A 144,179-nucleotide genomic window follows, 5' to 3' on the forward strand; every position below is an offset into this window, starting at 1 on the left:
ATTCCATATGAAACTAATAAAACATTTATGTGGACCAAATTTAACTCTGAAGTCTCTGGCTTGAGATCTGGTTTAGGAAATAGGAAAGAAAATGCCAATCAAAAGCCTCCTCTTGGGCAAAGAAATATTCAGATTGAATGGAGGGAAAGTGGAAGTCACTCAGGACTGTCCAATTCTTTGTGACCACATGGACTATATCCCACCAGTTTCCTCTGCCCATGGACTTCTCCAGGCAAGAATACTGAAGTGAGTTGCTATTCCCTTCTCTAGGGGATCTCCCCAACCCAGGGATTGAACCTGGGTCTCCTGCATTGCAGTCAGATTCTTTACCATCTGAGCCACCAGGGAAGCCCAAATGGAGGGAAGGAAAAGAGGAGAACAAGGGTAAAACAAAAGTTAGATAGATGTCTCAATTGTCAAGCCCCAGAGGCTTTCTGAGTGAATAGTTCATGTGCCATTCAGTTACATCAAGATGCTAAGATTGGTTTCAAAGTGAGGAGCAGGAAGGCAGAGTTTTATTTGCGTTTCACAGATAAAGTAAGACAAAATGATATCTTGAGGAAGGGAGGATGGATGGAAATAGAGGGCTTTTTTCCTTATAAAGTCCATCATTGTCACAGTTAGAGTAAGGAGCACCATGTGGTGAGGGTCAGAAATCCATTAGAGACAATTTATGGAAAGCCTTGATGTGTATAAAGCAAAGAAGGTAAAAACTGTGCTGACTTGGGTGTATGCACACACAGACGAGTAGCTTGCATGGGAAAACTAGCCAAATAATGAAATGGCTAAAGAAGAGACTTTGCTTTTTTAAACCAAGGACTGTTTTGATTAATTAGTGATGTCTTGGCCATTTAGATACAAACTATAACTACTCAATAAATGTCAAATATGATTTTACTTTGAGCATTATCAGGCAGAACAAACTAATCATCATCTGAGGCTGTCAGTTCCCATGGGGGATTAGGTGCATTTCTTAGAACAAGAAGTTTTCATAAATATAAATAAACATCATAGCATTCAGATAATGAATGGAGGAAGTTCAACTGTGCTACTGGGAGTGGGTCCTGGGACTGCTTTCTAGTTAACAGATGACTCCAAGTGCTTTCAAGTGATGGTGAAAAGTGCCTGCTATAGCCAAGCCTTACAGTTGAACAATAACCAAGGAGATTTGATTTTAGCCATAGCCCAACAATATAAATGAATGACTCAGTGGTAAAGAATCTACCTGCCAGTGAAGGAGATGCAAGAGTCTCAGATTTGATCCCTGAGTCAGCAAGATCCCCTGGAGGAGGACATGGCTACCTGCTCCAATATTCTTGCTTGGAAAATTCCATGAATGGGGGAGCCTAATGGGCTACAGTCCATAGGGTCTCGAAGAAATGGGCATGATTAAGCAACTGAGCATGCACACACACACACAAACAATAATATAAATACTGACAGTAAAGTTAGAATATTGGGAATTTATGTAAATAGAGAGAGGATGATGGTGATGAGGAATCAGTGTATAAGAATCAGAAAAATCTTTTTCAGTTGGAAAGAGTACAATTCTGAATTGTGAGATTAATGCTGATTCGGTCCCATTTGTGAAGTGGGAACAGCACAGACAGCCTCTTCTGGATGACAGAGTTATTAAACTTTCAAGCGGAACACTAGTTATCAGCAATGCAACTGAAGGAGATGGGGGAATCTATCACTGCATAGTTGAAAGTGGGGGGCCACCATAGTAAAGTGATGAAGCTGAATTAAAAATTCTTCCAGATCTTGAGATTACATCAAACTTGGTATTTCTGAGACAACTTTCTTGCTTAGAGTCATTGGTTAGAGAGCAGTTTTGCCATGTGCTTCTTCAGGACTTCCCACTGCAAGCAGTAGATGGATGAAAAATGAGGAGGCACTCACCACAGAGAACTCTGAAATACTGGCATTTCTGGCAGGTGGCAGTCTGGAGATCAGTGATGTCACTGAGGATAATGCTGGGACTTATTTTGGTATAGCTGATAGTGAAAATGAGACAACTGAAACTCAAGCAGAGCTTACAGTACAAGGTTCTCTGATTGAGACATCAAAGAAAATGACCATAGCATGTACAAAGCATAATCTCCCCATCTCCCTTACTTTTCCTCTATATGGAAATGTATCCTCAGAGGAACATTGTTCTCTCTCCTGTCTGCAAATCTATCTTGGTTTCAAACAGAAATCTTTAAGACCTTCAAAGAAAAAGAATCAGAATAAAAACGGCATGGGGAGAAAATCAGAAAGGAAAGAATGACTTGGGGATAGAGGGTTGGGCATGAGAGGGAATAAAGGACACCACATTTAAAAACAACCAACAAAACAACATGGAAAGGAAACTGTGGAAAGGAAGACAGAAGGCAAGAGAAGCAGAACAGGAAAGGTTACAGCAGTAGCAGGAAAAAGTCTGCTCCCAGATGTGGGAAGCCTCATAAATTTTGCAATGAGATATATGAAACAGAAGGTCCCTGTGCAGAATGTATAGTTAGAACAGAGTTGTTTTTCTCATGTTCTTATGTTGACTTCTGAGTTCTGCTGTAGATAATAAACAGTTACCAGTAGACTGAGTGCCCTAAGTTCCAATTTGCTAAGTGGAACTTGGGCAAGTGAGAAGTTTTTTCCCAAGGAGGGCCCCGATTTGTGTGACAAAGAACTTTCTCAGGCTGCCCTTAACATAATACTCCCATGGGGGAACACTAGCGTCTTACAGGACTTTAGGGCCCTGTGATCACTGGAGCACAACCAAAACCTATCAATTATCATCACAAGTGTTTATTTCTTAAAATCTTCCTCATTTTGTCCTTCTGTACTAATAGTGTTTTCAAATACATGACTTGACACACTCCAGATGGTGTTTTTATTGTAGTTATTCTCCATAGGCAGAGAGTTGGTCACAGAAACATAAATATATACTAATTTGTCAGTGAATAGGGAAGGCTTAAATGCAATGCAAGAAATCACAAAATAAAGATACCAAACAAAAGACTTTTGTAAATAAAAAGCAAGTTTAAAAAGAAGACAACAAGCTGAGGGAAATAAATTTTTTTAAATTAATTTATATCTTTTTTCCCAATTATTTTTATTAGTTGGAGGCTAATTACTTTACAATATTGTAGTGGTTTTTGCCATACATTGACATGAATCAGCCATGGATTTACATGTGTTCCCCATCCGGAACCCCCCTCCCGCCTCCCTCTCCATCCCATCCCTCTGGGTCTTCCCAGTGCACCAGGCCTGAGCACTTGTCTCATGCATCCAACCTGGGCTGGTGATCTGTTTCACACTTGATAATATACATGTTTCAATGCTGTTCTCTCAGATCATCCCACCCTCACCTTCTCCCATAGAGTCAAAAAGTCTGTTCTATACATCTGTGTCTCTTTTTCTGTCTTGCATATACAGTTATAGTTACCATCTTTCTAAATCCCATATATATGCGTTAGTATACTGTATTGGTCTTTATCTTTCTGGCTTACTTCACTCTGTATAATGGACTCCAGTTTCATCCATCTCATTAGAACTGATTCAAATGAATTCAAATGAATTCTTTTTAACGGCTGAGTAATATTCCATGGTATATATGTACCACAGCTTCCTTATCCATTCATCTGCTGATGGGCATCTAGATTGCTTCCATGTCCTGGCTATTATAAACAGTGTTGCGATGAACATTGGGGTACATGTGTCTCTTTCAGATCTGGTTTCCTCAGTGTGTATGCCCAGAAGTGGGATTGTTGGGTCATATGGCAGTTCTATTTCCAGTTTTTTAAGAAATCTCCACACTGTTCTCCATAGCGGCTGTACTAGTTTGCATTCCCACCAACAGTGTAAGAGGGTTCCCTTTTCCCCACACCCTTTCCAGCATTTATTGCTTGTAGACTTTTGGATAGCAGCCATCCTGACTGACGTGTAATGGTACCTCATTGAGGTTTTGATTTGCATTTCTCTGATAATGAGTGATGTTGAGCATCTTTTCATGTGTTTGTTAGCCATCTGTATGTCTTCTTTGGAGAAATGTCTGTTTAGATCTTTGACCCACTTTTTGATTGGGTTGTTTATTTTTCTGGAATTGAGCTGCAAGAATTACTTGTATATTTTTGAGATTAATCCTTTGTCTGTTGCTTCATTTGCTATTATTTTCTCCCAATCTGAGGGTTGTCTTTTCACTTTGCTTATAGTTTCCTTGTTGTGCAAAAGCTTTTAAGTTTCATTAGGTCCCATTTGTTTGTTTTTGCTTTTATTTCCAATATTCTGGGAGGTGGGTCAGGAAATAAAATTTTAAATTTACTATATGTTTCTGAATTGCCAAAGTAGTAAATACTTATTGTAAAAAAAAAAATTACAAGCAATATAGAAGATACATATGGAAAAGTGGAAGTTACTTCCTTTCCCTCACCACTACTTACTTTTTGCTCTGTTAACATTTCTTGAGAATTCTGTACACACATTAAGGCTTTTTCTATGCACAAACATACCCCAAGTGTCTCTATGAGCCTCACAAACTGCTCTCTCATCACTCAAGTGTGACCTCTCACCAGCACATGCAGGGGAACAGATTTTCCTTAATGAAGGCTTTCCTGGGGAAACATTTAGTCAGCAAGAACCTTGATGTCTTTGCTTCTGCTTGGACCACATTCATGTTGTTAAAGACCAGCCTCAACAGGATGCTATTTGCTCTCTGAACGTTAACCACAGAAGGACTATTTGGAGTGGGCTGCGTTTCCCTTTACTATCTCAGCTTCTCATCCTCCACGACACCACCACAAGGGTTGGAAATTTTACTGAAGTGATGAACTTAGGGAGAAAGCATAATGCTGTATGCTAAATATGACTTTCTCCAAGGCTGAGGGAAAACAGAAAGCAAGAGAGATGCCATCCATGGGCAAAACTCAGTAATTCTTAGTTCCACATTTTAGCTCTCTTGAAAAATATCTTCTTCTAACCTTCACCAGGGACTTTTTTCCTTAAGGAAAATGGAAACTGTAACCATAATTTTTTTTTTAATTGAGCTATTCCCAGGATGCCTTAGTAGACAATCAGTGATAGCTGTTGACACACAGAGCCCCATGCAATAAGCCAGATGGAATGAGAACTAGGCGGGTACTCCAAATTTAGCCCTTTCAAGATTTTCCTGGCCTATGTGACTCAGACATCTGTCTATTCTCATTAATATATAGTAAGTATTCTGCTAAACTCACATATGCACACACTTACTCAAAGTAAAATGCTAACTCTCAGAGACTACTGCGTGAACCATTCAGGAGAACTAGAAATATAGTCTTAACTGACTTGAAATTTGTTATGTGTATATTTCACTTTGGAATTCATATTGCACATTATTTCGCAGGAGGGAGTTAATTGCTTTCTTTCAGTCTGAAACCCCCTCATTCTCAACCTCTTTCTAACTGGGCTCCTTCTGCCTAGATGGGAGGGGAGTTTGGGGAGAATGGTTGCGTGTGTGTGTACAGTCGAGTCCCTTCACTGTTCACCCAAAACTATCACAATATTGTGAATTGGCCGTACCCCGATACTACGGTCCATGGGGTCGCAAAGAGTCTGACACGTCTGAGCGACTAAGCACAGCACAGCACAATACAAAACAAAAAGTTTAAATTAAAAAAAACGGGCTCCTTGTACCTGAGTGGGAGAAGAAAAGAACTCATGGGAGAGCAGTGTCCCTGCTAATGTCTGTGCTACAGTGCCGAGCCATCTCAGCCACATTCGACTCTTTACCACCCCAGGACGACAGCCCGCTAGCTTCTCTGTCCATGGAATTTCCCAGTCAAGAATGCTAATCAGTTTAAAATTAATCTGGTTTATAAAAACTCAGTTAAATTCTTAATTAAGAATTTTCCATTTGAGAGAAGTAAAAAGACTGATTTTATTCTTCCAGTAACAACTGTATCCACTGAGATATGGTGTTCGATTTTATGAAAGGGAGTAATACTGTACATATGATAGAGATTGTCAAGAAATACATTTGTATAAAAAATATAAAAGGGTTAATATCTTTGATAAAAAGAGCTATCATAAAATCCATTTTTAAAAAGTTTGTAATACCTAGATGGGCAAAATAACAATACCACTTATAAAGAAAACTAAAATAATAATGATTATGTATATTCTAAAAATACAAAAATCAAAATAAAGTAACAATAAGACATAATTGCTGTTGATAACATTTACCAAAAAAAAAAATTTTAATGACAGTCCTGGTAACAGTATGAGATAAGCCCTCTTATCTAATCTTGGTAGAATTATAATTTAGTAAAGCTGCTCTGAAAAACAATTTGGTAATATGTATTAAGACATTTCCCTTAACTTCTAGTTTATTATATATCTTCTATATAAATGATAAGAACTATTGATTAAATTTATGCGTAACATTTTATTTTGATATTAATTAGAATATATAAAAGTTATAACCAATTTAAGTATCAAACTTTAGGGGGAAATACAGGTATATTATGATGCACACATACCATAGAATATTATGACTCAAAAGCTAGAATGTTTTGAACACAGGGGCTATGATGTGAAATCATATAAACTCTTAAACTATGTAAGTTTCATCTGTAGACCCATGGAAAAGCTTTGGAATGATACTGTGCAAATCCAATTAGCCACACTGAAAAAAAGAATATCCATAGATACTACTTTATAGTTTACATAGGAAAGAAAATTAATACCACAAAGGCTATAGTGAATCAGACATTTATATTTAGAACCTAGTGCTTACTTTAGTAATGTTAATAATTAACACTGTGGAGTATACTAACAGGCACAGAGGTAAAAAGTAGTTCGCAGCCACAGAAAGTTTTAAAATAATAAATTAAATTAAATTCAAAACTATGCAAAGTAAGTAAAATATATCCCTGCTATAGGGAGTTTTCACACTGGGTAGACTGAATAAGTCTTATTTAGTAAGATCTAGAAGTTTTGTAATACATAAGTAATTCTCAGTGGGTAGGCTTCAGGATGAGTTCAGCATTTCTAAAAACAAGAAGTTCAGCATGAACTGAGGAAGCAAAGAATCCCTATGTCCTTTCATCTGAAGGGCAAAGAGCCAAATAAGAAGTTCATGGAAGTTTTACTTGAAATTAGCATTCTCTACAGAAAGCAAAAAAGAATTCACAGTTATTCCTTAGGGTACATGAGTTGGTTCTTCAAGATATTTCCTAATACTGTTGAGCAACTAAGAATATAAATGCAACAAAACCCTGTATGGCAACAGTGGAGATATTTGAAAGCTCTTTTATATTGTATTTTTTTCATTTACTTATTTTTTAATCGAAGGATAATTGCTTTATAGAATATTGCTGTTTTCTCTCAAACCTCACCATGAATCAGCCGTAGGTATACATATATCCCCTCACTCTTGAACCTCCCTCCCATCTCCCCCCCATCCCACCCCTCTAGGTTGATACAGAGCCCCTGTTTGAGTTTCCTGAGCCGTACAGCAAATTCCCATTGGCTGTCTATCTCACATATGGTAATGTAGTTTTCCATGTTATTCTCTCCATATATCTCACCCTCTCTTCCCCTCTCCCCATGTCCATAAGTCTGTTCTCTATGTCTGTTTCTCCACTGCTGCCCTGCAAATAAATTCATTAGTACCATCTTTCTAGATTCCATATATATGCATCAGTATATATTTATATTTCTCTTTCTGACTAGAGGTAGTTGCAAAGAGTTGTACTCACAGGAAGAGACATAGTCAGGAAACACCGCTGAAAACTGAGCATGCATGAAAAGGTTTCACCTGTGTCAGGGACGCCCTCTCCTGCCTTTAGGGCCCTAGCATTTCTTTAGGCGACATTCCAAACTCAGCTTCATAGTGTCTGAGCTTCTCCAGTTGCCTCCTCACATTCCACGGGTCCAGGTGTGCTGTGCTTAGTCACTCAGTCGTGTCTGAGTCTTTGTGACCCCATGGGCTGTAACCCACCAGGCTCTGTCCATGGGATTCTCCAGGTAAGAATACTGGAGTGGGTTGCCATGCCCTCCTCCAGGGGATCTTACCAACTCAGGGATTGAACCCAGGTCTCCCGCCTTGCAGGAGAATTCTGTACCGTCTGAGCTACCAGGGAAGCCCATGGGTCCAAATAAATTAGGAGAAATAATCACTAGCAAGTAAAGATAAAGTGATGTCCTTCCTATATTACCAAAAAATATTCTCGTCTGTTTCCATTCTCAGTGCCAGGTACAAGTTGAGTAAATGACAGGGAAACATTTAAAGATACTGAATTTGGAGAGGGTGACAGGTGGATGCAAGAGTGGCCAAGATCCAGGGCACAGAAAAAGGGATGAAAATACTTGACCCTTAGCTAATGTTTAACAATTTCTTGATAAATAAAGTTAATGACTATTCATATCTCTGAATCTCAATGGACATGAATTTTTTTCTTTCATTTTTCTTAATTTATTTTTTTATTGAAGGATAATTATAGATTTTTTTTGTTTTCTGTGAAACCTCAACATAAATCAGCCATAGGTATACATATATCCCCTTCTTTTTGAACCTCCCTTCCATCTCCTGCCCATCCCACCCCTCTAGATTGACACAGAGCCCCTGTTTGAGTTTCCTGGGCCATACAGCAAGTTCCCGTTGGCTATCTATTTTACATATGGTAAAGTAAGTTTCCATATTATTCTTTCCATATATCTCACCCTCTCCTCCCCTCTACCCATGTCCATAAGTCTGTTCTCTATGTCTGTTTCTCCATTGCTGCCCTGCAAATAAATTCTGCAGTACCATTTTTGTAGATTCCGTATATATATATACGGAATGCACATTAGAATACGCATTAGATTCTAATATGCATTAGAATATGATATTTATCTTTCTCTTTCTGACTCACTTCACTCTGTATAATAGGTTCTAGGTTCATCCACTTCATCAAAACTGACTCAAATGCGTTCCTTTCTAAAGCTGAGTAATATTCCATTGTGTATATATACCACAACTTCTTTATCTGTTCATCTGTCGATAGACATCTAGGTTGCCTCCATGTTCTAACTATTGTAAGTAGTGCTGCAGTGAACAATGGGATACTTGTGTCTTTTTCAATTTTGGTTTCCTCAGGGTATATGCCTAGGAGCGGGATTGCTGGGTCATATGGTGGTTTTATTCCTAGTTTTTTAAGGACTCTTCATGCCATCTTCCATAGTAGCTGTATCAATTTACATTCCTATCAACAGTGCAAGAGAGTTCCCTCTTCTCCACACTGTCTCCAGCATTTATTGTTTATAGGCTTTTTGATGATGGCCATTCTGACTGGTGTGAGGTGATATCTCATTGTAGTTTTGATGTGCATTTCTCTAATAATGAGCAATGTTGACAATTTTTTCACGTGCTTGTTAGCCATCTGTGTGTCTTCTTTGGAGAACTGTCTGTTTAGGTCTCTTTCCCACTTTTTGATTGGGTTGTTTGTTTTTCTGATATTTATATTCTATTTCCTCATCATAATTGGTGAGCAGATAATTAGACCAAAAATGGGTGAATTATATATAATATAGTCATACATTCAACAAATCTTTATTGAGCATTTATTTTAGGGCCCCGAGATACAGCAATAAGACAATACTCCTATTTGCATGGAGCTGATATTCTAGTGAGAGAGCACAAAAGTAAACAATAAATGTATCATTTCCAGGAAGCACTAAGTGCAATGAAGAATAAGCAGGACAAAGGGTTAGAGGAACTATATACTGTTGTGTGAAGACCTACTTCAGATAGAGAGCATTGAAAAGGCCGCTCACAGGAGGCCCAATTTAGAATGTTTGGAATGAAGTGAGAAAACAAACTATGACATGACCCAAAGGAAGAGTGTTCCAAGCTGAACAAAGAGGACATACAAAGAGCCAAGGTGGAAACGAGCTTGACACAGCTTAAGGAGATAAAAATGGCTGAAGTAGAGTGGTCAGGGGAGGAAGAGCTGAGGAAGCCACTGAGTCAGATTACTTGAAACCTTAACAGCATAACTACGACTTTATTCCAAATGCACTGGAAGGCTTTAAGAGAGAGTGTGATGTGAGCCAATTTACTCCGAATTTTGACTGCTGATAGGGAAATAGATTTTTAAAGGAAACAAATGTTGAAGTAAGGAGAACTATCAAAGAAGCTATTTCTACAGTAGTTCAGGTGTGAGATGACAGTGGCCTGGATAGAGTGATAGAGATGAAGGTGATCAGATGGAGGCTCTAGCGAACAAAGCCAACAGAGTATGCTAATGGACCAGCTTTATCATATGCGATACACAGAAAGACCAATGATGATTTCCAGGGTTGATAATGGAATATCATTAAATTGTGAACTGCTAAGGGAGAAACAGGTTTGGGGATGTCAGGAAAGAGGAAAATTGGGAGGTAGTCAGGAAATGAATCTATTTTGGATATGCCCAATTTGAGGTGGTTGTTAAATAGCCAAGTGAACACAGCAACTAGGTAGTACAGCTGTTTGCTAGAGTCTGGAGCTCAGGAAAGTGATTTAGACAATAGATATAATAGTTACACATTTGAGAGTCATTAGACCATAGATGGGATTTAAAGCCAGAGGACTAATTGAGATGGCTAGGAAGTAAGGGTATCAAGCAGAGTATGATAACTAATATGATAGGTATAATAGTTATAAGTTTGAGAATACAATGCTGCTAAGTCACTTCAGTCGTGTCCCACTCTTTGCAACCCTATAGCCTGCCAGGTTCCTCTGTCCATAAGATTCTCCAGGCAAGAATACTGAAGTAGGTTGCCATGCCCTCCTCCAGGGAATCTTCCCAACTCAGAGGATTTAAAGACAGAGAACTAATTGAGATTGCTAGGAAGTAAGGGTATCATGAGAAGCTTCTCTCCAGATGCACTGCACGAGGACAGAAGCAGGAAGAAGCATCAGGATGGCAAGAAGCTGCTGAGACCGGCCGAGTCCAAGTACCGAATGAACTTCATCCGGTAGCAGAGGCTGCAGTTTGAGCAGTGGGATGTCGTGCTGGACAAGCTGGGTAAAGTCACCATCAGGGGCGCCTCCCAGAACTGGACACCCGACCTCACCAACCTCATGACGCAGCAGCTGCTGGACCCCCCTGCCATCTTCTGGTGCAAGAAAGACTCCTAGGCCACCGATTGGAAAAAGGCCAAGGCCCAGGAGTTCAGGGAGCACTTGTCTGACTTGGCCAAAATCCACAAGGTCATATACTTTCTCATCACCTTCAGCTAGGGCCCCGAGTACGCCAGCCTCAAGGCCTCTGTGGTCTTTAACTAGCTGCTCTCTGCTACCCGCTCCTCTTGGCTACCTGCCTGGCCCCTGCCCTTACCCCATCCCCCAGGTGTTTGGGGACATTCTTTTGGCTGCTGGTCTGCACTTGGCTTGGCTGGAACCCAAGCCTTCATCTTTCGTCCTCTCCTTTCCCTGGTGCTGGCACTCCTGCTCACCTGAGGAAATGCAAAGGCTCTGAAGTCCATAAGCAGGCCTGGGGGCCACTGTTTCTGCCTTCGACCTTGGAGGCCTGGTCTGGGCCAGTGTGGGAAGATGAGAGACCATGGGAGATTGCTTTCTCTCTGCTGTATTGTTGGGAGACTGAGAGAGAGACAGACAGAGAAACAAACCTAAAGAACCAGCCATCGGGTTTCATCCCGAGACGGGAGGTGAAGATGACAGAGCAACCTCCTTGGAGAGTCTGACCAACAGGCACTTACTGCCCTCTTGGCCACAGTGCCTTTTCCCAGAGTCCATGTCCAGAGGTGAGCCTGAGAACCCAGAAAGGTACTCTGCATGCACCTTGTGTGGTCCCACCATGCCTCTCAGGTCTAAGACACTGGGCAGGGTTGCCGTGGGGCTGGTTTGGGCAGTAGTGAGGGGCTGGCACTCCGGAGGCTGTGCAGGCCAACTCTTGCTTCTGGGAATGACTTCAGGAGGGGAGAAGTGAAGGGGGAGAAAGAAAAAGTCATGTAGAGATGTATCTATCTTTATGTATACATGTATACTGAGAGAAGAAAAGAAAAGAGAAGCTTAGGACTGAGTAGTATTAGACCCCTTCAATAATTAGAAATTGAATAGATAATGAGGAACCATCAAAGACATGGGTGCTTCCCTGGTAGCACAGACAGTAAAGAATCTGCCTGCAATACAGAAGACCTGGGTTAGATCCCTGGGTCAGGAAGATCCCCTGGAGAAGGAAATGGCAACCCACTCCAGTATCCTTGCCTGGAGAATCCCATGGACAGAGGAGCCCCATGGGCTACAGTCCACGGGGTCACAAAGAGTTGGACATGACTGAGCAATTAACATTAACATCAAAGATATGGAGACAGAGTGTCTAGTGAGGGAGGAGGAAAACTAGTAAAGCATAGGACCTGGAATCTTAGGAGAGAGTATTTCTAGGAGAAGGGGAGTGCCAAAAAGTCAAGCCGAACAAGAACTGAGCTTTGTATTTGGCAGCTTGCAGGTCACTCACTGATGACTATGAGGAGAGCAGCATGTGGGAGGCTGGGTACAGAGGCCTCACTGGAGTGAGTTAAAAGACAGTAGAAGGTGAGAAAGTGGAGATAGCCAAAACAGACTACTCTTTTAGGGAATTTTGCTGTTAAGAGAACAGAGAAATGGAGCCATTGTTGTATGGGGAAGTGTCGGGAAGGAGAATTTTAAATATATGTGTATATATATGCTGTTTTAATATTGAAAGATACTAAAGCATGTGTGCATGCTGATAATGGGAATGATTTCTCAGTGAAGAGTAAAGATTCTGTGTAAGAGAAACAATGTAAGAAACAATGCAAAAGTTTAACATTTTCAGGACTTACCTAGTGGTACAGTAGATAAGCATCCAGCTGCCAGTGCAGGGCACATGGGCTCAGTCCCTGGCCCAAGAAGATTACACATGCTGCAGGGCAACTAAGCCTATGCACCACTACTACTGAAGCCTGTGTGCCTAGAGCCTGTGCTCCCCAACAAAAGAAGCAAATTTTTTTTTCAAATAATGAAAAAATCAGTTAAAAATTTAATATTTGAACAGAAGAGGTTTTTTCCCATGTTTTATGGGCTTCCCTGTTGGTTCAGACAGTAAAGAATCTGCCTGTAATTTGGGAGACCTGAGTTCTATCCCTGGGTTGGTAAGATAACCTGGAGGAGGGCATGGCAACCCACTCCAGTATTCTTGCCTGGAGGATCCCCATGGACAGAGGAGCGTGGCAAGTTGCAGACTATGGGGTCTCAAAGAGTCTGACACAATTGAGTGACTAAGAACAGCACATGGGGAAGAAGTCTGAAAATTTGAGAAAGGATAGAAGTCAATTGAATGGCATCTTTAAAATGTTACTGGGGGAGGGGGGGCGGCATCAATTAAGGATTTTACATTCAAGAAGTTATTCTAAATAACAAAAATGAAAGCAACAGATTTAAAATAATTTGTGTCAAAAATCCAACAGATCTTTTTTTACAGAAATGGGAAAACTGATTGTCCAATTCATATAGAATTGCAAGTGGTCCTGAATAGCTAAACTAATCTTGAAAAAAAGAATAAAATCTGATGCTTCACACTTTTCTAATTTCCAAACTTACTACAAAGCCACAGTAATTGAAAGAGAATGATACTGGCATAAGGATAGACTTATTAAAAAATGGAATAGAATCGAGAGCCCATAAATACACCAATACACCTCTGGTCAATTGGTTTTTGATAAAGATGCCAGGTCTATTCAATAGAGAAACAATAATTTCTTCAACAAATGGTGTTGGGACAACCGAATTACCATATGTAAAAAAATGAAGTTGAAACCCTGCCTCACACACATACAAAAATTAAATCAAAATGGATCAATGACTAAATATAAGAAGTAGAACTGTAAAACTCTTAGGAGAAAATATAAAAGCGAATCTTCATGAACTTGGATTTGACAATATATTCTTAGCTATAACAACAACAAAAATAGATAAATTGCACTTAATCAAAATTTAAAAAAAAACTTCTGTGTATCAGACAGCATGATTAACAAAGTGAAAAACCAACCTACAAAATGGGAGAAAATATTTTCACATTATGTGTATGATAGGTTTAATATCCAGAATAGGTAAAAGCTCCTACAATACAATGACAAAAAAAAAATCCAATTTTTAAATGAACAAAGAACCCAGAAAGATATATAAGTGGCCAATAAACACACAAAAAGATTTTCAACACCATTCGTCATTAGGGAAATACAGATGAAAACCACCGTGAGGTCGCACAGGACAACTACTAGGACGGTGATCATTTCTTTTAAAGGAAAATAGCACATGATGAGAATGTGGAGAAAATTGAACACTTGTATATCTCTAGTGAGAATGCAATATATTGCAGTGCTATGAAAAAATAGCTTAATCTTTCTTCAGAAAGCTAAACATAAGCTATGATCCAGCTATTCCATTCTTACCTCAAAGAGGGACTCAAATAAACATTTATACACCAATACTTCTGGTGGTTCAGATGGTAAAGAATCTGCCTGCAATGCAGCAGACCCTAGTTTGATCCTTGGGTCAGGAAGATCCCCTGGAGAAGGAAATGGCAACCCACTTTGGTATTCTTGCCTGGGAAAACCCATAGACAGAAGAACCTAGCAGTCTACAGTCCATGGAGTCGGGCACTTGGAGCACACAATTTTCAGACACAACTGAGCAACTAATACTAACACATCAGTATGATTTGTAGCGTTACTTATAATAGCCAAAAGTTAGAAACTTCTCAAGTGTCTACCAACAGATGAATGGATAAAGAAAAGTGATCATATACATACAGTGGGATATTGTTCACCTATAAAAAGGAATGAAATTCTGATCCATGTTTATTCAACATGGATGAACCTTGAAAACATATTAAGTGAAATAATCCAGACAAAAAAGACAGATGTGCATGGTTCTATTTGTATGAAATATCTATAATAGACAAATTTATAGGGACAGAAAGTAGATTAGAAGGTACCTGTGGCTAGAAGTTATTGCATAATTCTTGGCTACAGTGTTTTTTGGGATAATGAAAATGTTTGGAAATAAATGGTGGTGATAGTTTCAATTATGAATTAATTGATTCAATTAATTAATACCTTTAATTAATACCTTTGAACTATACTCTTAAGGTAGTTAAAATGGCAACCTTTTTATATATTTTATCACAATAAAAATTTTAAATAATATAAAAAAGAAAGCAATTTTAGATAATCAAAAGCAGATTAAAAATGTTTTCAGCACCTCGGCTTTACAAGAAATTTCAAAGGAAGCCTTTCATCCTGAAAGGAAATGATAAAAAATGGAAATCTTAATTGAAAGGAAGGAAGGGAGAGAACCAGAAATTGTAAATATCTGGGTAAATATAAAAGTCTATCTTTCTCTTCTTAATTTCTTAATAATAATAATGGTGTATTTCAGGTTTAGAACATATTTGGGGCTTTAAACATACATTGTAAAATGTATGACAATAATAGCACAAGTGATAGGAAGAAATAAAATTGAAATTGTGCTGTTATAAGGGTCTTACATATATATCAAATAGTATAGTATTAATTATAGATAGATGAGAAAGCTCTAAATATAATAATATAAAGAGATAGTTAAAAACATAAATGGAAGAGATAGAATGAAATTCTAAACAATTCTCAACTGAAGGAAAGATAGAAGAAAAAAGACCCCACAAACCAAGGGAACAAATAAAAAACAGAGAGTGAGATGATATTAATTTAAACCCAATCATGTGAATAATTGCATCAACTATAATTGAACTAATATAGTTAAAAACTGGAGATTGAAGACTCGTGAGGAAACAAGACCTAGTTAGAACAATATACAGTTTAGAAGGGATATATTCTAAATATAAAAACAATTTGAAAATAAAAGGGTAGAGAAATGAAAATTCAGTGTCAAATATACACCCTAGGTTTGACACTTCATTTTTAAAGGTTACAGCTACCTCAGAGGGACTGAACTAGATGTACTTTTATCCTTTCTCTGAAGCACAACAGTACAGCATGTACAATGCCACCCAATCTGAAGACCAATGGTAAAGGAAATTCTTCAAGAAAAAATGAAAATCCATCAATATGAACATATAAATAAAAAAATACATAGAAGTGTATCATCAGAATAAAAAATTCTTATGCCAGTTTGTATTGCCAATTCCCAAAACAATGCAGCAAACATAAACCCAGTCCAGATGTCAATTATAAATACTAATATAGCTTGAGGTTTTATTTAAAGGCAGCATTTTTTTTGAAATAGTGCAGCAGTTGATACACAATAATAATAGTACTTCAACTCTTCCTCTATCCTTCTAAATTAATTTTCCAGAGTTGGAGTGTAATCTTTTCCCCCTTAGACTATGCGTTAATTGAGACTTTCTTTTCAACACGCTTTGTAATGTCTAGTATACAGTATTTCTACTTCCCATACCTTTGCTCTGCCCTTCCTCCCACCATCTAAGAAGAAAAGATGATCAGACTAAGTAACAGGTAAAGTCTACAAGATGTCTGTATGTTTCGTGTGGCTTCAGAGTTAGATTGAAATTGCCAGGCACAGATTTAGTCTTGTAATTTTGCTTACACATTGGGGAAGAAGAATTCAATTTGTTAAACGTTTCACGCGACTGTACCCGGGTTTTACAAAGCTGGGAACTTGGACCTTCTCTGCGTGTGTTAGTTGCTCAGTTGTGTCTGACTCTTTGAGATCCCACGGACTGTACTGCCCACCAGGATCCTCTGTCCATGAGGAGATTCTCCAGGCAAGAATATTGGAATGGGTAGCCATTCCCTTCTCGAGGGGATCTTCCAGACCCAGGAATCAAACCTGGGTCTCTTTCACTGCAAGTAGATATTTACCATTTGAGCCACTAGAGCTGGAAACTTGGACCTTTTATGTGTAGTGACTTTTTAATTCTAGTTTTTATAACCTGGAGGTCAGACTGTTGCTTTTGCATGATGTATGTAGTGTCTCATACATCATGTGACTTCAGTTTGCTTTGTTTTATAGTATCTGTACTCGTATTTTTCAAGAGCTATTTTGTAAATAGATGATGTTATTTCTCCATTGAAAACACAATTTAAAAAAAAAAGCAAAATCACCACTCCCCAAAAAAGGGTAGAACAACATGCAATAAAAAATTAAGTGTGATATAGTCACATCAGTCTGCTATTAACATCAAAGAGTCTTCAAGACAGGGAATCAGGGATGAAGTTATTTGATGAGAAAAGCTTCAGTTCATAAGAATGGTCCTAAATGCTTATATCCCTAATAACAAAATTTCAAAATATATGAAACAAAAATTGATAAAACTAAAGGGAGAAACAGATAGATTTGTTTCTACATGTTGCTGGATTTGATTTTTTAAACATTTTTATGTATATGAACATGTGGATTGGAAGACTCAATATTATTAGGATGTCAGTCTTTCTCAGATTGATGCATAGATCTAAGGCTATTCAATTTAAATTCTCAGCAGCTTTTTAGTTGTTGGTTTTTTGAAGAGACTGATATGCAAAATCTAAAATTTATGTGTGAATCTAAAGTACCTCGAATATAATCTTTAAAAAGATGAATAAAATTGCATCTCTTACACAAACTGACTGAACCTATCAACTTATTAAAAAGCTTATTATCAACTTATTTAAAAGCTGTAGTAATAAAAGTAGTGAGGTATTGACAAAAGTAGAGAAAAATAGATCAATAGAACTACATAGAGAGAATAAAAATACACATACATTTTTAAAAGTTAAATGATTTTGACAAAGCCCCAAGGTAATTCAATGGAAAAAGAAAAGTCAGCAAATAATGCTGTAATATAGGCTATTTGTGTGGAAAAAATGAATCTCAACTGTCACATGATGTGATACACAAATATTAATTTGAAATACATGATGGGACTAAACTAGGAATGTAACACTATAAAACTTCTAGGGAAAAAAAATAAGAAGTCATCATGATTTTCTGATACACAGGGATTTCTTAGAACTCCAGAAGACTTAACCATAATATAAGATTTATATTTGTAATTTATAAATGTTAAGAACTTCTTTTTTCAGTGAAACACCAATAATAAAACAAAAATATAAACCACAGACTGGGAGAAAATATCTGAAATACATATATAATGAGAAAAGACTTGTTTCTAAGTCATGTAAAGAACACTGACAGAACATCACTATCATCATCATTATCATTACCACCATCACTGTCATTCAAACAACCTGATTTTTTAAATGGGCAGAAGATTGGGGGGTGGGAACCAGTTTATAAAAGAGTATATATTAATGATAACTAGACATTTCAAAGTCTCTTCTCTGACCTGAGAATAAAAACCACCATGATATGACACTCCCATTACCTACTATAATGTTTAAAAATAAAAAGACCAAGAGTGCTAAGTGTTGACAAGGATGGGCGCAAGAGGAGCTCTCCTATTTTGGTGGTGGCTGGGTGAAATGGTACCCCCACTTTGGAAACAGCTTGCCAGTTTCTTATAAAGTTAAATGTATACCTGTTCTATGACCCAGCAATTCAATCTTAGTTTTTTAAATCAAGAGAAATGAAAGCACAATAGATGGTATTGGTTTTGAGATCTTTAAATGAGATTATCATAAACAAACTTTCTAAAAGGTTAAAGCAGGGGTCCCCAACTTCTGGGACCTAATGCCTGATGATTTGAGATGGAGCTGATGTAATAACAATGGAAATAAAGTGCACAATAAATATAATGTACTTGAATCATCCTGAAACACCTGTCCATGGAGAAATTGTCTTCCACAAAACTGGCCGTTGGTGCCAGAAAGGTTGGGGACCACTGGAAAACACACTTGGCATCTCCACTTCCTTGTTGCTGTTGTTCAGCTGCTAAGTCTTGTCTTATTCTTTGCAACCCCATGGACTGTAGCACACCAGGCTCCTCTGTCCTCCACTATCTCCTAGAGTCTGCTAGGATTCATGTCTGTTGAGTCAGTGATGCTATCTAATCATTTCATCCTTTGCCACTCCCTTCTCCTTTTGCCTTCAGTCTTTCCCACATAAGGGTCTTTTCCAATGAGTTGGCTCTTTGCATGTGGTTCGTCAAAGTATTGGAGCTTTAGGAACAGTCCTTCCAATGAATGTTCATGGTTGATTTCCTTTAGGATTGACTGGTTTGATCTCTTTACCTCTCATTTATTCCTCCAATCACTGTTATCAAGCATCATTCTCTTGACTCTCCTGAAATCCACTTTGTCATCTCAAATACTTGAGACTTCATAGTCTTTAAAGAGGCTCCTTTGGTTTGAGATCAGCTTGAGTGAAGTGTTTAATGGGGTTGGTTATTCTCAACCTGCTCTGTTATATTCTGGATTAGGGTAGCTACATTATGGTATATCTTTTTGTTGATCATGTTGACTCTATATATAGCCACATCTGTAATGTAGTTAGGCAATGGGACCTTAGATTCCTTTTCTAGTCTGTCTTATATTCCCCACTCCCAACCCACCACCCCCTAGTTAAGGCCCTCGTTACTTCCTTTATATTTTTGCAAGAAGTCTTACTTCATGACTCTGCCTCTTCTTCATCTGGTTTTCACAATGCTCAGTGAGTAAGTTTACCAAGACACATCCTAGTTCAAATAACTTTGTGTTTCCTTTTACCTACAGAATAACATTCACACTCTTAGGGTTGATGTTGAAGATCCACCATAACCTGGTCCTGATTTAGCATGTTCTGGCCATTTTAAATATTTGATTCCAGTTCATCAGATCAAGGCAAAGTTGCAATTAAAAATACTTCACATTTACTGAGTGTTTACTCTGTGCCATTCACAAATCATCCTTAGTATGGTATGTCATAAGATTTAACTTCAACTAAAGAGCCTCTTGATGAAAGTGAAAGAGGAGAGTGAAAAAGTTGGCTTAAAACTCAACATTCAGAAAACTAAGATCATGGCATCCAGTCCCATCACTTCATGGAAAATAGATGGGGAAACAATGAAAACAGTGAGAGACTTTATTTTTTTGAGGATCCAAAATCACTGCAGATAGTGACTGCAGCCATAAAATTAAAAGATGCTTGCTCCTTGGAAGAAAAGCTATGAACAACCTAGACAGCATATTAAAAAGCAGAGACATTACTTTGCCAAAAAAGGTCCACATACTGTGGTTTTTTCAGTAGTCATGTATGGATGTGAGAATTGGATTATAAAGAAAGCTGAGCACAAAATAATTGATGCTTTTGAACTGTGGTGTTGGAGAAGACTCTTGAGAACCCCTTTGGACGGCAAGGAGATCCAACCGGTCCATCCTAAAGGAAATCAGTCCTGCATATTCATTGGAAGGACTGATGTTGAAGCTGAAACTCCAGTACTTTGGCCACCTGATGCGAAGAACTGACTCATTTCAAAAGACCCTGATGTTGGGCAAGATTGAAGGCAGGAGGAGAAGGGGATGATAGAGGATGAGATGGTTGGATGACATCACTGACTCTATGAACATGAGTTTGAGTAAGTTCTGGGAGTTGGTGATAGACAGGGAAGCCTGGTGTGCTGCAGTCCATGGAGTCACAAAAAGTCAGACACGACTGAGTGACTGAAATGAACTGAACTGAATCCTTGCCAGGTAGTGCAGTGGTAAAGAATCTCCCTGCTGATTCAGGAGGCATGGGTTCAATCCCTGGGTCAGGAAGTGCCCCTGGAGAAGGAACTGGCAACCCACTTCGGTATTCTTGCCTGGAAAATTCCGTGGACAGAGAAACTTGGTGGGCTATGGTCTATGGGATTGCAAAGTCAAACAGGACTGAGCATGCACCACAAAACAAAAAATAGTCCTTGTCTTCACCTGACTCTTGCTTTGTTGTTTTGTCATTACCTTAACCACCAGCTCTATTACTTTACTTCTCTTGTACATTTCAGTCCCTCTGATTATGGCTTCCTGATTTTTTGGCTTTTTTGGTTGCCTTTGCCATCATTTTCTTTGAGTTCTGTCTTCTCATCACCATGACGTTTGTCCAGCTTTCCTGTTTGTTAACTAACCCTTTGGCTTGTCCTCTGGATGCCCTCCTTAGAATTACCACTACAGGAAGACTTTTTGGCACTGACCCCAGCAATCTGAGCTCTGTTCTGTTGTTTAGCTTTGATATCAGATCCTGGGCATTCCAAACCTAGCCTTCCTGGTTTATTATAAAGTCATGCTGTAGATTTCCTAGAATCTCAAGTTTAAAAGGAATCCTGAAATCTGTAACAGTACAACCTCTGAGTTAAAAACACTTTATTCTTTTTACTATTTTGCAATTCCTTTTAATAGTACTTCAAATATTTGATGGCACATTTCATATCTCCAAGTCCCCTCTTCATAATCTAAATATCCTAATTTCTTTAGTCATCATCTCCAACTTGAGTGATTTCCCCGAAATTGGCATCATTTTTATTACTTCCCCTTTTACAATGATTTATATGATCTGAAGAGTGAAAAAGTTGGTTTAAAAACTCAACATTCAAAAAACTAAGATCATGACATCTGGTCCCATCACTTCATGATAGATAGACAGGAAAATAGTGGAAACAGAGACAGACTTTATTTTCTGGGCTCCAAAATCTCTGCAGATAGTGACTGCAGCCATGAAATTAAAAGATGTTTATTCCTTGGAAGAAAAGCTATGACCAACCTAGACAGCATATTAAAAAGCAGAGACATTACTTTGCCAACAAGGGTCTACATAGTCAAAACTATGGTTTTTTCAGTAGTCATGTATGGATGTGAGAATTGGACTATAAAGAAAGCTGAGCACGAAATAACTGATGCTTTTGAACTGTGGTGTTGGAGAACACTTGAGAGTCCCTTGGACTGCAAGGAGATCAAAGCTGTCAATCCTAAACGAAATCAACCCTGAATATTCATTGGAAGGACTGATGTTGAAGCTGAAGGTCCAATACTTTGGCCACCTCATGTGAAGAGCCAACTCATTGAAAAAGACCCTGAGGCTGGGAAAGATTGAAGGCAGGAGAAGAAGGGAACGACAGAGGACAAGATGATTGGATGGCATCACCGACTCAATGGACATGAATTTGAACAAGTTCAAGGAGATGGTGAAGGACAGGGAAGACTGGCATGCTGCAGTCCACGGGGTCACAAAGAGTCAGATGTAACTGAGCAAGTGAACAACAGCAAATTTTACAATGAAAGGTGGAAAGAATTTATTTTTTAAATGTCTCAATTATGTTCTGACCAGTATGGGCTAGACTTACTATTAACTTTTACCTAACTTTTTCCATGATGATGATCAGGATCTTTTTAAATCCTTATTCTGGAAATCAACATATTTGTTACTTCCTGCTTCAGTTTCAGCCTCATCTCAGGTCTGAATCATGAAGCTGGAGTCAGTGTCATGCTACTTCGCATAAAGGTAGACGCCTTCACTAATTTCTCTGCAGCCATGTGCAGATATACAACATGCTGCCGAGGATATGTCCAGATATGTTATGAATGTTGAAGGATTCTGTATAATTCTCTTCTGCTTATTGTAACTCCCTCTCATCTCCTATTCACAGAAACCATCTGAATTCCAATGAGGGAGATATTATCAGATGGAAAATCTTGAATCCATGTTGATTTACTCTTTCACGTTAGTAACAAATTTCTTTTTACACACAACTGATTGAAACACATCCATGTGTCTATCACAGATGAGATTCTTCCATGTGTGAGAATTCCTCTAGGTACTGCTCCTTTCACCCTGAGCACATTCTATAGTCATTTAAGCAGTTATCCTAAGTGTTCCACATCCTCCCCGAATAATTAAAGAAATTTTCTCAAACCCTTATGAAAATTCTGATTTCATCACATTTATTGTACTCCTTTTATTTACAGGCTTCAAAAAAATGAAAGCTAGTTTGGTGTAATTTTCTTTCCCCTTTTAAATTCTGATTATTACTGCTCCATTTTTATTTTAAAAGCTTTAGAATCTTAACAATGTCCATGTCAAGCTCCCCTTTTCATGCTGTTTGGCAATCTACCTCCATTCATCAAGAATAATCCAGAATTAGTGGGGGTTTTTTCTTTGCAATTGGGATGTGGTTTCTATGTCCTTATTATTAAAATAGGCTTCCCTGATGGCTCAAGTGATAAAGAATCAGCCTGCCAATGCAGAAGGTTCAAGTGTAATCCCTGGGTCGGGAAGATTCCCTGGAGAAGGAAATGGCAACCCAATCCAGTTTTCTTGCCTGGGAAATCCCAAGGACAGAGGTTCCTGGCAGAACCCAATTTCATTGGGTTGCAAACAGTAGGACATGACTGAGCACACTTACACATTATTAAAATAAAGAAAAGTCATTGATATTTGAATATTTATCTTGTATCCAGCTATTTTGCCACTACTGCTTGTTATTTTTGTGGTTTTACTCAAATTCATTTGAGTTTCAAATAGGGTTTCAAATATCATCAGCAAAAGCAGATAACTTGATCTCATCTTTTTGAAACCAGTTATTTTACATTCTTGTTGCTTTGCATTATCTAGAACTTCTAAGACAATGTTTAACATTAACAATAGAATGAACAAAAATTTGGAATTTCTTAGAAATTAAGACTGTTGCTACTAGATAATTATTGGATCAAACAGAAATCAAAAGTGAAAAGATAACCAATCTATCTAGAGAGGAATGAAAAAGATATTCTACCAAAATCTATAGAAATAGCAAACACTGAGTCAGGGGAAAGCATTAGCATACATATATATATATGTATATGTACATATACATATATATATATACATACATACATTCATATATATATATTCTTAGATGACTTCATTATTAAAGAAAGAAAATAATAAAAAATCAAAAGGGAGAAAAGAACTTAATATCTATTTTAAGAAATTAGGGAAGAAAAAGAAACTAAGATGAAATTAATTTTAAAAAGAACTTAGTATCCACTTTAAGAATTTAGGAGAGAAAGAAACTAAGATGAAATTAATTTAAAATTTTTAAGTAATGACTCTATTAGAACATGAACTCTTTTTTTGGGAGGGGGGGTCATTACTTGGCTTACCACTCGAAAATTGGGGCTAAGATTCTCTTTTCCTAAGTGATCAGTTTCCGCTAAATGCTTATTAATTAGATTTTTACCATCTGTATCTTACTGCCTTTTTTGCTTGTTTGGTGCAATGGCACCAATTTGGTGTCAGGCCAGGTCTCTTCGGGCAGCTTTAATTCTTATTCTCACTAGCACAGAACACTATAAAGCACTCATTTTGCCTTTCAAAATTGTTCGGTTTTCTTTTACATTTGCTTTCTTGCTGACTTTTAATCTCTTTCTTTCAAAGTTTCCAAATTCAAAAAGTACGAATATACATAACAGTCAAACATGCACTCAAGGAATTCACTCATGATGACAGATGGCCATTTCAACACAGTAACTCATAAGTTTCTTTTAATGTCAACAGAAGGAAGTTAAGTGTCCATTGAATAATCTTGGATATTTAGCATTAGTAAGCTGGGATTCTTTTCTCTTCAGAAAGCACACAACAAAAACTTATGTGAACAGTATTATCAGCCCTTCGTCCTTCCCATAACACCCTGAGCACCTAAGACAAATTTCTTTTTTAAGGTTACTTTCGATCTGTCTTTCAAAGATGTCTAAGCCTGTAGTTGTTTATTTCACATGCATGAATTAACAGTAACACAGTATAGAGAGTAACAGTGCCAATTCTAGAATCAGACCAACCATAGTCAACCATAGCTCTATCAATTACTGAATTTAGGGAAACTACTTAAGTATTCCAGTTCAGTTTTTCTATTGGCCAGATAACAGTACTTAGCTGGATTAATGTGAATATTAAATAAAATAATTCATGGGAAGCACTCGGTCCAGGATAGTAGTAGTAGTGCTGGTTGCTCAGTCGTGTCCAACTCTTTGCGACCCAGTGGACTATAGCCCGCCAGGCTCCTCTGTCTATGGGATTCTCCAGGCAAGAACACTGGAGTGGATCACATTCCCTTCTCCAGAGGATCTTCCCGAGCCAGGGATTGAACCTGGGTCTCCTGCATTGCAAGCAGATCCTTTACCCTCCAAACTATAGGGAAGATCCTTAACCCTGGATAGACGTGCCATAAATTCTCAACAAATATTACTTATCAGTTGTTTTTACAAAGGTACCATTAAAAATGTGCCAGACACATCAAACAGGGATTTGTTCCCCAGCTTTGATCAGCCTGAAAAATAGGCACCCTAATTCTGGAAGCAATGGGATCACTGCCAAAAGAAAACTTAAGTTCTTATCCTCCTAGACATGTCATTAATGTTGACGTCATTTATTGACTAAAAAGAAATATGCTGGTTTATGCTATCATTATCCTTAGATCCTGAAGGTAGTAGTATTAGTAGTGTTATTGCTCTGTTGTGTCTGATTCTTTGCGACCCCATGGACTGTAGTTCACCAAGCTCCTTTGTCCATGGGATTCTTCAGCAAGAATCCTAGAGTGGATTGCCATTCCCTTCTCCGAAGGATCTTCCTGACCCAGGGATCGAACCTGGGTCTCCTGCATTGCAAGCAGATTCTTTACTGTCTGAGCTACAGGGAAGATCACGAAAATATATTTCTTCAAAAGGAAACAGGAACAAAGAAAGATATAGTCCTCTAGATTTTCTGTTACCATTAATCATGTTTCTCCATTCTCTTCCTGATAAAGCTATAAAAACTCTTTTAAGACTCCAAAAGTTCCTTTACTTGTTTGGAGAGCTTGAAAAATTAGGACTACTGTTATTCAGATAAATCCTAGTAGCACCCATGTCTCCTTTACATAGCTGGAAGAAGGGCCGAAAAGCAGAGTTTGCTTAGCAAGGGTGAAACTGGAAGAGATGTAAAGCAGAATAATTTTCTTATATCAAAGATGTGGACACAATTGTAGAGCTAGTTGGTTGAAAATTTCTGAGGAAATCAAATGAATTAGTAAATTCATTTGCTCAAACACAGTAATTTAATAAAATGGCAGATTTCTTCTTTCCCAGGATTTCCTTAAATCCTTCTTTATCTGCTTAAGTATTATCAGATTCCATAGTAGCAAATTATGCCAGACTAGAACAGAGTGAACAAATGATTCTTGAGGCATAAAGTCAAAATTTGCATAAGGCACCTACCTATGGTTTGCTGGATAGCTGTTGAAATCATCATGGTACTCTGATGTTTAAACCTCAATATTTCACTTCAGTGTGCCAAGCAATTCTGATTGAATCCTTCCCCAATCCCTGTGAGAGTGTGGAGTGATGGTGTGCAGGCTTTTCATGTCACCTTCCCTCCCTCCAAGCTTTATTTAGAAATTCTAGAGGAAGTTAGTGGTGAAAGGTTGTTCAAGTACTTTCCTCTCCTTTTTATTCTCTTCAGAGCAATTACTCAAACACTCAGAAAGCCAAACCAGCTGTCTCACTCCATGTCTGGATCACAGAGCCCTAAATATTTATAGGTCTTTGAGAATTCCAAGTCTCAAGTTCAGGTAGGATGCTATTTTTACTTGCTGTTTGAAGACTTACTCACCATGGTTAACACACTAGAAAATAACTTTTTTGACTATAAGTGTAATACATTCTAATTTGGAAAATGGATATGGTATAAATAAAATAAAATTATCCATAATATAACTGTCAGTGTTACACTGAGATCTCTTTTCATCACTCTATGTGTATATTATGCATATAAAGTCACATCCAACTCTTTGAAACCCCATGGACTGTATCTAGCCAAGCTCCTCTGTCCATGGGATTTCCAAGGCGAGAAAACTGGATTGGGTTGCCACTTCCTTCTCCAGGGGATCTTCTCAACCTAGGGATCAAACCTATGTTTCCTGCATTGGCAGGAAGATTCTTGACCACTGAACCATCAGGGAAGCCTGTATATACATATAGACACAATATTCAGCTTTTTATGATGTTTTCAAATTTTACACACAATTCTTATTCTGTTTTTGTTAATCTGGCAGAAACATGGGACAATGTAAAAAAATTACAGTAAAAACTGAAGTTGGAAACGTGAGTTGTAACAAATTGTGGGAGGCCTTAAATGCTGTCCTAGAAGTTTGGACTTTGTTCAGTGCTTTAGAATGTTGACACCTCATGTTCGCTTGGTATTTTCTGTTTATGCCTTTGTGTGTGTGTGTGTCTGTGTGCACAGTCATGTTGCAAAAAGTTAGACACGACTGAGCACACATACACACACACATACAAAAGAAAAGAGAAAATATCAAGCGAACATGAGGTGTCAATCTCCTAAACCACTGGACTGATCCTGTTGGTCCCTTTCAAAGCTGTTTTTCATGAACAAGGCCATTCCCCTTCACTTTGAATGTCCCTGCCCTTCCTTACAGTGACTTGTCTACATCTTATCCATTGAGTCATGATGCACTTCAAATAGTACCTTCTTCATGGAGTCATGCTTGAGTCCTTCTGTCTCTCCTGGCCAGAGTCAGTGGTTTTCGCCCCTCAGTTCTATCTTTACACATGCTTCAGTTTTCTGGAGTTATGGCTATTTGGGTACACATCTTATTATTCCTTTTTTATTATGCATCAAAGATTTTGGACATTTTCATCATATCAGTATCCTTTTTGGTCATTACAATTTTTCTTGGCACATGCTAAAGAATTAACAACATCCACAGTTATATCACTCACTTAACATATGGTGTCCTTATTTGAGTAAAATTGCCCTGACTTGTCTTTTTTATATTCATCGGAGAAATGTTTTTTTGGTGGTAGCTTGTCTCCAAAGACAGTCTGCAATATTTCCTCTTCACTCTGTAGATACAGGTTCCAACACATATCAGGACCTGGTGCTACCTCCAACCCTCAACCATGGGCTGGCCTTGTGGATTGACTTTGACCAAGAGAATGCAATGGAAATAATAAGTCTAGGACTTCCAAACCCAGTATCAGAAACCCATACTATAAAGCAAAGGGCCAAAGTTGTCTTTGACCTCCACAGCTAGTTCCCAGCTGACAGCCAACAGTCGCTGTCAAGCATGTGGGTGAATCACATTGAAAGTTCCAATCTAATCAACAACCGACCCAAACCCATGAAGAAGCAGCAGAACCCAAACCCATGCAGCCAACCCTAGTCAGCCCAAGAATCACTAAACATAATGAAAGGGCCGTTGTTTTAAACCACAGAGTTTGGGTGTAATGTGTCACATACAACAGATAAACCTAACACTGATTTACAGGTTAAACCACATGAATTGCTGAATTTGACAGGTTTTGACTGACAATTTCATACAGTTCAACCTAACGTGAATAATGTCTTGATATTGCTGTATTGCTCTCAGCTCTTATTCTAAGCAAGTTACAACACTCTTGTCTCAGAATCCATTCAACAAAGAGTAGTTAAAATTTATCACCATAACGGTAAATAATAACAGTAAATAAAAATAAATATTTGTATTGATCAAAATTAAGCAGTTCTACAAAGAAGTGTGTGCTGTAAATACTAGTGTTATATATAAAACATTAACTTGGGAGAAGAACTCCCAAGTTCAGTTTTTTCAAAGTTCAGTTCTTTACATACCACCTTCATGATTTATGGTATGTCTTCATACTCACCATAAAATTATCTACATTGTGTTTACTCAGAAAAATCATTTTAATAAAACATTATATCCCTCTCATAACAGATCTATTTAAATCCTTATCAAAGAGACTCAAAGTGATATAATGTTACTGGTCCTCTTTGAAACTTATATATTTTGATGGACACAGTTATATAACCACAGGCTCTGGTTAGATCATCACACACACACAAGTATCACAACATGTATCATCAAACACAGACGATCAGAGTTCTTTCTTTACAACAACTGTGGGAAAAAAACAAGCCTTTCCTTCAGCTCTAATTTCTCTTTTTCAGTATATTTATCACTCTCCAAACCACAACCTGAGGCATCCGCTTTCCTTCTAATACCCCAAATATCACTGGTCTACACAATGACATTTGACCTAGAACCCTCCTGAGTAGACAGCACTTAAGCTCTGGAGATTTCTTGTCTCTTTTCCCAACCTCATTTATCCTGTTCACCAACTCATTGAGTCTTATTCTCCAATGGAGAAAAGTTAATATAAAGAATTCATCTAGACCACTTTGTTCTTGCTTATGCTTCCAAGGTACCACATATAAGCCTATTATTTTAGTTTTTGGCTTACTTCTTTGTATTCTGGTCTTTCCATAAAATACTTGAGGCAACTTATGGGAAAGTGTTTAATAGAATAATGAAACACAAATGTAAGTAAAAGGCACAAAAGCCCAAAGAAAATGCAAACTAGTATAGATGTAACCAAGGGGGAAATAGCACTCAAACAAAATAGTCCATAAAATACAAAACAGATGCTACAGTTAAGGTATGAATTTGACTAAGTATCTCTCAATGAAGAAAGAAAAGTGGGTCTTTTATATTAATCTCCTTAGTCATGATTTAGAAGAAAAATAATTTTTTCAGGTAAATGTTTCCTGCATTATATTTTAAAATTAGTTTTTCATATGTATCCTTATAATCTGGAGCAGAGAAATATAAAATATAAAAACATTCCTATGACAAATAGAGAGATCATTTTTAGAAGGTGTTTCTAGCAGTTGTTGTTTGGTAGCCAAGTTGTATCTGATTCTTTTGCTACCCCATGGCCTGTAGCCCCCCAAGTTCCTCTGCCCATGGGATTGCCCAGGCAGGAAGACTGGAGTGGGTTGCCGTTTTCTTTTTAGGAGGATATTTCCAACCCAAGAATTGAAGCTGCATCTCCTGCACTGGCCGGTGGCTTCTTTACAACTGAGCCGCCAGGGACACTCGTTTCTAGCAGTACTCTTTGATTAAAAGTGAGTTCAAACTTCTACTTTTGGCCAGGATAAGAGGTTAGATTTACTATTGCAGTTGAAAAAAATGACAAACCCAGAGAAAATACATGAAACAATGATTTTTAGTCACTGGATAAGAGGTTGCAAAAGACAGTGATATCTGTGAGAGCGGTAACAAATGAAGTCTTCTGATTGCCTGGACTTACTGCCTGAAGAGAGTTTCCTGGCTATAAGTGCAGGAGAGAGGAAACCCAGGCAGAGCCTAGGGACCTCCTGAAACTAAGGAGAATGACTTGGAAGTTGAGAGAGGCTAGGGTTGGGAGAGTGTGCAGGACAGAGTGCCAAAAAGGGGAGAGCTCTGGAAGTCTTCCTCAAGCTGAGCTATGGAGGAAGCTATAGGAGGGTTTATAGGTGGGTTTCCTTATATAGGAAACCACCCAAATCTGGGGAAAGAATCACCCAGTAAGAACAAGGGGAATGATTGTTGGAATTCCACAGGACAAAGAATAGTTTGTGCTACCTCCAGCAAGAGTGGGAAAACTTGTAATTCATAGGGTACCAGGTAGAATAATCAGAAGAGTTTTGATTTAGTGATAAAGTTAGCCCTCGACTAAAGGTTGCTCCAGTCCCTCATAACAATACTTAAAAACAAAATCCTAAAAAGTGTCAACATTTCTCCAAATAACTTAGCAATCACCTAGAGAAAAAAGCTCACAAATAGTTAACAATAGTGTGAATATATTCAGCACCAAGCAAGGTAAAATTTGTAATGCCTTGCATCTAATAAAAATTAAAGGTCACAAAAAGGCAGATGACAAATATGACTCATATTGAGGAGATGAGTCAATCAACAGAAACAGACCCAGAAATGACACATATGATAGAATTAGCAACAAGAACATTAAAAGTTGTAAGATATCCTTACATTCAAGAAGGTGAAGGAAATTTAAGCACAATAGGTAAAGGGAGGAGTAGAGCTACTAGCCATGAAAATGACAATGTCTATGACTTAAACACACACACACACACACACACACACACACAAAATGTGGTTAATAGCAGATTAAACAATGTAAAAGAAAAGGTTAGTAAAATTAAAAACATAGCAATTGAAACTATTCAAAATGAAAAACAAATTTTAAAAAAGAATAGAACAAATAGGCAAAACATCAGCGAGATATCATACAATGCCAATGTACCAGTGTTGGGGTTTATGAAAGGGAAGGGATGAATGGTACAGAATAAAATTCTGAAGAAACAATGATTGAATTTTTTCCAAATTTAATGAAAACTAGAATCATAGATCCAAGAATCTGAACAAACCTCAAACACAAAAGAAACCATAAAGAAAGGGATATAAAGGTGTATCATAATCAGATTTCTAAAAGCCAGTGTTAAAAATGCCTTAGAAACGACCAGAGATGAAAAAGATGAAAAGAACAAAGATAAGCAGATTTAGAAGACAGTGAGATATTTCTAAAGAACTAAAAACAAAATAAAACTCCCTATCAAGCTAGAATTCTATACCAATAAAACTATCTTTCAAAATGAAAAAAAAAAGAGAGAGAGACTTTCTCAGCAAAGAATTCATTACCAGCAAACATGTATATCCTATGAGGAATGTTAAAGGAAGTTTTTAAACAGAAGGAAAATGATGGCAGAGGAAATTCTGAATCTATGGAAAAGAGTAATGAGTGCTAGAAATGGTAAATATCTGGTTAAACGCAAAATTTTTTAATTTTCAAATATCTTTATGAAATAATTGACTGTTTACAGTACAAAAAACAACATCATATTATGGTGCTTATTATACCTACAGAATAAAAATGTCTTATTAGCACAAAGGGCTTCCCTGGTGGCTCAGAGGTTAAAGTGTCGGCTTGCAATGTGGGAGACCTAGGTTCCATCTCTGGGTTGGGAAGATACCCTGGAGAAGGAAATGGCAACCCACTCCAGTACTGTTGCCTGGAGAATCCCATGGATGGAGGAACCTGGTGGGCTACAGTCCACGGGGTCACAAAGAGTCTGATATGACTTAGCAACTACTAAAAACAAAAACAAGTAAGCCAACAAGAAGGATAAAATGTAATTGCTAAAAATATAATAACCCAAAAGAAAGCAGAAAAAGAACATAAAGAACAGATGGGATTATCTTACACCATATAAAAGAATTAACTCAAAATAGACAAAGACATAACCTTAAGACCTAAAATTGTAAAACTCCTAGAAGAATACATAGAGGAAACCAACAAAGGACTAGCATCCAGAATAAATGTATACACACATATACATATGAATATTATATATATTGAATTTTACATGCATGCCTGCTAAGTTGCTTTAGTCAAATCAGACTTTTTGTGACCCCATGGGCTGTTGCCCACCAAGCCCCTCTGTCCATGGGATTCTCCAGCAAGAATACTAGAGTGGATTCCCATTTCTTCCTCCAGGGTATATTTCCAACCTAGGGATCGAATTCCTGTCTCTTCCATCTCCTGCTTTGGCAGTGAGCTCTTTACTACTAGTGCCACTTGGGAAGCCCATATAAATATATATACATATATCTATATATATGTATATAGATATAGATATGTATATATATATTGACCAGGGATCGAACCTGCGTCTCCTGAATTGGCAGGCAAATTCTTTATCACTGGGCCACCAAGGAAGCCCATTGCTTTAGGGTAATATATATACATATTCTAAAATATATAAACATATTTTAAAATCGCCTCAAAATCAATAAAAGACTACCAAACACCAGGAAAACAGCAAAAGAAATGTACAGATATTTCACAAAAGGGCCAGCTCCAATGAGTCCTTAAATATGTGATAAGATGTTCAACCTCACTAGTAATCAGGAAAATGCAAGTTCAAACCATATGGAAAATCATTTTAGGGCATAAGAAAGGTAAATTTCAAAGTCAGACAATGTCACTGGTAAGCTATTTAGTAATGTGAACTCTTTTTCGCTGCTGTTGGGAGTATAAATTATTTCAACTACTTCAGAAAATAGTTTAGCTTTCCTTATAAGCCTGAAAGTGTACATTTCCTGCAATCCAGCAATTTCATTAGAATGTATACACTACAGAGGAATTCTTGCACCCTAACTTAATTTGTACACGTAATTCAGGAATATGTAAAACAGTGTTTACAGAAACTTTGATCATATTGTAAAAACTGTAAACAGGTCAAATATCCATCAATGATGGGATGGATAAATAAGTTGTGGCAAAATCTTATAATAAATAGACATAGCTGAATATAACAATATGGATTAATTAAGCCAAAACATAATTTTGCGTGAAAAACAGTCACTGTCAAATATACCATTTGATTATATTTAGGGGCTTCCCAGGTGGTGCTAGCAGTAAAGAAATCACCTGTCAATGCAGGAGACACAAGAGACAGGAGTTTGATTCCTGGGTTGGAAAGATCCCCTGGAGGAGGAAATGGCAAGCTACTCCAGTATTCTTGTCTGAAGAATTCCATACACAGAGGAGCCTGGCAGGCTACAGTCCATGGGGTGACAGAGTCTGACTCGACTAAAGCAACTTACCAGGCATACATGTAAAATTCAAAAGCTGGCAAACAAAACAATGTTCTACTTAGGGTTACCTATATAGGTATAAGGACTTCCCAATGGCTTAGCAGATAAAGGATCTTCCTACGAATGAGGAAACACAGGAGATGCAGGTTCGATCCCTGGGTCAGGACGATCCCCTGGAGGAGGAATGGTAACCCCCTCCTGCATTCTTGCCTGGAGATCCCATGGACAGAGGAGCCTGGTAGGTGGGTTACAGTCCGTGGGGTCACAGAGTTGGACATGACTGAGTGAGTAAGCATGCATATAGGTATAAAATTTGGGGATTTTACACCCCCAAGAAAGGGAAAGGTTAATGTACAATCCAAGATACTGTTGAATGTTCAGTAACAGAGCTACAATCAGTGAGTGGCATCTAAAAAGATTTGAAGAAAAATAATGTTCTATCTCTTCACTTTAATGATACATATGGGTGTTCACTTGCTGCCCTTTAATGTGTCCATGTTCATCTGCATTCACTCTTTCTGTGCATATTATATTTTAAAATTTATTTTAAAATTGCAGATTCCAAGGCTACAAAACAGATATTTCAATTCAATAAGTCAGGATGGCCCCAAGATAAGTAAGTATTTGTAAAGTTCCCATGGTGATTCTGATAAAAGTAATCTGAGGACCACACTTCAAGTATCTGCTTATTATCACCATGGGTTTGAACACTTCGGTCTCGGGACTGATATTACAAAAAGAGTTACAACATGATCAAAGGAGGCAACTTGTAATAAATAAACACACAACTCTTTCAATTCCAGAAATCATTGCTTTACTATACAAATAAAAAGCCCTAAATATTTACAAATGAAAATCAAAAGAAGTTGCATTTTTAGACCACTTGGGAAAGTTACACAAGAGTCTGACAAACAAACAACATCAAAAAACATCTCCGTACCATGTCAGTACCACCCAGAGAAATCCAGTTAACCATTATACCATAGGTTGAAGTGTTTAGTACCTGAAAGTCAACCCAGTGCCCCCTTGGTCTGTCATTTGCCTATAACAATATAAAACCCTGGCATCTTTCCACAACATGAAATTGTTGCCTATGAACTTTATAGGAGCAAAATTTTGTTACAAGAAATAAAATATTAAAAAGATGACATAGGTCAGCTGCCAGTTGATATGAAGATGCATTAAGTTATAACAATCAGTTCAAGCAACATTTTAATAATTTTAGATATATTGACTCTGGTGTGCTGATATTCCAAGCAACCTTGCTACAGCATAGTTTTACATATATACAAATCATGTTATTGTATATACACATCAAGAAATTACTCCAGTCACCTCAATGGTAGTGCCTAGTTTTTAAGCAGAAATTTTCCTTTGGCTTCTTGCTCACAGTGAGGGCCATAGGCAGCCTTTTCTTTCAAAGCATTCACGGCGTTCAAGGAAGCCTGAACTCCCAGCTTCTGTTTTCTTCATGGAATGATGAGCAGTACTGAGCATCTGAACTGATAGTGTCTTTGGTGGAGCATTTCACGCAGTAGCTACACTTTACAAGCATTAGCACACTTTCTATGCTTCTACAAGACTGTATGACCCTGTCATGTTGGCTCTTCTAGCAAAGTAAATAATCATTCCAATGGCAGGTATTATTAAGGAGGATGCACCATAGAGTACCAGAAGTCCAGGAGAAAAATAGTCCTTGTAACTTTCTCTTCCTGGAAAATAACAAAATGGATGCAATTAATGTCTGGTACAAAAAGAAACTGTTTGATAATAAAAGTCACATGTTTTATTTTAATAGTACCATTAGTTCTCCAAAGAAAAGTAAATCAAAGTGGTGATATGAATCAACAGGACTCAAAATGCACATTTCTTTGAATTAATCAAATAATCAGTTAGCAGTTGCTATGGTCATGACGAGTCTAAAGATGTTGTTGGCTTCCGCAAACTTGGATTCAAATAGATGCTGGTTCAGTAACAGGATGGAAGGAGGGGTGCAAATTTTTAGGGTTCATTTAGAAGAGTAAGAACTGGAGAAGAGTGTTTGCCTTGGGAAATATAAGTATATACTAAAGAACTAGAACTCTGATCATTATGAACTAAAATAACTAACCAATTCTCCAAGAAAAGTATTGTAACACCTACTATGACACCATTATAGTCAAATGTCACCTGTAAGATAGTAAGGGAAAGAATTCTTGCTGATGGTTTTGTTAGAAATATGTAGAAAATTTCATATTTAGTATCTCTGAAGTAGGGCACCTTAACATACATTATTCCTCTTCAGCAATTATATCATTTCATGATAAAATGAAGTTCTTTGGATAGTATTGTATTTTACCTTGAGAACCCCATGAACAGTATGAAAAGGCAAAAAGATAGGGCACTGAAAGATGAACTTCCCAGGTTGGTAGGTGCCCAGTATGCTACAGGAGATCAGTGGAGAAATAACTCCAGAGAGAATGAAGAGATGGAGCCAAAGCAAAAACAACACCCAGTTGTGGGTGTGACTGGTGATGGAAGTAAAGTCCAATGCTGTAAAGAACAATATTTCATAGGAACATAGAATATTAGGTCCATGAATCAAGGTAAATTATAAGTGGTCAGACGAGATGGCAAGAGTGAGCATCAACATTTTAGGAATCATGAACTAAAATGGACTGGAATGGATGAACTTAACTCCGATGACCATTATATCTACTACTCTAGGCAAGAATCGCTTAGAAGAAATGGAGTAGCCCTCATAGTCAACAAAAGAGTCTGAAATGCAGTACTTGGATGCAATCTCAAAAACGACAGATTGATCTCTGTTCATTTCCAAGGGAAACCATTCAGTATCACAGTAGTCCAAGTCGATGCCCCAAGCAGTAAAGCTGAAGAAGCTGAAGTTGAATAGTTCTATGAAGACCTACAAGACCTTCTAGAACTAACACCCAAAAAAGATGTCCTTTTCATTATAAGGAACTGGAATGCAAAAAGTAGGAGGTCAAGAGATACATGGAGTAACAGGCAAATTTGGCCTTGGAGTACAAAATGAAGCAGGGCAAAGGCTAATAGTGTTTTACCAAGAGAACGCACTGGTCATAGCAAACACCCTCTTCCAACAACACAAGAGAAGACTCTACACATGGACATCACCAGATGGTCAACACCAAAATCAGTTTGATTATATTCTTTGCAGCCAAAGATGGAGAAGCTCTATACAGTCAGCAAAAACAAGACCGGGAGCTGACTGTGGCTCAGATCATGAACTTCTTATTGCCAAATTCAGACTTAAATTGCAGAAAGTAGGGAAAACCACTAGACCATCCAGGTATGACCTAAATCAAATCCCTTATGATTATACAGTGGAAGTGAGAAATAGATTCAAGGGATTAGATCTGATAGATCAAGTGCCTGAAGAATTAGGGACAGAGGTTCGTGACTTTGTACAGGAGGCAGGGATCAAGACCATTCCCAAGAAAAAGAAATGCAAAGAGGCAAAATAGTTGTCTGAGGAGGCCTTACAAATAGCTGAGAAAAGAAGAGGCGTGAAAGGCAAAGGAGAAGGGCAGACATATCCATTTGAATGCAGAGTTCCAAAGAATAGCAAGGAGAGATTAAAAAAAGCCTTCCTCAGTGATCATTGCAAAGAAATAGAGGAAAACAACCGAATGGGAAAGACTAGAGATCTCTTCAAGAAAATTAGAAATACCAGGGATTATTTCATGCAAAGATGGGCTCGATAAAGGACAGAAATGGTATGGACTTTGAACAGAAGCAGAAGATATTAAGAGGTGGCAAGAATACAAATAAGAACTGCACAAAAAGATCTTCATGATCCAGATAATCATGACAGTATGATCACTCACCTAGAGCTAGACATCAAGTAGGCCTTAGGAAGCATCACTATGAACAAAGCTAGTGGAGGTGATGGAATTCCAGTTGAGCTATTTCAAATCCTAAAAGATGATGCTGTGAAAGTGCTGCATTCAATATGCCAGCAAACTTAGAAAATTCAGCAGTGGCCACAGGACTGGAAAAGGTCAGTTTTCATTCCAATTCCAAAGAAAGGCAATGTCAAAGAATGCTCAAACTACTGCACACTTGGACTCATCACACGCTAACAAAGCAATGCTCAAAATCTTCCAAGCCAGGCTTCAACATACATGAACCGTGAACTTCCAGATGTTCAAGCTGGGTTTAGAAAAGGCATAGGAAACAGAGATCAAATTGCCAACATCTGCTGGATTATCGAAAAAGCAAGAGAGTTCCAGAAAAACATCTACTTCTGCTTTACTGACTATGCCAAAGTCTTTGACTGTGTAGATCACAACAAGCTATGGAAAATTCTTAAAGAGATGGGAATACCAGACCACCTGACCTGCCTCTTGAGAAATTTGTATGTAAGTCAAGAAGCAACAGTTAGAACTGGACCTGGAACAACAGACTGGTTCCAAATCAGGAAAGGAGTATGTCAATGCTGTATATTGTCACCCTGCTCATTTAACTTATATGTGAAATGAGTACATCATGAGAAATGCTGGGCTGGAAGAAGCACAAGCTACTGCAATCATGATTGGTGGGAGAAATATCAATAACCTCAGATATGCATATGACACCACCCTTATGGCAGAAAGCAAAGAAGAACTAAAGAACTTCTTGATGAAAGTGAAAGAGGAGAGTGAAAAAGTTGGCATAAAATTCAACATTCAGGAAACTAAGATCATGGCATCTGGTCCCATCGCTTCATGGAAAATAGTTGGGGAAACAGTGGAAACAGAGGCAGACTTTATTTTTTTAGGCTCCAAAATCACTGCAGATGGTGATTGAAGCCATGAAATTAAAAGACACTTGCTCCTTGGAAGAAAAGCTATGACCAACCTAGACAGCATATTAAAAAGCAGAGACATTACTTTGCCAACAAATGTCCACGTAGTCAAAGCTATGGTTTTCCCAGTGGTCAGGTATGGATGTGAGAGTTGGACTATAAAGAAAGCTGAGCATGAAATAATTGATGCTTTTGAACTGTGGTGTTGGAGAAGACTATTGAGAGTCCCTTGAACTGCAAGGAGATCCAACCAGTCCATCCTAAATGAGATCAGTCCCGGGTGTTCATTGGAAGAACTGATGTTGAAGTTGAAACTCCAATACTTTGACCACCTGATGCGGAGAGCTGACTCATTGGAAAAGACTCTGATGCAAGGAAAGATTTAAGGCAGGAGGAGAAGGAGATGACAGAAAATAAGATCATTGGATGGCACCACTGCCTCAAAGGACATGAGTTTGAGTAAGCTCGGGGAGTTGGTGATAGACAGGGAAGCCAGGTGTGCTACAGTCCATAGGGTTACAAAGAGTAGGATACAACTGAGCAACCAAACTGAACTGAACTGATATTTTAACTTAAGTGTTACTTAAACAGAGAGGCATCCTCTGACCTGCATTTCCTCCAGCCTAAATTAGGAACCTTAATATAATTTTTTTCCCTAATATACTTTTATAACCACTACATTTTCCCTCCATAGTTCTCATTACAGCTTATAGTTAAATGTTTCTTTGATTATCTATTAATTTTGATTTCTTCCTTCAGACTGTGAATTACGTGAGGAAAGAATCTAGTTTCTTTTTGATCCATCACTGTATAGCCAGTAACTGGCTCACTGCTTGGAGTAGCTTGCACCCAGTAAATTTTTTTTTCCAATAAATACCTTTTGAATAGTAATAAATATTTTTCTTTCTACATCCTATCATTCTGTCATTTAGCTATAAATTGAGTACATAAAGTAATAGTATCCCAAAACTTGAGATTTAGTACTCTTTCTACTCTACTAAAAATCATCTGACAGTTACAGTATTATTTAACACTTTAACCTTATAAGAACATCTGAAGAAGACATCATGGTGTTTACCGGAGAATCATCTCTATTTACATTTATATTTGCATAGCACAGTATGACCTCACAAATACTACATTTTTTCAAGTGGTATATATATTGTTTCAGTCCTGGAAGAAATGAGTGATTTGGCCTTGGAAGTCATTACTTTACTTCTAGGGGTTTCTAATCACTGGAGGTCAACCAAGAAGAAATCATTAGATGAAGGGAAGACCATTTTTGAATTATTGAAGTAAAAAATGTATCACCACAAATATAATGATAACTGTCTTATTTTTCTACTTTCCCTTGCTAGAGTAGAACTAGTCAGAGTATAAGTCCTAATTTAATGGGATATTCATTATCAAAATCATAATTAGGCATCGATATTGATGACATGGTAAGTAATGATATTTTTGATCCTATTGTTTTCTTTTCAATTTAATAAATAGTGTGTTATCTTTTCCCTTTGGTTTCCCCCTCAAGCATCTATGGTAAAATTTTGCCAACGAGTTGGTTACCAGGGCAACCTTCAAATACAATTTTCTATTAGCTGTAACACTGAAATTCCTAAAGACTTTCACCATTTCTATCATTGGACTACATTTGAGCAAATGTATTTTTAAAACAAAACAAACAAAAAATAGTTTAAAATATCAGCTAAATGCAAAGGTTGACTAGATAAAAATTTCCAGGAAAATGGCAAATTTTTGTTTCCGTTCATTTATAGTTCTTTGAAACCATAATTAGTTTGGGGGTTCTAGCTGAGTGCCTATAATATACTTCAATTGTTCATTTAAGTAATGAGTGAAAAAATAGCAAATAAATAAATTTACTAACTTAATAAAGCAATTAGAAAAGACAGCAATGTATGAGAAAGAGTTAAAAAGTGGAGAAGAAGCTTTGCTATGTCTTTAAAAGAGAAACATTAAGCACAGAAAAAATTATAAAAATGTTAGGAGTACAAGTTCCTGGAACCAGGCTTAATTAAAGGTGATCTGGAGCCAAGAGAGATTAAATAGGAATAGGTGAATTTCAGTGTACTCATAATGGAGATCTCAATCTGTCCAGAAATGTCCCCAACCTCACTGGAAGCACTGATTACATACACCCCTGTATCATTTTGAGTGACATGATACAAGGTAAATGTCCCAGTCTTTGAACACATAGTAACTTCATTGGCCAGATCAACTCTTTTCAGAATGATCACTGCATGTGGATGACTAAAAGTTTTACGTGTAATAGTGATATTTTCCCCTTCTTTAACATTTCTAGATGGATGTATTGATATTGTTTGAGGAGGTACTGTGAAGACAGAAAACCTGTGGTAAGGCATGAAGTCTTGAGAGATTTGGCCAGATGAGTAAAATTTTAAGTCATTTTCTGACCCAGGTGTAAATTTTATTTACATTGATGAGTAGTTGCTGTATCTGGGAGCTCAGTGCCAGAGGCTCTTAAGAGTTGGTACTTGTTTACAATCATGTTTATTTCAAGTTTGGCTTCCAGTACACAAAGGGGGCTCATTAGCACTCAGGGAGTGGAAGATTGAGTAGTCAGAGCTGACAGATTCTATTTCCACTGATAAGATCAACAGATCATACAGTGTGTTCACAGTAGAATTAGCAGGGTTAGAAGATTAAGAGGTCCCTGAAATTCCTCTGCTAAGGCCATTGCCCCCTCCCTTCCTTTCTCCATTAGAATACAGCAGGATGAATAAGGATCTTGGATATCTAAGAAAGCAGTTCTGCAGTCTAGAGACTCATTATGCTGTTCAACATTAAGATCACTATTCTCAATTATTATCCTGTAAAGAGTCAATCCCAGAAAATATGCAGTCACTTGGTGTTCAAAGAGTGGCCCTCTCTTCAGGTAGGAAGGAAAAGGGCCTGGTTAGAAACTTGCTTTTTCCATGAACCAATTCTACTTCTTTGTTTCCTAATAACTCCCAAGGAAAGGTTTTGAAAATACATTTAAACACATAAGAAATGCAAGACCTCAGAGACAAATGATGAATTGTCAATGTCTCAAAAAGCAAATGGGAATTCTACACTGACTCATGATAAAAAGTCAACATCCTGGCTAAACTCCTTAGGACAGAGCACCTGTACATGATTATTTTAGGAAACACTAAGAAATAACCATAATCGACATGGAATTCAGTTCAATTTTGCCAATTCATTCATCTAACCCTTGAAATTTTTTACAATCCACGAAGCTTGTTATAAAAATAACAAGAAACAAAAATAATAAAGAAATAAACTAACCTTTAACATCAAGTGTTAGGCTTCTTAGCTGTGAGCCAACTTCATTTTTGGATTCACATTGGTATACTCCCGCATCCTCTAACTGAGCCCTGTGAATGGTATATGCACCATCTGTAGACTGTAGCACTGTGTAGCCAGTCTCTGCTTTTTTCTTCAGAATTATCAAAGTTGGGGGAACATTTCCACATGTACAGGAGATAATGACAGTGTCTCCTTCCTTGACACTCTCAGAAGGAAAAGCTGTAAGTTGTATATCTTTTGGAGCAACTGTGGAAAGAATTTAAAGATACCTCTGATTGAATGACATTCAATCGTCATTGAACGGACAGAGGAGACTGGTGGGCTACAGTTCACAGGATCGCAAGAGTCGGCCATGACTTAGCAACTAAACCACCACTGATTGAATGAAATATAAACAAATTCCATATTAATTTAATGACAGTAGTAATAGCTGTCAAGATAGTACTTGTGCTTACTGTTTGCATTAACTATTTATAGAGGCAATTAGACAGGTCAAGCATTTATTGGATTCTTGTAAAATGATCATGTTTTAATGAAAGAAGACATCTTATGTTTCTCTCATGTTCCTTAACACAAGGGTCCCCAACCACCAGGCCATGGGTCTGCGGCCTGCTGAGAACCCAGTCACATAGCAGGAGGTGAACAAATAGTTATCAAGCTTCTTCTGTATTTACAGATCCTACCCATTGCTCAAGAAGTGAGGTGACAAGAATACACAGAAGAATTATAAAAAAGCCCAGATAACCACAATGATGTGATCACTCACCTAGAGAAAGACATTTTAGAATTCAAAGTCAAGTGGGCCTTAGGAAGCATCACTGTGAACAAAGCTAGTGGAGATGATGGAATTCCAGTTGGGCTATTTCAAATCCTAAAAGATGATGCTATGAAACTGCTGCACTCAATATGCCAGCAAGTTTGGAAAACTCAGCAGTGGTCACAGGACTGGAAAATGTCCGTTTTCACTCCAGTCCCAAAGAAAGGCAATGCCAAAGAATGTTCAAACGATTGCCCAATTGTACTCATTTCACAGGCTAGCAAAGTAATGCTCAAAATTCTCCAAGACAGACTTCAACGTACGTGAACCGTGAACTTCCAGATGTTCAAGCTGGATTTAGAAAAGGCAGAGGAACCAGAGATCCAACTGCCAACATCCGTTGGATCATAGAAAAAGAAAGAGAATTCCAGAAAAACATCTACTTCTGCTTTTTGACAATGCTAAAATCTTTGACTGTGTGGATCACAACAAGCTATGGAAAATTCTTAAAGAGATGGGAATACCAGACCATCTTACCTGCCTCTTGAGAAACCTGAAGCAGCAGTTAGAACTGGATATGGAACAACAGACTGGTTCCAAATCAGGAAAAGAGGACTTCAAGGCTGTATATTGTCACCCTGCTTATTTAACTTATATGCAGAATACATCATGCAAAATGCCAGACTAAATGAAGCACAAGCTGGAATAAGATTGCCAGGAGAAATATCAATAATCTCATATGCAAATGATACCACTCTTATGGTAGAAAGTGAAGCAGAACTAAAGAGCCTCTTGATGAAGGTTAAAGAGTAGAGTGAAAAGCTGGCTTAAAACTCAGTATTCAAAAATGAAGACTGTGGCACCCGGTCCCATCACTTCATGGCAAATAGATGGGGAAACAATGGAAACAGTGACAGACTTTATTTTTGGGGTTCCAAAATCACTGCAGATGGTGACTGCAGCCATGAAGTTAAAAGACACTCTTTGGAAGGAAAGCTATGACCAAACTAGACAGCATATTAAAAGCAGAGATGTTACTTTGCCAACAAAGGTCCATGTATATAGTCAAAGCTATGGTTTTCCAGTAGTCATGTATGGATATGAGAGTTGGACTATAAAGAAAGCTGAACGCTGAAGAATTGATGCTTTTGAAATGTGGTGTTGGAGAAGACTCTTGAAAGTCCCTTGGACTGCAAAGAGATCCAACCAGTCCATCCTAAAGGAGATCAGTCCTGAATATTCATTGGAAGGACTGATGCTGAAGCTGAAGCTCCAATACTTTGGTCTCGTGATGCAAAGAGCCGACTCATTAGAAAAGCCCCTGATGCTGGGAAAGATTGCAGGCAGGAGGAGAAGGGGACGACAGAGGATGAGATGGTTGGATGGCATCACTGACTCAATGGACATGAGTTTGAGCAAGCTCAAGGACAGGGAAGCCTGGCGTGCTGCAGTCCATTGGGTCACAAAGAGTCGAACATGACTGTGAGGCTGAACGACAACAACCCATTGCTTGAATTACCGCCTGAACTCCACCTCCTGTCAGATCAGGGGTGACATTAGATTCTCACAGAAGAATGAACCCTACTGCACTTGAATCTCCCCAAAACCAGCCCCCTCTCCCATCCATGGAAACATTGTGTTCCACGAAATCAGTCCCTGGTGCCAAAAAGGTTGGGAACTGCTGCCTTAATGTAATTCTTACCCAGCTTAGCCAACAAATAGCTGCTTTAAAACAGTCATCAATTTCAAATCTGAAAAATAATTTTTTTTTTTGTCACACAGTTGTGCAGATATTTCTTTAAGTGTAAAAGCCTTTGCAGGATTCTGAGTTTTGAGCTAGATCATTCCAGATAAAAAGATTAAGCTCTGCAGTGATGGCTCTCACAATCCTTAACACCAGTTGTTATCCTGAGCTAAGTACCTGACATACAACACTTCTGTTAATATGCAGCCTGTGGAGGGAGGTAACACATCACTGTTTTGTGAGGTTCCCATTATCTGTTTTGCAACTTGATACTCTGTCTTCAACCAAAACTACAGTCTAAGGGCCTTCTTTAAGGTAGTGAATTGCTCCTCCAAGTTTCTTCCTTTCCTTTAAAATACAAATTATTATTATAATGGTAACAAGACAGTCACTAACACCTTAGTGGAAATAATACCAAGGGATAAGAAAGGAACTGACAGCCTTAGTGAAGAAGAGGACCTCAAACCCCAAAAGGGAAGGTATGAGGGAAATCCAAATTGACCACTTCGTGACTTTGCCCAAAACTGCCTAGAGCTTCAACCTGTCAACTAAAAATTATTTTGTCCTCAGTTTTACCTCTCCATACTGGAAAGAATGGGTCTGGATCACCTAACTTAATCCATCCTGGTGATTCTATGCCATTTTATTGACGAACCAGAGGGCAAGGTAAGTGCTACTCAATCTCTGAATTTATAAAAGATTTAAGTGCCTTCTTAGGCTTCTAAGCAAATCCTAGCAGTCGTTTTATGAGATTACCATGAGGAATTTAATCCAGTTAGATAAGGTGATTTTGTATGCTAGGGGCTAAGTTGCTTCAGTCATGTCCAACTCTTTGCCACCCTGTGGAGCATAACTTGCTTTGCTCTCCTGCCCATGGATTCTCCAGACAAGAACACTGGAGTGGGTTGCCGTTCCCTCCTCCAGGGGATCTTCCAGATCCAGGCATCCAACCCACGTCTGTTACATTTAACCCACATTGTCAGGCAGGTTCTTTACCACTAGAGCCACCTGGGCTCTAAGTAATTCCAAAATATGTATATACGTCTTCCTATCCTTTTTTCAACACCATAATCAATGCCTCAAAAGTTTAACTGGAACTTTTGGCACAGTTCCTGGAGATAGCCTTCCACTTGAGGTTGAAAGAATTTTAGGATAAGTGACTTGGAATGGTTCATGGGGATAACTCTTCCAGGAGCTTTCTATGCAGAGGAAATATCATGAGCTCTTCAAAAGGCTCACTACTTTTTATTTTAGAAAATCTTATTTCCAGAAGGACTTTGTTCAAAACCAGTAACACAACCAAAATAATACTAGCACTAATAACTCATTTAACCACTTTATCTCACCTTGAATAATTAATTCGACTTCTTTTCTGCTTATTCCAGCCTGGTTAATGCCTTCACAGACATAAATACCAGAATCTTCCATTTTTGTAGACATGAAGGTGAGAGTTGCATTCTCAGAAATAGGCTGTAGATCCCCATTACTTAGCTGCCTGCTCCACAGGATTTTGGGAGCTGGAAGGCCATCGCTAGCGCATGTCATATTCACAGAACTACCTTCCTCCAGGATGGAGGAGGGACTGACCAAGATGGTTGTATCCCTGGGAGCAACTGAAAAGGTAAAACACACTTGTTAGCTTGACTGATTGCACCCTGTCAAAGAGTTTTACTAATGTTATAAAACTTGGCTATGAGTTTAGTAGATTAGAACAATTTGTATCTTGATAACTTTACCAAAGGAGTTTTCTGCCCCCATTTACTATAGCAGATACAGAATAATTGTTGTTGCTATTGTTTAATCCCTAAGTCATGTCTGCTTCTTTGTGAACCCATGGACTGTAGCCTGCCAGGCTCCTATGTCCCTGGGATTTCCCAGGCAAGAACACTGGAGTGGGTTGCCATTTCCTCCTCAGGGGATCTTCCCCACCCTAGGATCCAACTTGCGTCTCCTGCATCGGCTCTTTACCACTGAGCCACCAGGGAAGCCCAATACAGAATGATAGAGGAGAACATGGATGCATCATGGATATTTACTCTCTTGCTATCAAAGATTGGATGGTCAATGATATTGTGTATTGACATTTAAGGTACATTAAACATGACCATGAACCATGTAAACCACCTATGAAAAGGTGGACTCTATTTTTCTGCCTCTTGAATCTAGGCTCCCCTTGTGATTAACTTTGACCAATATACCCTGGAAGAAGTAACACCGCAGGACTTCCAAGCCTAAACTGCAAGAGGCCACCTTCATTATCACTCTCTTGAAACACTACACTCTGGTGACTAAATCTACGCTACCTTCCCTGAGAGACACCACATGGAGAAAGGAAGGTCCAGACACCCCCAGAGAAGGCCCAGATGTGTGAGTGAAGCTACCTGGGACCACCCCCACTGACCTTCTAACTGACTGAATGAATATGTAAGCTCATCTAATACCATATTGAACATACTACCCCTTTGACCTCTTCTCAAAGTGCCAGCTTAGAATCATAAGCAAATAAATGGTTGCTTTAAGTTCAGAGGTGTTTTTTTTTTTTTTTTTAATCAGTATTTTGTAGTTTCTTTTCATTTATTTTTTCACAATTGTTTCAACTATGAACCTCATGCTGACTATTACCTGGCAAACATGATAAAAAAAAAATCATAATCTATTGTGAATACATCACACATGTACTTACCATTAACATAAAGTGTTTGTGTACTCTGCCTTTGTTTGGGTTCAAATTCCATTTCATCAGTTGATAACCGAGCCAGACAAACAAGAACATTTCCAGTGTCTTCAGTGGTGGGGATGAAGGTCTTTTCCAAACTCTTGGTCTCTAGGGCTTTCTTACTTACATCTTTTGAGAAGATTTTATTCATCATAATACTCTCTCCTTTAAACAATTCAATCTCCAGCCGGTCAAAAGGATACACATTAGGAACCTTGCAGCTTACAGTGACTGGGTTTCCACTCACTAACAGACCACTCATTTCAATTTCTGGATCACTAGAGAAGGCTGCAAATATCAAGCAAAATATGAGGTTTATACGTTACACTAGAAGAAAAACAGAGCTAATCTTTATTAAATGCAAAGGTCTCAAAATGAAGGCTTTAATTCACCTGAAATAAAATGATCACTAATAGCTGCATCACAACATTAAATATAAGCATTTATGATATCAAATATAAATAATGCTGGAAACAAAAAATACCTAGCACATCAAATCATCAAGAAATAAATATACTTCTCACTCTTCTCTCCTTAATGATACATCTTGCTGACAGCTACGGACTAGTCTTTTCAAAGGACATATCAGCTTCTACCAACTTACTTAGTAAATATATATTCTAAGCATTGTATTATTTTTTGTGATATATTAGATGTTTACTGTGTGCTAGTCCCTTAATATTCATTATCTCGGCTTCAAAGCAGCCTAATCTAATGGGTGTTAACTTATTTTAAAGCCAGAAAAATGTACAGAGAATGTATTTGATAGCTAGGGAGACTTATAAAACTTATAAAGGTTAAGAGTCTGCCATTTGACATCATATCTAGTAAGTCACCCAGCTGAAATCAGAATTCTTATTTCTTTGATTTAGAGCCCAGGCTTGGTTTTACAGAGCCATGCAGTTTAGACATTTTTATTTCCAACAGCCAAATTTAGGCAGATAGCTTTAAGTGTTCCTTGGATAATACTTGCAGTTCAGAAAAAAATATAAGAAATTTAGATTCTAAATAGTTGATAATATATCTGATACAAATCAATAAAAATGAGATTAGAATGGTTATGAAGAGCAAGAGCAATGCTGAATTATTTCTTTCTCCTTAAGCAAAATGTCATCAAAGTGATAGGTTCTCTAATGTTCCCACATGACTGTAGGCTTCACTGCTGGTTCTCATTGCTGTTGGGAATATGCCTGCATCAGCAGCTGCTGGACTCTTGGTAACATAGTAAAGCAATCATATTGCTTCTTTGGAGAGATTCAGATATCTTTCTGGACATGCTCATTTTGAACAAAATCCTGAGGGGTAACACAAGTTTGGGCAGGATTTCTGGAGGAACGTGTCCACAATTGTTCTCTTGAATTCTGCTGAATAAAAACAAGGCAGAATGTACGGGCTGTGTGCTGTGCTTAATCATTCAGTTGTGTCTGACTCTATGCAACCCCATGGACTATGTGGACCCCCAGGCTCCTCTGTTCATGAAGTTCTCCAGACAAAAATACTGGAGTGGGTTGCCATTTCCTCCTCCAGAGGATCTTGCTGACCCAGGGATCGAACTCGCATCTCCTGCATTGCAGGCAGATTCTTTACCATCTGAATCACCAGGGAACTTTCTGATCACTTTGCATATCTTGTCCCTCATTCATTACAAGCAGAGTAACTCCAGCAATGGCAATTCATAGAGATTGAAGCTATTCAGGATTTTTGTTAAGGTGACAAGACTAGCAAGAAGAATGTAGTATATGTATGTGGTATAAATCAATACTCAAATCTAGTGCAGTCTCCTGGTGCTTCTTTTCACCTGCGCTGCTGCACTGACCATCCCTGGCAATCATTCTAACTCCCAGGTTTTCTCCTGCTCCCCATTGCCTCATTTCTTCATCCTGCCAATCAGCTTTCAAATGTGCCTTCAAAACTGGAGGTTCGAGCCTCACCCCCAATTTGAATAACTGGGCCACAGTCATCCCACCCGATGATCTGAATGGGCACTGACACTACTCTTTACACACAACCATCTCCGAATACACCATATACATCATATTTCCACCAGAGTAGGGTAGAAAGCAGGGAGTATGAAGTTTGTTCAAGTCCATGATGAGAGAGTATCCACACGACACAAACTAAGGATTGGGGATGCTCGGTTCATACATGATATATACTTAAGATTTAGGACAATTTAGTTGCATCAAAAACTCTGGTTTGGAGATTTAGGAACCATTCCCAATTCCTAAACACAAAGATCTTGTTGGGTATCACAGATTTCCATTCTGCTTCTTTCAATGGAACTGGGAACAACAACAACAACAAAACAGTAAACAATTCTGAAAACCACTTACAGTAGGGCTTCACCTGGATTCCCTTTTCCAGTTTCCTTTGCCCACACATCACAGTGCACAGGTAGAAATGTTCGTTCTCAAGACTCACAGGGCTCAGGGTCAACGTGGACTTGGAGCCTTCGCTCCTCGCATTCCCATTCAGAGGGCTGTCTATCTGGGTTCTCCAAGAGAAAGATGGGGAATCACAATCCCTGACATCACAGGTCAACACGACTGAGTCTCCAATCTGAGCAGCAATCTGGGGTCCAGGCAAGATCTCAACAGTAAAGTTTTTCTCTGGGGTGAGGGGAGAAAAGAACAAAAAAATAAAATAAAATAAAATTTTCTTCTTTCACCAAAGTTTAATACACTGTGTTTTTTCTGAACTCTTTTCAGTTAACATCTGTGCCAAGAATATATTACTCCTTTCCACTTTGAGACTATCAGGAAGGGAACCACATCTTTCAAGAACAAACCCACAAGACGCTGTGATTCATTCATTAAACAGGCTGAACAAGGATAAAAACTTGTAGATGGAGATTGGCATATTTTCCCAACAAAAGTTCATTCACCACTCAAATGTATTTATCAAATTCCTATAAATGTGGAAGAACAGCTCAAAAATATGAGGTTCCAGTGTATCAGGCACTTTTTAAACCACTTTACATATATGAATATTATCTCATTTAATCCACACAGCTTCATGATCTGGTATCATTACTTCTTCTCCTTGACCCTCATTTTCTGTTTCTACTTTTCCTTATTTTCCGTCCTTTCCTCCTCTCCCTCCTCCTCCCCTTTCTTCTTGAGGAAAAATGATAATTTCACCCAGCTTGCAAGTAGCAAAATTAGGACTTGGAGCCAGGTGATTTAAGATCCCAGCTTTTAACTTGAACAACTAAATCAAAATATCCTCATGTGGAAATAAAATCAAAGAAAAGTACTGAAAAAAAGCTATATGAATATGCTTTCTGATTAGAAACAGTACCCGTAATGGACCAGTACTTAGAGCTTCCATATCAACAGAATAAAGTTGTACCATTGAAAGTCACACAGAATCACACTGAAAACAAAGTCAAAATCTAAGCTTTAAAGTGGTATGCAAGCCACCTCTTAAACTTGTTTAACACAATGTAAAAATACAATAAATTCAGGGACTGAAAACTGGAATGCCGGGTCAAACTCCTAAGTCTCAAATATCTAGGAAATCTCCTTGGCTGCTGATGCTATCCCCATGGGGCACCCTGGCTGCTTTGGGATGACTACTGTCCCAGGAGAAAAGGAATTTCAAATCTTGACTCTATTCCCCCGGCGAAAGTGGGAATCCTTGAGCACCTCTGTAAGTGACAGATGAGACTCCACAGAAAACTTGCCCTTATAAATAGCCGGCTGGAGGAGGAAGAAAGAAAGCTCAGCATATACATGATCCAAAGGCACTACATTTTGAAGGGTTCTCATCCGTGCCAGAAGATTTTTTTCAGTCTGATTGGTCTAACAGGGACATTATGGTATCTTCCAAAGAATGCTTTCCTCAAATTACCATAACAAGCTGATGTGCTATCAGATTTTTGAAGAGAAATTTCATTCAGAATATAAGCAGTTTCTGAATTCCTTATATACTAGTGTGAGAATGGAGAATTTAAGGAGATAATTCCTGCCTGTGAACAGTCTCAGGTTGTTCTTCACAGTTGCTGCAAGTGTTACCGCGTAAACTCACGGCTCCTGGAAAAGCAACTCTGAGATAGAAAAAAGTGAGTGTTAGTCCTGTCTGACTCTTTCAAACTCCATGGACTATAGCCACCAGGCTCGTCTGTCCATGGAATTCTCCAGGCAAGAATACTGGAGTGGATAGCCATTCTCTTTTTCAGGGAATTTTCCCAATCCAGGGATCAAACTCAGGTCTCTTGCATTGCAGGCAGATTCTTTACCATCTTAGTCACCAGGGAAGCCCTCAAGGGGCAGAAAGAAGAGGGATGAGACCATGGAAGAACGATGAGCAATGAAAAAGAACCAAAACAGCAGAGCCATGGAAGCTCTGGCAGGAAAGATTTCCAAAAAGCAAGAGTAGGATGAGTATATAATTGTGCTAAAGTATGTAACAGTCATATGGATCATTAATAAAACTTAATGAAGTAATTTTGACATTGAAGCTTTATCACTATTGCTTAAATCTCAATGACAGCACCTTTTTCACATTTTGCTTACCTTGAACAATTAATTCCACCTCTTTTCTGTCTTTCCCAACAGGGTTATCTCCTTCACACACATAAATCCCAGAATCTTCTGCCCTCATAGAAATCAAAGTGAGAGTTGCATTCTCAGAAAGGAGCTGTAGATTCCCATTGTCTAATTTCTTGCTCCAGAGAATCCGTGGAGCTGGTAGACCTGCACTGGTACACGTCATCGTCACAGAGTCGCCTTCCTGCAGCCTTGTGGAGGGATTCACGGATATAGCTGTGTCTTTGGGTGAGACTGAGAAGGCAGAGCACAGTATTAGTCATTGCTAAGCATCATAATGGTCCCACAGGGCTACTGTGTTTCTCTCATAGACTGTATTTACAGCTTTCACACCTGGACTTACTCTGCCAAACTAGCACAAAGAATTGCTGAGTCATAAAAATTAGTCAATCCAGTTTCTGACTGATTTGATGGAGTTACTTTTTTTGATGTTTGGTGTTTTCAGATGGCCTTAGATACTCAGAAATTAAGAAAAACCCTTAGAATTATGTGGTTCAATCTCCCAGGTAAGGTACAAATTCCAGCTCAGCTTCCTTGCCAAATGTTCATGCAAGTTAGCTTCAACACTTCTGGTGTACAAGGCAATCCACTGTCTTATAGTAAATATTGTCCATTTGATTTGTAACTAACTTCTATACACCAGTCATAGTTCAGTCCTCTATTGCTAAAGAATAATCCAAATTTCACTTCTACATGACAGCCATTCAGATAATTATAGCTCTCATTTCCAAGTTTTATGTTCCTAGGAAAAATATCTCCTATTTCTGACTATTCTTCTCAAAACATTAATAAAATCCTTTCCATCTCATTCTGTTTCAGCTAAACACGTTGTAGAAGGCAATGCTCCTTTTAACTATGGTGTCTAGAGAAGACCAGGGCATTTTAGTCTAGAACAGAGCACAGTGAGTCACTCCTACACAACTTTGGGGTTACAAGACTGCCTCAACTCCCCCAGCCATCTCTAAGAGAATGGAGACAATTAAATCTCATCTCCTCTCTCCCACCCCATGCACACGTGTCCAGGTATGCACACACACGTATGCTCACACACTGACTAAGTGCTGCTTGTAAAACTTCTATACCTCGATATTTCAAGGCATGATATGAGTTTACAAAACATAATTTAAAACATTTTATCACTTGAGCCTATTATTTCCCACTACCTAACCAGTACTCTTGCCTGGAAAATCCCATGGAAGGAGGAGCCAGGTAGGCTGGAGTCCATTGGGTCTTGAAGAATCGGACATGACTGAGCGACTTCACTTTCACTTTTCACTTTTATGCGTTGGAGAAGGAAATGGCAACCCACTCCAGTGTTCTTGCCTGGAGAATCCTAGGGATGGGGTCGCACAGAATCGGACACGACTGAAGTGACTTAGCAGTAGCAGTAGCAATCAGGCGGTGGTGATTTAAGTCACCAAGTCTTTTCACTCTTGTGACCCTCTGGGCTATAGCTGCGGGGCTCCTCAGTCAATGGAATTTAATAGGCAAGAGTACTGGAGTGGATTGCCATTCCCTTCACCATGGGATCTTCCCAGTCCAGGGATAGAACCCTGGTCTCCAACATTACAGGCAGATTCTTTACTGATTGAGCCACAAGGGAAGCTCCCCAATCAGGTGGTATTATCATTATTCCCCTTTGATAGACTGAGAAGTTAAGTGACTCTAATTCACAGTTAATGGAGACAGAACTTAAGCTCAACTTTTCTCAACCCTAATTGGGTGTGTTTTTTTTTTTTTTTTAAATTATGCTGTTGACAAGAATTATGCTCTTGGTGAATCAAAATTATATAAAAACTACAAATTGTTTCTTCTTGACTGTAGTTGCTTGGTTTATTGCTGTATACATCCAAGAGTATATTCCTACAGACAGACACAAGTACTTACTGTAGACTTCCAGTTCTTTTGTAGTTTTCCTTACTTTGGGTGGAGAATCATCATCATAAATGTATAATGTAGCTTGACAAACAAGAGCTTTCCCAATATCCTCATCAGTAGGTGTGAAGATCACTTCCAAGCTCTTTGTTTCCTGGGCCTTTTTTTCTGAAGGCTCCAGAAAGTCCTGTATTTTCATGGAACCATTGCCTTTCTTCAACTCTATCTCCAGCCTTTCAAATGGGTAAACATCAGGCACCGAACACATGACTGTGACTGGCTTCCCGACCTCTGGGGGGCTACTCAAATGTATCTCTGGATCCTTAGAGAAAGCTGCAAAGGTCAAATGAGTACATACATGTGGATTTTTTGTTCATATTGTATAAAGTCCATTACTGATTTAAATCTGAGTCTAATATTTTTGTGAATACAATCTTAATACAGCAGACTGAATTGTTTAAATAGACTTTCATGGTTTGGAGTGCATTCAAAATCAGAACAACCTGTTAAAGAGTTCTTCAGTTCTGATCCTGCATGTACAAAGGGTTGCGTGTTGTCAGAGTAAAAGGAGGGAGAAGAAACTTATGTTTATTGAATACTGATATGTGCCCATCCCTGTGCTATTCATTTAACATTGATGACTTTATTTTATACTCACAAGAACCCTAAGAAGTAGATACCACATTTCATAGACTATGAAAGCATAGATTTGGCATATTTGCATAACTTTGCTAAAGTCACACAACTAGTAATGGTAAAGTTGGGATTTAAACTCAAGATTTTTCTCATTCTGTATTGCTACTGGGACTTTCATTGTGTTATATCACAGTCTTTTATTTTAGTGAGGGCATATATACTTAATTTTATAGATAAGGAACCTGAGGCTTAGAATGTCATGGCAAAGAATAATTATTGGGCTAGATAGGCTAAGAAATGAAAAGAACAACTCTAAATAGTTAGCCTCTGAAAATGGTGTCTCTGAAAGACATTCATCCATCAGAAAGGTATACCTGTGTGATCTTTAAGTTATGGAAGGCAGATTTACCTCCTAAAATGTCTAACTCAACGTCTACTATTCCACTTGAAATTTTCAGTGCCAAGGAACACACAAGAAAGCCATTGCTTTCTTTGCAAGGCTGCTTTCCATTGCAAACCACCATAATGGTAACACATTGGCTTGATTCAAGACTGTGAAATAAGAAGAATACAAAGGTCCCCACCAAGAATTTTACAATCAAACGTGGAATGGAGACAGGACTGTTAAACATAATGAAAGACAGACACTTTTGGGGGAAAAAAGAAAAACTTCAGGCAAGATAATTAAAGCCAGAAGAAACTTCTGTTCTCTATTTAAATCTTCAACTATATGGTTCCTGCAAGGAAAGGCAAAGGAACTGGTAGATATTTGCTATATGAAGAAACAATACTTTTCATTTATCCACCCATAATTCTGTCCCTCGTATTCTGAAAGATATGCACCTATAATCCATATAGTTTGCTGTCAGGTGATACAAGAACTGGCTACTTTCCCCTGTATTTACATAAGGGGGCCTTTCAAGGAGCTCAGAAGGCTGTACAGACATAAACTCTGCATGTACAACCAGCTTAATTGAAAACAGTCAGCCAAGCACAGTTTCTTGAGAAGTATTAGCAACATATGGGATTATTGAAGAATCAGTTAAGGTTATTGGATCAAGTTGATCTCCACTATAACAAAAGAAAAGCAACATAATTAGAAAAGATAATCAAATGATATCTTCCTGAAGAGATGACTATCAAGAATTCCAGTTTTCTGGAAGGAGCAGTAACCAGAATGCAAATGATATATTTCAGGTTATTTTTTTACTCATTTTGCTACCTTTCTTTACTAGTTTGAGAATGGATTGGAATACATTTTGGTAGGCTAGTAAACAAAGGTTATTCATTCACATTCACTAGGCAAATCAAGTGCATTTTCCAAATATCCTTGAGTTTGAGCTGTTGAGCATTAAGACTTAACGGCAACAAACAAAAACAGAAATAAAACCTCCTAAATTTATCTCTGCTGAAGTCAAATGAGTGAAAAGTTTGCAGATATTTTTCTTCCATCTAAGGGGGAAGGTTTTGTACCGAAGCCCATTATTATTATGGATTTCCAACTTAATCTTTAAACTAATTTTAAGTACCAAATTGCTTTAGAATAAATAAATAGAAAATCCCTGAAGTATGGAATTCATAGATTATTTGGACACACGGACAAGTAAACATGTAAGAATCCAACTGAAAAGAATTAAAAGAAAAGAACCTTAGAGAACTTCACATTATGGCTAAGAAAACTGAGGCCTAGAGAAGCTGAATCTTGCCCCTTACCCATGGTCACCATATTCATGGCAGAGTTAGAAGCAGAAGCCAAGATCTGGGTCTCTAGTCTGGTGGGAGATTCAGCTGTCTTCTAGATTTCTTGCTGCAGTATGTCGCCCAGCCAAGAATCTGGACACGAATATCCTTTTTAATTTTTTTCTCTTAAAACTATCCCTTTAATTATTAAAAAAAAAAAAAAAAAAAAAAAACTGTCATTTTATCACTGACTCGGTGAACATGAGTTTGAGCAAGCTCCGGGAGCTGGTGACAGACAGGGACGCCTGGCGTGCTGCAGTCCATGCGTTCGCAGAGTCGGACATGACTGAGTGACTGAACTGAACTAATTCTTTTAAAAAACTTATTTTAAAGCAAAATGGAGAGAAAATCAAACATTATCTGAAGTACTCACAGTAGATCTTCACTTGGATTGCTTTCTCCAGTTTCATAGCCCCGCAAATCGCTGTGCACAGGTATTGGTGTTCATTCCCGAAACTAACAGGATCCATGGTCAGCGTGGATGTGGTCCCTTCATTTCTCACCTTCCCATTCAGTGGACTGTCCATCTGAGTTCTCCAAGAAAATGATGGGGACTCACAGCTTGCTGTGTTGCAAGTCAGTGAGACAGAGTCACCAATCTGAGCAAATATTTCAGGTTCACTTGGGAATATGTCGATTTGGGAAGCTTGAGCTATGAAAGCAAAAAGAGAAAAACAAGCTTACCACTCGTTTGTTTAATATTCTACTCCTTTGTTCTAGTATAACACCCAAATCTGGCTGATCTCTTCCCTAAACTGCTTCTAAGTAATGCAAGGCAGCACTGGAGTCCCTGCCAAAGGAAGGTATTGAAATTATGTTCCCTCAGGAGAACTTTCACTTCTGACCTTGATGCCCATTTATCAGTTGTTTTGTCACTAGCCAAGTTTGATCTCATTATCAAGTACAGGAAGCTAAAGAGACAGACCTTCCTAGAGACAGAATCCAATTACTCAGGCAACATTGCAAAAATCCAAAAAATATCAACTTTGCTGCTCTGACTATAACAATATAATGATATAAATTAATAGCAATAGTCAGTAGTATATTAAAAATTAGGTTAAATTAAGTTTTCCCACTCTTTAAAAATCCTTCTGCCTATCTTTACTATCATAACAAAACTGACTGAAGCCAAAGTCAGGGCTAAAATGGAATGCTAGCATTTGGAACAAATCAAGAAGAACTTACAAACTGCAAACACCATCCAAAGTATATCTGAGGCTCCAAAGATCACAAACATCTTCCTAAACATTTTAAGTTGTTGCTCTTATGAGAAAATGATTCCAAAACAAGCTTCTTTCTGTCCCTCCTGAAGGTTCCTGGGAAGGGTCTTGAGCTCCTAAAACCAGTGAGGTTTGGTAAGGAATGAAATAGAAAGTCAGCTCTTTATAAAGTGTCTTGTTGCAGAGGCGGAGGGAAATCCCTTCAAGGGGAAACCTGGAGCAGAGCCAGAAAAAAAGTTTAACTGACTCCCAGCCAAGTCCAGCATTAACCCCTTCTGTTGCACTCAGTACTGAAACTGCTCTCTCCATCATAGGAAAAGAAAACACTTCCAAGTCTATAAAATTAAAACTTTTTCTTGTTTTCAATTTCAAAAGAATATCTTGCTTGATACATAAATGCTAATGCTTGTTTCAGAGTGAGGCTTTCTGAATCCAACAGGGGAGAGGAGAGTCAGAGAAATAGGAAATTATACTCTAGTTCTTGAAGTGGCTGAACAAGCACTATGTCATGTGAACTGATTTTTCTCCATTATGAAGATATATTTGCAATTCTAAAACAGAGACTACATTTTCTCATGCAAGGAAAAGGAAAAGATCCTTTCTTTTGATGTATTATTTTTAAGAAGGGAGACAGCATAGCTTCTGAGTTTTATACATTTCATTCACAAAATAGGTTTTTGGACAACAAACATCAAGTTCTGAAACGATTTTCTTGAGTAGAGAATGAAGGAATCCTACACGAAGAAGAGAAATAATTTTCTTCTTTTGTTTTAGAAAAGTTACCAATTCTCGGTTCAGTCGCTGGATAATTGAGAGCCTTAAATGCAAATATATGGAATTCCTCTGAAATGGTAAATCTCTTAGACTATGAGACTTAAAAAGTAAAAACATGAAAAATAATTTGTTTTTCTTACATAAGAGATGAGGACAATAATTTTATGCTCTTTTTCCCCTCCAATAAAATGACTTAAAGGATATTTTTTAATAGCTGTTTTTGCCTTGCACACACATACATACGTTTTTGCAAAAGCTTCCCCATCAGAAAGAAACTGGAACAACCACTTCCTTGTATCATACATGTGCAGGTCTTTCTCCTTCATCGGATCATCAATTCTTATCATGGTCCCTGACCAGTTCTTGTTCATCAATGTATCTACTTCTGCCTTCCCAATGTCTAATGCATGGTTTACACTTAGTGATTACCAAAAAAAGTGCAACTATAAATAGTTTAAATTAAAATTTGGAAAAGAAGCTCCCAAAAGGTTAGAAATAATATGTAACTACTGCATGAGAAAAAATGTTGGATTCTACCAAAAAAAAAAAAAAAAAAAAAATCCCAAGTTCACTAACTCCCAGGGATGTGTACAATAAACAGCCCTGTGCCTTTTGACAGAGGAAGACCATAACTGAGATTTGGAACTAATAACTGTTCCTCATGGCTGGAGAGGTTCTGGACCTCCTCTTGGGTGCAGATGAGGCTCCCATTCAAGGATAAGGAGGGAAAAGAAGTAGAAGCAGCTAGTGACTGTAATAACATGTAAGTGTGACTTCGTCTGCCAAAGAGCTAAGGATCAGAAAAGTAGCTTCAGGCAAAATTAGCTGATGAGCAGGTACTCTACAGGTCCTTTACAAGCTCATGTCATGGAAGAAGATGATCAGAACCATGTACGTTGACTGCTTAACTCAGAAGAGATAGAAAGAGAATTACGGAATTTCAAGGTTTTTCTCTGGAATGTAAAGATGAAAGGAAATAATAGGATCCCAAAATGGGATCACCAAGAACAAGTTATTGCAAAAAACTTCTGTTTCACACTTAAATAGGGTTCTAAACTTGGAACACTGGGGAAATATCTAATCTATTGAATTAGTTCATAGTTGTTTCAGCAAAAGTCCCTCATGGTATCTTTGAGTTGGATGCCATTTCAGGTCCTACCTGCTCCTCTCAGGTTGAGCTGACTGTATTCTCTTCTGTGACCTTTCCACTAGAGCACACTGGTTGTGAAGCACTTTACCTTTTAACATGTTGATTGTTCCTAACTGACAAAACTCAGGTAATTTCATTTTCCATCATCGCATCTAGCTTCGAATAAGGTATTCATTAAAATTTACAAAATGAATGAGCTAACAGAAATTCAACTATAAGCTTAAAATATCGAGACTGGATAGACTGTTACTGTGTTCTGTGTATGAAATTGTTCAGTTCAAGATTTTCATCATTAACTTAGGAGATGTTTTTATCATTAACCATTTAGCCTCATCTGCACTGTTTTTATCATTGACATACGATTATCTAGCATTCATAATGCAAGAGAAAGATAGCTAACCTTAGAAATGACAGAATCAAGATAAGGATGATCCTAAAAGATGTAACAATTTGTCCAGATGATGGAGTGAAATTTAATGGGAATGCATTAAAGTCCTGCATAAATGTGAACATCAAAGTCTTGAGTAAAATATGGAAGAGATTTGCCTTGATAGTTATCATAGGAAGATTGTCTGATGGTTTTAGTGAATCACATGCCAACAGTGCCATGAGAAACCAAAATAGATATTGATAACCTCAAGGTGTATTCATAGCATTCAACCTTCATGTCGTCTGAGGTCATGGTCTCTAAGACCATATTGGGAGCAGAGGTGTCAGTTCAAGGTTCTAGTCCTTATGTGAGAGGCTGACAAAATAGAGGGTGTCCAGAAAAAAGTGATAAGGCTGACAAATGACTCCAAAATCCCTGGCCTGGTAGGAGTTGTTGAAAGAATTGGATATTTAGTTTGGATAAGAGACACACAAAATCATGTGATAATTGAATGGCTGATGTGCAGAGGAAGGAATATACTTGCTGCTCTGTGTTATATCAAAGGCTAAGTGTAGAGCTTTTGGGTAGGTAATTGCTAGATTATTAGCTGCAGGAAGACCAGGAGTGTGTGTGTCCTGTTCACCAGAAGATCCTCAGCACTTAATATAGTGACCAGTAAATAGTAGTGACTAAGTAAATCAATACTGAATAAACAAACAATAGTTTGAAAGAGAGCTTGAGTCGGATCTCATTAGTCCTGAATTCAAATCCACTGCTCCATCTAGGAATTGTGCAACCTTGCACAAACATAGCTAACCTTTCTGCAATTTTGTTTGCATGAGTGCATGCTAAATCGATTCTGTCGTGTCCGACTCTGTGCAATCCTTTGGACTATAGCCTGCCAGGCTCCTCTGTCCATGGAATTCTCCAGGCAAGAATACTAGAGTGGATTGCCACGCCCTTCTTCAGGGGATCTTCCTGACCCAGAGATTGAACCCACATCTCTTGCAGCTCCTTCATTGCAGGTGAATTGTTTACCACTGAGGCATCAGGGAAGCCTGCGTTTTTGTTTGTTGTTGTTGTTCAGTCACGTCCAACTCTTTGTGACCCCATGGACTGCAACATGCCAGGCTTCCCTGTCTTTGACCATCTCCCAGAGCTTACTCAAACTCATGTTCATTGAATCGGTGATGCCATCCAACTCCTCTTCTCCTCTCACCTTCAATCTTTCCCAGCATCATTGTCTCTTCTAATGAGTCACGTCTTTGCATCAGGTGACCAAAGTATTGGAGCTTCAGCTTTAGAATCAGTCCTTCCAATGAATACTTAGGACTCATTTCCTTTAGGATGTACTGGTTGGATCTCCTTGCAGTCTAAGAGACTCTCAAGAGTCTTCTCCAACACTGCAGTTCAAAAACATCAGTTCTTCAGTGTCAGCCTTCTTTATGGTTCAGCTCTCACATACATACATCACTACTGGTTAAAACCATAGCTTTGACTACACGGACCTTTGTAGGCAAAGTAATGTCTGGTTTTTTTAATATGCTGTTTAGGTTAATCATAGCTTTTCTTCCAAGGAACACCTTTATTTACACATGCTCAAATAAGGATAACAGTATTTCAAGTGGTTCACATGATTTTTATGATTATCAAATAAAAAGTGATGGTGTGAAATCTTTTTAAATGTAAATAGCAAAGTGCTGGGTAAAAAGCATGTAACAATATTAAAATATGGGCTTCACAGGTAGCACTAGTTGTAAAGAACCTGCCAGTTCAGGAGACATAAGAACTGTGGGTTCGACCCCTGGATGGGGAAGATCCCCTGGAGGAGGGCATGGCAATCCACTCCAGTATTCTTGCCTGGAGAATCCCATGGACAGAGGCGCCTGCTGGGCTACAGTCTATAAGTTTGCACAGAGTTAGACACAACTGACGTGACTTAACATGCGCAATATTAAGAAACAACCCTATTAAGTTCACTGTGAAGAAGGACATTCTAATTGCCAAATCTATTCAGCAGTGGAATGGGTCTCCTTAGGAATTAACCAACTCCTAGTCACTGTAAGTTGTCAAGCAAGGTTGGGTGACACCTCCTAAAAATGTGATAGAGGTCAAGTTTTGCTTCTATGAGATATCCAACTGGGTGACCATTAAGGTGCCCTCCAATGTTAAGATTTTGTTTCTGCGTTATCCATCCTTTCTAGTCTAACTTCGGCGATCCCCTCATTGTCCATTTCAAAATTCTAAGCATTCTGATGCTGCTCTGGTTGGATCCTGAGAAGATTCAGGCATACTTTTCTCAGCTGGTTTCGTAACCACCACGTTCGTAGCAAGTCTCTTTTAGGACTTCCAAGTGATCAATTTGTTATGGGTCTCCCTGGAGCTAAAGTCGCTCACTTTTTCTAACACATCTGAGGCAAATGACACTCTTAGTAGTAAGAAGGGCTCTTTAACTTATTCAGTACCAATAAGTACCAATGAAAGAAATATCATATCCTGATGAGCTAAAATGCTCCTATTAGTCTTACCATCTTATCCAATTTAAAACTTCCATGTTCAAAAGTTATTTGAATTATGGAAAGATTTTATAAAGATACCTCATATTTGTAAAGTGCTTTCTAATTTTTGTTAATTCTTTAATATGTTTTGTCTCATGTGAGCCTTCTAACAATGCTCAGGGTGAGTATTTTTATCTTCATTAGATGGAGGAAGAAACTGAGGATCTGAGAGGTAAACTGACCTCCTCAAAAACACACAGCTAGGTAATAGGAAAGCTAGGACTAGAAGTGAAGTTTCTGATTCCCTGTTTAAGTGCCCTCTCTGCTAGCACAGTTCAGCTCAACCGTGGACTTTTTTTGGTCTTCCTGGACCTTTTTTGGCTGTCCAGGAAAGCCTTGGAGATAACGAAGGCACTACCTTTTCCTGGGATGTGGTATCGTCAGAAGCAAACTATTTTTATCCTTTTTGCTTCTGATTTCACAGAACAAACTTTCCATTTCCAAATCACACTTAAAAGTTCACTGCCCTGATTAGGAACTATATTTGTAAGAAGTAATGTTGTGAAGTAAATCAACTGAATTCAAAATTCCCCCTGTATATTTTTGTTGGCTTGGAACATAAGCTGTGGAAATTCCAAAGCTTTCATATAAAAAATTAAAAAAGCCTGCCTGTGATTTGCCACATTATAGCTAAAATAGAACTTAAGGAGAATATCCTGTTTTTGAAGACTTTGTGCCAGAAGAAATATAATAAATACTAAGTGGTTAAAATGTTTAAAAAGAAAGTTATAACAAAAATTTCAATGTCCTTATGGAAGTTAAATATATTTTCTATAAATTTCCTAAGTACGTTTTTTAAAAACCCAAAGGGAAATAAACAAGTAGGGAGAAATGCTGAATGTGAAAATGAAAGTAGATAGCTTCAACCTGAAAAATTTTCCACTTAAAGGATTTGGCCTCCTAGGAATCTGTGGGTTCCGTCTTTTCCTCCAAACCGGGACCAAGGCCATCTTTGCTTCAGATGAAAATCTTCTTAAGCCAGATGACACTGGCAGCCTGACATTTTCCATGCCTCTCAGGATCCTGCAAGAGCAGTGATGAAATTGGCAATTTTCTTCTCAGGGATGTTCTTAAATTTTTTCAAAGAATTGCTACAACAACTTTTCCTTTTAGATTAGCAAACTGAACAGAATTTAGAAGTAATGGTGCCGTGTAACTTGTCTTCCAAGCAATCAATCCAGAAAGACCACTGTGAAAGTCTACTGGACAAAAGTTTCAAGGCCATTAAAGGAGATGTTTGTGTTGGAAGAGATCTGAAAATCATCTCATCCTGTGGTTCTCAACCAGAGTGGCGATCAGGTAAAGTGCTGCTCTTTGGAGATGATTTTTTAAAAAATAGATTAGATTGCAGATAAGGCCTATGATGATCATCAGGCTTACTCACTTGCTTTCTGAAATGCTTTCCTGATTGAGAGTAAAAAGGTGGAGTTACAGCGAGTTTCCTGTGAATTGCTTATAACCCACAGTCTATCTTATCTGCTACTGGTGAGTAAGACAACAAACATTCTGTTCATTATTATAGTTGTTGTAATTAGGGAGAAAAAAGGCGGGGAATCATTTTTCCTGCATCCTTGAAAAATATTTATGGATTTCTCTCAAGTCTGGGTTTGTGGAAATGAAAATCATCCATCCTATATTGTGGTGGAGATAAACTGGAGTCCCTCTGATGAAGTTCAACACCATCCAATGTTAAATGCAGGAAACAGTGACCACCAGAACCACAGATAGCAGCAGCAGGACTGGAGTGGAACTCGAATTCTAAGTGAACTAAGGTCTCTGGTGACCTCAGAACATCTGCCTTTAGGATTGGTTGCACATTAGAAATAAAGTAATTTTGAGTAGTTCCATTTAATATCAGCAAGAAAAAGGAATGCATGACCATTTTGAGAAGTATATAAAAATAATTCTTTAAGGATCAGACATACAAAGAAAGCAAAAGAGATGATAAGTTTATAGAACGTAGCCATTTGATTTGTTGTAGAAAATAGAGTAACTTCTAAAATATTACAAAGTGTAGTATCCTGTAGGCATAATGTATCCTTTCTCTGTGGCCCCTGACCAGTATACTGTCTCATTAATTCCCACATTATCTTTGGGCAGCAGGACCCATTTTATAGAATGTAAATGGTGGAGTGTTTCATTTTTCCAGAATTATATATTTGGAAGCAAGATGCTACTGCAAATCTTGATTCCACCACTTCTTTTTTGAGTAGCCTGTGGGAAGTCACTTTGTCTCTCTAGGTAAAGCTTTTCCCATCTATGAATTAGGATAAAAAACCACTCATCTAATAGGATTGTCTCAAGGGTTACATAAGATCCTGCAAGTAGAATTCATAACACCTTTCACAGTAAACAGAAAATGCTCAGTAAATACAGAGAGAGAGGGAGAACATATCTGAACTCTGATTTGTGACATTTCTGTTGAATTCTTCTATAAACTGATGAGACACCATCCAAAATACACCAAACATTTAAAATAATTTTTGGCCAAATTGCAAATCAGACTGTCTACAGTTTAGAACCATGAAGAGAGGAAGAGTGGAGAAATTGAGTGACTGTACTTGAATTTGCCCTATTCTCCATTTTCTGTGTTGATGGTGTGTGTGTGGTGATTTTTACTGGAAAATAGTCTTCTGGAATCTGAACTAGAAGGTCACGATATCATCGCAAAGACTGCCCATCACCCATTGTAACCTGGGGACAAGGTTGACATGGAGGGATCAGATCACTGCCTCAACACTGGGTAAATGATATTCTAGAACACTGTAGTCCCAGACCAGCAGCAACACATCACCTGAAACTTTGTTAGAAATAAAGTTTTCATATCCTGCCCCAGATCTCCTGAATCAGCAATTCTGGGGGCGGAACTTAGCAATCTGTGTGATTGTGATGCTGCTAAAGTATGAAAACCACTGTTCCCCAAAAGAGTCCAAAAGGGCCCAGGACCATATCCCCATGGCCTGATCTGCTTCTTAGCACAGTGCCTCCATAGGTATCAATAGTTCTGTTCTGGGGAATATTAAATTATAAAAAGAAATGTCAAGATGACAAAAAACATTATTTTATGTACTTGATCCAAAAAATTAAAAGGTGAGGGCAAGCAGAGGCATGATACTCTAAGTTCCTATTGTAATTTGATTTTTCCTCTAGGCTTAATACTTTAACAGCTTATGAACTGGACAAGATCTTGGCATTTGTCTAGTCTAACTAAAGCCCGCCATCATGTGCCCAAATACATAAGACTGCTTAGAGTAAAAAGCATAATTACTACCCAGGCCTCTAGCCTAAAATTAGTTCAGTTTTTCCAGTGGACTTTTTGAAAAATAAAAATATCATGGCAATTGAGAGAACTTAAGAGAAATTTTTTTTCTGAAATTCTAACCTGTCCTATCCCTACTCCTAGTTTCCTAGTGTTTGTTTTACAAGTTCTGTACAAGACATCTGCTCAAGTGACTGGTGACGCTGCTATTGTCCAAAGAGTAAGAGGAAATTTTCCTAAATTACATGGATGAATAAAAACCATTGAGTTCGGGATAAGAATCTCTTGGGAAAAGGATTACAGTGTTTAAAACCTTCAACTCCCCAAATACACACACCTGAATCCCTGGGGACTCTAAAAGAAGCCTTCTCCTCCCTCTCCCTGCATTGAGATTGAATCATTGCTCTTGAAGTCTCACTGGTGAATTATAAGATGCGTTCTTCCTGGCGAGAGGAGTCTTTGATTTAGCATGAAATTCAAAGTCCCTTTTAAAGATAGAAATGTCCACTAGGAATGTCTGGAATGACTGTATCAGGTTTCCTTAGGGGCTGAGACCTCGCCTTGATAAGAGAGGTGTTGCAGTGGGCTCAGTGGGGCTGCCACGCGCAGTATCAGAAGAATGTGGCAGGTCTGTGCGGAATAACATTAAAACAATACATACAAAATGACTGAGTCAGCTACAAAATCTAATCGCTCTAACACTCAGATTATTATCACTAAGTATTTATGAAATACTTCTGAGACCTCTATCATAAGATGGCTTTATTCTCTTTTCTTTTCCCAGTAGATTTAAACCTAGTCTCCCCCTCACAACCTGTGGTGTCAGGCTTTCCATGTGTCTCATATACAAGGGGTACTAATTTAATAGGTTATCACTCTTTTTTGACAGATCTTCAGAAGTCAGTCATCTTAATTATCTTAAAAACTCACCTTAAGACCTTTGCCAACAAGTTGCCTGAGTTTGACTGCCCCTGATTATAATACAGAGGCATTACTTCTAGTACACCAGGAAAGAGTTAAATGAGATCAGTTAGAGTTGCCTTCATCCAAAAGGGATCACTATATCTCCCTTCTCTAACCTTGCTAATTACAGTATAATCACAAATGAGGGAACGTTAGACAGTCCACAGGAAACGTACTAAACAAATCTAACCCACTTCCCCGTTTCAGGATAAGACAAGCTTGCAGAGGCAATGGGACATGATGCAAAGAGTAGAGAACACTGTAGTCAGAAGAGAAAGTGTCACTCTTTACTCACTGAGTGATTCTACCCAGCTCAAAATCTGATCTTTCCATTTATTCAGCTGTTAAATGGTGATGATAATGACAACACCAACTTTACATGTAAGAAAAAGTGGCTACCAACCCCCAGACAAGAGTGTGTTAAATATATTCTAGCCTTGTCACCAACAATTCTACTCCTGGAGTAAAGTTAGAGAGTCCAAAGAGATTCTTACACAGGTTCTTAAGGATCACATACATGAACAATGACTTCGGCACCCTTTGGAGTGAGGTAACTAGAGGTAATCTGGGTGCATGTCACTGAAAGACTGCGTAGAGGAAATTATTCATCGTTAAGTAAATGTATCATAAGGAAAATGTACACACTGTATGGTCGTTGGAAGCAAGGAACTAAATAAACACCTGGTACATGTTGTTGTTGCTCTAGTCCCTAAGTCATGTCTGACTCTCGTGGGTCCCCATGGACTGTAGCCCACCAGGCTCCTCTGTTCGTGGAATTTCCCAGGCAGGAATACTGGAGTGGGTAGTCATTCCTTTCTGCAGGGGATCTTCCTGACCCAGAATTGAACCCACATGTCCTGCACTGCAGGAGGATTCTTTTCCACTGAGCCAACAGGGAAGCCACCACACAGAGTACATGTGAAAGTCATTCAGTTCAGTTCAGTTCAGTTCAGTCGCTCAGTTGTGTCCGACTCTTTGAGACTCCATGAATCGCAGCCAGGCCTCTCTGTCCATCACAAACTCCCAGAGTCTACTCAAACTCATGCCCATCGAGTCAGTGATGCCATCCAGCCATCTCATCCTCTGTCGTCCCCTTCTCCTCCTGCCCCCAATCCCTCCCAGCATCAGGGTCTTTTCCAATGAGTCAGCTCTCCGCATCAGGTGGCCAAAGTACTGGAGTTTCAGCTTCAACATCAGTCCTTCCAATGAACACCCAGGACTGATCTCCTTTCAGTTGTGTCCAATTCTTTGTGACCCCCGTGAACTATAAAATCAATGGAATTCTCCAGGCCAGAATACTGGAGTGGGTAGCCATTCTATTCTCCAGGGGATCTTCCCAACCCAGGGATCGAAGCCAGGTCTCCCACATTGCAGTCAGATTCTTTACCAGCTGAGCTACATGGGAAGCCCACAGAGTACATGGATGAAGAATCTTCAATATATGGTCCTGAGTAAAAGAAAATTTTAAAGTAAATATAAACATAAAGCATGATATTATTTATATAAATTAAATGCAAGCAAAAACACATGCATTTTACAAGAACATGTACAAACCAAAAGGTACATGTTGAATACAATAAAAAATGTCTGCCTGTGGGAAGAAGGAACAGGAATGAGAAACAGAAAAAAAAAAAAAAGAAAAAATAAAAAAAGACTCTTACTTTGAGCAGTGATGATAATACATCAACTGAGGGAATAATTAACTTATCTCCTGATGTCCAGAAAGGGAAAAATTATGTAAATGGAATTTCTTAAGAAAATAATTGTTGCCTCCTCTCCAAACACTTCATCTCTTTCTTTCATCTCTTCATTGAAGAATTTTCCTTCTTTTGATCCTTATTCTTTAACTACCAGTTCAGTTCAGTTCAGTTCAATTGCTCAGTCGTGTCCAACTCTTTGTGACCCCATGGACTGCAGCACACCAGGCCTTCCTGTCCATTGCCAGATCCCAGAGTTTACTCAAACTCATGCCCATCGAGTCAGTGATGCCATCCAGCCATCTCATCCTCTGTCATCCCCAACTCCTCTCACCATCAATAATTCCCCGCACCAGGGTCTTTTCAACTGAGTCAGTTCTTCTCATCAGGTGATCAAAGTATTGGCGTTTCAGCTTCAGCATCAGTCCTTCCAATGAATATCCAAAACTGATTTCCTTTAGGATGGACTGGTTTGATCTCCTTGCAGTCCAAGGGACTCTCAAGAGTCTTTTCCAACACCACAGTTCAAAAGCATCAATTCTTCAGGGCTCAGCTTTCTTTATAGTCCAACACTCATAGGCATATATGACTACGGGAAAAACCATAGCTTTGACTAGACAGACCTTTGCTGGCAAAGTAATGTCTCTGCTTTTTAATATGCTGTCTAGGTTGGTCATAACTTTTCTTCCAAGGAGCAAGTGTCTTTTAATTTCATGGCTGCAATCACCATCTGCAGTGATTTTGTAGCCTAAAAAAATTAAGTCTGTCACTGTTTCCACTGTTTCCCCATCTATTTCCCATGAAGTGATGGGACCAGATGCCATGATCTTACTCTTCTGAATGTTGAGTTTTAAGCCAACTTTTTCACTCTCCTCTTTCACTTTCATCAAGAGGCCCTTTAATTCTTCTTCACTTTCTGCCGTAAGGGTGGTGTCATCTGCATATCTGAGGTTATTGATATTTCTCCTGGCAATCTTGATTCTAGCTTGTGCTTCATCCAGCCCACCATTTTTCATGATGTACTCTGCATATAAGTTAAATAAGCAGGGTGACCATATACTGCCTTGACATACTCCTTTCCATATTTGGAACCAGTCTGTTGTTCCATGTCCAGTTCTAACTGTTGCTTGCTGACCTGCGTACAGATTTCTCAAAAGACAGGTCAGGTGGTCTAGTATTCCCATCTCTTTAAGAATTTTCCACAGTTTCTTGTGCTCCACACAGTCAAAGGCTTTGGCATAGTCAATAAAGCAGAAGTAGACGTTTTTCTGGAACTCTCGCTTTTTTGATCATCCAACAGATGTTGGCAATTTGATCTCTGGTTCCTCTGCCTTTTCTAAAACCAGCTTGAACATCTGGAAATTCATGGTCCACGTACTATTGAAGCCTGGCTTGGAGAATTTTGAGCATTACTAGTGTATGAGATGGTTCATGTGTAGAGTCTTCTCTTTTGTTGTGGGAAGAGGGTGTTTGCTCTGACCAGTGCGTTCTCTTGGCAAAACTCTATTAGCCTTTGCCCTGCTTCATTCTGTACTCCAAGGCCAAATTTGCCTGTTACTCCAGGTGTTTCTTGACTTCCTACTTTGCATTCCAGTCTCCTATAATGAAAAGGACATCATTTTGGGGGCGTTAGTTATAGAAGGTCTTGTAGGTCTTCATAGGGCCATTCAACTTCAGCTTCTTCAGTCTTACTTGTTGGGGCATAGACTTGGATTACTATGATATTGAATGGTTTGCCTTGGAAACAAATTAACTATAGCAATTCTTCATTAGAGGAATTGATATGAATAACTTACTTATACATTGTTTTTGTATCCCATTGTGGTATTTGCTGTAATACTATTTTTACTACTAGGTAGAAACAAAACTTAAAAGGCTTTCGGCTTTAAGGTGGAATTTAACACCGAGGCAAATGGGTGGACTCTTTGAGATCATAGTGGATCCTCCACTGGTGCCAGGTCACAGACATCCAAGGTCATGAGAGATCTGTGGTTGTAGATTACAAATTTGAGTAAGGTCTCATATAATCAAAGATACCACAAGAATCTGATTATCTTTTGTCTTTGAAAGTTGGCTTAAATTAGAAGCTTTCAGGTCAAAGTGGATCCCATACCATTCTTCCCTAACAAACAGAAGGTTTATTCAGTGAATATGCCTACTTTAATCTATTAACCCCTTTGTGATTTTGTAAGTGGAGTGATACAGGAGAAATGAGGTCCAGTCGAAAGACTTGAATATCTAGGATCTGGAAGAAACAAACAAAAGACTGATTAATGTAAAATGCAGTTTACTGGATGCATTGTCCAGTTTGCTGCCCAATAAAATCTCTCCCACCAGGCACCCTCACACTGCCTAGTCATCTGATTTACCCCCATGAGGAAGTGACGGGGTTACAGTGAGAGGCTCTCTTTTATGTATTAACAAAAGGGCAGGTGTTTGTAGGTGTACTGTGGAGGAGGCTTCTGACGTTTCTTATTCTGTGGATTATGTTTAACTTGTCACTTTGACATCTTTCTTTTGTGTTTCTTATGTTCCCCCTTTAACATCTTCACCTTGTTTTACTGACTCCTTTGTTCCATGAGATGTTAAGGGTCATCAAGCTTTCATAGCCGTTGTCAAGGCATTGACATTTTTCAGGAAAATCAGTCAATGCACTTGTCCCCTTCTACCTGGGTAAACTTCTTTGTGAAGTTTAAAGTTTTGAAGACACTTCTTCTTTGCTCAATTTTGATTACTTAGTCTCTCAGATCTTCTAAGACAATGAAAGAGCATAATATCTGACCTGTCCTTAATTTGGAAGACATCTTCCAAAATGTCTTCCCAAAATAGTTTACAGCAAGAGCACTGACATCTCTTGCTTTCTCTCTCTATCTTTTTTACTTAATTTAGGAACATTTTTATAATAATTATTTCACCAGCATGCTCTGTGACTTCCAAGAAAGATCCAAATATTGAGTAAAATAAGCAATTTTAATACATTATTATTTATGGTATAAATACTATATTTATTGGTGTTTTGACTGACTTCCCTACAGGCTTTAATTTTAGTCATTTGTGGGAGTTTAAATTCAGTTATTATGTCCAAATAAGAATAAAATTTCAACTATATTTTATTTTTTTAAAAGGTGAATATCTATTTAGTAATAACATCATGTGAGAGATATATGAGTGCTAATATGGAAAGGTTTAATACACCTACACACAAAAACATATAACAAAGAAAGCAGCAAGATATTATGTCAACTAAACAAGCATCAACTATATTTTATTTGCCTGGATTTCCTGTGGTCTAGAGTTATAGAGCCACATAGAAGTACAGTGTGAAAATTCAACATTGAAGTACGTTGACCAGGATGGATACTATTAAGCTGCACTAACCAGTCACAAGCCAGGGTTAGAAATTAAAGGCATTGGAGAGTCGTGAATTTTTTCCCTCTAGGTTTCTAATTTATGGACCCAAAGGAAAGAATGATATTCTTAGGTGAATGATATCTTGTACTAATAAGAGCAGGTGTTGGTCAAGGTACAGCTTTATCTTCTTATCTTTAGAAGCAGTTCGGACAACCAGCTTTTCTTAAATGCACATCTACTCCGATGCCTAGGCTGAAATGTGCAATAAAGAACTCTTTAAAAATCCTATGGTCAAGGTTTCATCTTGAAATGTGTTTGCCTGTTTGTTATTAAGGAGATTCATTTAATCAGATAAGACTCGTCATGATCCCAGCTACTCAAGCTCATGGTCAGTGGACCTGGTTTCAAAGACTAAAGCAAGAATTCTGCAAGCCTATCTGTTGGATCCGTATCGGATTAATAATTATGCTCCTCAAAATTGCTGTGGTAGCCTTCTTCGGTAATCATTTACCTTTCTCCCTCTCAGTGACAATAATTGCTTCTGGCATCATTTTAATCCTCATTTCTGGAGGGATCCTCTTGTATGGATTATGCCAAAACTCAGACTACACCTCTCTTGGACCAGAAGAATTAGTGAGGCATCAAACTGCCCACAGTCATCCTGAGGGTTTTGAAACAGAGGCAGCAACTATCTGCACCTCTCTATGATATATATTAAACCCAGATATCACTGGGTCTTTTACCCTTCTGAAAGTTCCTTGAGTATAATTAAAGTAGAAATAAACTCTGACCTCTAAAAAAAAAAAAATCCTATGGTCAGAGCATCATCTTAATTGTCTCTTTCTCCTCAGAATGATTTGTCAGAAAAGAAGAGAGCTGTTGAAACATATCACCAGAAAAGCAAAACAACATAACCAATAACGTCAATCATTTTCCATATGCTGAGGTTGTGGTGGCTTTGGAATGTATCAACTTGGCTAGTACGAACTACATTGCCAAGAATTCATTTCTCTGTATTTCCAGTTAGACTTTTGTGCAATATTGGATAGTAGATGTGAAGTAACACTCAGATCATTTTGTTTTCTTGTTTGGTAGTTTTTGTCTTGTTTGTTTATTTTCTCAAACAAAAACAAGATGACCAGGAACTGTTGAAACTCATAAGCATTGTCAGTTTGCTGGCTTACTTCATGGACATCAAATGATCCAGATTCTCCGGCACCTCCTTCACCTTTTCTGATTCAAGAGCCAGATGTGTTTGGGTCCACAATGAAGGGTTCCAGTGTCTTACTGCCTTGAGATTGAAAGCAGTGGGAACTGACATGGGTTCCCATCCATCATTGCAGGTTCCAGCTGATGTTTATAAGTTCTAATTTTTCCTTGCTGTCTCTGACTTTACATCCACATCTCCCTTCTGACTGACTTCCTTACAGGCTTCAAACTCTAGCATCAGAAATGAAGACAACAGTCTTGCAGAGACAGTTTAACCAGCTCTTTTCCACTGTGTAGGCTTGAATCACTATCACAAATCCCTTAATATAGAGAAATAGATATATTTCCTTCAAATGATTCCTCCTGGGCTGATACAGAGATCTAGCATGTTACAAGGAAAGGAAAAGGAAAAGCAGTCCCCTAGGTGAAAGCATGACAAAATTAGCCAGAGAACAGTGTCAACTGTGGGGAAGAGGAATGATAAAGAGACAGTGGAGAGTCCTGACACCCCTACTGGGATGTAGAGTGGCTTCCCCACTCTACCCTTATCCTTAAATTTACCACAAGAGAAACAGTTAACCTGGAATTTAACTTTCTCATGAAGGCTAGTGAACACTCATAAAGACTGTGAGCTCACAGGCACACTAACAAAAGACATTTGATACCAGGATTAAAAAAAGCAAACTGAGAAACTTATACCTGAAAAATAAGACTTAATTAGCTAGAGATTTAAAGTGAGCATTATAATCATCTTCAGAAAGATGAGGAAGATATTATTAACATAAAGAAAGAGCTGGCAGTTATATGGTATAACCAAATAGAAATACTATAGCATAAATAAAAATTTGAGATAAAGAACTCAATGCATGATATGATAGGAGAGTAAAGACAGTTGAAGAACAAGCTAGTGAGCTGAAAGGTAAGAATAAAGAAATAAGGGCTTCCCTGGTGGCTCAGATGGTAAAGAATCTGCCTGCAATGTAGGAGACCCAGGTTCAATTCCTGGGTCAGGAAGATCCTCTGGAGAAGGGAATGGTTACCCACTCCAGTATTATTGGCTGGGAAATTTCATGGACAGAGGAGCCTGGTGGGCTACAGTTCCTGGGGTCACAGAGAGCCAGATATGACTTAGCTACTAAACAACAAAGACCTTAAAGTAACTACTAAAAAAAAAAAAAAAAAAAAAAAAAAAAAAAAAAAACAAGTGAGCCTACAAGAAAGAGAAAATGTAATTGCTAAAAATATAGTAATTCAAAAGAAAGCCAAAAAAGAGGAAATATAAAGAACAGTGGGATTATACCATATACAAAAATTAATTCAAAAGAGGCAAAGACATAAACATAAGACCTGAAACTGTAAAACTCCCAGAAGGATACAAGGGGAAACCAACAAAGGACTAGCATCCAGAATAAATATAAATGTGTGTGTATATATATATATGTGTGTGTGTGTGTGTGTGTGTGTTTGTATCATGATCTAGGAATAGAATCTGTGCCTCCTGCATTGGCAGACAGATTCTTTACCACTAAGCCACCAGTGAAGCCCATTGTTTTAGGGTAATATATACACATATTCTAAAATATATAAACATATTTTAAAATCTCCCGCAAATCAATAAAAGACCACCAGGGAAACAGCAAAAGAAATGTACAGATATTTCACAAAAGGGCCAGCTCCAATGATCCTAAACACAGAGTCCTTAAATATATGATAAGATGTTCAACCTCACTAGTAATCAGTAAAATACAAGTTAAAAACAATATGGAAAACAATTTTAAGCCATAAGAAAGGCAAATTTCTAAGTGAGACAATGTCACCAGTAAGCTGTTTAGTAATGTGGACACTTATTCACTGCTGGTGGGAGTATAAATTACTTCAACTGCTTCAGAAAATAGTTTAGCTTTCCTTATAAACCTGAAAGTGTACATTTCCTGCAATCCAGCCATTTCATTAGGATATATACACTTAATTCTTGCACTCTAAGTTAATGCATACACGTAATTCAGGAATATGTAAGACAGTGTTTATAGAAATTTTGATCATATTGTAAAAACTGTAAACAGCCCAAATATCCACCAACAGTATATATATATATCCTATATAAATAAGTTGTGGCAAAATCTGATAATGAATATACATAGCTAAATATAACAATATGGATTAATTAAGCAAAAACATACTTTTGAGTGAAAAATAAAATCACCATCAAATATACCATTTGATTATATTTAGGGGCTTCCGAGGTGGTGCTAATGGTAAAGAACTTACCTGCCAAAGCAAGAGACACAAGAGACAGTGTTTCCATCTCTGGGTTGGAAAGATCCCCTGGAGGGAGAAATGACAACCCACTCCAGTATTCTTGCCTGGAGAATCCCATAGACAGAGGAGCCTGGAGGGCTATAGCCCATGGGGTAACAAAGAGTTGGACTTGACTAAAGTGACTTAGCAGGCATGCATGTAAGATTCAAAAGCTGGCAAACAAAACAATATTCTACTTAGGGTTACCTATATAGGTATAAGGGCTTCCTCAAAGGCTCAGTGGGTAAAGGATCTTCCTGCAAAGCAGGAGACACAGGAGACCTGGGTTCCATCCCTGGGTCGGGAAGATCCCTTGCAGAAGGAAATGGCAACCCACTCCAGTATTCTTGCCTGGAAATCCCATGGACAGAAGAACCTGGCAGGCTCCAGTCCATGGGGTTGCAAAGAGTTGGACACGACTAAGAACATATATAGGTATAAAATCCCCAAAGAAAGGAGGGAAAAGGTTAATGTACAATTCAAGATCTTGTTGAAGCCTCAGTAACAGAGCTGCAATCAATGAATGGCATCTAAGAGGCTCTGAAGAACAGTAATGCTCTATCTCTTTGCTTTAGTGGTACAGGTGTTCACTTGCTACGCTTTAACATGTCCATGTTCATCTGCATTCACTCTTTCTGTGCATATTATATTTAAAACAATTTTTTTAATTGCAGGTTCCAAGGCAACTAAACCAGGTATTTCAATTCAACAGGTTAGGATGGCCCCAAGATAAAAGTTCCCATCTTAATTCTGATAAAAGTAATCTGTGAGGAGCTCACTTCAAGTAGATATTATTTCTATGGGTTTGAACTCTCAGGTATTTGGAACTTGACATTACCAAAAGAGTTACAACATGATTAAAAGACGCAACTTATAATAAATAAACACACAACTCTTTCAATTCCAGAAATTATCACTTTACTGTACAAAAAAATCCCCGAAAACCCTAAACATTTACAAAAGAAAATCAAAAGAAGTTGCATTTTTAGATCACTTGGGAAAATTACACAAGTCTGATGAACAAACATCAAAAAATGTCTCCGTACCGTGTCAGTACCACCCAGAGAAATCCAGTTAACCATTATACCATAGGTTGAAGTGTTTAGTACCTGAAAGTCAACCCAGTGCCCTCTTGGTTTATCATTTGCCTATGACAATATAAAACCCTGGCATCTCCCCACAACATGAAATTGTTGCCTATGAACTTTATAGGAATAGAATTTTGTTACAGGAAATAAAATAATTAAAAGATGACATAGGTCAGCTGCCAGTTGATATGAAGATGCATTAAGTTATAACAATCAGTTCAAGCAACATTTTAATAATTTTAGATATATTGACTCTAGTGTGCTGATATTCCAAGCAACCTTGCTACGGCATAGTTTTACATATATACAAATCATGTTATTGTATATACACATCAAGAAATTACTCCAGTCACCTCAATGGTAGTGCCTAGTTTTTAAGCAGAAATTTTCCTTTGGCTTCTTGTTCACAGTAAGGGCCATAGGCAGCCATTTCTTTCCAAGTGTTCACTGCATTCAAGGAAGCCTGAACTCCCAGTTTCTGTTTTCCTCATGGAATGATGAGCAGTATCAAGGATCTGAACTGGCAATGTCTTTAGTAGAACGTTTCAAGCGTTAGCTACACTTTTGTTCTCTGTGCTTCTACAAGACTGTACGACCCTGTCATGTTAGCTCTTCTAGCAAAGTAAGCAATCATTCCAATGGCAGTTAATATTAAGGCGGATGCACAATACAGCATGAGAAATTCAGGAGAAAAATAGTCCTTGTTACTTTCTCTTCCTGGAAAATAACAAGATGGATGCAATTAATGTCTGGTATGAAAAGAAATTGTTTAATAATAACAGTCACAAGTTTTATTTTAATAGTACCACTAGTTTTCTGAAGAAAAGTGAATTAAACCAGTGATAAGAACCAACAGGACTCAAATGCACATTTCTCTGAATTAATCAAATAATAGTTAGCAGTTGTTATGGTCATATTGAATCTAAAGATGCCAGTTGCTGACTTCCACAAACTTAGATTCACATAGATGCAGGTCCAATAACAGGATGGAAGGAAGGGTGCAACTTTTTAAGGCTCATTTAGAAGAGTGAGAATGGGACAAGAGTGTTTACTTTGGGAAATAAAAGTATGTACTAAAGAACTAGGACTCAGATTATTAATGAGTTAAAATAACTCACCAATACTCCAAGAAAGGTCCTGAAATACCTACAGTGCAACCATTATAGTCAAACATCATGTATGAGATAGTAAGAGAAAGAATTCTTGCCAATGGCTTTTTTAGAAATATATAGAAAATTTTATATTTTGTATCTCTGAAGTAGGGCATCTTAATATACATTATTCCTCTTCAGCATTTATATCATTTCTTGACAATATGAAGTTCTCTGGATAGCTTTATATTTTTACTTAAGTGTTACTTCCTCAAAGAGGCATTCTCTGACCTGCATTTCCACCAGCCTAAATTAGGAACTTAACATACAGGAGGAGAAGGGGGCAATAGAGGATGAGATGGTTGGATGGCATCACTGACTCAATGGACCTGAGTCTGAGCAGGCTCCAGGAGATGGTGAAGACATGGAAGCCTGGCATGCTGCAGACCATGCGGTTGCAAAGAGTCAGACACAAGTAAGTGACTGAACAACAGCAATGCACTTTTTTCCCTGTATACTTTTATAACCCACTACATTTTCCCTTCACAGCCCTCATCACCACTTATAGTTAAACATCTGTGTGTTTGATTATCTATTAGTTTTGGTTCCCTCCTTCAGACTGAATTACATAAGGTCATGTATCTAGTTTCTTTTGATCCACCACTCAATAGCTAGCAACTGGCTCACTGCTTGGAGTAGCTTGCACCCAAAAAATATCTTTTCTTTCCCCAATAATATCTTTCAAATAACAATATATATTGTTTTCTTTCTACATCCTGTCATTGTCATTTAGTCATAAATTGAATTCATAAAGTAATAGTGTCACAAAACTTTTAAATTAGTACTCTTTCTGCTACTGCTGCTGCTAAGTCACTTCAGTCGTGTCCAGCTCTGTGCGACCCCAGAGATGGCAGCCCACAAGGCTCCCCCGTCCCTGGGATTCTCCAGGCAAAGTACTCTTAGTACTCTTTCTACTACACTAAAAATCGTCTGACAGTTACAATAGTATTTAACATTTTAACCTCATAAGAATATCTGAAGAAGGCAGCATGATATTTACTGGCGATTCATTTCTATTTATATTTATTCTTGCACAGCACAGTATGACCTCATAAATAGTAAGTTTCTTCAAGAGGCTTCTATATTGTTTTTGTTCTAGAAGAAATGAATGATTTGAGATTGATAATCATTGCTTTACTTCTAGAGGTTTCTAATCACCAGAAGTCAACCAAGAAGAAAAGAATCACTAGGGTCAGATGAAGGGAAGCTGATTTTTGAATTATTGAAGTTAAAAAAACTTCATCATAAACATAATGATAATTACCCTATTTTTCTACTTTTCCTTACTAGGGTAGAACTAAGAGTATGAGAGTAATATTTTAATGACGTATTCATTATCATAATTATGCTTAGGCATCAGTATTGATGACATGGTAGGCAATGGTATTTCTGATCTTATTGTTTTCAACTTAATAAGTATTATACTGTCTTTTGCCTTTGGTTTTTCCCCTCAGGCATCTGCAGTAAAGTACAAATTTGCTGCTGAGTTGGTTACCAGGGCAACCTTCAAATATAGTTTTCTATTAACCGCATCAATACTGAAAATTCTAAAGACTCCCAAACATTTTTATCATTGAAATATATTTGAGCAAACATATTTCTAAAGCAAAACAAACCAAAATTAGTTTACAATCTCAGCTAAATGCAAAGGATAACTAGTTCAAAATTCCCAGGAAAACATCAAATTTTGTTTCCATTCATTTGTAGTTAGTTGAAACCATATTTAGTTTGGGGGTTCTAGCTGAGTGCCCACAATGTGCTTTAATTGTTCATTTAAGTAATGAGTGAAAAATAGCAAATATGTAAAGTTATCAACTTAATAAAGCAATTAGAAAAGACAACAATATATGAGAAACTTAAAAAGAGGAGAAGAAGCTTTGATATGTCTTTAAAAGAGAATCATTGACTACAAAAAGAATAATGAAAATGTTAGGAATCCCTGATGGCTTAGATGGTAAATAGTCTGCCTGCAGTGCAGGAGACCAGGGTTTGATCCCTGAGTCAGGAAGATCCCCTGGAGAAGGAAATGGCAACCCACTCCAGTATTCTTGCCTGGAAATCCCATGGATGGAGTAGCCTGGTGGGCTACAGTCCATGGGGTTGCAAAGAGTCGGACACGACTGAGCGACTTCACTTTAGGAATCCAAGTCCCTGGAAATAGGCTTAATTAAAGGTGGTCTGGAGACATCAAGGATTAAATAGGAATAGATGAATTTCAACCTACTCATAACTAAGATCTCAATCATCCAGAAATCTGGAAGCATTGATTATATACACTCCTGTGTCATTTTGAGTGACATGATACAAGGGATATTGTTGTGTTTCGAGGAGGTATTGTGAAGACAGAAAACATGGCAAAGCTTGTAATCTTGAGAGATTTGATGAGATGAGTAAAATTTGAACCCATTTTCTGACCCAAATTTAAATTCTCTTTACATTGATAGTTGTTGTCTCTGGGAGCCCAGTGCCAAAGGCTCTTTAAGAGTTGCATTTGTTCACAGTCATGTTTATTTCAAGTTTGGCTTCCAGTACACAGTGGGAGCTCCTTACCACTCAAGGAGTGGAAGACTGAGCAATAAATGCTGACACTTACTACGTTCACTGATAAGATCAACAGATCCTACTGTGAGTTCACAGATGGACTGAAATTAAGCTGGCCCCTGAAATTCCTCTGCTGGGGGCCATGGCCCCCTCCCTCCCTTTCTCCATCAGAAAACAGCAGGATGGACTAGGAGCTTAGATATTCTAAGGAAGTAATTCTGTAGTCTAGAGACTCCTTTACATTGTTCCGCATTAAGATCATCATTCTCAAATCCAGAAGAGTTAATCTGAAAAATATGCAGTCACTTATTCAGAGAGTGACACTCTCTTCGGGTAGGAAGGAAAAGGGTCTACATAAACCTTTCTTTTTCCATGTGCCAATTCTACTTCTTTAGTTTCCCTATAACTCCCAAAGAAAGGTTTTGAAAATACATTTAAACACACAAGAAATGAAAGACCTCAGAGACCAACGATGAATTGTCAACGTTTCAAATAGCAAATGGGAATCCGACACTGATTTATGATAAATGTCAACAACCTGGCTAAAAGGACAGAGCACCTGTACATGATTATTTTAGGAAACACCAAGAAATAACCATAATTGACATGGAATTCAGTTACATTTTGCCAATTCATTCATCTAACCCTTGAAATTCTTTACAACCCACCAAGCTTCAGACCTGTTATTAAAAATAACAAGAAACAAAAAACAAACAAAAAAAACAAACTAACCTTTAACATCAAGTGTTAGGCTTCTTAGCTGTGAGCCAACTTCATTTTTGGATTCACATTGGTATACTCCCGCATCCTCTAACTGAGCCCTGTGAATGGTATATGCACCATCTGTAGACTGTAGCACTGTGTAGCCAGTCTTTGCTTTTTTCTTCAGAATTATCAAAGTTGGGGGAACATTCCCACATATACAGGAGATAATGACAGTGTCTCCTTCCTTGACACTCTCAGAAGGAAAAGCTGTAAGTTGTATATCTTTTGGAGCAACTGTGGAAAGAATTTAAAGATACCTCTGATTGAATGAAATATAAACACATTCCACATTAATTTAATGACAGCAACAGTAGTTGTCAAGATGGTATTTGTGCTTACTGTTTGCATTAAATATTTAGAGGGGCAATTAAAGAAGTCAAACATTTACTGGATTCTTATAAATGGTCCTATTTTTAATAAAAGAAGACATCTCATGCTTCCTTCATGTCCCTTATACAAGGGTGCCAAACCCTCAGGCCATGGACTGGTACCAATCTCTGTCCTATTAGGGACCCAGTCACAGAGCAGGAGGTGAGCACCTGACAAGTGGCACTTCATCTATATTTACACTCCCGCCCCACGGCTACCACCTGAGCTCCACCTCCTGTCAGATCAGTGGCAACATTAGAGTCTCATAGAAGAATGAACCCTACTGCACTTGAATCACTCTGAAGTGAGCCCCCTCCCCAACCCATGGAAAACTGTCTTCCACAAAACCTGACCCTGGTGTCAAAAAGTTTGGGGCCTCAGCCTTAATGTAATTCTTACCCAACCTTAGCCAATGAATGGGTGTTTAAAAACAGTTGGCGATTTCAAATGTGGAAAATAACATTTTTTGGGGGGTCACTAAGTCATGCAACTATTTCTTGAAGTATAAAAGGCTTCTGAGTTTTGAACTAGATCTTTCCAGATCAAGAAATTAAGCTGTGCAGAGATGGCTCTTACAATCAACACACCAGTTGTTATCCTGGGTTTAGTATCTGACATACAACATCTCTGTTAACGTGCAACCTGTGGAGGGAGGTTCCCATTAAGATTATTTACTTTGTGACTTGATACTCTTTCCTCAACCAAAGCTACATCCTAAGAGCTTTCTTTAGGGTAGTGCATTTCTCTTCCAAGTTTCTTCCTTTCCTTTAAAATACAAATAATTATTGTAACAAGGTAACAAGACAGTCACTAACACCTTAGTGGAAATAATACCAAGGGATAAGAGAAGAACTGACAGCCCTAGTGAAGAAGAGGACCTCAAACCCCAAAAGGGAAGGTATGAGGGAAATCCAAATTGACTACTTCATGACTTTTCCCAAAACTGCCTAGAGCTTCAACCTGTCAACTAGAAATTATTTTGTTCTCAGTTTTGCTTCTCCATCCTGAAAAGAATGGATCTGGATCTCCTAACTTAATCCATCCTAGTGATTCTATGCCATTAAATTGATGAATCAGAGTGAAAGGTCACTGCTACTCAATCTCAGAATTTATAAAAGGTTTAAGAGCCTTCTTAGCCTTCTAAGCAAGCTCTAGCAGTCATTTTATGAGATTACCATGAGGAATTTAATCCAGTTAGATAAGGTGATTTTGTATGCAAGGTGCTAAGTTGCTTCAGTCATGTCCAACTCTTTGCGACCCTGTGGAGCATAGCCCGCCTGGCTCTCCTGTCCATGGGACTCTCCAGACAAGAACACTGGAGTGGGTTGCGATGCTCTCCTCCAGGGGATCTTCCAGATCCAGGGGTCCAACCCACGTCTCTTACATTTAACCCACATTGTCAGGCAGGTTCTTCACCACTAGTGCCACCTGGGCCCTAAGTAATTCCAAAATATGTATATACGTCTTCCTATCCTTTTTTCAACACCATAATCAATGCCCCATAAGTGTAACTGGAACTCTTGGCACAGTTCCTAGAGCTAGCTTTCCACTTGAGGTTGAAAGACTTCTAGGATAAGTGACTTGGAATGGTTCATGAAGAAGTACTATTCCAGACTTCCACGCAGAGCTCTTCAAAATGTTCAGTGCATTTTGTTTTAGAAAATTTGTTTTAAAAGGACTTTATTCAAAACCAGTAACATAACCAAAATAAGAATAGCGCTAATAACTCATTTAATCACTTTAGCTCACCTTGAATAATTAATTCAACTTCTTTTCTGCTTATTCCAGCCTGGTTAATGCCTTCACAGACATAAATACCAGAATCTTCCATTTTTGTAGACATGAAGGTGAGAGTTGCATTCTCAGAAATAGGCTGTAGATCCCCATTACTTAGCTGCCTGCTCCACAGGATTTTGGGAGCTGGAAGGCCATCGCTAGCGCATGTCATATTCACAGAACTACCTTCCTCCAGGATGGAGGAGGGACTGACCAAGATGGTTGTATCCCTGGGAGCAACTGAAAAGGTAGGGACACTTGTTAGCTTGGCTGTTTACACCCCGAGTTCCAAAGAGTTTTTATCAGTGTTGCAAAACTTGGCTATGTATTTGTGGGTTAGAACAGTTTATAAACCTTGATAACTTTACCAAAGGAGTTTTCTGCCCTCATTTACTTTAGCAGATACAAAATGATTGTTTTTGTTGTTTAGTCCCTAAGTCACGTCTGATTCTTTGTGATCTCATGGACTGTAGCTTGCCAGGCTTCCCTGTCCACGGGATGTCCCAGGCAAGAACACTGACGTGGGTTGCCATCTCCTCTCCTGGGGATCTTCCCAACGCAAGGATTGAGCCCAGTCTCCCGCATTAGCAGACAGATTCTTTACCACTGACCCACCATGGAAGCCCTATACAGAATGATCCAGAGTAGAATATGAACATATCATGGATATTTTTTAATGGAAATAAAATCTATAGAGACATTCTTGCTGTCAAAAAAAATGGATGGTCAATGATAGTGTGTATTGACATTTATAGTACATTAAACATGAACATGAACTATGTAAATCACCTATGAAAAGGTAGACTATTTTTCTACCTCTTGAATCTAGGCTGTCCTTGTGACTAACTTTGAACAATATACCCTAGAAGAAGTAACTCTGTAGGACTTTCAAGCTTAGGCCCCAAGAAGCCACCTTCATTTTCACTCTCTTGAAGCCCTGCACTCTGGTGACTAAATCTATGCTACCTCTCTTCAATATGAAGAAAGGAAGGCCCAGGCACCCCCAGAGAAGGCCCAGGCTTGGAAGTGAGGCTACCTGAGACCATCCCCCATGAACTTCCAACAGACTGAAAATGAACATGTGTGTTCATTTGATAGCATATTGAAAAAACTGCTCATCTGACCTCTTCCCAAACTACCAGCTTAGAATCATAAGCAAATAAACAGTTGCTTTAAGTTTGAGGGGTTTTTTTTAATATGAAATCATTATTTTGTAGTTTCTTTTCAATTATTCCATTTCACAATGGTTTTAACTATGAACTTCATGTTAACTATTACCTGGAAAACATGATAAAAAAAAATTCACATTAAATTGTGGATACATCATACATGTACTTACCATTAACATAAAGCATCTGTGTACTCTGCCTTTGTTTGGGTTCAAATTCCATTTCATCAATAGGTAACTGAGCCAGACAAACAAGAACATTTCCAGTATCTTCAATGGTGGGGATGAAGGTCATCTCTAAACTCTTGGTCTCTAGGGCTTTCTTACTTAAATCTTCCAAAAAGATTTTATTCATCATAATACTCTCCCCTTTAAACAATTCAATCTCCAGCCGGTCCAAAGGATATACATTAGGAACCTTGCAACTTACAGTGACTGGGTTTCCACTCACTAACGGACCACTCATTTCAATTTCTGGATCACTAGGGAAGGCTGCAAATATCAAGCAAAATATGAGGTTTATATGTGACACTAGAAGAAAAACAGAGCTAACCTCTATTAAATGCAAAGTTCTCAAAGTGAAGGTTTTAATTCACCTGGGATAAAATGATTACTAATAGATACATCACAACATTAAATATAAATATTTATGATATCAAATAAAAGTAATGCTGGAAACAAAAAATACTTAGCACATCAAATCATCAAGAAATAAATATACTTCATACTCTTCGCTCCTTAGTGATACAGTTTTGCTGACAGCTAAGGACTAGTCTTTTCAAAGGACATATCAGCTTCTACCATCTTACTTAGTATACATACATTTTAAACATTTTAAATATTTTCCATGATGTATTGGATGTTTATTATGTGCTAGTCCCTTAATATTCATTATCTCAGTCTTCAAAACAGCGTAATCTAATGGGTATTAACTTATTTTAAAGCTAGAAAAATGCACAGAGAATGTATTTGATAGCTAGGGAGACTTATTAAACTTATAAAGGCTAAGAGTCTGCCATTTGACATCATATCTAGTAAGTCACCCAGCTGAGATCAGAATTCCTATTTCCTTGAGCTCAGAGCCCAGGCTTGCTTTCACAGAGTCAAGCAATTTAGACATTTTTATTTCAAATGGCCAGGTTTAGGCAGAAAATTTTAAACGTTTCTTGAATAATACTTGTAGTTCAGAAAAAAAACAAGAGATTCAGATTCTAAGTAATATTCATAACACATCTTGATACAAATCAACAAAACTAAGATGAGAACAGTTATCAAGAGCAATGCTAAAATTTTTTTCTCCTGAAGCAATATGTTGTCAAGTGACAGATTCTCTAACGTTTCCACAGGACCATAAGGCTTCACTGCTGGTTCTCATTGCTGTTGGGAGTGTGCTGCATCGGCAGCTCCTGGACTCTTGGTAACATGATAAAGCAATAAATTAACCTGTCTTTTGAGAGATTCAAATCCCTTTACAGACATACTCTAACTCACTTTGAGCAAAATCTTGAGGGGTAACACAAGTTTGGGCAGGATTTCTGGAGGAACATGTCCACAATTGTTCTCTTGGATTCTGCTCAATAAAAACAAGGCAGAATGTGTGTGCTGTGTGCTGTGCTTAGCCACTCAGTCATGTCTGACTCTATGCAACCCCATGGACTATGTAGACCCCCAGGCTCCTCTGTTCGTGGAATTCTCCAGACAGGACTACTGGATTGAGTTGCCATTTCCTCTTCCAAATAATCTTCCTGACCCAGGGATTGAATTCGCAGTTCCTGCATTGCAGGCGGATTCTTTACCATCTGAGCCACCAGGGAACTTTCTGATCACTTTGTATATCTTGTCCTCATTCATTATAAACTGAGGAATTCCAGCCATGTCAATTCATAGAGATTTGAAGCTCTACGATTTTGTTAAGGTGACAGGAATAGCAAGAAGAAGTGTAGTATATGTATGTGGTATAAATCAATACTCAAATCTAGTGCAATCTTCTGGTGCTTCTTTTCACCTGAGCTGTTGCACTGACCATCCCTGGTGATCATTCTAACTCCCAGGTTTTCTCCTGCTCACTATTGCCTCATGTCTCCATCCCGCCAATCAGCTTTCAAATGTATCTTTAAAACAGTAGGTTTGGGCCTCACCCTCCAATTCGAATAATTTGTCATCCCACCCTATTATCTGAATGGGCACTGTTTCTACTCTTTGCATACAACCATCTCTGTACACACCATATACAACCAGAGTAGGGTGGGTAGCAGGGGACATGCATCATGTTCAAGTCCATGATGACAGAGTACAGACAAGACACAAACTAAGGATCAGGGATGCTGGATTCATGTGTAATATTTACTATGAAATATATACATCAAAGCTGCATCAAAATCTTTGGTTTGGAGATTTGAGAACCATTCACAATGCTAAATTTCCTTCCTAAACACAAAGACCTTGTTGGGTATCACAGATTTGCATTTTGCTTCTTTCAATGGAACCGGGAACAACAACAACAACAAAAACAGTAAATGATTTTGAAATCTACTTACAGTAGAGCTCCACCTGGATTCCCCTTTCCAGTTTCCTTTGACCACACATCACAGTGCACAGGTAGAAATGTTCGTTCTCAAAATTCACAGGGCTCAGGGTCAACGTGGACTTGGAGCCCTCGGTCCTCACCTTCCCGTTCAGAGGGCTGTCTATCTGCGTTCTCCAAGAGAAAGATGGGGCATCGCAGTTCCTGACATCACAGGTCAACACGACTGAGTCACCAATCTGAGCAGCAATCTGGGGTCCAGGAGAGATCTCAACAGTAAACATTTTCTCTGGTGGGGAGAAAAGAACAAGACAAAAATAAAATTCTTTTACCAAAGTTCAACATACAGTTTTTTTTTTTTTTTTTTTTTTTCTGACTTCTTTTTAGCTAACATCTGTGCCAAGAATATACTACTCCTTTCCACATTGGGACTATCAGGAAGGGAACCACAGCTTTTAAGAACAAACATACAAGACGCTGTGATTCATTCATTCAACAGAATGAACAGGAATAAAAATGTGTCAAGACAGAGACTGGCACCTTTTCATAACAAAAATTCATTCTCCACTTAAAGGTGTTTATTGTATTCTTATAACCGAGGGACAAAAGCTCAAAAATATAAGATTCCAGTGTGTCAATCGCTGCTTAAACCACATTACGTATATGAATATTATCTCATGTAATCCACACAACTTCAGGATCTGGTATCATTGCTTCTTCTCCTTGACTCTCAGTGTCTCATTCTACTTTTCCTTATTTTCCATCCTTCTCCTCTTTCCTCTCCTCTCCCATTTCTTCTTGAGGAAAAATAACTTCATCCAAACTGCAAGTGGCAAAATTAGGACTTGAAGCCAGGTGAGTCTGATTTAAGATCCCAGCTTTTCACTTGAACAACTAAATCCAAATATCCTCAGGTGGAAAGAAAACCAAATCTAAGGAAAGTACTGAAAAAAGCTATATAAATATGGCTTCTGATTAGAAACAATACCTGTAGCAGACCAGTATTTAGAGCTTCTGTATCAACAGAATAAAGTGTAACATGAAAGTCACATAGAATCCCACTGAAAACACATACTGAAATCACACTGAAAAGTATGATTTCAGAATCACACGGCAAAGTCAAAATCTAAGCATTAAAGGGGTATGCAAATCACCTCTTAAATTTTCTTAATACAACATAAAGATACTTTACAATATTTCAATGGCTGAAATGCAGGGCAAAAAATCTGAAATATCTAGCAAAGTTCTTTGACTGCCAATGCAATCCCTGCGGGGCACCCAGCTGCTTTGGGATGACTACTGTCTAGGGAGAAGAAGAATTTTAAATCTTGACTCTATTCCCCTAGCAAAAGTGGGAGTGTTGAGCACCTCTAAAAGTGACAGATGAGACTTCACAGAAAACTCACTAAAACTTGCCCTTGTAAATAGCTGGCTAGAGATAGAAAAAAGAAATCACAGCATATACATAATCTAAAGGCCACTACATTTTGAAGGGTTCTCATCCGTGCCAGAAGATTTTTTCAGTTTGGTTTGTCTAACACAGCCATTATGGTATCTTCCAAAGAATGCTTCCCTCAAATTACCATAACAAACTGACATGCTATCAGATTTTTGAAGGAGAAAGTTCATTTAGAAACAATAACCAGCGTTTCTGAATTCCTTATATGCTAGTGTGAGAATGGAGAATATAAAGATCTGCTTCCTGCCTGTGAACAGTCTCAGATGGTGTTTTACAGTGGCTGCATAGGTTGCCGTGTAAACTCATGACTCCTGAAAGAGTAACTGTGAGATAGAAAAAAAGTGTTAGTCGCTCATTCGTGTCCAACTCCTTGTGACCCCAAGGACTATAGCCTTCCAGGCTCCTCTGTCCACAGAATTCTCCAGGCAAGAATACTGGAGTGGGTAGCCATTTCCTTCTCCACTTCTCCAGAAGATCTTCCAGGTCTAAGATAACTGAAGTTCAATTCTCTCTTCAGCACTTAAGGTTGCTAATGTCCTCTGATGCAAAATGAAAAGCAGTACTGCCTAATCCAGAACACGTTTCCTTTTCACACTGAAATGGGATACAGCTAATCATGAAAGATTAGCTTTACATGCTTTTATCAGTGTAATGTTTTTCCCTGGTTTCTTGAAAAATGCTGACCTAAAAGCAAACGGGTTCATCTTTTGAGAGAGTTTGAATTGTATCTTTTTAGCCATGCAAGTTCAAATTCCATGTTTTCTTGTTTTAAAAGTATGTTTTTTAATTTATGTTCACAAGTTATTCATTCAGTATCTACTGAGCACCTACCACATGGCAGGCACTCGTAAAACACACACACAAACACACACACACACCAGTCCCTAACTTGAGGAGTTGCCAGTCAGTTTAGTGGAAAGACACACTTACATAAGTATTGGCTCTTACTAAAAATATCTAAATTATCTATTTATACATCTGCAATCTCTAGATTATAAGTTCCTCTAGGGTAATCACTGTGACTTTTTATGTCTGTACCCAGTACCAAGCACAATTCTTTGATTCTTGGACAAGGCACCTTAATTAACATATGTTAAACTGAACAAAAGCACATACAAGTTCATAAGAAGTGTTGAATGTACATGAAGGGATCAAAAACTAGCTATGCCTAACACAAACTGGAATTGGGAGGCTGACATGAGCTTGATCTTGAAGGATGGCTAAAAGTTTGCCAGATAAGGAAGGAAAGGACACTCGAAGCAGAAGTTATAGCATAAACAGACACAGAGTCAACCACAAAGATGCAAAGGTCATTTCTGACTAGGATTCTGAAGAGTTTTATGCAACTATTTTGGGAAATGTGAGTTTTAATTTATATGCAATTAGGGTCAAGTTGAAGTCATATGAAATATGCAGTCTTCTTGTTTCAAGTAGATAACTCTGGTAGCTAGTACATAGGATTATGTTGGGGGACAGAATGATAGTAGGGTGACCATTTAAAAACAATTAGCCATAGTTAAAAAATCATGGAGTTTGGAGGTTAAATTGGGTCTATGTTAAAAATCACAGTAAATGCCATTAATGAGTTATGTGACATGGCAAGTTGTGAACTATTCTGAGTCTGAGCTTTTATTCACTTCAAAAGGTTGTGGCAAAAACTAAAGTGGTAGCATTTATAAAGTAGCAAGGAAACTCCTGGCAAGTATTAGCTGTACCAATAAATAAGAGTCATTATTAATCTCTATGAGACACTATTCTCTCATCACTAAAATGAATACAAAGTACTTACTCCTTAGCCATTTCTTAAAGATCATAGGAAACATATGTAAAGTGCCTGGAAAATAGCTGATGGTCAGTGAATGTTATTTAAGAATATCTTTCAGGAGCCCAAAGGAGAGATGATGAAGTAAAGCTATGGCAAGAGGTTTGAAGAATAGAGGTCAGATTCTTAGAGGGATCATTTTGAAGTAGAACCAACAGGTTTTGATGATATGGAATAGGAACACAAATTTCAGAGTAAACAGCATATATCAATAATACATAGCCTCAAATCTTGGAAGTGACAAGGGAGGAGGACTAGACATGGAAACAGAATACTAATACACAAGGGGCAGAAGGAAGAGAGAAAGCCAAGGGTTGGAGCAATGAAAGAATGATGAGAAATGAAAAGGAACCAAAACAGCAGAACTAATGGAAGCTCTGGCAGGAAAGATTTCTCCCAAAAAGCATGAGTAAGGTGAGTATATAATTGTGCTACAGTACAGAACAGTCAAATGGATCATCGTAAAACATAATGAGGGTTCCCCCGGTAACTCAAATGGTAAAGAGTCTGCCTGCAGTGTGGAGACCCGGTTCAATTCCTGGGTTGGGAGAATCCCCCCAGAGAAGGAAATGCCAACCCCATTCCAGTACCCTTTCCAGGAAAATTCCATGGACGAAGGAGACTGGCAGGCTACAGTCCATGGGCTCACAAAGAGTTGGACATGACTGAGAGACTTCACTCACTCACTCAAAACACAATGAAGTATTTCTGGCATTGAAGCTATTTCACTATTGCTTAAATCTGATGATGGCACCTTTTTCAATTTCTGCTTACCTTGAACAATTAATTTCACCTCTTTTCTGTCATTCCAACCAGATTAATTCCTTCACATACATAAATCCCAGAATCTTCTGCCCCTCATAGAAATCAAAGTGAGAGTTGCATTCTCAGAAAGGAGCTGTAGATTCCCATTGTCTAATTTCTTGCTCCAGAGAATCTGTGGAGCTGGTAGACCTGCACTGGTACACGTCATCGTCACAGAGTCGCCTTCCTGCAGCCTTGTGGAGGGATTCACAGATATAGCTGTGTCTTTGGGTGAGACTGAGAAGGCAGAGCACAGTATTAGTCATTGCTAAGCATCATAATGGTCCCACAGGGCTACTGTGTTTCTCTCATAGACTGTATTTACAGCTTTCTCAACTGGACATACTCTGCCAAACTAGCATAAAGAATTGCTGAGTCAAAAAATTAGTCAATCCAGTTTCTGACTGATTTGATGGAGTAACTTTTTTTGATGTTTGGTGTTTTCAGGTGGCCATAGATACTCAGAAATTAAGAAAAACCGTTAGACTTATGTGGTTCAATCTCCCAGGTAAGGTACAAATTCCAGTTCAGCTTCCTTGCCAAATGTTCATGCAAGTCAGCTTCAACACTTCCAGTGCACACAACAATCCATTGCCTTATAGTAAATATTTTCCATTTGATTTTTTGACAACTCTGATTATTAGAACATTTTCCCTCTATTGAGCTGAAATCTTTCTCTTTGTAACTAACTTCTATACACCGGTCATAGTTCAGTCCTCTATTGCTAAAGAATAATCCAAATCCCACTTCTACATGACAGTCATTCAAATACTTAATTATAGCCCTCATTTCCAAGTTTTATATTCTCTAGGAAAAATACCTCCTATTTTTGACTATTCTTCTCAAAACATTGATAAAATCCTTTCCATCTCATTCTGTCTCAGCTAGACATACTGTAGAAGGCAATGCTCCTTTTAACTATGGTGTCCAGAGAAGACAGGAGCATTTTAATCTAGAACAGAGCACAGTGAGTCACTCCTACACAACTTTGGGGTTACAAGACTGCCTCAACTCCCCCAGCCATCTCTGAGAGAATGGATACAACCAAATCTCAACTCCTCTCTCCCACCCCATGCACACGTGTCCAGGTGTGCACACACACATATGCTCACACACATACGATCACACACAGACTAAGTGCTGCTTGTAAAACTTCTATACCTTGATATTTCAAGGCATGATATAAGAGTTTACAAAACATAATTTAAAACATTTTATCACTTGAGCCTATTATTTCTCACTACCCAATCAGGTGGCAGTGATTTAATCATCAAGTCAGGTCCGACTCTTCTGACCCCATGGACTATAGCCCACTAGTCTCCTCAGTCCATGGGATTTTCCAGGTAAGAGTACTGGAGTGGGTTGCAATTCCCTTCTCCAAGGGATCTTCCCAATCCAGGGATAGAACCCTGGTCTCTGGCATTGCAGGCAGATTCATTACTGATTGAGCCACCAGGGAAGCTCCCCAATCAAGAGGTATTATCATGATTCCCCTTTGCTAGACTGAGAAATTAAGTGACTCTAATTCACAGTTAATGCAGACAGAATTCAAGCTCAACTTTTCTCAACCCTAATTGGGTGTGCTTTTTTTGAATTATGCAGTTGACAAGAATTATGCTCTCAGTGAATCAAAATGGTATAAAAACTACAAGCTTGTTTCTTCTTGACTGTAGCTGCTCAACTTATTGCTGTGTGCATCCAAGAGTATATTCCCATAGACAGACACAAGTACTTACTGTAGACTTCCAGTTCTTTTGTAGTTTTCCTTACTTTGGGTGGAGAATCATCATCATAAATGTATAATGTAGCTTGACAAACAAGAGCTTTCCCAATATCCTCATCAGTAGGTGAGAAGGTCACTTTCAAACTCTTTGTTTCCTGGGCCTTTTTTTCTGAAGGCTCCAGAAATTCCTGTATTTTCATGGAACGGTTGCCTTTGAACAACTCTATCTCCAGCCTTTCAAATGGGTAAACATCAGGCACCGAACACGTGACTGTGACTTGCTTCCCGACCTCTGGGGGGCTACTCAAATGAATCTCTGGATCCTTAGAGAAAGCTGCAAAGGTCAAACGAGTACAAGCATGTGGATTTTTTGTTCTTATTGTGTAAAGTCCCTTACTGATTTAAATCAATGTAATCTGAGTCTAATATTTTTGTGAATACAATCTTAATACAGCAGAATGAATTGTTTAAATACCCTTTCATGGTTTGGGGTGCATTCAAAATCAGAACAACCTGTTAAAGAGTTCTTCAGTTCTGATCCTGCATGTACAAAGGGTTGCATGTTGCCAGAGTAAAAGGAGGAAGAAGAAACTTATGTTTATTGAATATTGATATGTGCCCATCCCTGTGCTATTCATTTAACATTGATGACTTTATTTTATACTCACAACAACCCTAAGAAATAGATACCGCATTTCATAGATATGAAAGCATAGACTCAGCACATTTGCATAACTTTGCTAAGTTCACACAGCTAGTAATGGTGATGCTGGGATTTAAACTCAAGACTTTTATTATTCCATATGACTACTGGGACTTTCATTATGTTATATCACAGTCTTTTATCATTATATCACAGGCTTTTATTTTGGTCAGGGTAGATATACTTCATCTTACAGATAAGGAACCTGAAGCTTAAAATATCATTGCAAAGAATAATTATTAGGCAAGATATGCTAAGAAATGAAAAGAGCAACTCCAAATAATTGGCTTTTGAACAGGCATTCATCCACCAGAAATATACATCTGTGCAATCTTTAAATTATGGAAGGCAGATTTGCCTCCCAAAATGTCTAACTCAACATCTAACTAATATTCCACTTGAAATTTTTAATGTCAAGGAGAGCACTAGTTCAGTGAGCCATTGCTTTCTTTGCAAGGCTGCTTTCCATTGCAAACCACCATGATGGTAACATACTGGCTTGATTCAAGACTGTGAAATAAGAATACAAAGGTCCCAACTCTAAAAAATATTACAATCAAATGTGGAATGGAGACAGGACTGTTAAACATAATGAAAGACAGACACTCTTGAAGGAAAAAAAAAAAGAAATTTCAGGCAAGATAATTAAAGCCAGAAGGGCCTTCATTTTCATTCTTAAATCTGCAACTATTTGGTTCCTGCAAGGAGAGGCAAAGGAAGTGGCAAAAATTTGCTTTGTGAAGAAACAGTACTTCTCATTTTTCCACCAATAATTTTGTCCCTTGTATTCTGAAAGAAATGCGCCTATAATCCACATAGTTTGCTGTCACATAATGTAAGAACTGGCTACTTTCCCCTGTATTTACATAAGGGAGCCTTTCATGGAGCTCAGAAGGCTTCGCAGACATAAACTCTGCATGTACAACCAGCATAATTGAAAGCAGCTGGTTTCCTGAGAAGCATTAGCTACATAAGGGATTATTGAAGAATCAGTTAAGATTATTGGACCAAGTTGAGCTCCACCTTAGCAAAAGAAAAGCAGCATAATTAGAAAAGATAACCAAATAAGGTCTTCCTAAAGAGATGACTATCAAGGATTCTGGTTTTCTGTCAGGAGCAGTAACCAGAATGCAAGTGATGTATTTCAGGTTATTTTTTTCACTCCTTTTTCTAACTTTCTTGCTGGATTGAGAATGGATTGAAATACATTTTGGTAGGCTAGTAAACAAAGGCTATTCATCCACATTCACTAGGCAAATCGAGTTCATTTTCCAAATATCCTTGAGGTTAAGCTGTTGAGCATTAAGACTTAATGGCACCAAACAAAAACAGAAATAAAACTTCTAAATTTATCTCTGCTGAAGTCAAATGAGTGAAAAGTTTGCAGATATTTTTCTTCTGTCTAAGGGGGAAGATTTTGTACCAAATCCCAGTATTAAATTATATATCCTCCTTAAACTTTAACCTAATTTTAAGTACCAAATTGCATAAGAATAAATAGAAAATCCCTGAAGTATGGAATTCATAAGTCATTTGACATATGGCCAAGTAAACATGTAAGAAACCAATTGAATCAAATTAAACACACACACACACAAATAAAATAAAAAGAATCTTAGAGAACTTCACTTTATGTTTAAGAAAACTGAAGCCTAGAGAAGTTGAACCTCACCCGTGGTCACCATATTCGCGGCAGAGTTGGAAACAGAAGCCAAGATCTAGGTCTCTAGTCTGGTGGTAGATTCAACTGTCTTCTAGATTTCTTGCTGCACTCTTTCCCCTAGCCAAGAATCTGGACATGAGTATCCTTTTTCTTTTTTTTCTCTTAAAATTATCCTTTTACAAAATTTATTTTAAAGCAAAATGGAGAGAAAATCAAACATTAGCTAAAGTACTCACAGTAGATCTCCACTCGGATTGCTTTCTCCAGTTTTATAGCCCCGCAAATCACTGTGCACAGGTACTGGTGTTCATTCCCGAAATTAACAGGATCCATGATCAGCGTGGATTTGGTCCCGTCATTTCTCACCTTCCCATTCAGTGGACTGTCCATCTGAGTTCTCCAAGAAAATGATGCAGAGTCACAGCCTGTTGTGCTGCAAGTCAGTGAAACAGACTCACCAATCTGAGCAAAAATTTTGGATTCATCTGGAAACATGTCCACTTCGAAAGCTTGAGCTGTGAAGGCAAAAAGAGAAAAACAAGCTTACCACTGGATTGTTTAGTATTCTACTCCTCCTTCTCTGTTCTAGTATAACACCCAGATCTGACTGATCTCTTTCCTAAACTGCTTCTAAGTAACGCAGGGCAGCACAGGAGTCACTGCCAAGAGAAGTTGTTAAAATCATCTTTGCTTCTGAGAATTCTCAATTCTGACCTTGATGCCCATTTATTAGTTGTTTTGTCACTAGCCAAGTTTTTTCTCATTATCAAGTTCAGGAAACTAAAGAGACAGACCTTCCTAGAAACAGAATCCAATTACTCACGCAACATTGAAAAAATCCAAAAAACAACAACTTTGCTGCTTTAACTATGACAATATAATGATACATATTAATAGCAGTAGTCAGTAGCACATTAAAAGTTAGGCTAAATTAAGTTTTCCTACTCGTTAAAAATCCAGGGCTTCCTGATGGCTCAGATAGTAAAGAAAGCTCCTGAAAAGCAGGAGACCAGAGTTTGATTCCTGGGTTAGGAAAAGCCCCTGGAGGAGGGCATGGCAATGCACTCCAGTATTCTTGCCTGGAGAAACTCCATGGACAGAGAAACCTGGTGGGCTACAGTCCATGGGGTTGCAAAGGGTTGGACACAAATGACGAAGCACACACATTGCCTTTCTTTATTATCATAACAAAGTGACTGAAGTCAAAGTCAGGGCTAAAATGGAATACTAGCATTTGGAACAAATCAAGGGGAACTTACAAACTGCAAACACCATCCAAAGAATATTTGAGACGCCAAAGATCACAAACATCTTCTTAGGCATTTACGCTGCTGTTCTTATGAAAAAGTAATGATTCCAAAACTCTTCTTTCTGTTCCTCTTGAAGGTTCCTGGGAAGAGTCTTGAGCTCCTAAAGCCAGTGAGTTTCGGTGAGGTTTGGTGAGGAATGAAATAGAAAGTCAGCTCTTTATATAGGGTCTTGTTGCAGAGATGCAGAAGCAGAGGAAAATCCCTTCAAGGGGAAACCTGGAGCAGAGCCAGAAAAAAGTTTAACTGACACCCTGCCAAGTTCAGCATTAACCCCTTCCGTGGCACTCAACATTGAAACTGCTCTCTCCATCATAGTAAAAGAAAACACTCCGAAGGCTAAAAATTAAAACATTACCTCGCTTTTCATTCCAAAAGTATATTTTTGCATGAAGCTAATGTTTTTTTCAGAGTGAGGCTTTCTGAATCCAACTGGGGAGAAGAGAGACAGAAAGAGTAAATTACACTCTAGTTCTTGAAGTGGCTGAACAAGCACTATGTCATGTGAACTGATTTTTCTCCATTATGGAGATATGTTTGCAATTCAAAAACAGAGTCTATATTTTCTCTTGCAAGAAAAAGGAAAAGATGCTTTTTCCTTTTCTTTTTTGATGCATTATCTTTAAAAAGGGAGACAGCATAGCTTCTGAGTTTCATACATTTTATTCACAAAATAGTTTTTTGGGCAGCAAAGATCAAGTTTCTGAAATGATTTTCTTGAGTAGAGAATAATGGGATGCTACCAAAAGAAGAGAAAAGTTTTCTTCTTTTGTTTTAGAAATGTTATTAATTCTTGATTCAGTTACTGGATAATTGAGAGTCTTACATGCAGACTCTCATGCAAATGATGGAATTCCTTCGAAGTGATAAATCTCTTAGAATGTGAGACTTAACCACAAAAGGTTAAAACATGAAAAATAATGTGTTTCTCTTATATGAGATGAGGACAACAATTTTATGCTCTTTATTTCCCCTCTAAAGAAGTGACTTTTTAAAAGGTATTTTTAAATAGCTGTTTTTGCCTTGCACACATGTACTTCAGTCTTTGCAAAACACTTGCCCATCATAAAGAAACCAGAACAACTACTTCCTTGTATTATACATGTGCAGGTCTTTCTCCTTCATCGGATCATCAGTTCCTACCATGGTCTCAGACCAGTTCTTGTTCATCATTGTATCTACTTCTCCCTTCCCAAAGTCTAATGCATGTTTTTACACTTAGTAGTTCCCAAAAATGGTTTAAATTAAAATTTGGAAAAGAAGCTCCCAAAATGTTAGCAATAATATGTAACTACTGCATGAGAAAAAATGTTGGAGTGTACAAAAAAGAAAAAATTCCAAAGCTCACAGACTCCCAGGGATGTGTACAATAAACAGCCCTGTGCCTTTTGACAAAGGAAGACCATAAGTGAGATTTGGAACTAATAACTGTTCCTCATGGCTAGAGAGGTTCTGGACCTCCTCTTGGGTGCAGATGAGGCTCCCATTCAAGGATAAGGAGAGAAAAGAAGTGGAAGCAGCTAGTGACTGTAATAACATGTAAGTGTGATGTCATCTGCCAAATAGCTAAGGATCAGAAAAGTAGCTTCAGGCAAAATTAGCTGATGAGCAAGTACTCTACAGGTCCTTTACAAGCTCATGTCATGGAAGAAGATGATCAGAACCATGTAGGTTGACTGCTTAACTCAGAAGAGATAGAAAGGGAATTATGGAATTTCAAGGTAATTCTCTGGAATGTAAAGATAAAAGGAAATAATAGGATCCCAAAATGGGATCACCAAGAAAGAACAAGTTATTGCAAAAAACTTCTGTTTCACACTTAAATAGGGTTCTAAACTTGGAACACTGGGGAAGTATCTAATCTATTGAATTAGTTCATAGTTGTTTCAGCAAAAGTCCCTCATGGTATCTTTGAGTTGGATGCCATTTTAAGATCCTACCTGCTCCTCCCCGGTTGAGCTGACTGTATTCTCTTCTGTGACCTTTCCACTAGAGCACACTGGCCATGAAGCACTTGTCATGTTGCATTTACCTCTTAACATATTGATTGTTCCTAACTGACAAAACTCAAATAGTTTCATTTTCCATTATCACATCTAGACTAGAATAAGGCATTCATTAAAATTTACACAACGAATGATTGAATAGAAATTCAAATATAAAGATAACATATTGAGACTGGATAGAGCATAACTGTATTCTGTATTTTAAATTGTTCAGCTCAACATTTTTATCATTAACATAGAAGATATGATTGCTTATCATTCATAATGCAAGAGAAAGATAGCTAACCTTAGAATCAAGATGAGGATGATCCAAAAAGATGTAATAATTGTCCAGATGATGAAGTGAAATTTAATGGAATGTGTTAAAGTCCCACATTTAAATGCAGAACATCAGAGTCTTCAGTAAAATATGGAAGAGATTTGACTTGATGGTCATCAAAGGAAGATTGTCTGATGGTTTTAGTGAATCACAATGTGTACATATGCCTGCAGTGCCATGGGAAACCAAAACAGATATTGATACTCTCAAGGTGCACTCAATCAAGATAGCATTCAATCTTCAAATCGCCTGAGGCCATGGTCTCTAAGACCATATTGGGAGCAGAGGGGTCATTCAAGGGTCTAGGCCTTATGTGAGAGACTGACAAAAGAGAGGGTGTCTAAAAGAAAGTGATAGGGTGATAAATGACTTCAAAATCCCTAGCCTGGTAGGAGCTGTTGAAAGAACTGGATATTTAGTTTGTATAAGAGACACACGAAGGTCATTCATAATTGAATGACTGATGTGCAGAGGAAAGAATATACTTGCTGCACTGTGTCATATCAAAGGCTAAGTGTAGAGTTTTTTGGTAGTAATTACTAGATTATCAGCAGCAAGAAGATCAGGAGAGCGTGTCCTATTCACCAGTAGATCCTCAGCACTTAATACAGTGACCAGTAGGTAGTAGGGGGCTTAGTAAATCAACACTGAATGGACAAATTAACAATTTGAAAGAGATCTTGACTTAGATCTCATTAGTCTTAAATACAAATCCACTACTTCATGTAGGAAGTATACTTTGTACAAACATAGGTAGCCTCTCTGCACTTTGTTTATACATGCTCAAATAGGGATAATAGTATCATTTCAAGTAATTCACATGGTTTTATGATTACCAAATCAGAAGTGATTGTGTGAAATCTCTTTAAATATAAACACCAAAGTGATATGTAATAATACTTAAATACAACCCTATTAAGTTCACTGTGAAGAAGGACATTCTAGTTACTAAATCTTTTCAGCAGTGGAATGGGTCCCCTTAAGAATTCATCAACTCTTAGTCACTGCAGGTTGTCAAGCGAGGTTGGTGACACCTCCTAAAAATGTGGCAGAAGTCAGGTTTTGCTTCTATGAGATATCTAACTGGGTGACAATTAAGGTGACCTCCAATATTAAGATTTTGTTTCTGTGTTATCCATCCTTTCTAGTCCAACTTCACCAGTCCCCTCGTTGTCCATTTCAAAATTCTAAGCACCTTCTAATGCTACTCTGTTTGGACCCTGAGAAGTTTCAGACATACTTCCCTCAGCTGGTTTCAGAACCACCACATTTGTAGCAACTATTTTAGGGCTTCCAAGTAATCAATTTGTTATGTTATGGGCCTCTCTGGAGCTAAAGTTTCTCACTTTTTCTAACACATCAGAGGCGAGTGACATTCCTTGTAGTAAATGTGGCTCTTTATCCAGCCACACTCACCAAGGTGAGAGGAGGAGCAATTCCTTTTTGGGAGGGCATCTCAGAATGAAAAGGGAACCTAAAAGACCCCTTCAGTAGATTTTGCAATGTCAGTTCCTCCCCACTTTGAGAAGTACTCTGGATAGCTTAAAAAAAAAAAAAAAAAAAAAAAGCCTGTTACTCCATTAGGCCTACGTAGTAGGAGTCTCTCACAGTGATTTAACGAATGTGAGAGCCAAGGATATGCAGTTCAAAGCTGTTTCAGCTACTTTAGAAAAACTTTGAAAACCAAGATTTCTTCTAGTTTAAGGGATGATCATCTATAGCTTGTCACTAACCCTCATGATCATAGGACAGCTGCTTCATCCCCAAACATCACATCTGTATTTCAGGCAAGAAAACTAGAGAAAGGCAAAGGGGCAGACAGAAAAAACCATTGGAGATTATTCCCTTTTAAAGAGCTTTCCAAGAAGTCCCAGGGAGTGACTTACAGTTACATCTCATTGAAAAAGCTAAAAGATTGAATATTTTAACTGAATACATTGTTGCCCCAAATAAATCAGAATTATGTATATAAGAAAAAGAGAATGGATAATAAGAAGGCAATTAGCAATGCCTGTCACAGTTTCCAAATTCAACTCAGTTCAGAAGATGTTTACCGAGAAACACTATACAGGCACATGCTAGCCCTGGGGATATATAAATGAAGGTGAACGTAATTCCCATGTCAGAATGAATAACTGCACTGTATTGTTCTTGCCTGGAGAATCCCAGGGACGGCGGAGCCTGGTGGGCTGCCGTCTATGGGGTTGCACAGAGTCGGACACGACTGAGGAGACTTAGCAGCAACAGCATCAGAAAAGAACTTCCACATAATTGAGAGGCCACTTGATTATCATTGCCTACAATTAGAAAATAGAATGTGGGGCCTTGGTGGCTCAGTGGTAAAGAATCCACCTACCAATGCAAGAGACGTTGCAGAAGACCAATGCAGGGTTCGATCCAGGATCTGGGAACATCCCACATGCTCCAGGGCAACTAAGCCCATATGCCACAGCTACTAAGCCTGTGCTCTAGAGCTTGGGGGCCACAACTACTGAAGCCCGTGTGCCCTAGAGTCCTTGCTCTGCAACAAGAGAAGCCACTGCAATGAGATGCCTGTGACCGACAAGTAGAGAAAAGCCCACACAGCAATGAAGATCCAGCATAGCTAAGAACAAATAAATAAAAAGAAAGAAAATAAAATATATTTTAGCAACCTGATATAAGTTTGACATTTTCTGGAAAACAAACTACAGGAAGGATCATTGGTTAAATTCTACTTCATCATGGATTGATTGTGGCTTCCAAAATTTTGAGGAACCTGTTATTTATCATTAAGAAATATCTGTTTGGAAAGAGAAATTAAGGAAACAATACCATTCACCATTGCAACAAAAAGAATAAAATACTTAGAAGTATATCTTCCTAAAGAAACAAAAGATCTATACATAGAAAACTATAAAACACTGATGAAAGAAATCAAAGAGGACACAAAGAGATGGAGAAACATACCGTGTTCATGGATTGGAAGAATCAATATTGTCAAAATGGCTATACTACCCAAAGCAATCTATAGATTCAATGCAATCCCTATCAAGCTACCAACGGTATTTTTCACAGAACTAGAACAAATTATTTCACAATTTGTATGGAAATACAAAAAACCTCGAATAGCCAAAGTAATCTTGAGAAAGAAGAATGGAACTGGAGGAATCAACCTGCCTGACTTCAGACTCTACTACAAAGCCACAGTCATCAAGACAGTATGGTACTGGCACAAAGACAGAAATATAGATCAATGGAACAGAATAGAAAGCCCAGAGATGAATCCATGAGCCTATGGACACCTTATCTTTGACAAAGGAGGCAAGGATATACAATGGAAAAAAGACAACATCTTTAACAAATGGTGCTGGGAAAACTGGTCAACCACTTGTAAAAGACTGAAACTAGAACACTTTCTAATACCATACACAAAAATAAACTCAAAATGGATTAAAGATCTAAATGTAAGACCAGAAACTATAAAACTCCTAGAGGAGAACATAGACAAAACACTCTCCGACATAAATCACAGCAGGATCCTCTATGACCCACCTCCCAGAATATTGGAAACAAAAGCAAAAATAAACAAATGGGACCTAACGAAACTTAAAAGCTTTTGCACAACAAAGGAAACTATAAGCAAGGTGAAAAGACAGCCCTCAGATTGGGAGAAAATAATAGCAAATGAAGCAACAGACAAAGGATTAATCTCAAAAATATACAAGCAACTCCTGAAGCTCAATTCCAGAAAAATAAATGACCCATTCAAAAAATGGGCCAAAGAACTAAACAGACATTTCTCCAAAGAAGACATACAGATGGCTAACAAACACATGAAAAGATGCTCAACATCACTCATCATCAGAGAAATGCAAATCAAAACCACAATGAGGTACCATTACACGCCAGTCAGGATGGCTGCTATCCAAAAGTCTACAAGCAATAAATGCTGGAGAGGGTGTGGAGAAAAGGGAACCCTCTTACACTGTTGGTGGGAATGCAAACTAGTACAGCCATTATGGAGAACAGTGTGGAGATTCCTTAAAAAACTGGAAATAAAACTGCCATATGACCCAGCAATCCCACTCCTGGGGCACACACACCGAGGAAACCAGATCTGAAAGAGACACGTGCACCCCAATGTTCATCGCAGCACTGTTTATAATAGCCAGGACATGGAAGCAACCTAGATGCCCTTCAGCAGACGAATGGATAAGGAAGCTGTGGTACATATACACCATGGAATATTACTCAGCCATTAAAAAGAATTCATTTGAATCAGTTCTAATGAGATGGATGAAACTGGAGCCCATTATACAGAGTGAAGTAAGCCAGAAAGATAAAGACCAATACAGCATACTAACACATATATATGGAATTTAGAAAGATGGTAACGATAGCCCTATACGCAAAACAGAAAAAGAGACACAGATGTACAGAACAGACTTTTGGACTTTGCAGGAGAAGGTGAGGGTGGGATGTTTCAAGAGAACAGCATGGAAACATGTATATTATCTAGGGTGAAACAGATCACCAGCCCAGGTGGGATGCATGAGACAAGTGCTCGGGCCTGGTGCACTGGGAAGACCCAGAGGGAGCGGGTAGAGAGGGAGGTGGGAGGGGGGATCGGGATGGGGAATACATGTAACTCCATGGCTGATTCATGTCAATGTATGACAAAAACCACTACAATATTGTAAAGTAATTAGCCTCCAACTAATAAAAATAAATGAAAAAAAAAAAGAGAAATATCTGTTTAATGAATACATATACCTGATAAGAGTGACTTACTGAATTTTTAACCTAGAACTAATTATTGGACAAAATAATAATAGGAAGAAGACTGCCAATATAAATATTATTTCTTCTTTTCCTTTCATAAGTACATATCACAGAATTTAGGCTTTAATCAATTATGCTTTGACTATCCCATGCATTTAAGTTCAACATTTCACACAGACAAAGGTGGTCTTTGTGTATTTTCATTCTACTGTTTGGGATAACTTTCCTCTCCTCTCTGCTAATTCCCACCTCTGGCCATTTTTGAAGGCTAAGTACTGGAGCAACTTTTGCTGAGCCTTCAGAATCTGCTGCAGGTGTAGAAGAATCAGAAGCATGAGCGGACAGTATGGGAACACATTGTTCAGACTGACTTTTAGTTTCCTATTGAGGTATAATTGACATTTAACACTACATTAATTTCAAGCGTACAACATAAGGGTTCGATATTTGTATATGTTATGAGACTATCACCACAATAAATCTAGTTAATATCCATCACCATGTATAGTTACAAAATTTTTTTCTTGTGATGAGAACTTTTAAGATCTACTCTTTTAACAACTTTCAAATACACAATGCAGTATTATTAGATACAGAGACTATGTTGCCTGCAATGCAGGAGTCCCAGGTTCGATCCCTGGGTCAGAGAGATTCCCTGGAGAAGGGAATGGCAACCCACTCCAGTATTCTTTCCTGGAGAATTCCATGGGCAGAGGAGCCTAGGGGGCTATACCCCATGGGGTTGCAGAGTCAGACACGACTGACTGACTAACAATTTAAGGTTTGACTAAACTCCGGGAGTTGGTGATGGACAGGGAGGCCTGGCATGCTGCGATTCATGGGGTCACAAAGAGTCAGACATGACTGAGCGACTGAACTGAACTGAACTGAACATTGCATCCCCATGACTTATTTTATTTTATGTTTTATTGAGGTATAGTTGAATCATAACGTTTCAGGTGTGCATCAAAGTGATTCAGTTATAAACGCACATACATATGTGTGTGTGTGTGTGTGTGTGTGTGTGTGTGTGTATATAATTCTTTTCAGATTCTTTTCCATTGTAGGTTATTACAAAATACTAAATATAGTTTCCCGTGCTATACATTAGGTTTTTGTTCTTTATCAATTTTATGTATAGCAATGTATACATGTATTCATTCCAAATTCTTAATTTATCCCTCCCTCCTCCCTCCTTTGGTAACCATAAGTTTGTTTTCTATGTCTATGAGTCTATTTCTACTTTGTAAATAAGTTCGTTTGTATCATTTTTTTTATATTTCATATGTTAAGTGATACATGATATATGTCTTTCTCTGACTTACTTCACTTAATATAATAATCTCTAGGTCTATCCATGTTGCTGCAAATGGCATTATATTATTCTTACTCAGCCATAAAAAGAATAATATAATGCCATTTGCAGCAACATGGGTTAGAGATTATTATACTAAGTGAAATAAGTCAGAGAAAGACATATATCATGTATCACCATAGGGCTTCCCTGGTGGCTCAGAGGTTAAAGCGTCTGCCTGCAATGCGGGAGACCTGGGTTTGATCCCTGGGTCAGGAAGATCCCCTGGAGAAGGAAATGGCAACCCACTCCAGTACTCTTGCCTGGAGAATCCCATGGACAGAGGAGCCTGACAGGCTACAGCCTATGGGGTTGCAAAGAGTCGGACATGACTGAGCCACTTCACCAATGTACATATTCCCTCTGTATATATGTACCACATCTTCTATATCTCTTCATTTGTCAATGAACATTTAGGTGGCTCCCATGTCTTAGCTACTGCAGTGTTGCTATGAGCACTGGGGTGCACAGGTCTTTTCAAATTAGAGTTTCACCTGTGACTTATTTTATAACGGAAAGCTTATACCTTTTGATTCTCCTTTATCCATTCTGCCCACCCTTCACCCACTCAGATTCACTCTTGGGGGCTAAGACTCTAACTTCAAAAGAGGAATTCTCTTTGTCTCTTGTTGGATTTTAGAAGGAGAATTAGAGCCTCTGAGCATCAAAACACACTTCCTAACCATTCTTGGAGCTTCCTCCAGTCAGCTTTAAGTGGGATTTCCTCAGAAACTAGTACCATAAGACTGTCCCACCGACTTCCTGGACTCAAATGATTCTAACTCCATTCTTCATTTGCAACATGAGCAACACTAAGGAATTGAGGAGATGAAAATATTCAAGTCTCCATCTGTTCCAAAATTGTTATGAGACATCTGTTTACATTGGAAGGGGAGACTTGGAGAGGACATTTCATGAGCTTACAATAGATAGGGACAAATAAAAACATGAGAAAGAAGAAAAAGCAAATTCGATGGGAGAAAATCACTCTAAACCAAAATATGTTAGATCTATAAATAAATTACATATTTAATGTGGTAATGGTCAGGATTTACCATGACCAGAGTTTTTTATAAAAACAATAAAAATATTTTTCTCTCATTTGACTAGCATATCTATGACTAGCTTAGATATTTTTCCCCTAAAACACCCTTTAAAACATAATTGTTTAAATTTATGTGCTGAAGTTCCCATATTCTTAAACAACATACAAGATTTTTTTTGTAACTTAGACCCATTTTAAGAATTGTAGTTCAGCATTGCACTACACTGCTTAGGAAGACATTTTAACAGTTGTAGGATGCCATGAAGAAAATGGGCTCCTCTGGTGACTCAGGGATAAAGAATTCACTTGCAGTATAGGAGCAAGGGTTCAATCCCTGGGTCAGGAAGATCCCCTAGAGAAGGAAATGACAACCGACTCCAGTATTCTTGCCTGGGAAATTCCATGGAAAGAGGAGCTTGGCAGGCTACAGTCCATGGGGTTTCAAAAGAATAGGACACGACTTAGCAACTAAACAACAAGAAACATGAAGAAAAAAGAAGTAGTCAGGAGCAAGGACACCTGGGTTTTGCCTCCATAAATAAAAGTGTAATCTAGAGACTGAGACTTTACTTCCAGGGTCCAAGATTTTTCATCTGCAAAACAGAAGGGGGCAGGATAGATGGCTTGCAAAGTCCTTCCCTTTCGTCATGATTTCTAGGCTATAAATGAGTAGCTAAAGAATCGTAGACATGTTGGCCAAATATTTGCTTGCCCAGGTTTTATGAGTCTAAGTAAACCAACACAGGTCATTTTGCAGGGCACATATTTCCTTGCAGGATCCTCAAGGAAATCTTATTGCATGGCATTTTTTAAAATGGACGCTATTGCTTTTTTTATGCCTTAAACAGACTTTCTGCTGTTGGCTGAGGCTCTGGGCTCTTCTATTTACTCTGCATGTCCCAATATTTGTACTTGAACCCCTGGAAATAAACATGTCTATTTCCCCTCCACAGCTAAGGTTGGTGACAAAACGAATAGACGGATAGTGAAAGTGTTAGTGGCTCAGTTATGTCTGACTCTTTGCAACCCCATGAACTGCAGCCCATTTGGCTCTTCTGTCCATGAAATTCTCCAGGCAAGAATACTGGAGTAGGTTGCCATTCCCTTCTCCAGGGGATCTTCCCAACCCAGGGATCAAACCCAGTCTCCTGCATTACAGGCAGATTCTTTACCATCTGAAACACCGGGGAAGGAACAGATTGCCCCATATGTGCCAAGCACTGTTCTAGGTCCTCAGGAATACACTGATGACAAGGCAAATAAAATCCCTGCTTTCTTTCATGGAGTCCACATTCTAGTAGAACTAAACAAAAAATATGAAGAGAAGTAAACTAGCAGAGGGAAAGTTAGAAAAGACAGAGAAACAAAGTAAACCCCACGTGAAAATTACAAAGTGTTTGAAAAGGATGGTGAGTGTCTTTCAGAAATCCCTCCTCTCATTTTCTTTTATCTATTAAAAAAAGGTGTGAGTAGCCTGAGATATAGAATATGGTATGAAATGAACATCTTAAGAAATCACATTCCTAAAAAAGTCACTGATTTTGCCCCAAGCAGGTTTAGCTTCAGCAGTGCAAATTCTGCATGGTGTAATGTTGAAATGAACAAAGTTCAGGGTTTGCCAGGTATGTACGATGGAGAAAAATAAGGACACGGGAGGTGACAGTGAATCTGGAATACAGTATATGGTAGCAATAAGACAGAATCAAAGAACTATTAAATCTGGATTGTAGACAGTAAGTGAACTGAAGAAAACATAAGGGGTTAGTGGTCAGAAAATGGGAATCTTGGGACTTCCCTGGAGGTACAGTTGTTGAGACTTTGCCTTCTAATACAGGGGGTGAGATTTCAATCTTTGGTCAGGGAGCTGAAATCCGACATGCTTCAGGGTCAAAAACATAAACATAATCATAGAACACAAAGAGTATTGTAACAAATTCAATAAAGACTTTTTAAAAAATGGTCCACATCAAAAAAAAAAAAAAACTTTTAAGAAAAAGTAAAGGGAATCTTGATACCAAAATTTCAATTAGGAATAGTTTGGATGATGATAAGTTTTAGAGAATGACTATGAGAGGGAATGACTAAGGTTTGACAGAGGCAATGATTGTTATGAGCAAAGAGGTCAAAGAATTCAGAGGTCAGGTCCATGAGGGTATTCAAGCTATTAAGTTAAAAGTAGGAGTAATGGAGAGGAAGAGATTGAATCAGGTGTCAAAATAATTAATGAATAAAGTAGGCTCATCAGAAGTTATCAGGACCTTAAAGAAGATGGACTCTGAGAAGTAGTGGAGAAGACTAATGCTTGAGAATTGGCACTGAGAAGAAGAAAGATCCTTAATCTCAACTTAAGTTCAGTGGCATGCCTTGGTTATCATCTGTCAGGACTCCAATGGAAAGAGTGTTATCAAACCAAGCCAGTTTTATATTGTAATAAAAAGATGAAAAAAAGGCTTAGTGAAGGTAAAGATTATCAGAGATTTTGCAGATAACTAATCTTAAATTCTAGAGATCACAGTGAAAGTCTTGGAAGACCAATAATTGGCACAGAATAAGGGAATCATAGGGAACTGGAATGCCAAAGTAGAAAATCAAGAGATACCTGGAGTAACAGGCAAGTTTGAGCTTGGAGTACAAAATGAAGCAGGGCAAAGTCTAACAGAGTTTTGCCAACAGAACTCACTGATCATAGCAAACACCCTTTTCCAACAAAACAAGAAAAGACTCTTGTGGACATCACAAGATGGTCAATGCTGAAATCAGATTAATTATGTTCTTTGCAGCTGAAGAAGGAAAAACTCTATACAGTCAGCAAAAACAAAACTGAGAGCTGACTGTGGCTCAGATCATAAACTCCTTACTGCCAAATTCAGACTTAAATTGAAGAAACACTAGGCCATTCAGGTATGACCTAAATCAAATCCTTTATGATTGTACAGTGGAAGTGACAAATAGATTCAAGGGATTAAATCTGATAGACAGAGTGCCTGAAGAACTATGGATGGAGGTTCATGACATTGTACAGGAGGCAGTGATCAAAACCATCCCCAAGAAAAGAATGCAAAAAGGTAAAATGGCTGTCTGAGGAGGCGTTATAAATAGCTGAGAAAAGAAGAAAAGCAAAAGGCAAAGGAGAAAAATAAAGGTATACACCCATCTGAATGCTGAGTTCCAAAAAATAACAAGGAAAGATAAGAAAGCCTTTCTAAGGGAATAATGCAAAGAAATAGAGGAAAACAATAGAATGGGAAAGACTAGAGATCTCTTCAAGAAAATTAGAGATACCAAGGGAACATTATAATGGCATCTGATCCCATCACTTCATGGTAAATAGATGGGGAAACAGTAGAAAGAGTGACAGACTTTATTTTTGGGGGCTCCCAAATCACTGCAGATGATGATTGCAGCCATGAAGTTAAAAGACGTTTACTCCTTGGAAGGAAAGTTATGACCAACCTAGACAGCATATTAAAAGGAGAGATATTACTTTGCCAACAAAGGTCTGTTTAGCCAAGGCTATGGTTTTTCCAGTAGTCATGTATGGATGTGAGAGTTGGACTATAAAGAAAGCTGAGCGCTGAAGAATTGATGCTTTTGAACTGTGGTGTTGGAGAAGACTCTTGAGAGTCCCTTGGACTGCAAGGAGATCCAACCAGTCCATCCTAAAGGAGATCAGTCCTGGGTGTTCATTGGAAGGACTGATCTTGAAGCTGAAACTCCAATACTTTGGCCAGCTGATTCAAAGAGCCGACTCATTTGAAAAGACCCTGATGCTGGGAAAGATTGAGGGCAGGAGGAGAAGGGGACAACAAAGGATGAGATGGTTGGATGACATCACCAACTCAATGGACATGAGTTTGGGTAGGCTCCAGGAGTTGGTGATGGACAGGGAGGCCTGGCGTGCTGTGGTTCATGGGGTTACAAAGAGTTGGACACGACTGAGTGACTGAACTGAATTGAACTGAACTGAACTGAAGGGAACATTTCATGCAAGATGGGCACGATAAAAGACAGAAATGTTATGAACCCAATGGAAACAAAAGATAATAAGAAGAGCTGGCAAGAATACACAGAACTACACAAAAAAGATCTTAATGATACAGATAACCACAATGGGGTGATCACTCACCTAGAACCAGACATCTTGGAGTGTGAAGTCAAGTGGACCTTAGGAAACATCACTATAAACAAGGCTAGTGGAGGTGATGGAATTCCAGCCTAAAAGATGGATTCTGTTAAAGTGCTGCACTCAACATGCCAGGAAATTTGGAAAACTTAGCAAGGGCCACAGGACTGGAAAAGGTCAGTTTTCATTCCAATTCCAAAGAAAGGAAATGTCAAAGAGTGTTCAAACTACCACACAATTGCACTCATCTCACACGCTAGCAAAGTAATGCTCAAAATTCTCCAAGTTAGGCTTTAACAATACATGAACTATGAACTTCCAGATGTTCAATGTGGTTTTAGAAAAGGCAGAGGAACCAGAGATCAAATTGCCAACATCTGTTGAATCATAGAAAAAGCAAGAGAACTCCAGAAAAACATCTACTTCTTCATTGACTACACTGAAGTCTTTGTGTGGATCACTACAAACTGTGGAAAATTCTTAAAGAGATGGGAATACCAGACCACCTTACTCTCCTCCTGAGAAATCTGTATGCAAGTCAAGAAACAACAGTTAGAATTAGACATAAAACAACAGACTGGTTCCAAATTGTGAAGAGTACTTCAAGGCTGTATATTGTTACCTTGCTTAGTTAACTTATGTGTAGAGTACATCATGCAAAATTCCAGGCTGGATGAAGCACAAGCTGGAATCAAGATTGCAAGGAGAAATATCAATAACCTCAAATATGCAGGTGACACCACCCTTATGGCAGAAAGCAAAGAGGAACTAGAGAACTTCTTGATGAAGGTGAAAGAGGAGAGTGAAAAAGCTGGCTTAAAACTCAGCATTCAAAAAACAAAGATCATGGCATCTGGTCCCATCACTTCATGGCAAATACATGGGGAATCAATGAGAACAATGACAGACTTTATTTTATTGGGCTCCAAAATCACTGGAGATGGTAACTGCAGCCATGAAATTAAAAGACACTTGCTTCTTGGAAGAAAATCTATGACCAACCTAGACAGCATATTAAAAAGCAGAGACATTACTTTGCTGACAAAGGTACATTTAGTCAAAGCTATTGTTTTTCCAGTAATCATGTATGGATGTGAGAGTTGGACCATAAGAAGGCTGAGCACTAAAGAATTGATGCTTTTGAATTGTGTTGTTGGAGAAGACTCTTGAGAGTCCCTTGGACCACAAAGAGATCAAACCAGTCCATCCTAAAGGAAATCAACCCTGAATACTCACTGGAAGGACTAATGCTGAAGCTGATGCTCCAGTACTTTGGCCACCTGATTAAAAATGTCAACTCATTAGAAAAGACCTGATGCTGGAAAAGATTGAAGGCAGGAGAAGAAGGCGACAACAGAAGATGAGGTGGTTACCTGGCATCACTGACTCAGCGGACTTGAGTTTGAGCAGGCTCCAGGAGACAGTGAAGGACAGGGAAGCCTGGCATGTTGCAGTCCATGGGGTTGCAAAGAATCAGACAAGACTGAGGGACTGCACAACAACAACAAAGGAATTCACAGAGAGTTATTGATAGTGAAGCTTGGACTTATTAAGAAGCACATAAGAAGAGATGGGATTCATCTTAGTGGAAGGTCTATGATCAGACCCGATTATCACCATCTTCTGGATATGGTTTCATCTTTTGGATTTGGCAATTTGTAGTGGTAAGACTAAGATGAGCAGGGGAGTGGTGGTCTTTCCAGGAGGTCACTGAACTTTGGAAGAGCAGAATGAAATAATGAGGTCTTAACAGGAATAATGCAATTGTTTTCCTTTAAATCCTATAGCAGAATCAAAAGATTGGTATAGCCACTAAAGAAAGCAGTATGGGAGGTTCCTTAAAAAACTAAAAATAAAACTACCATATGATCCAGCAATCCCACTCCTGGCCATATATCTGAAGAAATACATGGTTCAAAAGAATATATGCATTCCAATATTCATTGCAGCACTGTTTACAATAGCCAAAACATAGAAGCAACCTAAATGTCTATCAACAGATGAATGAATAATGAAGATGTGGTACATATATACAATTGAATACTACTCAGATCTTGGAATGAAAGGGCTCATAAAGTATAAAATAGTGTAAATAAGAAAAAACCTGTACCTAAACATCTCATAATAAAATGTAAAAAAAGTTAAGAAAGGAAAAAAATCTAAAATATTGTTGGGACAAACCACCTATAAAGAAGTAAGTATAAAGGTAACATCAGATTTTCTAACAGTAACTGGAATGCAAGAAAACAACAGATATTATTTTGAAAGAAAAGAACTTCACTTTTGTACTTTCACAATCAACTAAGCTATTATTGAATTGTGATTGAAAAATACATTTCTTTTTGGGCATATTAGGTCATAAGTTTACTATGCAAGAATCTTTTTTGAAAAAAACAAAACAAAAAATCAAAAACCTTTTGGAGGCACTTGTCTGGCAGTTCAGTAGCTTAGATTCTGAACTCCCAAAACAGGGGGCCTGGGTTCAGTTCCTGGTCAGGGAATTAGATCTTGACTATGGTGACAAAGAACCTATGTGTCCCAACTAAGACCTGGTGTAACCAAATAAATAAATAAAAATTTAAAAACTAAACAACAACAACAAAAATAAACCTTTTAGAGAAAGTGATTTAGCAAAATCAGCAAAAAGTTCAGAAGGAAGTTATAAATTATATAGTGTTTCAGTTACCCAGTACTGTATACCAAATCATCCCAAAACTTAGTGGTTTAAAGCAGTAGCCTTTCTTTTGCTCACTAATCTGCAAATTAGGCGGGCAGACTCTCTCTGCCCACTTCCCACCACCGTTTATCAGTGTGACTCAAAGGCTGGTATTGAGTATGATCTGAAGATTCACTCTCTCATGTGACCGGCACCTGCGCTGAGGAAACTCAAACCGCTGACAACTAGCGCAGCTGGGACTCCTTCAGTATCTCAAATGTAGACTCTCCATGTAATCTTTCCAGCCCACAGGCTTCAAGGTAGTCAAACGTATAGCATATCGACTCAGGACTCCCAAGGCATGCGCCTCAAGAGAATAAGCCAAGTGGAAGTTGTACTGCTTTCTAACCTAGACTATTCAATTTTTCTGTCAAGAACTGTGATGAGTATGAGCATTTACATTGCTTACAATCTAACAGGTTAGCCTGCCAAATTTTCATGAACGCTGGCAGAAGGCACAAGACTCCTGAGTCAAAGACAGAGGATAGTTCATTAATTGCAGTAAAAGTAGTAGATGGAGAATAAGCATTCTCTCCCACTAATGCCTTGAGCCCCAGTTGCACAGGATGTTGCATAGATGGTCAAGCTCCTCACACACTGGGTTGCATTTATAGAACAGGAGCGTTGAGCTTTGGAAACCCAAATATATTTTACTGAACAATAAACATTTTTATACTTCACTCTAGAGAGAGACACTCTCTATTTTAAGACTTTAAGCAAATCTGTTCTTTGCCCCGGTGGGAGATATTATCTTCTACGTTAGTTAATTACCTAAATATCCTTCAAAAGTTAATATAGAAGAAATATGGTCAATGCCTCTGCTTGGAAGACATGAGGAAATGCAACAGACACATAGAGAATTATCTCTCAAGAGTCTCATTTCTACTACATTCTATTTGTTAGAAGGATAAACATTTACTGAGAGATTGAGGCACAAGGACTTTTGTTTTCAACAAAGATGGAGTAACAAGGGCCAGGTTTACTCTCTAGTCTGAAGCCCAAAACTGGACAAAATATATGAACAATGGATTTCAAGACATTGGAATTAGAAAATGAGTGATGGTAACCCTCGAGAAATGGAAAACAAACAAGTAAACTCTATGATTCCTCCCGCTACTGACTTGAGAGAGTTTTTGGACCTTGACTGGGGGAGAGTGATCACAAACAGAGCTCAGAAAATTCCCTGATGCTAAGCTGAGAGTCTGGGGAGATCAAGGTGGTTAGGGTTCTCAGGGCAGAATACAGGGGAGGAGAGAGCAATACCCAGAGATAGACACATTGGGCTAATAAGCTTACTAAAAATTATTGTTGCTCTTTAAAAACAAAAAAAAAAAATGGCTGCACTGGGTCTTTGTTGTGGCATGTGGGCTTTGCTAGTTGTGGCACATGGGCTTCGTTGCCCCACAGCATGTAAGATCTTGTTTCCTTGGCCAGGATTGAACCCAAGTCTCTTGCATTGGAAGGCAAATTCTTAACCACTGGATCACCAGGGAAGCTCCTTTAAAAAAATTTTTTTAAGTTATTGTTATCTCTGAAAAAAGAACCAAAACAAACAAGCAAAAAATCCAAAGCTCAAGATCATTTATATCAACCCAGAACTAAAACAGCAGAAAATAATAACAGGCAAAAGTTAGAGACAGGAGACAAAAAGGAATTTTTTAAGGAGATTAAAATGTGTTAAGATGTTTGTCTGCTTGTATAGATGGGAAATATGAAGGGTAATAAATTGATAGATGAAAGTTTGTATAAGAAAACCATCTAAAAAGAAAAATAGAATATAATTTTTAAATAACCAGAATATAATTTAATACACCCAAACAGAGGCAGGAAAGGATTATTTGTAAGAAAAACAAGGTGTTTAGAATATATTAAATGAGCTAGCAGAAATGTTTTAATATGAATAATTAAAAAGTATATGGATAAACTTAATGATCAAAAGAGGAGACTCTTAGCTTGTGTTCTCAAAACCAAGACCAGGAGTAAGTAGTTTACAAGAATCAACCAGCTATAAGAAAAAGATAAAGTTGAAACTAAAGGGAGAAAAGACAAATATGAACCAAAAGAAAGCTTGGATAGTAATTTTACTATCAAAATACACTTGAAAATAAAAACATCCTAAGTGTTAAAGAGGGGTGTTCTCTAGTGCTGAGAAAATGAATAATAGTTCAAGAAGCTGCTACTGGTAATTGGAAATACTAACATGTCTCAGAAAGTGATACATGAAGCAGAAATTTTCTTGAGAATTAAAATTAATTAGCTATGATAAAACAATCATGGGATTTAATATCAATTCAAATTGCCCTCATCTCTATTAAGTTCCAGTTTCCATCTCTATTTACTAGCTTTGCTCCTTTCAACAAGTCACTTATCTTTTTTTGGTCAGTACCCTCCTGTTGACAACAGGATACACAATATCTAGCTAACCAACTGTGTGACTTTAAGCTCGTCTCTCTGATTCTCAACTTCCAATTTCTAAAAGTGAAGTGAAGTCGCTCAGTCGTGTCCGACTCTTTTCGACCCCACGAACTGTAGCCCACCAGGCTCCTCCATCCATGGAATTTTCCAGGCAAGAGTATTGGAATGGGTTGCCATTTCCTTCTCCAGAGGATCTTCCCCACCCAAGGATCGAACCCAGGTCTCCCACATTGCAAGCAGATGCTTTTACCATCTGAGCCACAAGGGAATTTCTAAAGTAGATATTTAAAAATACCTGCTATGCCAAACAAGGTTGGTAAGAGAAAATGAATGTAAAGGGTTTGGTGAAATGTGATGTCCTATAGATATTATTGTTGTTTTTACCACTATAGCAGCAATTTTCTCACTGTTCAAAAATTTAGAACATGGCTTCCCAGGTGGTGCAGTGGTAAAGAATCTGCCTGCCAAAGAGACTTGGGTTCAGTCCCTGGGTAGGGAAGATCCCCTGGAGAAGGAAACGGCAACTCACTCTAGTATATTTGCCTGGAAAATTCCATGGGGAGAGGGGAAGCCTGGTGGGCTACAGTCCATGGGGTCAGAAAGAATCTAACACAGCTGAGCATGCACACACACACACACGCACATCATTATAACAACAATTCACTCACTGTTCAGCTGTACTGTTTGAAAAATTAGAACATGTCAATATAGTAATATTATCATGTATGTACACAAAATGCATATATTTTCACACTACTTTTCACCACCCAATTAGGTGTTGCTATTCCCACTGTAAGACAATGACACTATTCAGAAAGGTCACAGAACTGGACAAGGATCATTCAGCTAGAAACCTACAGAGCATGTATTGAACTCATATCTTTTGGACACCACTATTAAAATGTGACACTCTATTTGCCAAGTAAAATATACATAACAAGCGTTCTAATCAAACAGTGAAGAGACACTTTGGAATGAGTTAAAACTAGGAAAGGAAATGGCCTCTTAGTCCTTAAAGAGGTGTAGAGGCGTAAGGAAGTAATTAGAGAAGTAGTCAGCTTTCATTGCACCTCAGAGCATGAGAGAAACTAGTGTCATAAATGCAGTGAGGCGTCCAGTTCTCTGGGTCGTCAGCCAATGAAAGCCGAGAATGGCAGAGAAAGCCTCATACTGTCAACTATCCCACACGATGCTCTATTTCAGGGGAAATGCATAAGGATCATTTCTTCTACACATGGCATCTTCTCAGAAAGCACAAAATGAAACCAGATGCTGAAACAAAGGAATGACCTTTCTTAGCAGCAGCTGAATGCCCTGGATTCTTTTCTTCTTTCCGTAGTCAACAACATCCAGGAACTCACTGCCTTTCTAGGCAGAGAAGAGCAATCCATGTATGAGAAATGGAGACAAGAGGGGAGGAAGAGTCTCATTGGTGGCGTTGTTTGGGAGACACCCAAGTTGTCTGTCAAGTACTTTCTCAGTGTTAGTAAAAGGTGAGACTGGGTTAAAGTTGTGAGGAAGCCACTGTAAGTCCTCTCCCCTCCCCCAGTCCATATTTCAGAATCTTCTTGCTGGGAAAGCCCCATTTCCCTTTCCCCACACTAGCCAGCTCTCTCCTACTTCCTCATTGTTCTGACTACAAATCTGTTTTTAAGCATTTACACCTAAGGGTAAGAACAAAAAGCATTTGCTCTGGGCACACTTGCTCTTCAAGCTTCATCTCCAGTCATTGACGGAGGGAGTCAGTCACCTCATCGAGGCAGTTTTGAGGAGAAAGAGGAGAAGCTCTGGATGGAAGAAGTTGAGGGTCCCTCCCTGCCTGTGAAATCTCAGAGCTGAGGTGTAGCCTTACTCCTAAGATGGCAGGGCAAAGCAGTGGGCAATTCCCTTTCCACTTGCCAGCTACAAGCTCCATATTGCACCATTTATTAACCAAGGATTTTGAGGAAGGAAATTTTGTGGCCACCTTGGTCAGTGAGGGAGAAAAAATTCCACCAGGGGTAAGTGGGCTGTTTTATGAACCACGAAGAGGAAATTAAAATCCTTTCCCATCATTTCTTGGCCTTTTGGCTACAATCAAGTGTAGTTTCTGTTCTTATCAGTTTAATATCTTTTCCCACTGAAAAATGTAGCTCTGCTATGTTGGGGCCAAGAGTAATTAAACCAGTGTTAGGAGGAAAGAAAGTGAAGTCGCTTGGTTGTGTCTGACTCTTTGCAACCCCATGGACACCAGGCTCCTCTGTCCATGGGATTTTCTAGTCAAGAGTACTGGAGTGGGTTGCCATTTCCTACTCCAGGGAACCTTCCCAACCCAGGGATCGAACCCAGGTCTCCCACATTATAGACAGATGCTTTACCATCTGAGCCACCAGGGAAAACAAACACAAATTATGAGATTTTCTAATCAAATAACATAGCTTCCCAGGTGACTCAGTGGTAAAGAACCTGCCTGCAATGCAGAAGACTCAGGTTCGATCCCTGGGTGAGGAAGATCCCCCGGAGGAGGAGATGGCAATCCACTCCAGTATTCTTCCCTGGAGAATCAGATGGACAGAGGAGCCTGGTGGGTTACAGTCCATGGGGTTGAAAAAGAGTTGGACATGACTTAGCGACTAAACAACAATTAAATAACACACTTCAACCTTTGATTTTCCAGCATAAAGTAAGGCTTGAGAAAAAATGTGGTCTTAGGTTTTTTACCTTTAACCATAAAAGTTGTCCGCGTTATGAACTTCTTAGGGAAAACTAGTTAACCAGAGCCTAAACTGCTGGGATATTATCAGAGTTGAATTGATCTGAGGGAAGAACATTATCTGATTCCAGTCACCTCTAGCCTTCCATGTGAATATAGGAAAATACTCAATCCCAGCCTGTTCTAGTCATTCTGTCTGGGCTAAAGCAGGGAGTGAAAAATGAGAAACACTTCTGGAGTTCCCACTCCAGAGGCACAAGCTCATTAAAAGACTGAGACCTAATCAGAGACTTTAGAACACTTCCCCTTCCCCCACACCTCACCACTATATTGTGAAAGGTGCTTTGACAGCATTTTCTCTCACCTGGTACATCATGTCTAGCTACCAAGATACAGTGAGGATGTGGAGCCACAGGAGCTCTCATACATTACTGGGGAAATGTAAAATAGCACAGCCACTTTGGAAGACAGTTTCAGAGTTTCTTACAAAATTAAATATACTCTTACCGTATGACCCAGCAATCACTCTCCTAGGTATTTTCCTAAATGAGTTGAAAATTTTGTTCATTGTTGTTCAGTCACTAAGTCATGTCTGATTCTTTGTGACTCCATGGACTGCAGCATGCCAGGCTCCCCTGTCCTTCGATATCTCCCAGAGTTTGCTCCAGTTTTTGTCCATTGAGTCAGCAATGCTATCCATCTCATCATTTGCTTCCCTCTTGTCTCTTTTGCCTTCAGTCTTTCCCAGCAACAGGGTCTTTTCCAATGAGTCGGCTCTTTGCATCAGATGGCCAAATTATTGGAACTTCAGTTTCAACACCAGTCCTTTCAATGAATATTCAGGGATGATTTCATTTAGGATTGACTGGTTTGATCTCCTTGCAGTCCAAGGGATTTTCAAGAGTCTTCTCCAGCACCACAGTTTGAAAGCATCAATTCTTTGGTGCTCAGCCTTCTTTATGGTCCAAATCTCACATCTTTACATGACTGCCAGAAAAACCATAGCTTTGACTATAAGGACCTTTGTTGGCAACATGATGTTGAAAACTTATGTCCACACAAAATCCCACCAAGGGATAGTCACAGTGAAACAGAGCAAGACCCTATGGTCCTTTCCCACTGCGTCCTCCACCTGACCTTGTGGAAAAACCTTAACCAGAGGATAAGTTTAATCACAGAAATGAGAAAATGCAAAAACAAAGGCAAATAGTCCAATAAGACTAAATAATAATAGTTTAGTCATTGAAAGTGAAAGATAATGAAAGTGTTAGTCGCTCAGTCACGTCCAACTCTTTGTGACCCCATGATCTGTAGCCCGTAATACTCCTCTGTTCATAGAATTCTCCAGGCAAGAATAGTGGAGTGGGTAGCCATTCCCTTTTCCAGAGGATCTTCTTGGCCCTGCGATTGAACCAGGGTCTCCTGCATTGCAGGCAGGTTCTTTACTGTTTGAGCCACTAGGGAAGCCCAGTTTAGTCATTAAGCATAGTCAAGAATCTTAGTTCCTTCTCAAGGACTATAGATAATATACTAAGCCATGTCCTGTGAGTTTTCTCATAGATACTGAAACTCCTACCAGGTAGAAGTTAACTACATGATGATCAGACCTTAGCCATTAAATAAACTGTGATAATTCCCAGAACTGGCAACAAAGAAATAGGAACACATCAACCCTGGAATTGAAGATTGACATGTCCATTATCAATATCCCCCATCAGAATGTTACATTTTTAACCTCAGATGAAGTTATTATTATATTGACATCTCATAATTATCCAAAGTCCTAAGGGCTCACTCTTGATGTTGTACATTCAATGGGTTTGGATGAATGTATAAAAGTATATGTTGCTGTTGTTTAGTTGCTACGTCTTCCCTGACTCTTTCGTGACCCCATGGACTGCAGTCTGCCAGGATCCTCTGTCCATGGGATTTTCCATGCAAGAATATTGGATTGGGTTGCCATTTCCTTCTCCAAGTAATCTTCCTGACCCAGAGATTGAACCTGCAATCCAGGAGACCTGGGTTCGATCACTGGTGGGGGATGCTGATAATGGTGGGGGCAATGCATGTACAAGTATAGGGGATATATGGGAAACCTCTATACTCTTCTTCCAATTCTGTTTTTAAAAAGTAAAGTCTTTTAAAAAAGAAAGAACCATTTAGCCATGCTACCTCAGTGTGTGACCACTTCCACAACAAAAACAAACAAAAACTCTCCTAAAGCAAAAACCCTTAAACAGGGGAGTAAGCATCTCTTTTTAGTACCAAATCTATGTGTAAAGTATGCTGTTGTTTAATAACAGTGTAGGGTGTAGCTGGAAAGTCAGAGCTAGTGGTAGAACTCAAGGTAAGTAAAGCCCACACAGAAGCTTTATTCACAGCTGTCTCCTTTGCTTATAAAACTTCAAAACCATAGTTTTATAATGAGTATTTAGTGGAATAAAACTCTGCATCTCAAGATTGTTATTGATTTCAATTATTTGTGCTTATTGGTCCAGTCTTGCTGGCCTGTCACCTGGAGACTATTAATTAAACAACAGCAACAGCAGCAGGTGGTGATGTACTTCTAGTGTGCTCACCAAAGATATTTTTTGAGTAATTACTTTGGTTACAAAGTTCAAACCAACCACTTTCAGGTTAGTGGGTCTTTGGGTCACATTTGGAAAGGCAGAGATTTCCTGTCAAAATGTGGACAGAAAGAATAATCTTCCTCTATCTTTACTTCAATTGCCAAGTAAACTCCCTGTAAGGCATTTAATTTATTTATTTTCAACAAAAAGATGATTGATTGTACCCAGATGAAAAAGTGGATTCAGGAAGAGGAAAAGATAAATGGGCATTCCTCTGCCCAAAGGAAACATTCAAACTCTTATGTTTAGGCCACAGGACACGTCTGTTCTCCACATGCTGGCAGTCTTGGGGTCCAGTGGGAAGCAATTACTAAACATGTGTGCATGTAGCATAAACCATAGAGCCCCAGTGCCCTTCATTGTAACCAGGATGTATATAATGTCCCTTAAAACAACAATATCACAGTAACTATTCTCACACTGCCATGGGACCTGATTAAATGCTAGAAAAGTCTAAGTTTTTATGCTTCCACCACTGCCTGGATATGGAAAGGGAGAAAAGACAGAAAAGAACTGATAATGAGGGAGTGGAGGTAGGGGTTGTGAGGAGATTTGTCAGAAAAGATTTCACAGAAAGGATATCTCTTGGATTAAGACTTACAAGATGAGTGTATAGTCTTCTGGAATTCTGGAAGAAGGGACAATCTGAGTAAAGATTCAGAGATGAGAAACAGCCAGGCATAACACACTCATGTCTTCTGCACCTCCTCATCTTTTGGTATGAGCTCATGATTTGGAATCATAGCCTGCACTGTTTATTTAAATTTATTTATTTTTAATTGGATGATAATTGCTTTACAGTACTGTGTTGGTTTCTGTAATATATCAACATGAATCAGTCATAGGTGTACATATGTCCCTTCCCTCTTGAATCTCCCTCCTACCTCCCAACCCATCCCATCCCTCTAGGTTATCACAGAGCACCTGATTTGAGCTCCAGACATCATACAACAAATTTGCACTCATAGCCTGAACTATTTAAATGGGTTTTCTATCCTGCTCTCTTCCCAGTGTGTGGCATATCAGATCCATTCAAAGGAGTTTGACCATAGGCAATTTGCAACCTCAGAGATTTAAGGCAAAGATAGAATGATGGCAGGGAGGAGAATGAATGGCAGATCCATTTGGAATTAAATGTAATAGCTCAGAAAAAGAAAGAAAAACTGCTAGCCTGAACTCAGGGCCAGACTAAGATACATGGGGAACATGAGTTGTCTAACAATCTACCCCCATAAACTGATGTTTTCTCATATTTGCTCCACATTTGTATACAGGAGTTGGGTGCTAATCCCCACTCAGCAAACACCTAGTCCTGCATTACCCACAACCCACCTGCTTCCTAAGGCAGCTTAGAGACCATCTGCTGTTCTGAAGCAGATTTCATGAAGGTCTCAGCCCTCACTCCAACTAGTACAGAGTCGTCCTTAAAAAATTATCAGTATAAACAAAATTTCCAATAAACTTTAAGCACCTCTTATAGACTAGCATTCCAGCTTTCAGCTGGCTTGACATACTCCTTGGTCTGTCTCCGCTTAATTAAATCATAGCAGAGTACTTAGGTAGGAAAGGATTGACACAGACACTACTAAAAAGTGGAGTGAGTTTTGGATTGACATGTATACACTGCTATATTTAAACCAAAATGCCCTTCCATGAAAAAAATAAGTAAAGTGTGAACTCGCAGCTGAAAAGCAAGAGTTAAGGCAGAGGGTAAAAGTCAGTGGTGAACAACAGGAAAGAAGAGCTGGAAAGGTAGGAAAAGAAACTTGAAATAAGTGAGTCTTAAAAGCTGTGTTAGGGTTGCATGTTGTTGAGACACTAAACTGTGTCTGATTCTTTTGTAACCCATGGACAGTAGCCTGCCAGGATCCTCTGTGCATGGGATTTCCCAGGCAAGAATACTGGAATGGTCAGCCATTTCCTTCTCCAGTAAATCTTCCCAACCCATGTCTCCTGCAATGGCAGGTGGGTTCTTTACCACTGAGCCACCAAGAAAGCCATTTGAGTTGAATAAGAGCCCCCAAATCACAGAGGCTTGACACAGAGGCTTAAGAAAATCCAATGTGATTCTCGACACAGGAAGCTCTCCGGGGAGGCTTTCCTCAAGGTGGTGACTCGGGCTATTTCTCCCTGGGGCTCTGCCTTCTTATGGTTTTAAAGTTGCCCTGGAGTTAGCCTGCCAGCAAGTGTTTAGAGAATCAGTTCAAAAGTGACATATCACTTCCTCCCACATTGTTGACAATAACTAGTCATGAGGCCCACTTTGACAAAAACGGGACCAGGAAATGTAATCTCTATCTGGGTGATGCTGCCCAGCAACTCTACACTATGGAAGAGGGACCTTAAAATGATCGTCTCCCAGCCAACTCTGCCACAGACACCAAGGGGAGACAAAATTCAAACAGTAATTGATAAAAATATTCTTTCTTCATCCTTAAAAATGAATGGATAAACAAATGTGGTATATACATAATATTGATTATTATCCAACCTTAAAAAGGAAGGAAATTCTAACATATACTAAACATGAATGAACCTTTAAAATATTGTGCTAACTAAAATATACTAGTCATGCCATGCTAAGTTACTCGACCGTGTTCAACTCTTTGTGACCCTTTGGACTGTAGCCCGCCAGGCTCCTCTGTCCATGGGGTTCTCCAGGTATGAATACTGGAGTGGGTTGCCATGCCTTCCTCAATGGGATCTTTCCAACCCAGGGATCAGACCTGAATCTCTTACTTCTCATGGATTGGCAGATGGATTCTTTACCACTAGCACCACCTGGGAATGTACATGTACGGCTGAATTTCCTCGCTGTCCACCTGAAACTCTTACATTGTTTGTTAATCAGCTATACCTCAATACAAAATAAAAAGTTAAAAAAATCTAATAGATGTGTATTACCTTTAAAATCTGTTAGTCTAAAATGCAGACAATTCTCAGGTTCTGAGACTGTTGGCTTTCTTAACTTTGGGAAAAAATTCTTCCAGGGTATATGCAATGGTGGATCTCTGAGATACACCTTCCCCCGCAGAGGTTTGTTTTTTTCTTTATTCAAGAACATTTGACACCCTCTAACTTGAATAGGCTTGTATTTTCCCTGGTGACTCAGACGGTAAAGCATCTGCCTACAATGTGGAAGATCCGGCTTCGATCCCTGGGTCGGGAAGATCCCTTGGAGAAGGAAATGGAAACCCACTCCAGTACTCTTGTCTGGAAAATCCCGTGGACGGAGGAGCCTACAGCAGGCTGCTGTCCATGGGGTCGCAAACAGTTGGACACGACTGAACGACTTCACTTTCTTTTTTTTTAAACTTGAATAGGCTTAATTGTATGCTGTAACTTAACATTTCTCAGAGGACCAGAAGATAAATCTCTTGCCAAGGAACACGCCACATAAACAACTTCCTCTGGGATTTTAACCTTTTTAACAAATAGCTCTGTCACAAAGGGTACAGAGGAAGTGACAGGATGTCCAAGTAAAATATACAACACTGGCAAGAAGTGCATATGTGAAACTGCCCCCAAAGTCCTGACAAACAACATTAGTGCTCTCTTTTCCTCTTTGTCTCCATTCTTCTGACCCTCCGGTTCTGATTTTCTTACTTGCTTGTCCTTCAGTCATATCTGCAGCATCCTTTAAGACAGTTATTGGGCAAAGGATAACGTGAACTCGGTGCTCATAACAACAAAGTGCCTGGTACAAAGGAAGCACTTAACTTTTTTAAGGAGTTAAGATTGAAGATTGCAAAGCAGCCATTTCATTACAAATGCAACGTGTGTTTTAGTCACACAATAGTGTCCAGCTCTTTGTGACCCCTTGGACTGTAGCCTGCCAGGCTCCTCTGTCCATGGGATTCTCCAGGCAAGAATATTGGAGTGGATTGCCATTTCCTTCTCTAACAAATGCAAAGTCTGGCTAATTCTTCAATATAGTCTTGCTATTGGTGAGACTTTGATGGGGCCAAATTTGTAAATCCTTAAGGAGGAGCCAAAGTAGGGTGATTCAATTTCATTGCCTTTTGAGTAAGGGAAGAAATTATAAATTCACCAGCATGTTTTGTTTTATATACTTTCATAAACTTTAAGGTACATATAATTTAAATACAAAACTTTTTGCATTTCTTCTCAGATTTGGTCACACTTTTTTCTTTTGTCACTTTTTAAAATTTTTATTTATTTTTAATTGGAGAATAATTGCTTTACAATATTGTGTTGGTTTCTGCCATATATCAACATGAATCAGCCATAAATATACACATGTCCCCCGTTTCTTGAAATTCTCTCCCCCTTCCACACTATCCTCCCCCGTAGGTTGTCACAGAGCTTTTTAAAAACATTTTTATTGGAGTATAGTTGATTTACAATGCTATGTAAGTTTCACATATACGGCAAAATGATTCAGATATATATATATATATATATATATATATATATATATATATATATATTCACTCTTTTTAAAGTTCTTTTCCCATGTAGGCCATTACAGAGTATTAAGTAGAGTTCCCTGTGCTATCTGTGCTATATAGTAGTAAGTCCTCATTAGTTAACTATTCTATATATAGTAGATTGTATATATGTCAGTCCCAATCTCCCAATTTATTCCCCCCTCCCTTGCAACCTGATAGCCATATGTTTGTTTTCTACATCTGTAACTCTATTACTGTTTTGTAGATAAGTTCATTTGTACTCTTTGTTTTAGACATGAGTAGCAGCTCATCTCCTCCAAGGCTTCTTAGGGTCCGGAAGCGTCAGAATGTTTTTTTCTGGCCTTCCTCATATCATTTACAGAGTTCAGCACTTCACCAGGCATGTAGTAGTTGCTTCCTATATGTACATGTTGATTTGATTTTTTAATCAAGGAATATATGCAGTTTTCAAACACAGTGATAACAAAAATACTTAAAAGACTTTCATAGAAAACAACAGCAGTGCAGTCTCTTGTACACATCCTCACCCATACCTGCCTTAAGCGACTACTTTGAATTCTCAAGCCATTTCTGCTGGCACTTTTTCCATCTTACTTTTCTATATGCCTATTATTGTTTGGTTTATCTCTCCTGTTGACTTTTTGCATTGATAGAGGATTTAATGTCATTAAAACATCACTACTCACACATTCAGTTCTCTTCTCTGCTTGTCTCAATAAAGTCATAGCACAAGAGTAAAAGAAATACTAGATATATTGCAAAGATGATGCAACTGCTACTGTTGAGACAGCATATGCAAGAATTACATTTTTCTATGTTAAAAACCTTCTGTTTCACTTTCTTTTATCATTTGTACAATTTTCTATGTGACTAATGATTCCATCATATTTGCTAAATGTTTGCCTATGTTCTTTCTCAAGAGCTCTTTTCTTTCCCCTAGAGTTCTCCACTCTGGATTTCTGCATCCTTCTGCCCAACATCATTCTGGGACTTCCTTACCTTGGCTCTTCTTCCTTAGCTAGCTCTTTCTCAAGTCTTGTCATTCTCAATTCAGATTTACCATCCTCAGTAAATCTTACCATGACAGGATGCATGGAAGTTATATCTTTTGATATCTTGTATGCATAAAAATTAATTACTTTTCACACTTGACTTCTGAATAAAAATGAGCCAATAAGTGGGAAATGGAATAGCATGTTCAAGGACCCAGAGGCAAGAAAACATGGCACGTTTGTGAAACTATAAAAGAGTCATAGGCTTGCACGAAGCAGATGAACAAAAAGATACTAGATTGCAGCATCATTTTTATAAGAAGATAATTTCAAATGAGAACAGAAGAAATAACTTCAGCTGACTATTAATTCAATAACTTACAAAAGCCAAGAATCATCTGGAGGACACAGAAGAGTCTTATTTATATAGTTGGACAGAATTAAAGACAACACCATTGATGATTTTACATTCTAAAACAAAATTCTAACAGCAGCAAGTTGTTGTGGAAACAAGATGATTCAAGGAAACTTTTTTCTGCTGCTTTTTAATAATTTCATCTGCTTTCGAATGAGATCATTATGGCTATTTAGTCATTATAGTGGTTCCCAAACCTAACTGTGTATCAAAATTACAAGGAGAGCATTAAAGCAAATCAAGAGAAACCCACTTGGCTAGAGTTTAGAAATAAGGGGTGAAGAGAAAAGAAACTGAGAGTATTGTGGGTTATCAACTTATGGAAGTTCACCTGTCTTCCATGCTCTCAGGGTGTCCAGTTACTGTCCTATTCAGGGAGCAAAGCCTCTGCCTCATACCTTACTTTATCTCAATGCCCAGAACTCTCTCTGGCCCATGGCACACACTCAATAAACCTATGTTGGATAAAAGAATCAGTGATACTCTTCACTTTCAACTATAATTGCTGATAATCTAACTGCCCCACAACCCTACCACCCCTAATTAGCCTGCAAGATACTTGAGCACCTCAGTGATTCTATCAGCCTACCTAAATAAAATATTAGAAGTATTAATACATGAAAAAATAAATATAATAAGGAAGTTATTGAAATAAAGAAGCTATATAGTATATAAACTTGGTATCAGCTTTAACTGATTATTTTTTCTGATATCAAAGGAACAAGTCAAAGCATGCTGTATTTTATTGTTTCTTAAAGAATATGTAAGCAAAACTAAAATTTCAAGATTGGAGATGAGGCTTGGAGGTGGGGAGTATAGGAAACAGCCAGTGACCTCTAGGAGATTCTTCTGAGCGTAGGTAATATTGAATTGGACATAAGAGTCCTATTAAAAGGAAATCTTGCAATATTCTTATTACACAGTGTTAATTAGCAGCATATAATTTCTGTTGGATTTTTGATAAATAAACATTTACAATCAGGAGCTCTATCTGACTATTATTTGCAAGAGATTAAAAAAAGCTGCCTAATAACATCTTTAGTGCAGACACTGAAAACTTCCTCACTCAGGAAGATGATGCTTAACAGGGTAAGTTTAACCAATGACCTGCCAGTGTGTGAAAAAAAGAGTCAAATAATTACAATAACAAGCTTCAAACCGATTTTCCTAAAAATTTGAAATTCAAGAATTGAGATTTTAAGTCACCTAAATCTAACAAATCTTGAAAAACCATGCTGCATAAATGTTCAGAAATCCCCAAATGTGTAATTTTTTGTTGGTAAGTCTTATACAAGGACAAACGTTGTGGTAAGAAATTGTCCTACTTTTCCTTTGGGAAGAAATAAAAACTCCATCAGAATATTCTATGGTCATTTTCTTTCCTTTCAGCTTTTAAATTTCTTTCTGGTTATTAAAATAATATGCATCTACTTGTAAAGTACATGTAAGTAGGTATCTTATTTTTTTTCCGAATTCCTTACACAACTGATATAGTGTGTACATTTAGAATCTTGACTTTTCCATTTACTGTATTTGTGGATAAAATTTTACTTATTTCTGATTGTTCTCATGTAATACATTTATAAAATAATAAATAAAGTGTGAACACTAAGGATTTTAACATATATAGCCAAATTGCTTTTCAGAAATTTTGTAGAAATATACTCACCAAAATTTGATGGTAATGCCCATTCTATTTCACTCTATATTAGCACTGGATTTTTTAAAAAATTATTCTTTGCTAATCTGAAAGACAGAAATGTAGCTTCTTTTTTGTTATTTTGTACTTACTTAAGCACTAGTAAAGTTCTTTATATTTTCTGGTTAGTTATATTTTTCTTATGCAAATGGGAGGTTCATATTCTTTGCCTGTTTATCTCTCAAGGTATTACTACATTTATTATAATTTTGTATGTCTTCTTAATATGTTAAGATTATAAAGCTATCTATCATGTTTCATAGAAATACTACACTTTCTTGATTCTAAATTGCCATTGATGGAAAGACATACCATTATTTTAATAACAGCTTTAAAGAAAAAAAATGAAATGCTATACATATAAGATGTTTATTATAAGACATCTTGATTTTAGAGATGTTAAGGTACAGGTAATTTTAAAATATTAAATTGGGGAGAATATTAAAATACAAAGTTGGTTCCAAAAGGAGGATAATGACTTGTGTGTCGTTTAAGAGTTTATGTGTGCGTGCTAAGTTGCTTCAGTCATGTCCCACACTTTGCGACCCTATGGGTCCTCTGGCCAGGGGGATTCTCAATACAAGAATATTGGAACGGGCTGACATTTCCTTCTCCAGAGGATCTTTCCAACCCAGGGATCAAACCCCCATCTCTTATTTTTTCTGCATTGATAGGAGAGTTCTTTACCATTAGCACTACCTGGGAAGCCCCTTAAGAGTTTATATCTGGGTATAAATATTATTCAAAATGTAAGATAATGGTTGATATCTCAGCAATATGATTTAAGATGGTTTTTGGGTGTATTGCTTGCTGTGAAAATAATAACTACCTTAACCAAAGGCTCTTTGGAGCTATTTGTCAGGGCAGCCACCAACTAAAGCCTTTTAGTGAAGGAGCCGTTCCTCCCAGTCTTGAGGAGCAAACCAGTTCCTTGGGGTCCTATGGTTGCCAAAGCGAAGCTCACTCCAGTCTGCACTCCAGAGCACAAGATGGAATCTTGTGCTCCATCTCTTGCCTGGAGTGATGGGAAAATGCAGTGTTTGCTCCCCCACTGGCCTGGGGATATTTTTCCCTTTACCATGGGTCCAGACATGACAGGAGGGAGCAATTATGCATGTTTTTGTTTTGCTCACACCTGTGAACTTCCATTTTCTGAGTAAAAGGTCATTTTGCTTTTAGTTGGATTTTTAAAATCTGCCTTTAATTAGCCAGCATGACATAGTCTGAATCACTTCATTGTTATCCCAGCTCTGTTGGCTCCTGTCTTAATTTAAAATTTTAATACTTTATTCATCATGAATATTTTTGCATTAGGTTTGATTTTTTCAAAAATATGGCATTAAAATATTATTTCTCTTGATTACTGAGTGACTCCCTTCAGTTTTGTACCTGAGATGAATACCCTGCTCACCCCACCCTAGTCCAGATCCTGCCCTGAATGACTGTGTGGAGCAGAGTCCATCTACCAACCACATTGAACTGGGAGTAATAAATGATCGTTGTGCTATAACAACTGAAGTCATTTACCTTAACTAATATAATTTATTAATTTATGTGATTAATTTTCCTGGATATCCAGCAATGTTTCTTAAACTTAACCTTTATTTAACAAAGACTTCTATTTCTATAATGTCCAAAACTTGTCTTGTGGCTAATTCAGGAGACATGCTGATGATTAGATTCTATTATCATTTTGGAATCCATTAAAAACCTTTTATCATTGGTTCCGTTCAGAATAGTCTCCCAGATCTGATACTCCTTCAGTGGATCTTCTCAATCTAGGGATCAAATCTGCATCTCTTTTATGTTCTTGTTTCTCCTGCATTAGCTGGCAGGTTCTTTACTAGCACCACCAGGGATGCCTCTGAGGGCACATACATTCAGGTATCTTGAGCAGCAATACAGTACAGTAGTTATATGCACAGACTGTGGGATCAGATATTCTGGATCTGAACACAAATTTGGTGCACTGAGTAATCTTAGATTTGATAGTAACTTCTTCAAACCTCAATTTCTTCGTTTATAAAATGAGGCATGTAATAGTACCTGTCTCACAGTGTTGTGTGAGGAAGAATTGAGATAAGACTTGGCATATAGTCAGCAAATGAAAATTATTAGTAGTTATTCTAATTTTCTTTTGGGTAGAGGTCACTTTTTACCTCTCCCATTTGGGTATTTGATGTAAATCTGAATTGAGACAATATTATCAACTAATGGTGCCTGATTTGTTTTAGCAGAATCATAGATGCGAGACAAAAACTTAACACTGAAATTTAAAAAACTGTACAGTAAAGATGTCCTGTGCCAGTCCTATTGCTGGGAAAGCAGTGGAATGAACAGGCAGGAACTGCCACAATCCGGAAACTCAGGTGTCAGACTGGCTCCAAAGAGCTTGGGTTACCACCCATAATGGGAGCTGGCAGCAGGGGAGTTATAAATAAGTGTGGAATCTCCTCTCCCATTGGATTAAATTCAAAATATGCAATAGCAACTTGAATTAAGATATCTTTGCCAAAAAGAAATCAAAGAAAACAATGGACTTTGGAATTTTCTCTTGAAATCAGTTTCCCAAAGGGACTTTTTTTTTTTTGCTTGCTTGCTAACTTGTTACCTTAAAATGTCTCGATTCACAGGAAACAGTTAACAGAAAAAAAATTTATAATATTACCCCATATCTCAATGGCAATTCATAGAAGAGGAGATTAGATAAGAAAATTGACTTTTTATTTCGGTTTACCGAAAAGATTTGTGTCCTGGTTTCTGGACTCATGGATTCATTGAGCTTAAAGCCATGAGGGACCCTTGAAAGCACTCGGGCACCTCCTTCATCTCCTACACCTCCTCTTTCTTCTTGTTCTTCTCCTCCTTTTCCTCCTACTTTTTCTTCCTCTTCTCTTCATTCTTCTTTTTCTCCTTCTCCTCCTTCTTCTTTGCAGATGAAGAAACTAAGGCTTCAAAAAGAAGGAGAAGCTAGGTCCCCCGACTTGATCTAGTGCTTATTCGATATGATTCTTCACCTGCTGTATGTTGCCTAGTTTTTCTTAAAAGTTCTGCAGTTGTACAAAAGCGCTGCAAACACCTTCACTCTGTCCAAAGACTTCAGAGCAGGATGCTAAAAACATGATAATACTGGTAAATTCCAATTTCTTTTTAAAATATTTAAAATGGAAAGGAATGGGTTTGAAACCCACACTAATGTCTCTTTCAAAGGGCTGAGTGTTACATTTTAGTTGCTCAGGCTGGGACAACAGACATACGTCTGCTCTTTTGCTTGGAATCTCGGGTCTTCTCAGACAAGATTTAATAAGATTTGTGTTTTGGTAGAACACAGAGAAAAGGAGGGACAGTTGTGAAGGGGTTGCTAGCCACAGAGATTATCTTCAAGGTGCTTGTGAGACATAAAATGACATACCCCCCCCAAAAAAAACTATGTTTGTTACGCTTCTTTATGCATTAATTCAATGAACATACACACTCTGCACTGTGTGCAAACTGGAGAATTAAAGGCTCTGCTCCACAGGAAGGCAAACACGTAAGAATCTACAATGCAATCTGATCAGCACAGTAACCTGCCAGGATTTGAGGAGTCAGGCAAGGCTACAGTGATGGGGACTGCTGACCCCAGTTTTTCAGGATGAGTAAGTTGAGGTGGACAAGATAAGAAGGATGTTCCTTGGAAAGGAGGCAATAAACTGCAAGTTTTGTTCATCCGCGGTGGTGACTCTTGGCTAAACTCTGAAGGATGAGTAAGAATATATAGACAAGATAGGAAGAGCAATCTGAGAAGAGGAAGCAGAGAAAATCTTTAAAGTTTCTTTCCAGTTGTGATAAGCTTCTGAAGGGCAAGGGCCATGTGTTGCTCAACATTATAACCCTAACTCTAGCATAAAGCCTGGCCAAGGGTCGGGTATATGGAATGATTGACTGTTGAGTAAGTGATGGATGGATGCAGAGAGGAGGGGGGGTCCTCATTTTCAGTCTGCAGAACTTCACACTGTATCCCAAATGGAGCTAGGGAATGTATGTACTTTTCCAAGCTCCCCCGATCCTCTGGCATGAGACATTCATCAGACCCCATGACCAAGGGCAACATCTGGCAGCAGCTGCTTGGCTGTCCAAGACACACCAGTCTGAAGATGAAGATACTGTTTTCTTAGTTTGGGACTTTGGTGGGGAATGAAGTAAATCTTAACAAAGAGATAAAAATAAGCTGCAGGATAAATCAAATTGTCCTTTAATAAAAAACATGGACTAGGGGGTATGGGTGGGGGTGGTGAACAAATTAAATTCCCCTTAGCGGGTAGACAGTCTTCCTTTGATGTTGGTTTTAAAATTAAGGATCGTTTTATAGTATCTGGATAAAGTAAGCTGTCCCCCTAGCTACAGAGCTGACAGAATTTAAGAGAAACATGGCTAAACCTCCCCAGATCCCTAGCTTCTGAAGCCTTCTGCTGCTTCTAGAAACTAAAGTTTGGGCTGTGGTTGTGAAAGCATTGGGGAAAATCACTTTCATCATGTTGGATTTTTTTTAGCAGAAAAAATAATACAAACCAAAGGTATTTTTTTCAAATAGAACAAAAGGATAACGTAAAGCAATATTCATAATTATTGGACCAGAGTGATGGGTAAATGGGCAGGGGGCTCATTATATCATTCTTCCAGCCTGGCAATGTTTAAAATTTTCCCTAACAAGATATATTTTTAAAAAGAACTTCCACTCATCCCCATGGTCTGTATCCTTTTAGACCTCCAATTTCACTCTCCAGAGTTACATATGGTAATTATTTCTGCTATATTCTTCCAAACATTTTCTGATCATTTATAAGCACATATCTTCACATACAAAGCCTGATTTTTAAAGTAGTATTTTATATGCATATTAGCTGGAAACTTCATTTTTTTTCTTAATATTACATTGCATAAGTTCTTTCCACAGCAGAGCTCATTCTTTTAACGGTTGTATAGTATTTCATTACAAGTAGCTATCAATATTCTGTACACTCTGTGGAATTCATGTTTTTAATATCCTTGCAAATACAGCAGGTGAAAAAGTGTTTCATTAATTATAAGTAAGGGCCAGCATTTTTTCATATATTTATTGATCACTTGTATTTCTTTCTTTGTGAATTTCTCATTCAAATCTTTTACCCATTTCTCTTTCAGGGATTTTCTTGTCCTTTATTTTATTTGTTTGTAATGTTTCTCTGAGAATTATAAGGCAGTTTTCCTCTTGTCTGATGTATGCAGATATTTTGGAGCACAGTGGAATGGTGTGGTCAAGAGAAGCCCTCTGGAGTCAGACGATCAGGAGGCTAGAACCCTGCTCACTCTTAGGCGATACAGCCAGCTTGCTCCAAACATCCATTCATTGAAATGTACTTTTGGTAAAAAAAAAAAAAAAAAAATTCAAGATTTGCCTCTCTTAATACCAAAGACACCAGATAGGAAAAATTTTCTCAGCAGGTGCACACACACACACACATACATATTAGGAACCTTTTTACAAGACTTTCTCAAGAACTTTCACAAGTGGATCTGATCATGGTGACTTCTGCCAAAGGCTGCAGTCTTTTCATCTCCCAGAACAATGACTTATTTGGAAGTACTGCCTTTCCAGGGTGATCTGACCACTGAACCACTCCCACCATTTCGTCCCCTCCTCTCCTCTTTTTCTTCTTCTTATCCCCTCACCCCCTCCCCCAATCAGAAGACTAACTTCTTGGAGTTCCCTCTTGGTGTTCCCCAGCCTGGATAATACATAGAAGAGACAGTCTGACTCTTCTTGATCCCCAACCCAGGTGCAAGCCTCACTGGTTACTGATATTTTATCATTTCCCCTCATCCCAACTCCCCATTCCTTTTCTCTCTTCCAAATCTTTCCTCTGAGTCTCCCACCACTCTCATCCCATGATGAAGCTTCCTAGGTCTTCACGGCTCTTCTCTCTTTGCCTTAAATAAAACGTAGCTCTTTCCTGAGACACCAAGTAGGCTCTTGAGTGACAGTTGCTCCTTTTCTACATCCCATGTAAAGCTTTGGGTTTGAAAATTAAATCAGGACCTTCCTTACTCCCCACTATTGCTTTCAGACCATTTCTCCTCCACACTTTTGAAAAAGCCTCTATTTACAGTCACCAAACTTACAAACTTACCTGCAACTATACCCACAATTTCTATCTCTTTTTTCTCCTATTACAATATTCCTTCCTGCCTGGGGTTGATCTCTCCACTCGTGCTCATGGCCCCATTCCCCTCCCTTCTTTGGAGGTACCTTGAAAAGTGAAAGTGTTAATCATTCAGTCATGCATGACTCTTATCAACCCCATGGACTATATCCCGCCAGGCTCCTCTGTCCATGAGATTCTCCAGGAAGGAATATTGGAGTAGGTTGTCATGCCCTCTTCCAGGAGATCTTTATGACCCAGAGATCAAACCCACATCTTTCTTGTCTCCTACATTGGCAGGCAGGTTTTTTATCACTGAGCTACCAGGGGAGACAAGTTGCCTAGGGACAATTCTTGACTTCATCTTGACAGTCATGTAACCTCAGGCAAGTTCTTTGCCATTTGTAAAGTGAAGACCATAAGATTATTTCCTCTTATGAGGACTAAGTCCTCAAATATGTGTAAAGCATTTAGAACAGTGCCTGATCCATTGCAAATATCATAGAAGTGTTTACTAAATCATTCACATTTTAAAATGTCTCTTCTTTGACACAAACCAAACCTACAAACAGTACACTTTCCCTAGATCCCACTTTCCTCTTTATGGGATCCCACTACCATACTATGCTTTTTGAAACATTCTTGACGCTTACTGGGTGTCAACAGTGTCATTACCTTGTATTCGTAGTACAACTTGCTGCAGATGGAACTCACTAAATCTATTCTTAAAAAGGACAATATTTATGACTTCCTAGTTGAATCCAATAGCTTCTTTCCAGTCTTTATTGATTTGTTATTGGTGTTTAATTATTAGCCCCTTGAAAGGCTCACTGCTGACTCTATAGCACCATCATCCTCTTCTGTTTCTGCTACTAAAAGTCCATCCCCCCACCCCTCTGTTCCTTTAATGGTCCTTTTCTTTGGCACAATCCCCTAAACAGAGATGTCCTCAAGTTTCTGCTCTAGGTTTCTCGGTGATCTCAGGCACTAGCAAAGCTTTGATCACCATTTTCAACTTCAATCTCCATTCCAGATCTGGTCTGAGACAAGGAGAGAGACATGCCTCCTGGACGTCATCACTTGGATGAGAAGCTAAAACTAGTAAGTTCAAATGTGTCCACCAGTCTGCCACCTCCACACATTTCCTATTCTCTGAGTTCCCTCTCTTAAGGAATGGTGCAGAGTCTACCCTGCCCCCTAAACCCAAATCCCATTTGTATTTCTTGGATGCCCCCCCTTCCTAAGTCTCCACATCTAGTCAATCATCTGTTGCTCTGATCTCTTCTAAGTCCATTTTTTTTTTTTCCTGAATCTCAAATCCACTGGCTTTCCAGTCTGCACCAGTCTCTTTGCCTCTAGACTTGCCTCTATGGCCTTACTGAAGCCAAAGTGATCTTTCTGAAATTTGGACCTGATGCTCTGCTTCCCTGGCTGCCAGCATATCACAGGATACCTGTTGCCCTAGAGTCCAAAGTCTTAGCCCACAACCAGGATATACTAGAGGTCACTTACAACTGCCCCAGAGCTGATTTTTAACAATCCAGGAATTTGGCATGCCCCCTTGTTAAATTATTGATGACTGAAATCAGTCAGGATAGGCACGGTCTATGGAAATCGGTCAATGATCCCAGAGCTGGTTTACCAACACATTTCACCTACCACCTCATCTCCTAAAACTTCCCAGCTGGAGCTCCGTCCTACAGCTGTACTAAAACCGAACCATTGCCAAGTGCCTACTACTTCTCCACCCTTGTACCACACTGCCGCCAAAGGGCATCTCCTCCTCTTCTATAGGCTCTCTCCTACTCATTCTTACATTAGTACTCAGCGCCTCAAGGAGGCCTTTCCTGATATTCCACCCTCAAATTAACTGATGTACCCCTTACCTGATGGCTCAGACAGTAAATAATCTGCCTGCAATGCAAGAGATCCAGGTTCAATCCCTGGATCAGGGAGATCCCCTGGAGAAGGGAATGTCAACCCACTCCAGAATTCTTGTCTGGGAAATTCCAAGGACAGAAGAGACTGGTGGGCTACCGTCCACGGGGTCACAAAGAGTCAGACACGACTGAGTGATTAACAGACACTCCTCCTATATTCTGTCACAACACCCTGTCCTTCATAAGTCTTTGTCTGCATCCATGACTACATATAAAATGAAGTTTTCTATTTGCCACACAGTGTAGAAAAAGTTGAAATGCATGACCTCATTTAATCCTCATGATAATCATATGAAATGTTTGCTTTAAGACAGAGAAATTTAGTCTCAGAGCAGTTCTGTATGCTCCACAAGGTAAGAGGCTACCTGCACACACAATGTATATCACAGTGTTGGTACTCAGCAGTTGTTCAACACAAGTAGACATTGAATAAATTAATTCTAAACTACTAAAATACCTGCTTGCCAAATTCTACATTATAACATTCACTGTTTTTGTCCCCTGATTTATTAATATTCATATATCTTCTACAATTGTACAAATGATATTGACTGAAAAGTTTACCCACAACTCTTCATAAACAGCTGGTGCAAGGCTCCTTTTGCAGGCAGCAGTGATCAAGAGTGCACCCTAAACCATATCATTAATCAGACCCGAACTACACATTGCTTCTGGGTTTCCATCTACCTATCAAGTCTCGGGGGCTAGGGCTTCTGTCTTAAAAGCATTAGCTTCCAGAGGTTCTGCAATAAGCTCAAGTACTTGTTCAGTGTTTTGTCTTTATGTTATGATTTCTCCATGATCACAGTTGAAATTCAATTGACCTTTTCCCATGGCTTCAAAACAGCAGTCAAGAAGCTGAGTTTTAAAATTGAACCAGAGACAGGGATTATGAACCTGAGTGCTCTCCCAGCCATTTGGTTGCACTGTAGACAATTAGGGCACAGTTTCCACCCAATGAAATGATATTCATTTGAGAATGAAACTGCTCCCAACTGACTTTACCTCTTGGGTTTCTTTGGCATTCATGACAAGTGTCTGCTGCATCTTAGTGGGACATTTCCTATCAATGGCATCCTTCATGCTCTCTCTTGTCCTATTATGTACTGGTTCCTTAAATGGATTCAAGACTCCTAAATGCAAAGAGAGCATTTCCTCTTTGGAATGGAACCATGTGTTTCCTGTAAGTAGAGCAATGGTTTATTTGAATCATTAAGAAAAATCAACCAAATCAAGGTAAAAGAATTTTTAAGTCAATTGATTAAAAATTGGTACTTTTTAAAATGATGTATAAAACTCAAACTTTTATTGATTACTCCTGAAATTAACTACCAGAATCAGAGAAGCACTAACGGGAGGCCATTGTATTTGAAGAAAACCGAAGTAAAACCATTCTATGAGAAGGGTTCGCTCCCTTTTCTTTAGTCTCCTGGCAAAGTATTTGCAACATAGCAAAGCAGACTGAAATAAACTTTGTTATGAGAATTCCATAAAGGGGGCTATTTACCTGATTCAGGTTTCTATAGTTCACCATACTTCAGAGGGGATTCTTTAACCTCAAGGCAACCAGAAGTGATAAAAGGACTTCCCTGGCAGTTCAGTGGTTAAAACTCCATGTTTCCACTGTAGGAAGAAACGAAGATTCCACATGCTGCACAGCATGGCCAAAAAAAAATTAAATACAAATTTTAAGATAAAAAAATAAAAGAAACGATTAAAAATATTTGCTGGAAATAAATGAACCCACATTCTGTACTGTGAATCACATGTACAATGAGCAGTGGATTATATCACTGTTGATATCCAACATGTATGGAAAGTGATTTGGTTAAAATTTTCTATTATGTTTACTTTTCTAAAATTTTGGCCACAAACTATATTCACAGGGAAGTACTGGATACAGCCATCATTGTATCATCAGTGTATCACCAATGAAGTGCTGGTATCCTGAGTACGAGCTTAAATTTTGGATCTCCAAGTATAAACTTCTGAAAAGGCTCCATTTCCTTCTATATTTTTAAATTTAGCTATAATATACATATAATAAAGTTCTTAAATCTTACATACAGCTTAATCACTTTTTACATGTGTGTGCACCCATGAAACTATCATAAGGCTTCCCAGTGCCCATTCCAGGTCAATATCCTCCAAGGATAACCACTGTTCTTCTATCTCCATGAGTTAGTTTTAACTGTCTTTGAACTTTATACAAATGGAAACAATTATTTTGTATCTGCCTTCTTTCACTCAATGCTATGTCTGTGAGATTCATCCATGTTTTTGCATGTAATAATAGCATGTTCTCTTTCGTTGTTTTGTAATATTCTACTGTGTATGGACATTTGGGTTTGTTTAAGTCTTTGATTATAATGAATGAAGGAACTATGAACATTCTTGTATATCTTTGAGGTGGAAGTATTTCTCTTTAGGTACATACCTAGAATAGAATTGCTGCAGTATAGAAGTGGCTATGTTTGGAAACTAGCTAACTGGGAAAAAGTGGTGATAGGGGAGACAAAAATTACCTTCTACTGGTATCTACTTGTGTTACTTGACATTCTTAGAGAGGATTTTATAATTGCAGTTGGCCAAATGAAACAGATGTGATTCTAGGTAAAATTGCAAGGAACAAGTGGGAAGTCAGAAGGTACTTGAACTACATCACTAATACATTGCATATGGGCCGAATGAGAATTATTTGTGTGATTTATTTGAGCCTATCAGGAAATGCCAAGGTGCCAAATATTCTGGTCATTAAAAATTCTTGGAAAGATGAAAGTGCTCTAATTGAACTCAGTTATAAGAGCTTTGATGCAATACAAAGGTCACCCTAGAACCCAAGTAATCACTAAGGAATACTTTTCTACAGGGAAGTAAACAGTGCTCTCATCAACTTTGTTTTTTCCATTCGTCACTGTGGGATTTGGTACTTCCACTTGGAAGTCATCAGTGAGAATAAAAATACTTTCAATTATTATTTTATCCATGGCACCCACCTTCAAATACAATGTCTCCTCCTCCCTCTCAGGGTTTTTCCTAGCTTGAGTTAATTCTTTGTGTAGAGAATAAAGCTGGTGCCAAATACAAGTTAATAATTATATTGTGCTTATCCTCTGGGGAAGCTGAAGTCTGATCAACTTCCTCCACATTGCAGAACTGTTTCTTCTTCCCCTTGAATGCTTCCTTGCCCTCCCCTACCCTCCACTCAACCACCACACACAAATGGTTTGTATTTACCTTTTCTGTCCTAGTCTCCATTTGCATTTTATTCTTTATTACTCCACCTTATTCTCTGTAAAAACCCCTTTGACAATGCAGATCTGTAACTCTCTCCTCACATCCCACTGGCATTAGATCAAACCTTATACAAAGGTTATCTTGAGGTTTTGTCTAGACTTAAAAAAAAAAAAAGCACCCTGGGAATAGTTCCAGGCTTTTTGATTAACTGGGCAGTTCTGGAAATTGTCTGCTTTTGTCATGCCTCACTTGAATTACGGTATTCATCACTGGTCCTCCATATCAGGGTGTGCTGCTGAGAGTTCTGCTAATACAGGATGTGTCAGTTTGGACTCTCATGAAAGTGTTCACTCTGTTCATTCTCAGAAAGAGGTGAAATGATCTAAATAGAAATATTTATTTAGATTTCTTAATAAAAGCGAGTCTATGTTAGACTTTTGCTAAAAAATCCTACAAAGTCCGTATCAAGATCAGTGCAGTCCTCAAATTTTTTCCTTCTAATGGTCTTAACTTCTTTTGGCTGAATTTAACTTTGTTTCAAAGAAATATGGATCAGAGCAGACTATGTTGTACACTATATAAGCAATCATTCTTCATGATCGTCAACTGTGTTCTTATGTGGGAATCTACATGTACAATTCAGAAAACTATGGTGACTGTAACTTTATTCAAATTGACCAGGAGTGTGTGGCTACATGAGTGGCAACCAACAAATTGAGAATAATCAATATATTGATTGCAAAACGAGGTCAGCTCTGCCTTCATGTGATGGGCCAAGAGTTGCTTCTTGCTTTGCATGCTTTACCACTAAAGAAAGGCGAGGTAGAAAGTAGAAACTAACATTCACTGAGTGTCACATGCCAAACACTTTGCAAACATTTTACCTGGGTTCTGATTACCCCATTGGGTGTGAAATAACTCTTCATAACAATGAGAATAGGGAATTCCTTAACCTAGGGGTGTTATGGATTTTACAGATTCTTGTCCAGTCTTAGGGAAATTTCTTGAGGGTTTGACTGGAAGGGGTCGAGCATCTGAGTCTAAAAGACTTCCCTGTTTTATTCAGTTTCATGCTCTGTGATGACCTAGTGGATAGGATGGGGGTGGCATGGGAGGGAGGCTCAAGAGGAAAGAGTTCTATGTATACATATAGCTGATTCACTTTGTGTACAGCAGAAACTAACACAAAATTGTAAAGCAATTATATGCCAATTAAAAATGCTAAATTTTTAAAAAATTAAAAAGATTTCCCTGTCTTAAATAATTATTGGTCCAGCTCATAAGAATATTTTCTCAATTGCTGCTTCCTGCTTCTCAATTGCTACTCAGCTTTGCCCCATCTCTGTTATTAAGTATTTAAAGCAGCTTGTTAATAATTTACTGCTCTGCTTCTCTACTGCTGTCTGGCTACCACACCAGGGGTGGGATTGCTCCTGGATCACAGCTCAGTTCTTATGCTCACTCTTGTCCTACTTGGGCTGCCTGCCCTACTCATTTTTTCAAAAACTCCTAGCAATACTCCTGGTTGACTCCTGATTTTATACCTGCTAAGTCTTGCCGATTCTTCCCAGATATTTCAGCTCTAGGTCAGTTCTGGACTTGTTCCACCTTGTTTGGTTTCCCATTCTTATATAACCCAACTTTAGATCTGACACATGGTACATGATTGAAAAGGCATATAAGGTTGTCTATATCTAGGGACCTCTGTACAGTTACACTGAATAGATCACATTGACCAGGATGATTCTGGAAATTATTCTTTCCATTGGCCTATAGATCTAGGCTAAAAAATAAAATCAAAGAGTATTCCAATAGTTGATCCTGAAAACCAACAAACAGTTGCAAGAGAATCCAAATCAACTTACCTATTTTCTTGAGGAACAGCATCTAATGGTTTAATAATGTGTTAAGGAACTCTATGGGGCATCCTAGGTGGCGCTAGTGATAACCTTGCCTGCCAATGCAGGAGATCTAGGAGATTCCGGTTGGATTCCTGGGTGGGAAAGATCCCCTGGAGGAGGGCACAGTAACATACTCCAGTATTCTTGCCTGGAGAATCCCACAGACCAAGGAGTCTGGCAGGCCGCAGTCCATAGGGTTGCACAGAGTCGGACTGACTGAAGCAAACTTTTCTGATGTTGGAAGTCTTATATGATATCAAACAATTGGAAATCTCTGATTTTCTGATTACAGAATGGACTTAGTATAGTGCTAGGTGCCAGATATTTAGTTTAGTTTCTTTCCTGATTTCAAAGAAAAAAATTTTTTATTATTATCTTAAAAAAATAGCCTTTTGTAAAAGGTTTAGCAATCCCTGCATGAGAGGGAAATGATTACAAGCTCATTAAGTGTAGTTTATTTGGCTACTACGTTGATGGCTATCATCAATTCTTTTCCTCCTTCTATTTGCATGAGACACGTCCATCTAAAGATGGAGTCTATTCCTTCAACACCCAGAATCTGGGCTCTCCCGCTGGGTGCTTCAACCTACAGAATATGATGGAAATGACGTTGTGTCAGTTTTGGAACTGGCTTTTGTAAGGACTGAAAGTTTCCATGTCCTACCTCTTGGAGCCCTGAACTGCCATATCAGAAGTCCAAGATACATTGCTAAACAAAAAGACCACTTGGAGGAGCTCAGAAATGCCACACATGTGATAAGAAGCCATCTTGGTTCGTGATAAGAAGCCAATTTGGTTCAACTCAGCCCAGTTGAACTTCCACATGGCTCCAATTCAGCAGCTCTACAACTGCAGCTGCACGAGGGACCCCAAGTGAAGTCGGCCCAGATGAGCTCAGTCAACTCACAAAACTAGGAGAGGTAATAATAAAGTGTGGTCTTAAGCCAGTAAGTGTTGATTACAAAACTGTAGACAACTAAGACAAATGAGTCCCAAGGTACAGGATAAGGCAAGAATCCAAACCAATTACTTCCCATTAAAAAATTTTATCTCTGAATTTCCCTCCCCACATTCAACTCAGTTGGCCTTTCTCCAGTTGATTTAGCCATAATTTTAGTGATGAATATGAATTATTACTGTTAAGCTTAAGTCTTATATATGCACATATGTCTATATAAATCTTAAAATTTGTTTGTAAATTTACTATATAAATACACAAATTTCACAAAAGCTGTTGGCACATTACAAAGTCAGGATGGTAAAATTAATGGTGGGGAATCCCAGTGGAGATCACCAAATTTTACATATCAGTGATTTATTGGACAATAAGCATACTTTATCTGATATATGTTCCTATTCTTTTTCCATAAAAGGATACTAATGGAAGCCATTGTATGGCCCACTAAAAATATCCAACATGATAATTTGCTACTGGCTTCTAGAAGAAATGTGTCCTTTGCCATAATTAAGAGACCTCTCCAGCCCCCAGAAAGTGGAAATGTAAAACTTCCTCAATCCACTGTTGGACTTCTGAACATCAAATCACTCTTCCTGCTGAAACCCTCTAACTCTATATCCTGATTTCAGTGACTAGACTTCTGGTTTACCATTTTCGTCCAAAAACAGAGAGGAAATGTTACATAGCAGGGAAATAGCCAATATATTCTACATTTACAACATACTAGCATTTTTCTATGTGCTTATAGATCATCTCCTGGTCCAAGGATGAAGGTACTTTTCTTTTTCTCATTTCACCTCATCTCAGCAAAAGATACCAGTGTACATCAGCTTGCTTATTCCCTAACCCAAATGAAATCCTTGATGCCTGTCTTTCCCTTCATACTTTGAATCAACTCCATTATCAAGTCCAGTTAAATCTATCTCTGAGACCACAGAATTTTACACTTTAAATGTGTACAATTAAAAGCAATGTTATGGTATGTGAATTATACCTCAATAAAGCTATTATTTAAAAAATTAAAAATACATCTAAGAATCTTTCCACCACTCCTTGTCACCACCGCTGTCATCCTTATCCAAACCTCTATCTTCTCTTGTTGGATTACTGTAGCAGCTTACTAAATGGTCTCCCTGCTTCAGGTCCCACCCTTTTATGGCTTATTTCCATGTAGCAGTCAAAGCAATCCTCTAAGACATGGTAGAGTCATCCTTTAAGGGTTCACAAGTGCTTATTGCTAAATTTTCAGGAATTTCTTAGCCAGTTGTTAAATACAGACATAATTAAAAATTAAATTTGGTAAATGTGTAATTAGGTAAATTTAAAGAAAACAAAGATAATACTCAAAAAAGAAAGAAAAAGCAATTGCTAAAAGCATAATCCCTAACCTGTTGCTTTCTTGCTTTAAATCCATCCAACAATTTCCCATCACACTGAAAACAGAGCCTTCCAGGCCCACATAATCTGGCCTCTCTTCCCAACTTTGTATCTACCACTCTCCACCTGTTCTTTTGACTTCTACCACACAGACCTGGCTCTCTCTAAAAATGTGCCAAGTTCATTCCTATCTCAGGAATAAATAGTCTTAGCATCAACTGTTCACTCTACCTCAGTTCAGTTCATTTGCTCAGTCGTGTCTGACTCTTTGCAACCCCATGAATTGCAGCACAACAGGCCTCCCTGTCCATCACCAACTCCCAGAGTCCACTCAAATCCATGCCCATTGTGTCGGTGATCCAACCATCTCATCCTCTATTGTCCCCTTTTCCTCCTGCCCTCAATCTTTCCCAGCATCAAAGTCTTTGCAAATGAGTCAGCTCCTTGAATCAAGTGGCCAAAGTACTGGAGTTTCAGCTTCAACATCAGTCCTTCCAATGAACACCCAGGACTGATCTCCCTTAGGTTGGACTGACTGGATCTCCTTGCAGTCCAAGGGGCTCTCAAAAGAGTCTTCTCCAACATCACAGTTCAAAAGCATCAATTCTTCAGTGCTCAGCTTTCTTTATAGTCCAACTCTCACATCCATACATGACCACTGGAAAAATCATAGCCTTGACTAGATGGACATTTGTTGATGAAGTAATGTCTCTGCTTTTTAATATGCTTTCTAGGTTAGTCGTAACTTTCCTTCCAAGGAGTAAGCGTCTTTTAATTTCATGGCTGCAACCACCATCTGCAGTGATTTTGGAGCCCAGAAAAATAAAGTCAGCCATTGTTTCCCCATCTATTTGCCATGAAGTGATGGAACCAGATGCCATGATCTTAGTTTTCTGAATGTTGAGCTTTAAGCCAACTTTTTCACTCTCCTCTTTCACTTTCATCAAGAGGCTCTTTGGTTCTTCTTCACTTTCTGCCTTAAGGGTGGTGTCATCTGCATATCTGAGGTTATTGATATTTCTCCCGGCAATATTGATTCCAGCTTGTGCTTCCTCACTCTGCCTAGGGCATGCTTTCTCCAGATCTTTCAGATCTTGGTTTAGTGTTTGCTCATCAGAGACCTTCCAAAGCACTTCTAAATGAAACAGTCCCAACAGTCCCAATCTCTCTCAGTACCAATTTATTCTTTATCTCTTTAACTTGCTTTATTTTTCTTTAAAATGGTCATTACATGATATGTGTAGCATTGTTATTTATCCACAGCAATGTAGTCTCCATCAGTGAAGAGGCTTTGTCTTCAGCACCTAGAATATTACCTGACACATGCAGCAGGTGCCCAGAAAAAAATTTTAGAATGCTGAATGAGTGTTACTGATAAATGAGGAAATAAATATTATAAACTTCCCTCTTTGCTAAGGTCATCAGTTCTTCCTCATATCACAGATCACAACCCAGAATAATACTAGGTTTTGCTCTACTTGGGTTTTGTTTCTCCTCAAAGCTTGATAGCTTACAAGGTTCATAGTCACTTTGAAGAAATGCCAGCAAATTCAAACTAGTAGGAAGAAAATGTCTCTAATATGCTTTCAAAAAAATGTTGAAGTGCTCTTCTCCCATCATAAGGACACTTGGACCTATGTATGAGCCTTGTGCAACAAACACATTTTCCTAAAATTATCCATGCTGTAGCACAATAATACTTTCCCCAAATTATTTATTGCATGTGAGTATATGGCAGGCCCTTGCTGGACTTTGACTGTGTGAAAATAACTCAGTCGTGTCCAGCTCTTTGTGACC

The 144,179-nt window shown here is 38.4% G+C and overlaps 1 protein-coding gene and 1 pseudogene across 1 annotated transcript; one reads left to right on the top strand and one right to left on the bottom strand.

Moving 5' to 3' along the window:
- Window positions 1-34,114: 34,114 nt before the first annotated feature.
- On the bottom strand, window positions 34,115-95,337 carry VCAM1 (vascular cell adhesion molecule 1). Its single transcript, XM_065907946.1, is given in 18 exon segments — window positions 34,115-35,053; window positions 41,455-41,721; window positions 45,323-45,589; window positions 46,660-46,980; window positions 49,026-49,301; window positions 51,210-51,476; window positions 53,130-53,450; window positions 55,867-56,139; window positions 68,747-68,752; window positions 82,006-82,272; window positions 83,372-83,692; window positions 85,738-86,013; window positions 89,780-89,812; window positions 89,815-89,860; window positions 89,862-90,046; window positions 91,546-91,866; window positions 94,135-94,413; window positions 95,158-95,337. Coding segments are annotated over 18 exon segments (3,936 nt in total). The 5' UTR covers window positions 95,222-95,337; the 3' UTR covers window positions 34,115-34,907.
- Window positions 95,338-115,997: 20,660 nt separating this feature from the next.
- On the top strand, window positions 115,998-116,207 carry LOC136156540 (U2 spliceosomal RNA; annotated as a pseudogene).
- Window positions 116,208-144,179: the final 27,972 nt, after the last annotated feature.

This window comes from Muntiacus reevesi, chromosome 1 (genome assembly GCF_963930625.1).
Source record: "Muntiacus reevesi chromosome 1, mMunRee1.1, whole genome shotgun sequence".
Lineage (NCBI taxonomy): Eukaryota > Metazoa > Chordata > Mammalia > Artiodactyla > Cervidae > Muntiacus > Muntiacus reevesi.